At 33.3% G+C, this 144,179-nt stretch overlaps 14 protein-coding genes and 1 non-coding gene across 20 annotated transcripts in view; 5 read left to right on the top strand and 10 right to left on the bottom strand.

Moving 5' to 3' along the window:
- LOC130800191 (FCS-Like Zinc finger 8-like) overlaps positions 1-821 on the bottom strand; it is a 3,330-nt gene extending 2,509 nt beyond the window's left edge. The window contains exon 1 of the mRNA XM_057663586.1: positions 1-821. This exon is cut by the window's left edge and continues 5 nt beyond it. The gene's annotated coding sequence lies outside the window, so the exon portion shown is untranslated.
- A 12,662-nt stretch (positions 822-13,483) lies between these two features.
- Positions 13,484-18,730, bottom strand: LOC130800190 (uncharacterized). Its single transcript, XM_057663585.1, has 10 exons — positions 18,396-18,730; positions 16,944-17,108; positions 16,465-16,645; positions 16,311-16,367; positions 15,960-16,030; positions 15,496-15,574; positions 15,320-15,379; positions 14,628-14,713; positions 14,461-14,521; positions 13,484-14,173 (listed from the first exon to the last, which is right to left on the bottom strand). The coding sequence occupies exons 1-10, from the start codon at positions 18,584-18,586 to the stop codon at positions 13,790-13,792; spliced, it is 1,335 nt and encodes a 444-aa protein (XP_057519568.1). The 5' UTR covers positions 18,587-18,730; the 3' UTR covers positions 13,484-13,789.
- Positions 18,731-20,012: 1,282 nt separating this feature from the next.
- LOC130800109 (uncharacterized) lies at positions 20,013-21,822 on the top strand. Its single transcript, XM_057663460.1, has 3 exons — positions 20,013-20,884; positions 20,954-21,731; positions 21,781-21,822. The coding sequence occupies exons 1-3, from the start codon at positions 20,013-20,015 to the stop codon at positions 21,820-21,822; spliced, it is 1,692 nt and encodes a 563-aa protein (XP_057519443.1).
- A 10,703-nt stretch (positions 21,823-32,525) lies between these two features.
- LOC130800187 (putative acyl-activating enzyme 19) lies at positions 32,526-35,898 on the top strand. Its single transcript, XM_057663583.1, has one exon. It carries the CDS (start codon positions 32,560-32,562, stop codon positions 35,896-35,898), a length of 3,339 nt encoding a protein of 1,112 aa, XP_057519566.1. The 5' UTR covers positions 32,526-32,559.
- A 42-nt stretch (positions 35,899-35,940) lies between these two features.
- LOC130800188 (F-box/kelch-repeat protein SKIP30-like) lies at positions 35,941-39,753 on the bottom strand. Its single transcript, XM_057663584.1, has 2 exons — positions 39,302-39,753; positions 35,941-37,547 (listed from the first exon to the last, which is right to left on the bottom strand). The coding sequence occupies exon 2, from the start codon at positions 37,456-37,458 to the stop codon at positions 36,421-36,423; it is 1,038 nt and encodes a 345-aa protein (XP_057519567.1). The 5' UTR covers positions 37,459-37,547; positions 39,302-39,753; the 3' UTR covers positions 35,941-36,420.
- Positions 39,754-48,282: 8,529 nt separating this feature from the next.
- On the top strand, positions 48,283-50,635 carry LOC130800186 (40S ribosomal protein S29). Its single transcript, XM_057663582.1, has 3 exons — positions 48,283-48,551; positions 48,645-48,744; positions 50,368-50,635. Exons 1-3 carry the CDS (start codon positions 48,490-48,492, stop codon positions 50,374-50,376), a joined length of 171 nt encoding a protein of 56 aa, XP_057519565.1. The 5' UTR covers positions 48,283-48,489; the 3' UTR covers positions 50,377-50,635.
- Positions 50,636-59,461: 8,826 nt separating this feature from the next.
- Positions 59,462-60,563, top strand: LOC130800185 (uncharacterized). The gene has a single exon (XM_057663581.1). It carries the CDS (start codon positions 59,583-59,585, stop codon positions 60,063-60,065), a length of 483 nt encoding a protein of 160 aa, XP_057519564.1. The 5' UTR covers positions 59,462-59,582; the 3' UTR covers positions 60,066-60,563.
- Positions 60,564-63,075: 2,512 nt separating this feature from the next.
- On the top strand, positions 63,076-69,156 carry LOC130800184 (transcription factor-like protein DPB). 2 transcript variants are annotated; one of them, XM_057663579.1, is made up of 11 exons: positions 63,076-63,386; positions 64,499-64,726; positions 65,077-65,156; positions 65,301-65,344; positions 66,593-66,655; positions 66,741-66,887; positions 66,963-67,031; positions 67,226-67,324; positions 68,102-68,172; positions 68,342-68,735; positions 68,838-69,138. In XM_057663579.1, exons 2-10 carry the CDS (start codon positions 64,500-64,502, stop codon positions 68,703-68,705), a joined length of 1,164 nt encoding a protein of 387 aa, XP_057519562.1. In that variant the 5' UTR covers positions 63,076-63,386; position 64,499; the 3' UTR covers positions 68,706-68,735; positions 68,838-69,138. The 2 variants fall into 2 exon arrangements, with proteins under 2 accessions (XP_057519562.1, XP_057519563.1); XM_057663580.1 differs by having other exon boundaries at positions 63,180-63,364; positions 68,838-69,156.
- Positions 69,157-70,325: 1,169 nt separating this feature from the next.
- LOC130800183 (plant intracellular Ras-group-related LRR protein 9-like) lies at positions 70,326-73,804 on the bottom strand. Its single transcript, XM_057663577.1, has 3 exons — positions 72,906-73,804; positions 71,390-71,556; positions 70,326-71,307 (listed from the first exon to the last, which is right to left on the bottom strand). Exons 1-3 carry the CDS (start codon positions 73,629-73,631, stop codon positions 70,674-70,676), a joined length of 1,527 nt encoding a protein of 508 aa, XP_057519560.1. The 5' UTR covers positions 73,632-73,804; the 3' UTR covers positions 70,326-70,673.
- A 700-nt stretch (positions 73,805-74,504) lies between these two features.
- Positions 74,505-81,736, bottom strand: LOC130800182 (C2 and GRAM domain-containing protein At5g50170). Its single transcript, XM_057663576.1, has 9 exons — positions 81,079-81,736; positions 78,326-79,537; positions 77,701-77,883; positions 77,314-77,597; positions 76,692-76,808; positions 75,970-76,232; positions 75,701-75,875; positions 74,915-75,187; positions 74,505-74,827 (listed from the first exon to the last, which is right to left on the bottom strand). Exons 1-9 carry the CDS (start codon positions 81,437-81,439, stop codon positions 74,621-74,623), a joined length of 3,075 nt encoding a protein of 1,024 aa, XP_057519559.1. The 5' UTR covers positions 81,440-81,736; the 3' UTR covers positions 74,505-74,620.
- A 2,486-nt stretch (positions 81,737-84,222) lies between these two features.
- On the bottom strand, positions 84,223-98,014 carry LOC130800106 (uncharacterized). The gene is made up of 19 exons (XM_057663458.1): positions 96,630-98,014; positions 95,563-96,060; positions 95,034-95,153; positions 94,343-94,479; positions 93,570-93,780; positions 93,238-93,475; positions 92,943-93,093; positions 91,825-92,135; positions 91,391-91,455; positions 91,146-91,230; positions 90,532-90,542; positions 88,313-89,617; positions 86,924-87,406; positions 86,657-86,776; positions 86,076-86,212; positions 85,720-85,930; positions 85,374-85,611; positions 84,879-85,029; positions 84,223-84,647 (listed from the first exon to the last, which is right to left on the bottom strand). The coding sequence occupies exons 1-19, from the start codon at positions 97,879-97,881 to the stop codon at positions 84,342-84,344; spliced, it is 6,030 nt and encodes a 2,009-aa protein (XP_057519441.1). The 5' UTR covers positions 97,882-98,014; the 3' UTR covers positions 84,223-84,341.
- A 5,050-nt stretch (positions 98,015-103,064) lies between these two features.
- On the bottom strand, positions 103,065-110,533 carry LOC130800181 (uncharacterized). The gene is made up of 3 exons (XM_057663575.1): positions 110,340-110,533; positions 103,381-103,789; positions 103,065-103,283 (listed from the first exon to the last, which is right to left on the bottom strand). Exons 1-2 carry the CDS (start codon positions 110,386-110,388, stop codon positions 103,437-103,439), a joined length of 402 nt encoding a protein of 133 aa, XP_057519558.1. The 5' UTR covers positions 110,389-110,533; the 3' UTR covers positions 103,065-103,283; positions 103,381-103,436.
- Positions 110,534-111,217: 684 nt separating this feature from the next.
- Positions 111,218-118,693, bottom strand: LOC130800179 (uncharacterized). 5 transcript variants are annotated; one of them, XM_057663572.1, is made up of 3 exons: positions 117,278-118,693; positions 116,795-116,916; positions 111,218-112,179 (listed from the first exon to the last, which is right to left on the bottom strand). In XM_057663572.1, exon 3 carries the CDS (start codon positions 112,056-112,058, stop codon positions 111,492-111,494), a length of 567 nt encoding a protein of 188 aa, XP_057519555.1. In that variant the 5' UTR covers positions 112,059-112,179; positions 116,795-116,916; positions 117,278-118,693; the 3' UTR covers positions 111,218-111,491. The 5 variants fall into 5 exon arrangements, with proteins under 5 accessions (XP_057519555.1, XP_057519553.1, XP_057519554.1 ...); XM_057663570.1 differs by having other exon boundaries at positions 111,218-112,174; XM_057663571.1 differs by having other exon boundaries at positions 111,218-112,160.
- A 4,869-nt stretch (positions 118,694-123,562) lies between these two features.
- LOC130800578 (U11 spliceosomal RNA) lies at positions 123,563-123,691 on the bottom strand. The gene has a single exon (XR_009039454.1). It is a non-coding gene; the product is annotated as a U11 spliceosomal RNA (small nuclear RNA).
- Positions 123,692-128,021: 4,330 nt separating this feature from the next.
- Positions 128,022-132,793, bottom strand: LOC130800178 (leucine-rich repeat receptor-like serine/threonine-protein kinase RGI4). The gene is made up of 2 exons (XM_057663569.1): positions 129,162-132,793; positions 128,022-128,776 (listed from the first exon to the last, which is right to left on the bottom strand). The coding sequence occupies exons 1-2, from the start codon at positions 132,013-132,015 to the stop codon at positions 128,265-128,267; spliced, it is 3,366 nt and encodes a 1,121-aa protein (XP_057519552.1). The 5' UTR covers positions 132,016-132,793; the 3' UTR covers positions 128,022-128,264.
- Positions 132,794-144,179: the final 11,386 nt, after the last annotated feature.

Genomic DNA, 144,179 nt, shown 5'->3' with positions numbered 1-144,179 from the left:
TTTGAGATGCTAAATCTTCAATCTATCTAAAAAATGACCAAAAATTTGAGCTCAAGATCAAAACTTTGGATCCCTCAATCAAATAACTCAAAGAAACAACCAAATGAGAAAGACCAACTCAGCTAAATAAGACCAAAAATTGATTAGTTTGCTTGCTTCAAAGATCAAAACTTTTTGTTTACCATTTCTAAAAAAGTTTCTTGTTTCTTTCCAAATTCCTTAACTTTTTCTCACTGAATTGGTAAGCAAAATCAATGATCAAAGAATCAAATGGGCCCACAAAAACCCACATGCAACATCCTTGTGAGTTGTGACTACTAGTAGTAGTGATTCTGGGTTTCTGATGCAATTTCTGATGTAACAGTTGAGAATTCAGTTTTTCTGATCCCAATACAGAAATACATTACTGAAAAATGAAAACCATTACCTAAAATATATACAATTTTTTTTGGCTTTATTTTTTTGGGTTTTATTTTTATTGGGTTTTTTCGATAATTATTGATCTGATTAATCGAATTTGAGAAGATTATTGGTGGGTTTCCTCTCTTTTATATTGCTGTGGGTGGGTTTTTTTTTATGTAATCCCATAAATTTCGCAGGTGTGTGAGTTTTTATCAAGTTTTAGTTATATAAAGTTTTTTTTTTTTTTTTTTTTTTTTGTTTTTTTGATTGTGAAACTGCCCACGGATGATGAATTTTAGTAGAGGAAAAAGAGGGAAAGGACTAAAGGAAGGACTAAGGAGATAAAGGGTTGAATAGAATGAGGGTAGTGTGGGTGTGTGCCTTTATAAAAAGTGGTGAGGTTGTGAATTAAACATGAGACACATAAGGGGTTAAACATCTTCAACATGTTTGATTATAAAGGCTTTGAAAAATTAGGAATTTTAAATATTAAATTAAGTAGTACATGTAAAGTGCTTGAAAATATAAAATTGTTAAAAAATATAGTATAATTTTTAAAATTACATATGATTTTTAAAAATTTGTCAATTTTTATTCTTGGTCCTGCACCTCAATCACTAATACTAGTCGGTTTAGTTGGTAATAAAGGATTAGTGATAGTAAAAAAGATAACATTAGTGTTTTTTAGGGAAAAAGTAAAGGTTTGGTATTAATGAAAAGAAAGAATGAATTGTATTAATGAAACTAAAAGAGACTTAAAATATATGATGAGATTAGATCATTGTCCAAAAAGAAAAATGATATAAAATAAGATAGATAATGCAAAATGAAAAATAAAGGTAAATGAAAGGAACATAGAAAGTACTTCTTTACAAGATTTGCTAGTTTTTAATATTTATTGTCGATATAAAGATAATAATAGTGGTGGAGTGATTCATATATTTTTTGATTAATCGAGTAAAACTGTTATTTCTATTCTGAAGGTGAGACGATCTATATAATAGCACATATCTTCAATTGATACTTTAATGGCCCGTTTGGTAGGTAGTAATAAATTGAGATAATAGGAATGAAGAACTAGTGTAATTTTAGTTGAAAAATATCTTGACTACCTTGATGGCCATGCTTGTCCAACTCAAGTCATCTCATTTTCTTTATAAAATTCATTTTAATGCATTACCATGGGGATAAGTGGTATTAAGTGTTAATGGAAATTTGTAAATAAAAAAACTTTTTTAAATCAAATTTTCATTACCATGAGAATGATATGGAACTTTTGATGAAATTTTATACTAAGTATCATTCTCATTACCACTATTTAGTACCATTAACCAAACGGACAGTAAGATCATAAAGATTATACAACCTTTAATATAACCTTGAATATTGTTCTTGGACACATCTTAATTTTTATTATCCCCACACAGGCCCCCACCATGAAGAAAATAGGAAAAGAGGTGGGTCATTTTCTGTTTTTGTTTTTGTTTGTGAATTTTAATTTCATGGTCCTCATTTATTTCATATTTGCATGATCATACCCTTACACTAGTTCACAATTATCTTTTAAAAAAATATTATTAACATTTATAAAAGGGTAAAAATGCATAATATTATTTGAGATTTTATTTTTTTTAAGATTTAAAGCCTAAATGATAAATAATCATAGTAAAGCAATATTAATATAAACAAATATGATTGTAGGTAACTTTTTGTATCAATATTGTTGACAATTCCTATGATTAAAATTGTGTTGCTAATGTAGATTATTATTCTAATCATCTTGATCAATCATTTACCTTAATTTAATAAATCTTAATAAGCTTGATGCACTTCAATATTCTATGAATTGACCATATTTTTCATTTTCTCACCACTCCCTTGAGCTATACTAATTATTCTCATGAATTTGTTATTAATAAGACAAATATTATTATAAACAAATAAAAAAATTGTGTTGAATTAATCACTATATTTTACAAAACGTGTCAAAATTCTTAATTCAAATAATCAATTCCACTAACCTTGCTTTGTGTTTTAATTATGTCAGCAATTATAAATTTGTATATTTTACGTAAAAGAGAATTAAATTTTATTTTAATATTTAAGTATGTATCATTTTTCGGGGTTAGATTATAAACTTGATTCTGGCACCTCCCTTTACTGATTCCATATCACGCCCATCTCCCGACCTACCTAGTACTAAAAAGTTACTAAAGGTAAAAAATGTAAAAGAATAACATAGAGGTAAAAATTGAATGAAAGCATGAAGGATGATGGATGGATGAATTAAATGTTCCCTATTCGTGCGGGATTTCTAAATTAGCTGACACCTGAGTTGTCTTTTTATGAAGACTCTATCTTATTACTGTGATGTACTCACCACTGCTCGATCAGGGTGATTGTGTGGCGTACATATTAAATATTAATATTATGCGCATAATGAGGCGAGTATAATATAGGTATAAGACGGATACGACCTACAAGGATGTTTATGGGGTTGGAGAAAGTATAATACGGGTTAGGATATATATATAGTCGGGATAAGTATATTCAGTTAGACATAAAATAGTGATGGTGTTGAATACGGATCCTATTTAAACGGTAAAGAAGGAATGAATAAAAAGATAAACTAAATATGATTGAAACAATAATGTACTCCTAATATTATACTTACTATGGGAGTGTTTGGTAAACGACTGATAGCTTATAGCTGATTATAGTGGCTGATTTGACAGCTGATTTTAAACCCGCTGCTATGAGCAGCTTGTTCAAAAACAACTTATTCATATCAATAAGTTGTTTCAACCAGCTAGTTCACCAAACACTAGCATTAGCTGGTTTGACCAACCAGCCCTTGATTTACATTAAAATAAGCTAAAATTACTCAATAAGCTAATTTGTCAAAAACACCCTATACCTTTACTCAATGACACAATTTCATCACAACATTTCAACATTTATTCACAAATTTCTCTACTTTTTATCTATAATAATAATAATAATAATAATAATAATAAGGAAAATAGTACATTGTGGGAGTTGTGGGACCTTATATATAGAATAAATTAGCAGGTGATGTTAATATCAATTATTCATCATATAGTATGGGTTTGCCTAGGTTATAGTTTGAAAAGTTTAATTAAAATATTAAATTAGGTAATATTAAAAAAATAGTAATTGGATTAGTTTAATAAAAATATTAAATTATGTAATATTGAACACAAAAATATTGGATTTGCATCTTGTAATTAAAGGTCTTGGTTTTGAGACTCCACACCATATCAACAAAATTATTTACCTTATTGTATATTCCTTTGGTTCTTGAGACTTTAGACTTTGAATTTGTTTGGTAAAAAGATGTTAGCTACAGTTGGTGGTTGTTTTGACGAGTTGAATTAAGTATGACGGATTTTCTACTTGTTAAATCAATTAAGCAAATGTGTTATGAATTAAGTTCTTTTGTAAAAAATATTAGCAACTTATAGTAGCTTTTGAATTTCGTTAAAAAGTCAGTTTTATGCTTGCTTAAAAACTACAAAATACTTTTTAGTTGTTTGATGAAATAAAAATTAAAGACAAAAGTCAATTAAAAAGCACAATAAAAAAAACTAATTATTAAACACTTTTATATGGAGTTGAGTATTGTTACGTATGTTTAGAGTTCTTTTGCTAGAAGCTAAATTGTAGGGTATTTTGTGTCCCTCATTTATGCAGGGATTGGATCAAAATATACGCCATACATTCACAAGAGTACAATTCTACGAAATACGACACATTCATTCAACGCTAACATGTGCAATTATGCAAGGGTTGTGTATAAAAAATAATGATCCTTAAATTGTGTAAAATGAGAAGTACAAAACACTAAAAGAATATTTATGGGACCAAGTATTATTTAATAGTAAAACCATTTGTGTAATTATATATGCAAGGGTTGTGTATGAGTACAAACCTTACATTGTTATTAGACGAGCATTTTGACTTACAATTTAAGCCGACGGTCGAGACTAAAAAATATTATACACTTAATCAGATTCTCTAATTTAAGAATTCTTTGAATAGGGAGGTAATCTTTCTATATATTTATTTATCTACTACTAAATATTCAATGAATAATTAGAATCTCTTTCTCAAAAGATGCAAAATTATTGAAGGGCCCATAACAAAATGCATTTATGAATAAATAAATTTTTATTTGTCCTTTAAAGAATAAAATAGACAATAAAATAAATTCAACGTTGAAAAATACTATACGAAATGGAACACCAAGGAAGAGCCTACTAGCTAGCAAATACAACATATCTTTATACTCCATCGAAGTATATCTTCAACGTCTTTTTCACTTAATAAATTGTTACGCCTTAGAGTCATTCAAATTAATAGCCTTATAATTTTTAATTGAAATTTTAATAGTAAATTTTAGAAAGTTATCCTAAATTCGAGTTGATTATGGCTATTAACCCTTAATAGTCTTTTTTAATGGATCGAAATCAGTTATAAATCAGAAAAGAAGTGTAATTTTCGACATAATTAACTAAATATGTTAGATTTAAATCAAGGAGTTTTTAACTCATTTATATATGATCTGAACTCGAATCCACCCCAGTTAATATCAATTACAAAGTATTTGGAATTAACATCATCATTATCATCATCATCATATCCAGTATATACCGTTCATAGGAATTATAATCAGGGTCTGGGAAGGGAAGAAAGACGGCAACTCATACCCATAAAGTAGAGTGCGATCAAAAAGTCCCTCAGCTTAAGAAAAAACTTCAGAGATAATATAGCTATCCAAAAATCTGTAACTTACAACACACGTCCACTATTAATAATAATGTAGGAAAGGATAATAAATACGTATTTGGAGTTTACATGCCTTGCCTAAATGGCATAATGACATGGTGTTCCCTACATATGGAGATAGTTCTATTTTCCAATTTACATTTGCTATTTGTATGTTTGTGGCCTTCTTGTGGCATAACAATGTCCAATTTTGGTTGCCCAAATATTTAGTGACTTGACGACCATGCTACGTGACTGTCATGCTAGCTAACCATGATTGATATTTTTGGTTAATCACTATTTTGAGATATCTTTTGCATTCGATAATATGTTTGCACATATATTTTGTCCACAATGTTAACTTTGATTTTCCTCGGTAATTATTTTCTTTAACGTAGTCCGCTTCATATTATCAACATTAAAATTTATTCAAAATCATTTTTATTGTGTAATTGCCGCATAAGCTCAAAACCCCATATATACCTTATGACAGGATAGTAGAAAACTTTAAATCATTTCAACTGATGATGTACTTGACGTTGTTTATGTTTATAACATGAATTAACCCATATTATTAACTATCAGTATATAAGAATATATGATCTATTTTGAAACCTTATGCATACACTATTATATACGTGTTTTGCGTTTTATAATTGATCATGCACAAGAAAATTCAATTTGATTTTTTTGAATAATAAAAACTTTAATATTGGCAATATTATCATGATACTTAATATTAAATTAATACAATAATTTAAAGGAATTTTTCAAAATTTATCTGATGGAATTAACTATTACATGAAAGTAAAATGGATGAATTTCCATACCAAATTTATATAAAATAATTGAAGATTTATTTAAGTAATGATGTTAAATAAATGTGTTTGTAACCACTCCAAAACACCCTTCTCTTTCACTCAAAAAAGAAAAGAAGTCTTGAAAATGAATTGAATTCTTATAACTAAAATAGTATCAAAAATGGAAAGAGAGTAATTATCCAATAGCCTTATCTCTTTGGATGAAGTCATTCTCATAATTGTAGCCTTTGGTACATCTCTTTCAACTTGCACATAACATCAATTACAATACAAAACAAGATGTCATCATAAGTTTCATTTGTCTTCATTTTCATTTGGAAATATCAATTTCTTTGGGTCCCACTTCACATGCCCCCCTTCTTTTCCTTAATCTTTGATTGTTTAATAGACCCTTATTACCTTAATTAAGATAATCATATTTTTTAAGTGAAATGTTTTTGAAAATAATTAAAATGATAATTTTATTAATTATTTGCTAATTCCTAAATGGTTGATTTTGTTATCTTCAATGAACATTGTACAATCAACTATTCTTCATCCAGTAAGAATTGAATTTTATCTTAGTTGAATTAAACACTTCTATTATTTTCTTCAAGTAAAATTCTGAGTTCGATTCTCATTTAACTCTTTTTTTATCAGGAAATATTTCATATAATTTCAAGGGTACATGATGTGATCATCTTATTTTATTTAATTGATATTAAATCATCAAATCACATCCTTGTGGTTAGTTAAAGGTTCGTGATAATTTTTTATTATACTTTTTCTAATTTAATCGACATATTTCTTTTTTACCCTATCTATTATAATGTAATTAATGTATTTTTTTTACACGATTTATTACAAATCATAATATATTGTGTGTTGTACGATTTGAAAACATGCAATCTATATTATATTCAATACTTTAATTTTCTTAGAGCCTCACGCATTGAAAAATCAAAAATATACAATTCCTAAAACATCAACTAACTTAGGGAAGACAATAAGGTAACCTTTTCTCTTAAAAAATTAAAACTTTTAATTTTATCATGATTAATAATTTACATGTTGATCCTCGCTCCTACTTTTATTATTCTCTAAAAACAACTTAAACTCTTTAAATTACTTTTGTTTGTCCATTTTCTTTTTTCATTTTTAAAATAAATTTAAACTCTCAATATTTTTTAGATACACATCATAAAAAATTATACTAATAATTATATAATAAAAAATTACGTATTAAGACAAATTTAATTAGATTCTATCATGTGTATATTTTATCTTTAATATATCCCTTAAAATCCTAAAGTGTAATTTAACAATTGAATTTTCTTTTGTTCTCAGGTTTAATTTTATAAAAGAAGCTGTTAACCTCTTATACAAAACCAAAATCGCAAAAGTAGGAAAATTTGGATTGATACTAAAGTGGACGAACATTTATGGAGAGTGTTGGCCATTAATTTCATGAAAAAGCAATATAAGAATCTAATAATTTTCATGGTGTTGGCCTTCAATTTTTAAGAACAAAAATAATTTCATGGTTGCTCATAATTAATGTGAAGCAACCATTACATTAGAAGTAATTTTGCATCCGCAATTGGTTTGACTTAAAAGCCCTACTCTTGGGGGAACAATCCCTATCAATCACCATAAAACAGTAAATGAAAAATATTTTAAAACTTATCCCATAAGATATCTTTAAGGTGGATTTATCATTAGATATATCTTGCTCATGAAATTTAAGGTCTCAAGAAATAATAAAAACAACAATCCATCTTTTAAAGTGGACTAGATAGAAAAATATAAGATGATGGTATGGAAATTTATCCGCATCTTTTAGAAAAAAAAAACCCTATTCGAACCCTACCTTGTGCGGAATATTAGGAATGTCTTTTATCTTTACTTTCTGAAGTTATAAAAATTTATTTGAAGAATAAAATAATTCATTGAAAATATAAAAATCAAATTTCAAAAATATTAGTCAAATTTAAAATATATACAATATAAAATAATTAATTTTAACTTTATACAGCTATGTCCGGATAAAAAGTTAAAATGAAAATATAAAATATTAAGTATATGTGTTATTCCATACTTTTATAATAAAATTTTAACTTAATATTTAAATAATAATAATAATAATAATAATAATAATAATCTTATTTGCACCCGACTTTCAAAAGTTCTTGGTTCCATTATTAGTTTGAATCAAGGGGCTTTTGTCAAAGGGAGAACTATTTCCCACAACATTTTATTATGTCAGAACCTGGTCAGACACTATTCACGCGAGGGTTGTTATCCTAGTTGTTTGATTAACGTAGACATTAGAAAGGCGTATGACACACTGAATTGGTTGTTTATCAGGGACATAATTTGTGGCTTGTATTACCTCCACACAGTATGCCTTGTTGTTGATTAATGGCTCCTCGTCTAATGTTTCTAAGGCTAAGAGTGTAAGGGTGACCTTACTTCCATTAAGTTGCTATGTCATGCTCTTGAGAAGTTTGCTCAAACATCTGGTCTATGTCCTAACTTGGCCAAATCGGCCATCTATCTTGCTGGCGTTCCTTTAGAGGTTCCATCTCATTTTGCTCAAGAGGTGCAACTTCCTCTTGATTCCCTCCCTTTTAAATACCTTAGTATACCCCTCAAACAAAGAAGATCCCTGCAGCTGATTGTGAGGCTCTAGTGGACAAAATGACTATTCGTATTAGAGTCTGGTATGCTAGGAACTTGTCTTATACTGCTAGACTTCAGTTGATTATTTCTGTCCTTACGGGTACTTCCTTCTGGTGTTAATTATTCATTCTTCCCAAAGTGGTCATCAAACGGGTTAATGCCATTTGTCGTTCTTATCTGTGGTTTGGTGTTCACAACAATGACACTGTTGGCAAGGTTAACTGGAATCATGTTTGTAGGCCTAAGAATGTAGAAGGCCTTGGTATTAGGAACCTTGATGTTTAGAACATTGCTACTGTTGGGAAGCTTCCGTGGCATATTAGCTCCCTATAGGAGTCGTTATGGGTAAGGTGGGTCCACGGTCTATACTAAGGGTGCTAGCTGGGCTATCTTCAACCCTCCTCCTACAACTAGTTGGGCTCTTAGGAAGCTTTGTGGAATTAAAGATAAGCTCAGTCGTTTTATAAGTCTCACTACATATAGCATCCAGGAGGTTTATAAGGACTGTTTAGATCTAGGCCAACCTGTGCGATCACTGGGTATGGCATAGACTCAATACTCCTAGAGAGAGATTTGTTTCGTGATTGGTTATGCTTGGAAAACTTGTTACAAAAAACAATTTTGTTCGTTTTGGTTGGTTACAGATGACTTGTACCCCTTGTATTGGTCTTCGACTGAATCAGTTCATCATTTATTCTTCATCTGTTGGTATAGTAAGCTCTATCTACGGGGGCTTGAACTTTGGCTACAGCAACGATTGAGACTTACTTCCATTCATGATATTGATCCCAGAAAGTGGCGTGCTTCCAAGATCAAAAGGCAAGTTGTGTTGGTTAGTATCTGCAGCTTGATTTACCACTTGTGGTAGGCTCGTTATGAGGTTGTTTGGCAATACAAGCTCAAACACCCTGATTTTGTCTTGAGGAGTATTGCTGATGAGGTGCAGCTGAGAGTGCACTCCTTGTTGCCTAGTCTAGTTGTTGCTTCTTTATTGTAATGGTTTTGTTTCTTGTTATGCTATTTTGAGCTGTTTTGTCAAACTTTTGTTCTCCTTGGTTGCTTTCTTGCTTCTGCACATGAAGAGTAAGGGTGCACAATCCTTCATCGAAGGTGAGTGCGTCTTCCATACTAATGCAATAATGGAGGAAGGGTGCTTTCCTTGTGTTTGAGCTTGTCTTTTTTTTTCGGATTAATGAAATCTTTTATTTCTAAAAAATAAAAAATAATATTAGTGATGTTTCATGTTATAATTGGACACATGATAACATCAAATATTTATGATTGTAATAGTAGCTCGAAATAGCTTCTAACCATATTATTATTCATTAGTGCTTGTCATGTTTTCAAAGACTTAAAAAGAGTCAAAATTTCAACAACGGAAATAACAAATAAATTGATGTTATATACTTATATACAAATAAAATATAACTAGATAGATACTCGTGTCATGTACGAAGATTAGAAAAAAAATGTTTTTGAGTTAAATTTATACTTGTATAATATTTGTTTTTAAAGATTATAAAGAAGGTTATTAGTTAGTATATTAAAGATTATTTACATATATCAAGATATTATTCTCTTTTATTTTGGAAATAATATTGGAAAACAATATTAGTTTTCAAATTTAGTCATGTTTCATTTTGAAAATAATATTGAAATTCTTGAAAATTTCATTTTGAAAATAATATTGAAAATCTTGAAAAATAATATAGCTTACCAAATCTTGTTCTGCACGTTATTAGAAAATAATTTTCAATGCAATTTCAGCTGCCACGTCAACATAAAATGAGCTAGAAAATTCTCGTCGATAGTCTGACACATGTTAGTCTTGTTTCTTCATTAGTAGTTATTATTATTATTATTATTATTATTATAGATAGGAAATAATATTGGAAATCATATTGGAAAATAATATTGATTTACAAATTTAGTCGCATTTCATTTCAGATTTAATATAGGAAATCAATTAGGAAAATAATACAACTTACCAAATCTTCTTCTACACGTTAAATTATAGTATATTAGGAAATAATTTTCACTGCAAATTCAGCTGCCACATCAGCATAAAATGAGGGGGAAAATTTTTGTTCAGAGTCTGACACGTGTCGGTCCTGTTTCTTAATTAGTAGTTTTTATAAATAAATTATAAATAGGAGTATTTTTTTAAGATTGCTATAATTAACTCTAAAAATTATCACATAAAAAGTCAATTATATGATTAATATTTAACTATAAACTACCAAAGTGTATTTGTTAGCTTATTGCAAACAATTATAAAATGTAGTACGCAAAAAGTATCTGCATAAATCATAAAAACTTTTACATCAAGTAAATTTCAATAAAATCAATAAGAATAAAAGAAATATTACAATTTGATGGCCCAAATGTGTTCAATATGGAATCATATGATATCATATTAAAAAAAGTAAGATTTTAAATTATTGTCAAAATAGAGAAAAGTATAAAATCAATACGACCATAAAAATAAAAAATAGTGCTAAATAAGACGAAGAAAAAACATTAATATCTAAGATCCAATTATTTAAACCCAACTGTTTTAATTAATCTTAAGCATTGATTATGACTATTAATTATGTCAAGAGATAATTAAATTTGTTGAAATCAATGGGTGTCAGGTACCATGTCAGTGACGTATACTACAGTGTAGTGTATATGTATAATAGACACCATATTAAAGATCAATCTGTTTAAATTATTTAATACGAAATAATTTTAGGGATGTGATTATAATTAGAATGGACTTAGAATAAAAATTATTGGGGCTATGAGCCTATGACAACCTATGATATACTCAATAATAATTTTAAGAACAAATTAGTAGTATGATTTTTTTTTCAAAAATATTCCACTTGTTAGCATTGAATTTTTATAAAATGCTAATAGTAACACATTTGTAAGATTTTTCCAAATGATAGCATTTAGTTTATGTCTTATCAAACTGCCGTGACATTTTTTATTATGTTTTTGTCAAGTTTCGTTTAATTCACCATTTTGAGGTTTTTACCTTCATTAAATGTTGGTTGGTGTTTTTATAACTTGCCCAAAATAATATACACCGGTAGACCTTAAATAATAGCTAGTTTGAAATTTATCATTTAATTATATGTCAATGCCTCAATGGATATAATTAATGCATTACAATTTTACTTTTAGCTATATATAATAAAGGGCTATGAATTTTCTGTTGATCATAATTTTATATGTCGTGAAGCTATGTAGAAGGAGAAAAAAGAAAATTCAAATATTAACTATGTCCATTGTAGCATAATCTTGGAGCTATATTTATTTAAATAAATTTCCCTAAATCCCTCCCACATTTTCAAGATTATGAAATTTTTTGAAGAATTATAAAAATGATAATATTAATGGCTAAGGTTGAAGTTCAACAATCACTATTATTTTTGTCTAAAAAGATGTCTCAAAATAGATAAATTAACGCTAGAATAAACTTCGTGGAATTTCTATCTAAAATTTATATAAGGATTGAATATATTTTAAAGATATTATCATATTAAAAAATACTAAAATTACTCATCAATCATACTTCTATAATATATTATTAATATTTATTTATTAAAACTCAAAATTTAATATCATTTTCCCTAGAATAATTTGAGCAGCTACTCTTGTGAGAGACCGTCTCTCAAAGAAACGACCTTAAAACAAGAAGCTCACATTCTTATTTTATCTTTAATTTATATTAAAGAGACTATTTAACCCTTATATCTAATACGTCTCTCATAACAACTTGTGTAATTAGAGTATAGTAGTATAGATGGTGGAGTAGGAGGGTATGTAACCATAAATGTAATTTGATGTGAGAGTAGCCCCAATGAGGTCAAGGTAGGGTAGTTATGACTTATAAATAGGAAAAAGGGGAAGAGAGATTATCATTTGATTTGAAAAGGTAACCACTTTCATGGATTTGTCTTTGTCTTTTAGGCCCAACCAACTACACTAATGTCTTTTTACTTGTGAATTCTCAAGACATAGGCTAGTGGGTATTAATGAATTATTGGTTTTAGCACCATAAGCATCACTTTATCAAGAAAAAGAAAATGTATTCTACCCTGTTGTATTGATTTTGCACTATTTGTAAATATATTTTTGTAAGATAAGATAAAATTTTGGTAATACATGAACACAATAGGAAATGAAAATGTGTGAATAATAAAAAAAGGTGAAAATATGAGGATTAAAAAAAATGATGCAAAACGAACATTGCTTCCTAAAATGAAAAATGAAACAAATTAAGATGGACAAAGAGAGTAACATCCCAAAGACTAAATTAAAGGGCTTGATACATTATAAGTTTGTAACCAAAGAAATCATGGTCAAATTAATCAAGTTATGTATAGTCAAATTTGTTGAGTCGATTTCAAGTTAGATTGATCTATATTCGATGTCGATAAAATTTTTAGGTCTAATAATCTTTCCTTACAAGCCGAAAAAATAGCACAATGAGTATCTTGCAACCGAATGCACCTTAGTAGACATTCATTCATTTCGCAATCAAGCACAACATAAATTAAAAACACAATTAAATTACACCTGACTCAAGTATGAGTAGCTATTTTTGAATAGTGTTCAAAACCCAAGATTCTCAATAGCCGCAACCTCTTTATCTCTTTGAGAAGGGTATGGTCAGCTATCATCCAACCCTTCATAAGCCATGTTAATAGCTTCCATAAGCGAGATATATCGGGTATATTGAGTTTATAGATGATGATATTCGAAACCCTTGATTTTTTTGGCAGATTTCCGATATAAGATAAATTGATCATGGCATATGATCACCGAGAAATCATCAGTTTAAGAGTTAACTGTAGTTGATTTAATACACAACGATAATAGCAATCAAAAGATCTCATAAATCTCACCTTGATTATACATCGACTACAAAAGAATAATCGTCTAAAAGCTTTTATGTAATGAAATTAAATGAAACGGTTCATAACGGTCTATATGAATAAGGGACTAACAAACTAACCTTCTATTGCCGGGATCAAGGCTTTGACATTGTTGTTGACAACTATAATCCTCGAGCTCGTAACTATGAGCAAAACTTCATTAAAATTCGACTGCTGATAATCTCTTTAGTGTTTGTTTTTCTTATCATTTCTGGTCTTCTTTCTGAACTCACGTTTTTCATAAGAATACTGTTTTTTTCTCAACAGATTGCTCATTGCAGCATTTACGGCATCAGCAGCAGCCGAGAAAATTGCACTCTCTACAGAAATACTGCCTTGCAACTTCTCTAGTAATTGCTCTCCGCCAGGAATCTCTTGATCTTCTAATACTTTAGGCTCAAGATCCGATTCACTAACCGTTTTATTGAGACCCGACAAAACTCTGATACGTGCAAAGGATGAAGCTTTTGAACCGGATAGATTAGAGGCGCCTGTGATCATCCACAAGTCTCCGGACAATGCCATCCCAAGTCGGGTAGGGATAAATGTTTCTCCTGGTACTAAAACCACCTGCAAAAGGGCGAGTGATCAACATTATCATGACTAGCAATATTAGACGTAATAGCGTCCGGTAGTCTACTAGGCTATCGTCATGGTGAAAAATAACGCTAGCATCATCGTATCACGACCATATTGTAATACGTTAGCGTTGTCCACCCCATACCGAAATATAGCCCGATACAACCACAAAACCATTCGTGAAAGTTGAAACCGTTGTCGTGACCGAAACTGTATTGCAATAGGCTAGTGTTGTCCACCCCATACCCGACTAAAATTAACATGTGAAATGTACCTACCTTGAGGGTGGAAAGTCTTCCAGCTGCGAGGTCACAACTCAATAGTAATATCCCCTGCAAGCTGAAAAAAAGGAACTAGATTAGAAATGTTGAACCAAACAAGAACAAGTAAATTTGTTTTAGCATTACTAGACCGAATTCAAGAACAAACATATCTAGAAACTTACCTCTGAATCGCAACTGCGACTAATGACCCATTCGCAGCACCACATAGATCAGTGACAGCAGGATGGCTTTCCTCTGATAGGCTCGCCTGCATTTAACAAGGTGAAACGAACAAATGATGCAAGATTGACGGAAGTCGCAATAGACAATGCGAAACTGCAAACAGACCGTGTCTGGGGTGGGGAAGGCCAGGGCAGGGCATGACTAACTTGATTATTTATCGGAGTTATTGGGTAACTTTTGAACATTTTGATGGGGATCATTCAGATTTCAGACACAGCATGTAGCAACATAACTCAAAAGTAGACTCCATCGCGGTTTCTGTATCGGATACTTCTAAAAAGTCTGACATTTTTGGAAGTCCAACACTACGAGAAAAAAAGATCCCATATCCTCATTTAACACGGGTTAGGAGGGATGAAATAGATATACAGTATATTACTCGATACACTTCATTTCACCTCAAGTACAAGTGTTGGATCAGTGTACATAATTCGCTAACTAATTCGCTTTTTAAATTCACGATTTGCTCAAATTTACCCAATAATAGCCCAAAACCGATCATAATTCGCTATTCTCGATTTGCGATTCGCGAGGAGATTAGCGAATCATGTGACACTGTGTCAGATTCTCAACAGATTTAATAGTTGAATAAAGGTGCTAGCAAAGATATTGCTTGTGCATACTGACCTACCTCTTTTCCAACGTCAGTTGTACAAAGAAGCGACCCAGATGTAACATCCCATAAGCAAACCTGCAGACAATGATGAAACAGAATACCATATAACTCAAGGCTGAAACCTCGCCTCTTCAGCATCGAGGGAAATAAGCTTTTAATGGTTTCAAAATTTACATAAAATTGTCACTCACGTTTGAATCACCGCTTCCTGACACAAGAAAGCCCTTTGGGAGATTTGAGTTGTGAACAAAAGTGAGACAAGACACAAACCTGGAATCAGATAACAAGAGCAGTATGAAAACTTTAGATGAATGGTAATGAAGCTGCACAGACGTAAGAATTCCTACACCATACAGTGGCTTATCTCAATAATTTAGTTAGAGCAGGATCAATTCGATAATTTATTTCGTAGTCTTCTCACTTAATCCAAAATGAAAAGTTCACATACAAACAGCTGCAAGAGTCTAATAAATCTTATTATATTCATTGGAAAGATAAAAATGTCCGGATTCCAGGGTGAAGATAAGTCGGGCAGATATCTTCCATATACATATATCCATAAGCAAAATGTCAGACTTCGCTTGTAAGACATGTTTTGTTATAGGTATTGTAGAAAACACATGATATATAGGAACAAAAGCAGTAAAACACTCACTCTGAATGACCAAGACAAAAACTCTGAATCTCATGGGCTCCTTTCAAAGGGTTCTTGGGAAACACACTAACCTGTTACAAAAACAATTTAAGGTGTACAGAGGCGGAGCAAAAATTGACAAATTTCTTAAAGGCCCTGTGTAATTTCAAAAATTATGATACTTTTCAAACAACTTTGTTGCTTTAAACACTTAACATATACTACGTAATTTAATATTGAGGCCCTCTATTATTTGGGACCTTGTGCGATCGAACATGTTGAACGTGCTCAGAACCACCCCTGAAAGTGTAATAAGTGCAAGAAATTAAGGTCTAAAAATTCATGCAAAGGTATGGAAATTAGTATTATTACACGAATTTTGAAATCTCGGTCAGCGCTGACTATGAACCGTCCATCAGGCGAGAACTCCTGCAAAGCACAAGAAGTTTATCATATGCAAGTTAGTGCTAATATAACATATGAAAGTTGTGAACTTGTGGGCACTAGGCAGTAACGACGAACATACCAGACTTGTAATGATGCTACAATAATGACCAAATAATGCCACAGCCTTTTTATTCGAGACATGCTGATTTTCGGCAACCCCCACAAGATCCACAATCCATACAACTCCAAACTTGTCTGCAAAACAGACATATTGTTCATCTTTGCTAACAGCAACTGCGCTTACCCTCTTCTCTGAGTTTCTGCTCCATCAACATTCTAAATCAAATCACTGAAGTAAACACAGGAAATCAAAGAAAACGTAGTATAAAAAGCAAAATGATTTCAAATGATATAAAAGAGAATCGCAAACAAATCAACCATCAAGATTCAAATTCATTGAAATTCATTCAACCACAAATGTCAAATGTCGGGTGATCCTTTTAATAGCTATCTTCTCCATATTGTAACATGTTACTGCCAGTTAACAACAGAAGCAGCCTAATGATATATACATCACCTTAACTCGACTCAAAATTGTAAATGGTAAGGAGAGCTTACACGGTAGAGAGGCATTGCCAAGTTTCCGTACTCCATATCTTAACAAGCTTGTCATCACCGGCAGATACCAAAAGCTTCCCCTTTTCACTGAAACGTACAGCTCTAATAGAATCTCTATGAAGCATCTCTAGGGATTCATCTGCCAGAGAGACTGAACAATTTTTTCTGCAAATGTCAATAATCCAAAGATCTCAGCTCTCCAACTTCATTCTATTGAGCATTATACAAGTAAAATCAGATGCAAAAGTCAACACTTTGCTGGAAAATCTACTACTGAACCCCCTTAAAAGACTCAAATTTTTTGATTCTTTATGGTTAATGGAAATACCATTAAAGTATTGCCCCAATGCCTAAAATAGATCCCCTAGACAAGATAAGGGGGAATAGGATGTATACAGCCTTACCCTTGCAATGTTATAATACCAAATAGGCTGTTTCCCAAAAGCTTTTATCAAATCCCAATTCATTTGCCTAAAATACACTTTGACAAATAGATAAGTTTGACATCTAAATGACATTGTTACTCACCAAAAGTTTTATGTTTTTGATACAACTCTCTGTTCAATCATCATATCATGTAATGCACAATTGTACTTAAAGACTCGTTTTGGTGAATATTTTATAGTCAATCAAATTCCCTTATTAAAGTTATGATATTATTATTAACTAATCAAATTCCCTTATACTTCAACAAATGAACCAAACTTTGACAGCTTAGTGAAATTGTTACTGTGTAAAATATAGTGATATTTCTGTTTAGTTATCAACAACAGTGATAAGATTGTATACATTCGACCATTAAATCCCGCAGTAATGGAAACCATTATAAGGTTTGGGGAATGTGTCCCACATTGGATGTATGGGCAACTAATGTGGGGATTATAGAGTAAATAAGCTCTCTCACCTAGTAGGCTAGTCTTTTGGGTGAATCCCCTTGTTTATTCTATAACAACCGCCTAATTGGATGTCACTTAATTACAATGAGTAACAGAATTTTGTTTTAATCGTCTCTAATTAATCATCATATCAAGTCTTACACAATCATCATATGCTAAAAGGCCAATTAAAGACTCAATTTTTCTAAATTTTCTAGGGTCAATCAAATTCCCACTCATCAAACTCTCAATTTCACAAGCAATCCCTTGAACCCATTTCAACAAACATTAATTTCAACACCTTCCATCAACTCCAAGCTAACTAACCCAAAATCTTAGAACTAATATCAACAATTACTATTGCTCACTCAAGGGGATCTAGACTCAAGAATGATTAGGCCATGACCAAGGTCATTTGATCAAAAACTCCATTAATATTGAAATGTGTAACATATAACACATAAGAATGGATGACGTTCTAATCGCTTAAGCACACAAGCAGAGACAATATTCTGTATATTCTAAAATCTATTACTACCCACAACCCAATATTAATTACAAAGAAAAAATAACTTACATAAGATTAAAAACGCGGAGCTCAGACCCAACAGCTACTGCAACAGATTGATCAAAGGGGTGATGAGCAATTAAAGCAGGTGCAACCTCAGTTTGTGAGTTTGAATCTCTATCATCATTCAATTGGGTATCTTCGATTTCCTTTTCCTCCATCTGGGTTCCATTTGTTTCTTTCTTAATTTGTTCCTCCATTGTAATTCTGGAATAGAAGCTAGATATTTTGAGCTTTCGATTCTTCCAAATATTGTGAGCTTTTGATTCTTCCCAAAAAATACTTAATTTAGGGTTTTGCAGGGTTTATCAAATTCCCCAAAAGTTGAACGGTCATCATAAGTCTCAAGAGTAGTAGCCGAGAGAGTATAACTGTAGAAGGCACATAAACAAATGGGCCGTTGGGCGGGCCCATGGTTAGACACAAGACTCGGTAGTTCAAAATTCAATCTTGTTAGATATCAGGATCACAAATAAGAAGGGTATATTCTCATAATATATTTATTAAATGAATTATTTAACCAAAATATAAGACTAGTCTTTTAATAAGATAGTCTCATGCAATAATTTATGGCTAATTAATATCTAACCTTATCTTCACATAATTTAACCTATTCTTCTCAATTTGCTAAACTTTTCACTTTTAGTTCCCCATGGGTTTTATATACATTTCTATTTTACGATTATTGACTAATTTTTTAATCACATTTACAAACTTAAATTTACTCTTTATTCCATTTTATTCACACATTCTTTTCATATAACTTTGTCATGGTATTGTTTTTAATTAAATAATTAGCATCATATCCCTAAAATACCCTTTGACCTTTCGGGATTTGACTTTTACTTTTAGTCAATAGGCTTTTTGGCTGGACCTCTTTTCTTCTTTGGCAGGCCCATGGGTTTTTACCTCCAGAATACTTAAATCCTTTGCCATCCCTCTCCTGTGGCTATCCTCCTTTTAAGGAGAATAACCACCCACCACCTTCCACTCTTCATGCATGCTTGGCTCTCCTTGCTTCAGATGAATAACTGTCTATTCTTCCCCTGACCAGTCTACCTCCCATTACTCCCACTACTCCCATGTTAGTCCACTTCTTCTCAGAAATAACTCCCCTTCTTCACCATTATAAATAGAGGCTACCATCAAGGAGGGAGGATCATCTGAAATAGCTTTCCTAGTATCCTTGCTTACATTACTTCCTTAGCCTTCCTAAACTCTAGCACTAGCCCTAGCAATCCCAATCCCGACCTTCCTTCTTGCATTCATTCTACAATCTGTCATTCATTAATTTCCGATCTACGTTATAACTTGAGCGTCGGAGGGGTTTTCCGGGAGATCACCCCCCGGACAAGGCTAACGTGTTGTATTGCAGGAATTCAAGTCGCTTTCTCTTATAAACCGTTTCACTTGATCACTCTTCCATCAATCTCCAGGTATTTTAAGTGTCTTTTGCACTTCCTCGTTTCATTACCGAAACAGTTTGGCGCCGTCTGTGGGGAGTTGAAACAAAAAGTCATGGCTCCTAAAAAGAATCCTACACAAACTGCAACAGTGCATAGCACAGATACAGACACTTCCGCAGGTCACGCTAACAATCAAGCCGTGACCCGTCGTGATCTGGACATGCTTGCACGAAATCTCACGGCCGCGTTCTCTGAACAACTTCGTGCCGTCATAAACAATACCCCTACTCAGCAACGAGTACTGGAAGATATGGCTGCACAGATAAAAAACCTGGAGGAACGAATCGAGCCCCATCCTGAGATACCAAAATCCCATGAATCTCAAGAAGGGAACTCGAGGACTTCCCACTCAAGCAGACGCAACAAGAACAGGCGGGAAAGGTCCAAGACTTATCCACACCCTGGCACCACAGATACACGAGATGGCGACTCCAAAACCGCCACTCCAGATGCTCGAACTTTCCTAGAGAGCAAAAAACGAAAAACGTCCGAGAGCGTCCAGTCCCTGTCAGATAAAAGAAAGGAGGAAAGAAAGAAGGCGGAACTCGCTGGTTCTAGCCGCCCCCTCATTTCCGCCACCATGCCGCGGAATGAGGCCACCAAGAGTGTCCTCCCCGAAGAACCCATATCATTAGTCTCCCCCCTGGCCATGGAGATACTAAATACACCCAATCCCGGGAAAATAAAGGTACCAAACATGGCTGCTTTCGATGGCACGTCATGCCCACAGGAGCACATGACGGCGTATAAGAATCTTATGCTGTTATACACCACCAACTCATCGTTATGGTGTAAGTTCTTTCCAACTACTCTTACAAGAGTAGCTTTGACATGGTACACCTCCCTTCCCGGAGGAAGCATCCACAAGTTTGCCCAACTAGAGGACAAGTTCTTGGGTCATTTTGTAGCCTCAAAAAGGCAGGAGAAATCAAACTTCCACCTGCTTAGTGTCACTCAGTTGGAAGGAGAATCCATATCCTCTTATCTCAAGAAATTCCATGAGGCAGTGCTGGAAGTAACTGATTTGGAGGAGTCAGTTGCGCTAAACGCCCTAATCAACGGAATGAAGGCTCAACGGCTGAAGTTCCAGTTGGTTGAAAGTCAAGTAAAAACGTATGCAGAGGCCATGAAACAATGCCAAAGCTACGTCACGGCCTCGGAGATATGTCAGGCCCATGACCCGAAACGGCGTAAATCCGAAAAGAAGGAAGCCGGATCCTCTCTTCAATCCTCACGACGTAGAGAGGAACATTCTCCAAGGGGGAAGAATTACATGCCGCGTCGTCCTGGCCCACCATCTGATATGGGACCTCCACGAGCCAGACAGGTATATGTAGCAGGAGGGGAGACTAGGACGCGGAATCTGGGGGATGGAGGCAACGACCCAATGTTCAATCGAAACAGGAGGGACATTTTCTTCGCTGTTCGAGATCAATTGCCGGCTCCACCTCCTGTTACCACCCCCTCTGATAGGCGCAACTATAATCTGTGGTGTGACTACCACAAAGAACACGGCCATACTCTGGCACAATGCCGCGAACTAAAGCGCATCTTGCATCAGTTGGCCGACGAGGGAAAACTGTCCAGGTTCATCAACAGGAGAGATTATGATGCTGGAAGAGAAGGAGAAAGGAGGCCATGGCAACAAAAACGCCGATCCCCCAAGAGGAACGAAGCCAGACGCGAAAGTTCCGACACCCAAGGAACTATCAACATAATTTTTGGGGGATACACTGAGGAATATCCCACTATCCGCGCGGCAAAAAACAGCGTCCACACTTTGCTGAAAGGACCTCCCATGGCCGCATCTAAAGGACCGGTCATGAAGTTCGATGCCACGACTTCCCAGCCGCTGCAACAACCCCATACCGACCCCCTGGTAGTCACTCTTAAAATCGGGCAAATGAAAGTCAGACGGGTGCTGGTAGATACGGGAAGCACGGCTGATCTTATTACAATGGAATGCTTGAGAAAGATGAAGTTCGAGGAGAAGCACTTGCAACCCCTAGACAAACCACTGATTGGGTTTGGAGGGAGTCAGGTCATTCCGTTGGGAACGATCATTCTCCCCGTACGGGTAGGGGAGAAAAATGAAAGCCGTACCATGCCCATACGGTTCACAGTGGTAGATCTCAACTTTCCCTACAATGCCATCATGGGGCTCCCACTCATTAACAAGATCAAGGCAGCCATCTTTCCCCATCAACTCCTGCTGCAATTCGAAACAGATAACGGGCAAGTTGGCATTCTGAAAGGAGACCAGGTGACGGCTCGCCAATGCCTCGTTAACACCCTGAAGCGCAGGTCTTCCGAGACACCTGCAAAAAGAAAGAGGGAAGACAAGGTCCCCGCTGTCATGAGCGTATACAGGGACAATCCCAACACGCATGAAAGGCCCCGCCCCATAGAACGATACGAGGAAGTAGATATGTTCAAGGGGAAACAAATCAAGATAGGGAAAGATCTTCCTGACACGGTCAAGCAGGACATAGTGGCCACCATTGCTGAATTCCGCGACGTCTTTGCTTTTTGCACGGAAGAAATGCCTGGCATCCCTACCAGTGTCGCGTGTCATAAACTTGACATCAAACCAGGCCATAAACCCGTGAAACAAAAGCTACGACATCAAGGAAGAGAGCGGACTGAGGCCGCAAAGGAGGAAGTTGAGAAGTTATTAAGAGCCGGATTTATCAAAGAATGCCAATACTCAGAGTGGCTATCCAACGTTGTTCTGGTAAAAAAACCAAATGGTAAATGGAGGATGTGTGTCGACTTCACGGACCTGAATAAGGCATGCCCCAAAGACGATTATCCACTTCCAAAGATAGATCGTCTGGTCGACTCTACGGCAGGCCATGCATTATTAAGCTTCATGGATGCCAACGCCGGCTATCATCAGATCCCATTGGCCACCGAAGATCAACCTCACACGGCCTTCATTACTAGCACAGGGGTCTATTGCTACAAGGTCATGCCCTTCGGATTAAAAAACGCGGGAGCAACTTATCAGAGGATGGTCAACAAGGTCTTCCAATCTCAGATTGGACGGAATTTAGAAGTATATGTGGATGATATGATCACAAAGAGCAAACAAGCAAGTCAGCACGCCGCGGACTTACGAGAAACCTTCCTTACCCTTCAAAAACACCAAATGAAGCTTAATCCCGACAAGTGCGTGTTTGGAGTTACCGGAGGTAAGTGCCTCGGCTTTCTGGTAGACGAGCGGGGCATTGAAGCAAATCCCGATAAGATCCAGGCCTTACAAAACATGAGATCCCCCACCTCAGTGAAAGAAGTACAAAAACTCACGGGGTGCATAGCCGCTCTCGGAAGATTCCTTTCCAAGTCTGCGGATAAATGTTCCCCCTTCTTTAAAACAATAAAACAACAGAAGTTCGAGTGGACAGCAGAAGCAGAAGAGTCCTTTCGCCAACTCAAAGAACACCTGTCCACATTACCGAAACTAGTTTCTCCCATCAAAGGGGAGAAACTAGTCCTATATGTTTCTGTCTCCGAGTATTCGTTATCCGGAGTACTGATTGCGGAAAGGGAAAAGAAACAGTTTCCCGTATACTACGTGAGTCATGCATTCCGCGGCTCTGAGGGAAACTACGGCGAAGTCGAAAAAGTCATATTCGCAATCGTTATGGCAAGCAGAAAATTGAAGCCCTACTTTCAATCCCATCAGATCATCATCCGGACTGATCAACCTTTGAAAAAGATACTGGAAGGAAAAAACAAGTCAAGCCGCGTCACAGATTGGGCAAACCAGCTAGCGGATTTCGGTATCGAATACGAGCCTCGAACGGCAATCAAAGCTCAAGCTCTGGCTGATTTCATTGCTGAAAGTACCTTCCCCTGTCATCCTGAACCCAATCAGAAGTGGAAGTTGTATGTAGATGGGTCCTCAACACAATCAGCTAGTGGAGCTGGACTCCTCATCATGTCTTCCGCGGGGGTCCGTATGGAAAGAGCAGTCAGGTTCGAGTTCGCAGCATCTAACAACGAGGCAGAATATGAAGCATTATTGATGGGATTGAGAATTTGCTACGAAGCGGGAGCGAAAAACTTGTCCGCTTTCTCTGACTCCCAATTGATCGTGGGACAAGTCAACGGAGAATTCGAAGCAAAGGATGATAGCATGAAGATGTATTTGCAGCAGGTGAAAGAATTTGTTCAAAAATTCGACAAGTTCACATTGGAGCACATTCCAAGATCCCAGAACGCACAAGCTGATTCTCTAGCAAAACTGGCCAGCTCAGCAGAAACATCCGCGGCTCGAGACATTATCTGGGAAGTACTTCCTAATCCCAGCATCAACTTCATGGTCAACACCATCGACAGATCAGATACATGGATGGAACCGTACATCGAATATTTGCGAAATCAGACGCTTCCCCAAGATAAAAGCCAGGCCAATATGCTCCAGAAGAAAGCAAGATGGTTCGAACTCCACGAAGGAACGCTCTACAAGAAGTCGTATACACACCCCCTCCTGAAATGTGTATCCCCTGAAGAAGGAAACTATATCCTTCGCGAAATACATGAAGGAGGATGCGGTATACATCAGGGAGTGCGAACTGTCATCGGGAAAGTCCTGAGAAATGGATATTATTGGCCCTCACTCCGAGAAGACGCGGAATACTTGATCAAGAGATGTCCTGAATGCCAATACCATTCAAAGATAGGAAGGAAGCCGTCTAATTACTTGACTGCCATACAAGCCGTCTTGCCTTTCGACAAGTGGGGCATGGACCTCCTTGGTCCCTTCCCTCCGGCAAAAGGGCAACGCAAATTCATCATTGTGGCCATTGATTATTTCACAAAATATGTAGAAGCGGAAGCCCTTAGTTCAATCACGGACAAACAAGTCTGTCAGTTTATATGGAGAAATATCATCACAAGGTACGGCATCCCCCGGGTGATCATAACAGATAATGGAAGGCAGTTCGTCAGCAAGAACACTATCGAGTACTGCGACAAATTTAACATCCAAATCAGATTCAGTTCAGTATCCAGGCCGCAAACTAACGGTCAAGTGGAGTCCGCAAACAAAGAGATCCTGAATGGCATTAAGAAGAAGATAGAGGGAGTCAAAGGTAATTGGGATGAAGAACTACCAGGCATCTTATGGGCAAGCCGAACAACCATCAAAGACGCAACGGGGCATACACCTTTCTCTTTAGTATATGGATCTGAAGCCGTGCTCCCAGTTGAAATAGGCATACCCTCTACAAGGGTCACCTACTACTCACACGACGAAAATGAGGAAGGAAAAAGAGCAAACTTAGATCTGCTGCCGGAAACAAGAGGAAACGCGATGCTGAGATCAATAGCACAAAAACAGAAGATGATCCGTAGCTTCAATCGCCACGTAAAAACCAGACGCATTCAAATGGGTGATTTGGTCCTTCGAAAAATAGAAGCTACGGGAAAGATCGTGGAAAAAGGAAAGTTAGGAGCCAAATGGGACGGCCCTTTCAAAGTCACCCGCATCATCAAACCGGGAACTTTCGAACTAGAAGACATGAAAGGGAAAAAACTACCCCGTCCATGGAATGGAGACCACCTAAAGAAATTCTACATTTAATAAAATTTGCAAGGGGCAATCAGTTACTAGTATCAGTGTTAGCAGCATCAATCCGCGACTACACTCATCCCGCAACGTAGTTGCGTTGTCATTCGAATTCACTTTTGTATTCTTATCAATCCTTTATAACAGAAGTTTCAATTTCAATTTCAGATTATCTGGCACCTATGTTCGCAACTATTTGGTAAAAATCTATTGCAAATCTTATTAAATCAGTAATATCCAAAAGTCGGACCCCTTGAGAGAGGTCCCATTATCAAGTTATTCTAAGTCACTAACGAACCTATGACTTCGACAAGTCGGACCCTCAGTTTGGGGTCCCCCTAATTCAAAATATTCTAAGTTTTTACAATGATGTTTCCCAACCGGGACATCGATAAGTCGGACCCCCAGTTTGGGGTCCCCTAGTTCAAAATATTCTAAGTTTTTACAATGATGTTTCCCAACCGGGACATCGATAAGTCGGACCCCCAGTTTGGGGTCCCCTAGTTCAAAACATTCTAAGTTTTTACAATGATGTTTCCCAACCGGGACATCGATAAGTCGGACCCCCAGTTTGGGGTCCCCTAGTTCAAAACATTCTAAGTTTTTACAATGATGTTTCCCAACCGGGACATCGATAAGTCGGACCCCCAGTTTGGGGTCCCCTAGTTCAAAACATTCTAAGTTTTTACAATGATGTTTCCCAACCGGGACATCGATAAGTCGGACCCCCAGTTTGGGGTCCCCTAGTTCAAAATATTCTAAGTTTTTACAATGATGTTTCCCAACCGGGACATCGATAAGTCGGACCCCCAGTTTGGGGTCCCCTAGTTCAAAACATTCTAAGTCTTTACAATGATGTTTCCTAACCGGAACATCGATAAGTCGGACCCCCAGTTTGGGGTCCCCCTAGTTCGAAATATTCTAAAAGATGTTTCCCAACCGGGACGTCGATAAGTCGGACCCCCAGTTTGGGGTCCCTGAGTTCAAAAAAAAAATCCAAGTCTCCCAAAAAGGTTACCCGCGACCGGGACATCGACAAGTCGGACCCCCCTACTGGGGTCTGAAGGCTGAAAATATTCTAAGTCCAAATTTCCTTGATGTCGCCTATACGTGACATCGAAAAATCACGTCCTTTAAGTAGTATTCCGCGGCCTCAGAAGAAAGAAGCCATGGCTCAACAAATAGAAGCATGGATATCACGAAAAATCAGGAATATATACATCGAATATTCAAAATATAGTTGAATGTTTACAAAAAACAAGGTTACTAAAATACAAGATTATACATCGTCAAAAAAGGCCTCGACATCTTCACCCGGCGGCGGAGGAGATTCGATCCTTCCCTCTTCAAAACTCGGGGTGAAGCTGACATAATCTTCAACATTGAACGGCTCCACTCCGATCTCAGACAACTCCCGGGACAAGCTCTGGAGGTTCCGGCCTTCGTCAATAATGAGATTCGATAGATCAAGGCATAGAACCTCCAGGTTGGAGAGCGTCAAGTTCTCTGGGACATCTGACGCCGGAGGAGAAGAGAGAGCCAGCTGCTCCAAGTCGAGACTTAAAGCTTCCCTCTCAGCCTCGGCATTTATCTTTTCAGACCAGGCCCTCTTCTCGGCCGCGTCCCAGACCGTGTCGACCAGTACCGCCGACTCCCCGTCCAAGACAGGAGCAAGGTTGGACAAGGCTTCACTCCCCTTTTGTTCAGCAGTTTGCTGAAGGGAAGTAAAATCCATGCCCAACTCTGCGGCAGCCAGACGATACTTCTCGTCACTAATCATGGTTCCGGCCTTCACCATCTCGGCCGTCAGATCTCCAAGAAACTTCGACGCTTCCGGCTCATCCGAGAGAAGCCAATCTCGAGCTATCCGGGCCTTCCTGGTTAGGCACAATTTGTATACTTTAGCCGCGGATAGAATCATTTTGAAGTGGGAAGAATCGGCCGACACTTGCTGCATTAGTTGCTGGTTCTGATGAACAAGCTTGGCATGAGTATCCATCAGCAAGCCGACCTCATGGCTGATGCTCGCGGACCTGGTGGAAGCAGCATCCAAGTTCTCGACGATCTGATCCAGCTGCTTCCTCGCCCTTTCCCGCCATTGTTCGGTTCTGACCAAGCGTTCTTTCAGCTCAGAGCACTTGGCCAATTTTTCTTTAAGGCTCGGCAGGTCCTCCCGCAGTTTTGTTAATTCTTCGTTCAGCTCTTCGCAGCGGGAGGTAAGGGCGGCCATGGTTTCCTGGTCCGCGGCACTTTGACGGTTGGTGTCGAGTTCAAAGGCCAACCGTATGAACGCCTGCAAAGGAACGATTATTAAAGAAATCCGGAAGCAAAAATAATCATATTACTGAGTTTAAAAGTTATTACCTCCGCCGCCGAAGCTTGTGCTTGACGCACCCTATCACGGGGGGGCATAGATTCTAAAAGGTCGACGTCCACTTTGCTGATCAAGTTGGACGTCGCCCTGTTAAAGCGGACTACTAAGCCCTTATGCCCCAGCTCCGGAAAGGGTGTGTCGCGTCGAAAAGGGGAAACCTCCCGACGACGGTAAACCTCGGCATACTGAGAGGAGGGAGCCGCGGAAGATTCCCCCATTTTCTCCTTCCCTTTATCTGAAGATGGCCGTGGAGAGTCTTGAAGGGGCGAGGTCTCCTCTTCAACTGGCCTTATTTGGAGGGGCCGGGCAGTAGGGACCGCGCCCACGGAGGGCCTCTTTGCCGACTTCTCCTTGTGGGAAGAAGAATCCCGCTTCCTCTTCTTCTTCCCACTCTTTTTTGTCGCACCCCTCGTCTGAGGAGGAACCACCCTCTCAGATTCATCGGGGATATGAACCTGCTTTCTTTCTTCAAGAAGTCGGAGAGCCTCTTGCTCCGAAGGCACGTCCTCCAGACCCTTCTCCACGGTTGCCGAGTCCTGCAAAAGAAGAGGTTAGGAAGAATCAACAAATCTTTTTTCAACAGAACTTTGTATAGAGATATACCTTTGGAGGAAGGGGAAGAGGCTTATCCTCGGCCCGCTGGATGGCCCCTGAAGCAAGTCTCAGAACACTGAATTTCTTCATTAGTTCAGGACTCTTGGCTCGAAGATTTTGCTTGGCTATCCCTGTAGAAGCATGAGTTAGCAACAGTCAAACGTACTATAGAAAAGGAAAGGAAGAAACTCGGCAACTCTTACTCCGATCGATAGCCAAGCTAATGCCGAAGGCTGAGAGGAGGTTCTCATTCTCCAGCTCAGGACGACCAGGTATCCAATTAAGTTGGACGTTCATTGGTTTCCTTCCCAATTGAACGTCCATCTTTGCATATTCTATGATCACCGCATCGTTAAAGGAACATTGCGGGATCCCATTATTAAAACCCGAGAGATTGGGCTTTATATCAAAAGAGGTCTTGATATTCCATCCCTCTGAGTTGTATAAGTATGCGAATTTTGTCCTATACCCCTTCTGGTTATCGGGGAGGTCTTGGACTATCTTCAGTCCTCGACGATGGGTGAAAGTAATCCAGCCACAGCCGTATGATTGGGAATTACATAGGCGGGCTCTGAATATATATCTAAAAGCTGTGAGTGTTGGTGGCACGGCCAAAACTTTACACAAGATCAAAAAGGCCACCATACAACCCCAGGCGTTCGGGTATAACTCGGGCACTGAGACGTCCAAAAACTCTAACACCTCTCTAAAAAACGGGTGAAGAGGAAATCTAAGCCCTAATTCAAAAGAAGGGAAGTATACGGCTATACAATGTGGAGGGGGAAACCTAACGGTGTCATAATTCCCCGGGGTAATAATATTTATGTTATCTTTTAAACCCCATTTTTGAGAGATGGCCTCCCGACGGTTGTCTAGATCTCTCTTAGTCTGTACGTCAATAAAGTAATTTAGAGGCCCGCCGTCTGGAATGTAGAATGGAGGAGGAGCTGGCGCCGCACTCTCTCTTCCCGAAGACTCGGCTGATCCTTCAAGGTTTTCCATATCTACATACAATAACCCTTCTAGGTCAGGATTTATTCGCGGCGAGTAATTTGGAAAGAAAGCAATGCTCACTTCCCAAGGAGCAGTTTTCATAATCTCCGGAGGGTATATAGGAGATACGGACGACTCATCCCCAGCTTTTATTGGTTCATAATGGGGGGTAATTCTCACTGAACTACTTTCATCCGAGTCATCCATTGGTAAACCCTTTTTATTAAGACGCCTACGTACTATCAAAGGAGTTTCCGGCAAGTTAGTAGGGTTGGTGTCTGAGTTAGTAGTCGCGACATCCATGATAATAATAAAGTAAAAGCCGAAACTTGTAAAGAATGGAGACTAGATTCATAAACAAATTCAAAGTTCTAGGCTAGCATTCATGAACAGATTGAAGATATTCAAGAAATTCGAGAACAGTTTGAAGAATAACTTGAAGAAATTCGAAAAATCTGGGAAAAATTTGAATACCTTAGAGAAATGTGAAGATTCGTCAGAAATTTGATGAAGATCTGTCAGAAACCTTGAAGATCTTCGAAGGATTTGTCAGAAGTTTGAAGGAGGGATGAGGATTGTCCAAGCGTCTCTCTCTACTTTCTCTCTTGCAATTTGAAGATTTGAAAAGAGTTAATGAAGATTAGGTAAGATGGAACTATTCCAACTACCCTATTTATAACAGCAATAAATGCTTCACTTTGGGTTTGAACAGTTGAAAGAAAAGTTGAAATTCCAAATGAAAGCTGGGAAGTCGATAAGTCGGACTCCCAATGAGGGGAAGCCAACGGATTTCTTCTTAAGTGTTTAATAATGTCCGTGAGGTCTATTAGTCGGACCCTAGTTGAAGGGGTGATTTTGAAAATTTTTTCAAAGTGTTAAATCCTTGAATTTAGCTGGGAGGTCGAAAAGTCGGACCCTCAATTAAAGAGCAACATCATCAATTTGTTTAAGTATCAAACCATCCAGCCGGTGAGTCGATAAGTCGGACTCTCAGGGAAGGGTAGAATATGTATAATTATTCTAAGTCCTTCAGACAATGTCCGGAGGATCAATAAGTCTGACCCTAAATTGAATCTCCTAAAAGGGAAATCATTTGAAGAATGAAGGTCACGCGTTCAGCTGTCCGACTTATGGACACGACGAATGAAATGTGATGGAAGGAAGTATGAAAATTTCTTAAGAGGATTTCCGTATGGTCGATAAGTCGGACCCCCAAATGACCCTAATCCAAGTAAAAAAAATAATAATAATAATAAAAAAAAAAAAAAAAAAAAAAAAAAAAAAAAAAATCTGGGTATAGAACCTCTCATGTGTGTCCGTGGGATCGAAGATGCGAGTTCTGGGGCTCATTCCGTATCATGCTGGAATAAAGAGGGCTGCTTGGACCAAGTACTGAATATTTTTAAAGATATCCGTGTGGTCGATAAGTCGGACCCCCAGGTGGTCCTTCTCTTTCTCAAAATATTCTAAGTATTGAAGGAGGATTCCCGTGCTGAACTTACGAATGAAGACGCAAACTATTAGTTCGCGGCATAGTTCAACCATAGGGGTAAAAATGATGAGAGGAATGCAATGCCGCGTCATTACCAGGAATCTGATTCGTAAATACCCTTGACGTTACGCGGTATCAGTTCAAAACAGACAGTTGATTTAATCCGCACAGTCGATAAGTCGGACCCTCCTTGGCTGTTTTGTTGAAAACCTGATTTCTGCAATATCAGTGAAAGCAAGGGCCGAAATATGATGTCGCGGAATCTAGATCCCACATTCACTATTTCGCTGTTGTATTAACTCGTCTGGGGCTACTTCGCGGCATACTTCAAGCCGCGGCTTCATATGTCCGTTTGACCCGTATTCAATGTGTTCTTGCCTGACAAGCTTAAAAGAAAATTCGCCAGATTGGGCATGTGTTCATCCTCATGGGGCTTTCGCATGTTCTCTATGATCGTGTCCCTTCACTAAATCAATTACGATGTGTGCATATTTATCCGCATAAAGGAAGATATTTCAGGGCGTTGGGACTCTCCCCTCATATTGTCCTTCATGCGTGGGGCTAAATGTCATGGTATTGTTTTTAATTAAATAATTAGCATCATATCCCTAAAATACCCTTTGACCTTTCGGGATTTGACTTTTACTTTTAGTCAATAGGCTTTTTGGCTGGACCTCTTTTCTTCTTTGGCAGGCCCATGGGTTTTTACCTCCAGAATACTTAAATCCTTTGCCATCCCTCTCCTGTGGCTATCCTCCTTTTAAGGAGAATAACCACCCACCACCTTCCACTCTTCATGCATGCTTGGCTCTCCTTGCTTCAGATGAATAACTGTCTATTCTTCCCCTGACCAGTCTACCTCCCATTACTCCCACTACTCCCATGTTAGTCCACTTCTTCTCAGAAATAACTCCCCTTCTTCACCATTATAAATAGAGGCTACCATCAAGGAGGGAGGATCATCTGAAATAGCTTTCCTAGTATCCTTGCTTACATTACTTCCTTAGCCTTCCTAAACTCTAGCACTAGCCCTAGCAATCCCAATCCCGACCTTCCTTCTTGCATTCATTCTACAATCTGTCATTCATTAATTTCCGATCTACGTTCTAACTTGAGCGTCGGAGGGGTTTTCCGGGAGATCACCCCCCGGACAAGGCTAACGTGTTGTATTGCAGGAATTCAAGTCGCTTTCTCTTATAAACCGTTTCACTTGATCACTCTTCCATCAATCTCCAGGTATTTTAAGTGTCTTTTGCACTTCCTCGTTTCATTACCGAAACAAACTTATTTCTATCATATAACGCATTTTTTTATGTTTTTAGATTACAAATTAGGCAAAAGAAAGAGGAGAAAAGAGGATGAATAAATAAGAATCAAATTCTTATATGGAAAAGTAATACTCCCTCCTATTCACTCTTGTTGTCCCATTTAGTTTTTATCTATTTGTCAATATGCATATTCAATCGTAAATATATTTAATTGTGTTTAATTTAAATTTGTAAAATTTAATTTTAATAAAATCTTCATAAAAACTAATTATATAAGACTTAATTTAATTATATTTTAACTTATAAATTATGAATAAATAAAAATTAGAATTCATCTATCAAAACTATTTCTTCTCTTCCTTTTGTTGCAGATGTCCAAAATCACGTGAAAGTAAAAGAAAAATAAGGAAAATGGAAAAGGAGAAGCAGAAACACAACTCTATTTCTGCATCTTCGTCCTTCTGTTGCATATCTCATGTATTCCACAGAATTGCATCTACTTACCCCAACAAAATAGCCATTATTCACACAAGAAAAAACCCCAAAAATCTTACTAATGATGAATCCAAAACCAATAATAAAGGCCAGTTCTTCACATTTTCCCAACTACTTTCTGCCATTATTTTTCTCACATTCAAGCTTCATCACATCTTCAATGGTGGTAATGATCCTTTTTTATTCAAACCCAATTCAGGTAACCACAATTTTAATGTAACAACAAAGTTAGTAGGAGTTTACATGGAAAATTCAGTAGAATATGTAATTACTGTTCTTTCTATCTTAAGATATGGTGGTGCTTTTCTCCCAATTGATACTTCTTGGCCTAAAGAAAGGATCTTGACTATAATTTCATCTTCAAATGTTGATTTGGTTATTGGGTGTTTGAAATTTGATCAAAATAATAATACCCATTTTGTTGATAACTCACATTGGCTTGTAAAAGATTGCAATTTTCCTGTTTTATGCTTATCTATTGATGAAATTCTTGAACAAAATTGTGGGAAATTGGATAAGGTTTGGTCTTGTGAAAGTAAAGGTTTAAGTAAGTTTAGTTGTTTGATGTATACTTCTGGTTCTAGTGGTAAACCTAAAGGTGTTTGTATAAATGAAAATGGGGTTTTAAATAGGTTTTTATGGATGCAAGATTTGTATCCATTGAAAGAGGATGATGTTTTGTTGTTCAAGACATCTATAAGTTTTGTTGATCATCTTCAAGAATTTATAGCTCCTATGCTTGTAGGGTGTACTTTAGTGGTGCCCCCCTTAGATGAATTGAAAGGGAATTTGTTTAATCTTGTAGATTACTTGTATGATTACTCTATTACTAGATTAACCGCGGTTCCTTCGTTATTGAGGGCGCTTATTACTGTTCTAGAGGACCGAGTTTTGTCTTCCTTGAAAGTGTTGGTATTGAGTGGTGAAGTTTTCCCTACATCTTTGTGGGAGACGCTTTTGAGGGTATTGCCTAAAGCTTCTATATTGAATATTTATGGTAGCACTGAGGTTTGTGGTGATTGTACATACTTCGATTGTAAACACTTGCCTTTGATGCTCGAAAACGAGGGTTTAAGTAGTGTTCCGATTGGTAAGCCAATCTCTAATTGTGATGTTAGACTTATTGAGAAAGATGGGAAGCATGATGAAGGAGAGATATGTGTATCCGGTGTGTGTCTTTCGAGTGGTTATTATGCTAAAGATAGTATCACACCCTTGGATTGTGTGGAGTTGAATGGTAAACTTTACTATCGAATGGGTGATTTTGGTAGAAGGCTTCCAAATGGTGTCTTGGTTTTTTGTGGAAGAGAAGATCGCACCATAAAAGTAAATGGGCACCGGATTGCCTTGGAGGAGGTAGAGGATATGTTAAGAGGGCACCGAAACATAGCGGATGCTGCTGTAGTTTTCTGTAATGAGCAAGAAGGGCATGCCTTTCTTGGAGCAGTTTTGGTAGTGAAGGACTATAACAAGCCATCCGATATTTTAGGAATGGTAAAAAGTTGGATGATTGAAAGACTTCCTTCAGTGATGATTCCGAAAAGAATTCTTTGTACTCCAGCGCTTCCTCTGACTTCCTCCGGAAAGATTGATTATAGTTTACTTTCTAGTTATTTTGTTCCCGTTGTTGGTCTAGACGATTGTCGTCTTGAATATAACAAAACCTTAAAGCATATCAAAGAAGTCTTCGCTAATTCGTTGGATGTTGCAGAAGTTGGTGATGATGATGATTTCTTTGCGATGGGTGGTGATTCGATCCTCGCTGCTCATGTTGCTTATAAATTAGGAACCGATATGAGAATGTTGTATATGTTCCCGAGTCCTTCACAGCTTCAGAAGGCTCTTATGGAGAAAGAAGGCCGTCTTGGGCTTGATCACCACATAGAATGGGAAATGTTACCTAAATCTCAAATGGGTGTTCCTTCGTCTAGGTCGAGTTTAGTTAAGTCAAGAAAACATGGAGAAACTATGTGGACTGACTGTGATGAGCGAGCTAAAGCTAAGCTTCGCAAAGTAGATACCGAATCTTTACTTGCGGAATCTCACTTGATGCTAGACGGATGTGCAATGAGCCGTTGCAACAAGTTTGTGCAAAACGACAACGGTGGGTTCAATGTCAAGACCCTTGAATTCGAACTTCCAAGAAACAGCAAAGGTTTCCTAAGGCAAGTGTGGAAAGTTCCCTTGGATTCTTGTGTTGATGCATCAGCATTAGTTACTTTCAAAGATAATCAAATTTTGATCTTCATAGGTTCTCACTCGCACAAGTTTCTCTGTGTTAATGCTCGAAACGGATCCATACGATGGGAGATAAAATTGGAAGGTCGAGTTGAATGTTCAGCAATGATCGATGGGGATTTCTCGCAGGTTGTAGTTGGTTGCTACCATGGAAACGTATATTTTATAGATATAAAAAACGGAGACATACGCTGGACTTTTCAAACACGAGGCGAAGTGAAGTCACAACCGACCATAGACAAACGCAGGCATCTCGTATGGTGTGGATCATATGATCACAATCTATACGGTCTTGACTACCGAAATTATTGTTGTGTTTATCAGTTTCATTGTGCAGGAAGTATATTTGGGTCCTCGGCTATTGATATGACTCGTGATATGCTCTACATAGGCACTACCAATGGAACACTCTCGGCCATGAATTTGAAGGCTTCGGAATTTTGTACTGTGTGGCGGTTGGAGCTTCAAGCTCCGATATTTGGATCGCTTTCACTCTGTTCTAATGGGAATGTGTTATGTTGCTTAGTCAATGGGGATGTTTTGTGTATAAACCCGAAAGGATCTCCTGTTTGGAGGGCCAAAATCGACGGTCCAATATTCGCTGGTCCGTGCATATCTAAGGCACTTACTTCTCAGGTTCTAGTATGTTCTAGAAATGGGAATGTTTACTCATTTGAACTGGAAAGTGGAAGAATGATATGGAAGTATGATATTGGAGATCCGATTACATCTTCCGCTTATGTTGATGAGGTAATAACGTTGGGATCTAATCCTTCATCTCCCTCGGATAGGTTGGTTTGCGTTTGTTCGAGTACCGGAAAAATCGTTTTGCTTCGAGTAAGTCGTGTTATGGCCAAAGCTGATGGATCTGAAGATGTAATTGAGAAATTTGCAGAATTTGATCTTCAAGGAGACATATTCTCTTCACCTATCATGGTTGGTGGGAAGATTTTTGTAGGTTGTAGGGATGATTTTTTGCATTGTATTGCTGTTGAAGCCTATGTAGAGGAAAACTAATGAATTCACCAACAATGAAAAACACTTAACATACACTATTCATTGTTTCAATTTGTTGAATATATTCCCTTTATGAATGTTCAACGAGTTTGCTGCAATTCTATTTAGAGTCGTGAATCTACATTTTCTTTTCTATTACAAGCAAATAGAAATATAGTGAAATTTCTGAAACATATGAAAAAATGTAGCAAATTTCTTTTCTATTACATTTTCTTGTCCCGCAGCGTGCACCGAGAAACAAACTTCATTCCAACAAATTTCAGCATCCAAAGGGAATGAAAGAAATTGTAATTGTTTGATTGCTCAAAGAATTGGCTAATTCCTCTAAAAAGGGAAATTTACATTCCATGTTGATCGGTTGCTATAAACTTCCGCATATCACAATCAAGCAAAACGATGCGTGAAATCCAAAACACTATTCGAGAGGGATGGAGAAGAACCTCATCTGTAGCATTCTATTTATCATGAAAGTGCCAAGCTTCAAACACGGGCACCATTCTTATAACAAAAGCACAAAGATCTCTAAATATTCATTAGTGTACATCCCAGTATGGTTCCACGGCACCAAGGCATAGGAGTGACTCGACGCCAGATTGGTCTCTCTCTCCCTACTGTCAAAACGTCAACATCAGACATTGGCTTGATATCCCGGTTGCATCGATCAGGACCAATCACGCCTCCGACTACATATATCTCTTCCCCTAATCCAATCATTGCGGAACCTATTCTTTTCTTAACCTCTGATGCTGAAACGACGACCTTTCTTTTACCGCTTTCCTGCTTGTAAATAAGGCCATGGCTCATTATGTAAAGAAAACCTTTTACTACCGCCATCGGACCCTGAAGCCAACTATGGTCTTCTACCAACCAACCATCAGAAGGCTTCTCAAGGACTTGCACCATCGAAAACCCCTTGTGCACCACATGCATTTTGCCTCCAATCACTACTCCCGTGCATGCTGAGTTATGAGTGTAAGGAAGGTCGGGAACTGACACCCACACATCTTTATTGGGATCATACATTTCAGCCTGAGCAATTGATTTCCTGCAGCTTGTGAAACCACCAGCAACAATAATCTTTCCGTCTAAGACACAGCATGCAAACATAGCACGAGCAACTGGCATGGGCGCACACTGGGCCCACTTTCTCAATACAGGATCGTATGACCATACCTCATTGGTCGCGAAGCTTCCATCTTGATCACCAGTCAAGGGATCAACCGCTTCGCTCCCACCACCAAGAACAAATAGTTTCCCGGCTGTGGAGACAGTGCCAAAGTGAGCAAGATGCCTAATTTGTGAAGGAAGCACAGGAAGGGTGATCCAGATGTCATCAAGGGGATCGTACAGCTGCCATAAGTTATCTGGCTCAAAAGCACAAACACACAGGAATTCCTCCGATGAACCAACCTCTTCCCTCGCCTTATAAAGCTCATGGCCCCGAACGGCTGCTCTCCAAGTATGACTTACAAGCTCTAACTTGGGATGAAGATAAAATGGAACATGAGCGAGGCACCTTAAGGCAACAGCATCTGGAAGACCTTCAATCAATACAGACATAATAAAAGAGCTCACTAGCACTTTCTGTGAAACAAATTAATCTGATTCCAATACTGGGCAAGAAGCAAAGACTCAGACTTCAGCACAACCTGAAATCACAGTAATTGTACCAAAAATCACTGATGGGTCTCACAACATAAGCTAGCATATGTATTAAGTGAAGATTACAAAAACTAGTATCCTTTTCTATATTCTATTATGAGCATAAGAGTATGCAAGGATAACTTAATGAAGGAAAAGGCGAGGTAAGAAGGGAAGGGTAGGATAGGGTAGAGAAAGAAAAAAGGCAAGTTTTTTTCCAAATTTTTTCAAGGAACTCTGTTATACAAAATGTGAAAGATTTTTTCTCTTCAGATCTCTTCCTTTCATTTCCCTCCTTCTCCTTTTAATATCAAAATGAAAAAAAAATAATAATAAAAAACAATCCTTCCATTTCCCTTCCCTTCTCCCCCTCCATTTTTCCTCCCATTCCAACCCAAACGTAGCATAAGAAAATATAAAAATTTACAACATTAATCCATACAGCTTATCCTACCAAGTAACATAACAGATGGTTAGACAACTCAAATCTGGTCGGAACCAACATTGTAGCCCAATAAAAACTCAACAACATGTATGCATCAATATGAAGTATCTAATCGATCTATAGCTAAAAGAATGTATTTAGTGAGAGGACATGCATAATAACGGCAGGCATTGAAGAGGATTCAACACAGGTTATAAGGATTCTGGAATTCCAAAAGTTAAGCATCTGCCAACAACCGAAGATTTCTCTGTTGTTATCAACGATGGACAACTGAAATAATATTACAGATGTCTCTGCAAGTGAAAGGCACCACACGCATATTGCATACGCATACTCACAACATTTAAGCTCACATCAATCAGTGGCACTCACAAACATTGTTCAATACTTGTTGTAACTTGTAATCCTTTGTTACCATTTACTAATCATTTACATCCAATATGCAGCACTGGATTACAGCCCGAGAAACACTCAATTTACTAGGGGAAAGGCGGCCTAACAAGCCCTGCATTTTAGGCTTTGGATCACCAATTTCGTAAGTACTTTACTATCATTTTCTGCTCTTTATTACCTATAAGGCTATACTTACATTTTGCTCAAAAAACTAGTTATCAAACAGTAACAGATTATTTTTAGCATAAACACCAATCAAAATCAAAATTGTCAAACTTTCACAAATTCACTCATTCTCCTCACTTAAAGGTTTCTTCTAATGCATCAAATAAGCAATTCAAAAAACAACAACTTCACAACAAATGAAAAGTTAACAAAATTTAAAATGAACATGCACCAACAATTACATAATGCACAAAAACACTCACAAAACCCTATTTTCATCTGCTTATACAATCACAAAAAAATCCATCCAAAAATTGAAAGAATCAATGCAATTACTTACCAACATTGTCAAGGATAGCTAGATAGTCTTGTGTTTAAGTCAGCTGTATTTGGTCTATATTGGGTTCATTATTTATTATTAATATTTTCCTTTCTTTCTGTTTTAAGTGGGTCAGTGCCTATTCTTTCTTCATCACTTATATATACATATATATATTGTAGTCCTTGGTTTTAGTCAAGGTAATTCATTATGGAATAAGATACAGAAAAGTATTGTTCCTCTTTTTCTTTGATTATATTTTTATACAATCTTTCATCATATCTGTAATATCTCACAAACATAAACTACATATCAAATAATAATAATAATAATAATAATAATAATAATAATAATAATAATAATAATGATGATGATGATAATAATAATAATAATAATTCGAAATTCAAATTATAATGAAATTAAGATCAAAAGAAACGTACCAAGAATTTTGGTTCAAATAAACCTCGAATTCAAGCCAAATCTGAAAAAATACGAAAATTAAAATGTAGAGAATTTACGAGAGAGGATAAATGGATGGAATTCGTAGGTTTTTTTTATCAAACAATTAATTTAGGTGAGAAAAGAGAAGATGAAGAAAGGCCCGGGCTGGGCTTGGCTCGGGCTTGAAAACAAATTGGGGAGGACTAATTATGCCAGCGTGTACACCGGAGTTTATTCACCGTTGGATTATGGTGAATTGTATAGTTGAACCGTTGGATTATGTTGTATTTATTTCGGGGTTTCTATTCCTTGTGTGAGAGCAAGGTACCCAAATGAGTTGGGAAGGTTTCAACTTTGAAGGCTCCTTAAAGAATGGAATTTTTTTGGGATGCTTAAGGAATCATTTGTGTAGAGGAAAGTGGAAAACCTTTGGTTTGGACTTTGGACAACTGTTTTCAATGGTCTTCATAATTTAAAAAACGATTATTGTACATCAAACGAGTTGGATATAAACTTAATTTGACTCAAATAAAAATTTCAGATTTTGAAAACAGAATATGGGCTTCTAGAAACATATTAGAAGATATAAATACGAAAGTTATTTTCATAAAATACTGTTTCATAAATAGATTGTTCCTCAAGACTGATATAGTGGATTTACGAGTGGATTTGGATGTTTCGAAAATAATTGGAGGAATTTGGTATGTCCACCAAATGTAACGACAAGTAGGGGTAAAATATGTCTATGGACAAGTCTCCTTATATTGCTAATTTTTGAATTACTCGTAATATTTTTAATACTCCCTCCGTTTTTTTAAGTTCTTCTACCTTACTATAACGAGTAGTTTCATAAGTTCTTCTATTTTATAATACTTTCTATTTTTAGAAAGTTTTTATTCCACTTTTACCCCTTAAAACCCCTCATTTTGTTTTAATGTACCCCTTTTCTTTTATTTATAATTATTTTCTCTCTCATATTTTCAATACAATCATTACTTCACACTATTATTTAATTAAAATAATACCCACTACAACCAAAGATTCTCTTTTTCTTAATATGTGTAAAAACCTAAAGTGGAAGAACTTAAATAACGGTGGAAGTATTAAAAGAATTAACAAGGCATAGCATATTTGGACTTTTGGAATAACATTTTAATTTTAGGTTAACCATTTAAATATTTAATTTATTGTTTGTTTCAAGGTAATGAAATTTCACACGTGTGTTTTGTTATTTTAGAGTTAAATATATATATGATTTTGTTACATTTTTTTAAACGTTTTTTTTTTATGATGTTTTTTATATATACTTTTTTATAGTCACGAATTAAGATATGTATTCCTAATCAATTAAAAATGAAACTTCTCTTCTAAACTCATAGCAGTATTGGACCATTCCTACGTGATTAGTCAATTACTTGAGAAATACTCAACGTCTTAACTCTAATAATGATTCATCTTTTGCTTAGTTTTTCATTCTTTTGGAAAGTTATTAATTAAAATTTCATAATAATAATAATAATTGTAAGCCTTGACCAAAAAGTTCAAGAAGTAGTCCAAATTATGACAGTGACCCTTTAATCAACAAAATAAGTATTGATCGTGAATGATTAAATTATATTTCCTTTGTTGTTATGAATTTATTAACATTTTTATTTTAGTCAATTTTTTTACTTTACAATATTCTATTTTGAGGAATGACCCCAACACTTTCCACTCATTTTTTTTGAAACTTTTATCCTTTTAATGGTATTTAATTAATTTTAATATTTCGACCATCTTTTTAAATTTTTAGACTTTTCTCAATGTATAATCTCGTTGGAACACCCGAGTATCATTTACAATAAAATTGAATTCCAAAGAAAAACCAAATCTTACTCAACCCAAAAACTGGACTTCTACAATTACAAAATTAAAGAGAGGTCATGAAAACGATGGGCCAAGTAGCCCACAGTCAAGAATATGAAACGACCTCAAAACAAGAAGTCCATAAGCCAAAATTTTTTATTATTGAGTTATTTAATTTAAATATGAGACATGTCTCAGAGTGAGAACATCTCATATAAGAATTTGTGTAAAAACAATAATATAAAGAATATATTCCAATTTGATTAAAATTTTACAATAAATTCACGCTCGCGATAAAAACATGAAAATCATAGTAAATCTTTTATTTCAAATTTTAATCAAGAATCAATACACTCGATGACTCAAATGAGAAAAATGCTAAAACACAACATGGATGTCAATATATATTATATACACTAGGACGCCTTCTACAACTTTTTCAAAGTGAATAAATTGATTCATATAATTGTAGTACATAAATATATCCCTATAACAATAAATTATAACATGCTTGCCATATGATTTATGAACAACGATAACAATAATATGATCAGATCCTTAATCTTAAAAGATTTTGGTCAGTTATATATATGAACTCATATATCAATTCTAGTGTCATCCAAATGAATTCTTCTTCTGATTCATTTCGATATTTTACCATCTCAATCTGTAACAACAATCTATATAAAATGGCTCAAAATATAGGTAGAAGAGAACTACAAGACGCAATAGAGAAAATAAAAGCTAGTAATGCCAGGGAAGATCTGATGTTTTCGCTACCATTTCAATGTATAATATAAACTTGCATGAGATTATAAGAATTAAATTGGTGAATATTATCTAAAAATATAATGATGCAAAATAAAAATAACAGACTAAAATAAAAAATAATATTAAATGAGTGAGACGATGTAATATTTATTGATATGTATGTACCTGACGGAAAATTAGCAGTTGGGGCTTGAGGACTGAGGTTCTTCATCTGGCAGCCCTACAGGTGTATCTGCTGGTGCACCTGCTCTGATCATGTTTAAATAAGTGACATTTGAAGGATTTTAAGCTAGTGATCTTGTGAGAGTGACCGTCTCTCGGTGAAACATCCTCAAAATAAAGAGCTTGTATGCTAATAATTGTATTAATCATGGACAGTTCTTAAAGGGTGCGGGGTTCCCAATTGCACAGGGCCCCAAATTTAAAAAGTCTTCATATTATGATAACATGTTAATTAGTTGGAGTAGTTGTTGTGAGATTTACATAATATATCACTAGTCTTAGGATCAAATCTTACTAATTATATTTTTCTCTCTTATTTTTTATCTATTTCCAAAGCAATCATTTTAACCCTAAACATCTTCTCTTACATCATTTAATTTTCACCCATTCATAAAACATTAATAATCACTAAAAATAATGAACATTTTATTCCTTGATTTTTCAATATTTTAAACTTTTACACTTTTTGATTATTTTACATCATCAACCATTACTTTTTTTTTCTCTTCCTTCTTTACATTAGAGATTAAAATTTAATTTTTAACAAATTAATTTAAGTTATTTTATAAAATTAAAATTAATGTAGTTAGATCCCGAGTTGAGTTTAATTTAATTATAGCAGTTAAAAATATTATTATGTTAAGTTTTTATTTTTGTTTAAGAAAATCTGTCTTTTCAATTATAAAGGGCTCCAAATTTAGAAATTTATAAAAATTAAATCGGGCCTCGGAATACTTTGCTCCGCCCCTGATATTAATTGGACTATTCAACCCATGTATAAAAGAGCATCTAGCGGTGAGACCATCTCATACAAGAATTTATGAATCGACTTTCATTGATGGAAGTTAGTTTCTTTAATTCACATTAAGAAATCATCATCATCATCCTACCCAGTATATCCCGCTCATAGCGAACTAAGGCCAGGGTCTGGGGAGGAAAAGACGGCGGCAACTCATAACCATAAAGGAGAGCGCGACCAAAGGAGTCCTCCGGCTCGAGGAAGATAAAGAGACGTGATTACACGTGCAAGATAACTTAAAGGCCTATAAAAGGTGAGCCATAAGAAAAGAAAACATAGAACTAATAGAAAGGAAACGATAAGAGCAAGAGGGTATGGATACCAAAAGGAAAACTAAGCGGACATCAAAAGTCTAAGACATGAATATGGCGTCTCCAACTGCTCCTATCCCTTCTAAGATAAAAAATATATTATACTTCTATATTCCTTAATTCAGATTAAGAAATATAAATAAAAGTATTATATATTTTTTATTATTCATCCATTTCTATTTGTTAGGCTCATTAAATTAAGTTTTCTCCTAATTTATATGTTGTACATATGTTTATTATTTGATTAGCAACTCAAAAATCCCCCAACAAGATACCTAAAAACTAGGTCATCAGACTTAAATGTTTGAGCTGTTTTTTTCAATTTCGTCAATTTTTTCAATTTCACGTTATTAATTTTAAGCGGAACTTCAAGTGAATTTTTGTGTTTTGATTCAATGTATCAAATAAAGGTTTTGTTATTAAAAGAGTAAGGTATTGCCATTGCATTGGCTAGCAGAGCAGACGGAGTTTGCACGTTGCACACATTGCATTGTGCAACTGCTTGTGCTAGATTGTGCTTTTGCACTGTTCCATGTTAATGCCATGATTCCTAAGACTAGGAAAATTAACCATTTTTGAGAGTTTTTGGAAGCCATTATAAAAAGGAAATGATAAGGGAAAATGTGAAATTTTAAGAAGAGAAATTGGGAATTGTTTGAGGATGATTATTATTTGATGCACTGACAATGGGTGGGGAAAAAGGATGGTTTTATATAGGATAATTGCTTGAAATAAAAAATATATGCCCCGTTTGTTAGTGGTACTAAATGGTGGTAATAGAAATAATTTATAGTGTAAAATTTTATCAAAAATTTCATACTATTCTCATGGTAACGAAACTTTAATCAAAAAAAAATTTTTTTTTTACAAATTTCTATTACCACCTAATATCACCTCTTCCAATGATAATGCATTGGAATAATTTTATGAAGAAAATGAGATGATTAGAGTGGGATAAGCATTGACCATTAAGGTAGTCATTAGATTTTTCAACTAAAATTACTACCATTTAAAACGGAACGATAATATTGTTAGTTTGGGTGACCAAACCTATAGTAGTTCCAATGGGCGGTTCAACTTTAGGTTTTTGAAAATAACTACCAATGTAACATACTTTAGTTATTTGTCTTATCTTTTCGGCCTAGATAACACACTTTTGAGCCGGTGAATTTGCTATATTATAGCAAATTTTACCAGTTTACTATGATAATTATTTTGTTAGGAGAACAATATAAAAAATTTAAATTGTATGGATGATATTAAAATAAATAAAATAACATAAATTATTTCAAATTAAAAAAAATACAATAAATTTATTGGCTAAAACGAAAATAGAAAATGTAGCAAATTGATTGTATTATGGGTACTATATATATGCTACTACCTGCCGTTCTTTTTTTTTATCCACTTTAAGTTTGTTCACTTTAAGAAAGAGAAATTTAAATTAAATTTTTGAAGTATATATTGAAGATAAAATATATTTATGTGAGATCCTGTTAGATTTGTCTCAATGTAAAGTTTTTTAATATATAATTTTTATAATGCGTACTTAGAGATATTAAAACTTAAAATATGTTAAAAAATGCATACAAAAGGTAAAGTGGACAAATAAAAAGAAATAGAGAGAGTATATTGTTTAGTGGATTTATAAGTTAGGCTATAAATTTTAATATTGTTGTTGTGGTTGTCATTTTGCCTAAATAGCATGTATTCTTAAATTTTATACTCATTTATTTTGATTGGTGTAGTCGTTTTTATATAATGAGATTAAAGCTTTGGTGTATAGTTTTGCGGATTATAAATTCTATTATTTTAACCAGTTAATTTTAAATATATTGGTGGGAGTAATTGTTGTAAATTAGTTGATTCATACTGTTTTAATTAGCTAATTTACCAGAATTTAGCATTAGATGATTTAACCATGCAACCATCAATAAATAAGCTAAAATATTCAACAACCTAGTTTCCAAATACACTACTTCCTCTCTCTCATTCAGTTTCGGTTTGCATCAATTTTCATTTTTGGACTATCTCACTCCTTTTGCATGATTTTCTTATTTAGAAATGAACTCCATCCACCCTCTTTTAATTTTAACCACACATTTAAATTCTCTTTTAATATCATTCACACAATTTAATTTCTCATTCTATAATATTATATTCTTACAAATTACAACTTTATTTAAAAATCACTCGCCATGTCTTTGATTTAATCTCATTAGAACTCAAAGAATATATAAATCAAAAAAAAAAATCCATAAATATCTTCCTCTATACAAATATAGTGAAATCACCCCCCACATGGATAGAAAATGCTACCGACACTGCAAATCTAATTTATCCGACAAAAAAACAACTACGTGGCTTCATTTTTATGGATTCTTATATACTTTTCAAGTTGTTATTTTATTTTATGTTTCCTCCTCTTATTATTTATGTAGTCTTCTCCGTCATATAGAGAAGTAAATTAAAATTTTAATTTGTGAAAAATATATATTTCACAAGTTTATTAATATCGTCAAAATCAAATTCATGATATAAGGATTATATCCTTATATTTCAAATATCTTATCCTTCATAATCCAGTTACAAAAATCTTCCCAAAATATTATTAATATAAATATAAATATTATTATTCTATATAATATATAACTATAGTAGGAGTATTATTTATAAATTAATATATATTATGGAGTTTTACTGGTTGGAGAAAACTTTGATTTTGCCTGTTAGACGTATTTGCCGTGGTCTTGCTGCTCGTTTTTATTATCGCAAGCGTGGTGAGTAATTATATGTATATTTGATTGGTATATTTATGTATATCTAATTTATTTATTTGTTGAATTTGAATTGAAATAGGAGTAGTATTTTCAAGTTGAGTTTTATAAGATTAATTGTTCAATGGTTTAATTGGTTTTATTTTTTATAATTTGTTTTTCAGTATTAGGTAGGTCGAGGAAATGAGAGGATTAGAAAAAAAGACCGCGAAAATCGAATCTAAAATCTTACTTGAAAAAGGTTGTATTACAAAGAAAATCTTTAACGTAGGTCAAATCACAATTTTTTAGTTTGGCGATTCCAAATTGTATTATTAGAAATCTTTACTTTTTTCTATTTTGAAATCTATATTACTTTTTTCGTTCCTTTGAAATTACATTAAATATATGATTCAAATTTGTAAGGATTTTTTAAATTATATGATGGAAATTCAAAAGATAGAGAAGAGAAGAGAAAGTAATAATGAAATGAGAAAATGCTTTATGTTATTTTAGATCTAGTTTAATTATCATGATTACAATTGCAATGTACTTTGTAACTATTATACTAAAATGCTTTGTAAATAATTTTTTATGACCTTTGACTTGTATTTTATTAGTTAAACAGTTAAATAATTAAATTGTTTGGTAAATAGTTTTTGAGTCAGTTAAAATTTTGGTTTAAGACAAAACTAAACACTAGTACAGTATTTTTATTTTCTTATTAGTTTTAATTTTATTATCCAATTAGTTAAAAAACCAAAAAAAACCAAGACTTTTAGCTACTGAATAAAAAGACTAAAAAAAGATCAACATCCAACAGCGATATCAATAGTTAAATTTGCAATGTATTGTTGAATATGAGCTTATGAATCCTTTAATTTGATGAACAAGCAGGAATATTGATACTTAGCCAAGAAGTGCAAGCTTGTGAATATGAAGATGTTCATATCATGTGGGAAATATTGAAGAAAACCGAGTCTATTCAAACTCGTTCACCCTCTCCTAAATGGCTCAAGAAGAAACGTATTCGAAACGTGTTCGCTTGGACTCGATGGGGAACATCCTTTAGCAATACGTTCTAGTGGACAATCGATCCAACGGTTTTGAACCCTTGACAAGAATAATTTTTTAAGTTTAAAAAATTTCGGAGAGTATGGCCTTGGCCGACCTCAACAAAAGTCCGCTATTAGGAGCCACCTATTCATGAAAGAATGATCAATTTAATGTCTTCTAGGCTAACTTTTTGAAAATTGATCAATGTTAAAAATAATTGGGAATTTTTCAGCCATAATTTTAAGTATATGGTTGAAATTTGAATGGTATGAATCATTAAATTGTTAGAGATTTGAGACTCAATCATGTACCTTTAATGCAAAGGTGCATTTTGGCTATGTCCTATTATGTTGTCTAGAATATTTGCCCTATCAAATTGTAATTGAATTAAATTTAAAAAGTTAGTGAAAATATAATTGAGACAAGAACAACACAATATTAGCTCAATATTTTCAAATTTTCTTCTCCATTAATAGTGTAAATGAATTACACTAAGATTCATTTATGTTATGAATTCCTATAGGAGGAAGAAATAATTTGTGCTATAAATTAAGAATTGAGTCTTGTCTTAATTAGAGTAAATATCGTCTTTTTCTATTAATATTCTGAAATCAAATCTCACATAACTCTTTTTTTTCCAATCTATTCTATAATCAAAAAATAAAATTCATGCTTCAAGGAGTATTTCATTGAATCCAATATACAATGGAGAAAATAAAACCACATCACATATAAAAACAATGAAATAAAATAGTTGATTAAAATCTTTTTAAAACCCAATATACCAAATCCAATTAATCTATGATCGAGTTAAGAAAATTTCGACTTATAAATTTGAGAAGAGTTTAAGTCTATTTAAACCTGATATTCATGATTATCAATTTATAATAAAACAATTATAATCATCAATATATTCCTATGAGTCGAAGGGTTCTAAACAGACTCGATTTTGCATTAAGCGTGGGACCACTCGAGCACGTTTACTAACCTTATACTCCCTCCGAATCATTTTAATTGTTCCATTTGTTTGGGCACGGTTATTAAGAGTGGTGTGGGGTCCATTAAAAAGGTGGTAGTTGGGTAAGTAGTGAAGGGTTATTTAATTAATTAGTTTGTGTAAGTAGGGTATATTCGGGTATATTCGTAATTACGTGCGTGAAGTGTGAACTAATGATATTTAGGTAAAAAAAATTAACAAAATAGAAATGTGACAATTGATATGGTTTTACCAAATAAATTGATATGGTTTTACCAAATAAGGAGATGTGGCAAGTAAATTGGTTCGGTGGGGTATGAAAGTATAAAACCTCACTTTACACTATTTCATTTCCCCAAATTCATCGTCAAGACTGTGCTAGGGTTTTTCCGAAGCCGACCGGCACTACATCTTCTACGAATTATTCTAAAATCTCGATTCCATAGCAAAAATGGGGCATTCTAACATCTGGAATTCTCACCCTAAGAGCTATGGCCCTGGATCTCGCGCTTGGTACTCTCTTTTTTTGATTTTTTTCTTGATGATTTTGATGTTAGTTTTTGTGTTTGATTATGATATATTTAACTTGATTGTTGTTTAATGTAGCCGTGTTTGTGGAAATCCTCACGCAATCATTCGCAAGTATGGATTGATGTGTTGCAGGCAATGCTTCCGTAGCAATGCTAAGGAGATTGGTTTCATCAAGGTCTAATTTTTTTACTCTGTTCTTATTTCTTGCCTTTTTTTTCCCTTGAGAATTTAATGTTTAGTTTGCTTTGGCATGTCATTCTTAATTTACTGAATTTGATCGTATAGCTTTGGATAAGAAACTCATGCTTATTACTTAGTCCTAAAAGTTGAGTTGAGTTGAGTTTAGGGACGAAGCAATGAATTTAAACTGAAGGGGCCAAAATTATTACATTCAATCGTGAAATGACAATATGTTAGCTAAATAAATATATGAAAACAACATATATCTTTGTTTATAGACGACAAAATTGGACTTGAAAATGAAGATTGGTTTCACCATAGTTTTCTCTTCCGCAAGTTCGAGTATTGAGCCTCTAATATGCTTAAGAATTTTATTCTTAATTTATTGATTTTGATCGTATAGAAACTCATTCTAAAAATTTAATCCCTAAAGTTGAGTTGGGTTCTAGGTCAAGGGCTTGGATTTAATCAACTAATACCCTTGTTAGTGATAACAAAAAGTTGTTTATAGTGTACAATCAACATAATTATAGTTGATAAGACGACATCGTAGAAAAATAATTATGTTAAAAAATATGATTTCTATTATTTTTGCTTTTGGATGATAAAATTGAGCTTGAAAAGGAAGATACAAATTGATTTGTTGCATGACTGTCTTGAATTATTTTTTAAGTAGGATCATAGAAGAAGATTAATATTTATTAGCTCTTATTGAATTCCATCCAGCAATGGTAAAATACTTTTATAATGACATTGTTTCTTGAGAAGATGGGAGGAGAATTATAGTATTGATTCGACCATTTGAGATTTACTTGTATGAGTTTGAATGTTTTGAGGTTTGGATTAGCTAACATTGTTTTTGGACTGTGTTACATTGATTGTTCTTGACATATTTGTCGCTTATGTAGATATAGTTACTTGATTAGAGTTATTTTGGGTTCTAAGAGTTTTGGATGAACCGACTTGGTTTCTAACACCTTGTTTGGATCGAGAGATTAGGAGGGAAGATATTGGCTAATGAGAGGAATTTGGAGGGGTATGTTTACTTGGGATACCAATTTGAGATGGCACTTGGACATGTGGGATTTGATGGAATTAAGTATTTTCTCAAACCAGTCATTCTTTTGATATACTTCCTCTCGTTTTTAGATATACTACTATAAAATCAATCTATATTTTAGGGCTCTGTGTATTGAATCCATTATTATTTTTTAGGGTGCAAATTTTGCAAACAATAATTTTGTTGAAGAGAAGTTTTATTCTACAATGTACACCTTAAAACTAAAAGCTAAGACTAGATATGTATCTTGTGGTTATTTTCCTCTGAAATATACCTCACAAATTCTGTGAATGGGCTAATTTTCTGTGTTATGAAACTTTGATTCCATTAGTGGTGAATTTTTTCCTGGCATCAATTTTATATGAAAAAGCTTAATTTATATTACTAAGATCTTAGTTTGTTATACAGAGTATACGTCTTTGCATTGATTAGTATTGGTTGCAGGAAACCTGTCTTTGGTTTCACCTCTGCTTTTAGTTTCTAGCTTGTATGTCGCCTTCTCGTAGAGGGTGTTGCTTCATATCTTTATAACTAAATTATCTCCTTTTTGGATTTCAGTACCGCTGAACCATAGCATGGGTGGATCTACAGCAGGATCTGATTTTGAAGTTTTTACAGACTAGATTATGTTTATGCATTATATCTTCTGTGTTGCGACCTCTAAATGTTCGGCAATCGGCACAACTTAAGCTTTGGTGGTTTTGACATTTTTATAAACTATTGAATGTAAAAGATTCGAATTATGCAGAGAATTAGCCTAGTCTTTGTTTTTGATTGTAAGAAAGATTCTTGATGTTTGAGCAGTATTGTTCGAGTACAACGCACAGATCAACCTCAGTTACTCCCACTATCTGAGAGGTGTTTTGCGACTGTTATGGCATCGTAGACTGAAATCATATTTCGTATGCTGAAGTCCTATGCACTCTCTCAATTCTCCCTGGCTGTCCCATTGAGTACAGGGTTCTTTTCTTGTGGTCTTGCAATAATTTGGTATAGGATTGATAATTGATGGAGTTCAGGTTGTAGAATTGATGAGTGATAGATAGTCTGGTGGAGCTCGATTAGTATTGGCTTGACAGTACCTTGTTTAGACTTCCTAGATTTCTAGAGAGATGCCAATGCCATTATAGCAAGTTTGCAACTATCTTGATTAGTTGTCAATTTTTTAATTTGGACTTGAAATTGATAGATAATACTTGATTTTAACTGGAAATATAGACTTTTCACTTGAATATTAGGACAAAAAACGAGTCTAATTCGGTCATAAGCTTATCAACAAACTATTTATAAACAAACTATGTTAAGTGTACATATTTTTTAGCTTTTATAATTTTGTGAATTTATCAATTAAAGTAGAATATAACCAATTTAGGTTTAACATGAGATGATGTTTGAATTTTGCTTATGTTTTACTAAAAAATATATATTTTATAGGGTGAAGCAAATAATTATAAATTAAAAATGAAATAAATAATTTCATAGAGTATATTAATAGCTGAATCAACCATTTGAAATAAACAGTCAACAACTAATATAATTTTTTTTACCAAACATTTCAATAATAACTACTAACTTAAATAAATAGTTTATCAACTAATACTTCTAGTTGGTTAAATCAGCCAACAACTCTAACTAACAGTCATTTGTCAAATAAATTCATGGTGATATATTAATTATACACTCGATGAACACAAAACACAATATTATCTTCCATGCATTTTCAAGTCTATGAACTTTTTTAAAAGAAAATACGCTTACAAGTTCTTGTTAGAGACAGTCTCCAAAAAGCTTTAATGGATTGAACCTGAAAGACATCTTTCAAAGAAACGGTCTCATAAAAAACTGACTGAAATACGTTTTGTTGATATAGACCGACTGAAAGACAACTAAAATCGTTACTTTAATTTCAACAATATTAAATATTAATACATCAAAAATTTCTTTCATTTTCTTTCTAATCTCATTCTCAACCCGAGCTATTAGATCGGAAATGACCCACTATGTTTCTATGAAACTCAAGCATGCAAATGTCATAATTTCATTGCAGCACAAAATCCCCAGGTCAACTAATTAGCATAAAACTTAAAGTGCACCCTAAAATCTTGGTCACATTGCACATTACATCTAGCTTTTTAGGCATTAGTCAAAGAAATAAGTATTATCTCTAAAGTAACCCACTTGAAAAGAAAAAAGTGCAAATAAAGTTGGATTCTTACAGCTAATTATGTTTTGTTTGTAATATTGAATATTAATACCCACCTAACATCTTTAACATCAACATTCAAGATTAATGTGTCTATTTCTCAGCAGACATCACTTCCAAATCTCTACGTGGGTCAACTAATTAGCATTAGATCACATGATCAAAGTACGTCTGTATCTAACAATTGCAACAATTTTTCTATTTTTTTTATTTCTTTAAATTAGCTATATTTTCTGAGTTACACAAATTATTGTAAGAGATGGTCTCCCAAAGAAACGCATTAGATATATGGGCTAAATAACCCAATTAATACAAATTAAAGAAAAAATAAACTTATGAGTTTTTTATTTTGAGATCGTCTCTTTGAGATAAGGTCTTTCACAAGAGTAGATGTTTGAGTTATAGTCTCTTCGCTTTCTTTAATTCTTATCTACACTTTTTTTCTCATTTTTAATCATCATCATCTTTATCATACCTAGTGTATCTCGTCATTAGGAAACTATGATCAGGGTCTGATAGGTAAAAAAGGTGGTAATCTATACCCAGAAAGAGGATACGGTCAAAGAGCAATTCAATTCAAGAAAAATTTTAATATTTTAAATAATATGCGTGGAATGTCATGTCGTTGTAATTGCTAAAGTACAAAGAAGTGTATTAAAGTGGAATTTAATAAAAAGAGTAATCAATTATATGTTTAATCTTTATTTTAAAATATATAACACTGATAAAAAAAATTGGGTCATTGTGGATGTAAAGGTAGTTGCTAATTGGGGTCAATCATGATTCATGACGTTGATTCAAAATTACTCTTATTCTAAAAGATGCTTATGATACAATTCTGTATAGTAAAAACTTTTGAGTTTATCGCAACGATATAGGTTAAAGTCGTAAAATTATCTCTTTTGACCGTAAAAATTGTTTCATGAGCAATAATCGTTACCGCGATCTGAAAAATTATAAATTTGTTGTATTCGTTTTGCCGTCTATTTTCATAATATTATTAATTTCGCAGTCTATTTTCATAATATTATTAATTTCTAGTTATGTATAACTCTATATATAAACAATTTACCAAACGCATTGAACAACGCAAAAAAATATTTAAATGCAAGCACAAAACGAAGTAAATATATGCTATAACTATCACATATTCACATCATAACGTAATAATATATACTTAATATTAACACAAAAATATAGAATATCTCCATCTTTAATAATCCTTGTATTAATTCAAATAAATTCCAGATAGAAAATCATAAAGAATTATAGAAACTCGATAGCCAAATAACAAATGAAATCACTATATGATCCGTAATTGTTGATCATCATCATCATATTTAATGTATTCCACCCATTGAAAAACCATGAGCAGAGTCTGGGGAGGAAAATACGGCGGCAACTCATGCCCAGAGAAAAGAGTGTGATCCGTGATTGTTGATCTTGTCCACATGTAGTGCTTACAATCAATTGTTCAACTATCAAAACCACTGCCTAACATCTTTAAGCCTTTACATATCGATGTATTGTTAAATACTCTTTCTGTCCCTCTCGACTAGCACTATTTATTTACAAAAAAATTAGTTAAAATAAAAATTGAGTTGAAAAAATATAAAAAACTATTAAATAATATAAATAACTAGTTAAAATGGATAGCTAATAAGCTTATGGATGTTATTAGAAGGAGAGTGAGATTGATCGAGTGAAAAATCAATGGAACAAACTAAAATGAAAATAAATGTTAAATGAGAGGGACCTTAGAAAGTAGTATCAAAAATCAACGTAATAGTATCTTTATAAGTTCAATTATTAATTTCACTTCATTTGAGTTGATTTTTTGACGATAAAAAATGTAAACTAAGAATAGATATCATATACATATTTAGGACTTAAACAAATTAAATCAAGATTATGATAAAAAATTAAGAAATGCAAAATTTATACTACATTTCCATACTTATATAGTAGAAAATAACCTAGATAAAACTAGATTAAATGCTCAATTCAATCCCATTATTTACATAACTAATCCATACATTATAGTTCATAAAACCAACCATAAAAAGAGGGTTGAAATATCTAAAACTATATATAGCTAACACAATACAAACTCACAAATCAAATTAAGAAATAAATATCCAAATAAAACAAAATTGAAAAAAAAAAAAAACAAAGATGAGTAATTAATACATAACTAGTACTAGATTAGATTCGGATCGAATTCGGACCAAGAGTGCTTAATTCCCCTTGCATATATTTCATCATCCATGAATCTTCATCAACTCATGATTAATTCATTATAAAAGAATCATGATCACCAATCCAAAAATATAGGAAAAGGTTAATATATTTTGTTTGAGATTTTGTAGCATGAAAAACATGAGTATTTTTGTTTTAATTATGTGGTAATAATTAGGATAACAAAAATCAACCATTTTGTGAGAAAAAAAGAGAGATGGGTGAAAAAATGTGCAAGTTTAAATGAGTTGAATTTAAATGAGCAATAGAAATGACAGATATGGTGGTGTATATATATAGTAATGAGGGAAAGAAAAGTAAGGTTTGTCTTGAGCATGTAGTAGAAACATTCTAAAGCACGCATACTAAGATTTAAGATTTTCTTTTATTTTATTTTATGAGGACTCATCCACTATTATTTATTATAAATTTTAATTTTTAGCATTTTAATGAAACTACACATTACTTTAGAAACATTAATATTGTTCGCTAATTAATATTTAATGGTGCATGTAACTATTATCAAAAAAATATTACAACTTGTAATATTTCAAAATCTAAACGTAAGATTTGAAAGATTTTCTTTAAAATTTTCTGAAGAAAATTATATCCTAAAAACTACTATAATATCCAGTACTATTATTGAATACTAAATATAATTAAATATCTAACAGCTATAATTGTACAATTATAGCCACTCACATCAAAGAGCTACTCGCTACTCCCAAGCACTCGATAATTTGCAATCCAAGCAACAATGTACGTCAAGTGAGTTTTTTTAAAAAAAATTATTTAGGGTCGGGGGTCGGAATAGGACCCTTATATGTGGTTAAGATCATAACAACGGAGAAGAAATTGTGTAGAAAAGAACCCGAAATTAAATTAAGGGTAAATATTTAGTATTGTAGAGAGACCTTCTATCATTTATATTTATGATTAAACATGCAACCAATAACTTTAACACATTCTATTTCCAAAATAGTACACATATATTTTTTTTTGATTTGTATAGAATTTTCTTAAATGTTATTCTATCTCTAACCCTAACTCCAAAAAAACTAAATAAGAATTAATTAAGGTTAATAGAGACCTTCCAACAGCCTTCCCATAACCAACCTTTATATTCTTCCGCATGCAAAGAAAATTCACTTTTTTCCCACTGGAAAAAGGGATTTACAAATTTCATCTGAAAGAGATAGATGTATACAGTGGAGAGGCCTATTTTTATTCCCTTCTGTTTAAAGGATGGTGCCCTAAAGCTGGAACTCTCCTTAAAAATAAAGCGACTTTTTTCAATTGGGTTTTTTAATCTTTCATTCTTGCATCCCTTTGCTTTTGGTCGGTTCATGGTTTTAAAAATTGTTATACTTTTTTCATTTTAATGTTTGTTACTGTGTGTGTTTTTTTTAACTAATTTTAGTATGTGTATGTCTAGAGTTTAGTCATGATTTTTTTAAATTAAGAAAAATAAATAGAAATTTATTTGAGTATTATTATATTATGTGAGTCAAAAAATATAAGAGTAGTCTAGCACTTAATTTACTTTGTACCAAATTGTATACAATCTTCAGATAGGGAATTTAAAATGTTCCGAAAATACATTATTAACTTAAGCTTTCATTTATAAACTGTAGCTCTAAGATATGCTAGGTACTCACTCCTATTCTAAGATATGTTGTAAGTATACTTCCTCCTATTCTAATCAACGTTAAAGAGATTGATTGTACGAAAAGTGAGTAAGTGTATCACATATCAACTTAAGTTAATTCATCATTATCACCATCATCATCATCGTACCCAGTGTAATCCGCTTATGGAGTCATTCCTCGGCTCGAGACAGATGTTTAAATAGCGAAATTCTTAAGAGACTGCGTAAAATTAAATCCGCAAGCCTACATTTTACAACATAAATTGAACTAATAGCATTAAAAAATAATAAATAAATAAATAAATAAATGAGTGATCATCTAAATGACAAAGAATAAAAAGAGAAACAAGCAAGTGAGAAAAGTTTCTCACGTAAGTCAATTGTTGGTACTAAAGTTGTATAGTACTTTTACAATCCCACTTCTTTAGGCTAAATTATAATAAAGCTATTCACATGAGAAAATTTTTTCGTTAAGACGACTTTAAAATAAAATGACTATTAGTTTATGTATAAGACTATATTCTTTTTAAGTTGGGGGACTTTTTTAGTTACGCTCTTCTTTATGGGTATGAGTTGCCGCCGTTTTTTCCTCCCTAAACTCTGTCCTTAGTTATTCTATGAGCAAGATACACTGAGTAGGATTATGATGAGGAGTTTATGTATAAAGATGCGTTTTACCTCATACAAGATTTGTGATTGTAAAATAAAGCAACTTTTTTCCTTTAATTTCGTGATTAAATTGTCCTCTATTCTTCAACAACCAAGGTATATATATCTATATATATCAAAGCCTTTTTGTTAGCTGAAAAGAAATAATTAGCATATCATGCATGGCTTCACTCTCAAATCTCAATTGACGACAATTAAGAAAAGTTTGAAACTCATAATTCTTTAGTACCCACCATTTGTTATTTCATACGTCTTAATCATTATGTTATTTTTATTTTTATAATAACACACCATTTTCTTTTAATTAAATTTATACATTTTAACTTTTAATCAAAAATTCATACATTTATCACTTAATATTCACCTTTTTCTTTAAAAATACTCTAAATCTCTTTTATGTTAATATATAAAGACAATACTCTTTCTGTTCCAGTGAGTTTAAATCAAAGAGAAAAAGAGTAATTTTAAAGGAAAACATAGGTAGTTAGTATAATAAATGTGATTAATTATTAAATGAAAAGAGAAAATGAATTATGCATATGATATTAAAAGAGAGTTAAATATATAGTTGAAATTATAAATTAAAATATATAAATGATTCAAATAAAAAATAATACAAAATAAATAAACAATTTAAAATAAAAATTAATACAAATTGAGTAAAATCGAACCATTATTAATTTTCTGCTACCATAAAAAATTGTAAAGTATAATAACCATCTTACATAATACTTAGCTAGTCATCCACCTTGTTCCACTCAAAATCACACATACTTCGCTAATAAACAAATTCAACTATTATACAATTCAATTGAGTAGTCTACTTTTATCTATCGAATACTCAAAATAATTTAAATGACTTATAAGTCGTGCAAAAGCTGATATTTTCTCGTAAATACTATTTTTTATTCTTGTCTTAATATCAAAAGAGGGCTAATACACATTATAATAATTGCAAATTGCTAACTATACTTTTTCACAAACATGGAGAAAGAATAAAATTTTATTGGAGAAGTAATAAAGCATACCGGTATGTGGGTGTTGGAAGAATAATAGTACTAACAACGCAAATGAACAAGCTATGTATATGATACTCCGGGATGATATAATAAATTATAAATATAATTCTCTTGTATTGGCAGTTTTGGGAGATACTATACAATATAATAAGTTAGAGAAATCAATTTCACAAATGCATTATTATTTAGTTGTCTCCCTACACGATTTTGTCTATGTTATTGGCGAAGTCATAATTAAGCTATCATGATGTAAACATAGTATCCACAAAAAAGTGCATCAGCATCACCATTAATCTTATTGACACATAGTAAAACCTTTTTGTTCTTTGTTTTATACAGAATATATATTATATTATTATATAAAAAACAAACTAAAAAAAAATTTTAATAATTATTATGTTCATTTACAAAAAGAATCAAATATCTTGTAAGTTATAGGAAAACTATGCCAAAGAAGTTTATGAATATATATCTGCTGCAAGATCTGAGAGCTTTTACTTCATCATGAGGTTTGCCAAGGTTAAATTGTTTCAAGGAATGATTTAAAATCTAGCAATTAATTGTTTATTGGATAGCACGTTATTTGAATATATATATATATATATATATATATATATATATATATATATATATATATATATATATATATATATATATATATATATATATATATATATATATATATATATATATATATATATATATATATATATTAGCACCTACGAATGAAATTGTCTCACGAGTTAATGATTATGTGCTATCCCTTATGTCTGGAGAAGAAAAGATTTACCTCAATTCAGATTGCATCAGTAAATCCGATGCCAACGCTGCCAGAAACATTGAATTGTATTCGATTGATTTTCTGAACACCATAAAATGTTCAGGTCTACCGAATCACGAAATTAGATTGAAGATTGGATCGCTTATAATATTGCTTTGCAATATTGATCAATCAGCTGGCCTATGCAGTGGAACGCGATTGGTTGTTAATCAATTGAGATTATATAGAGGCAATCGTTCTTTCCGGCTCTAATAAAGGAGCTAAGGTCTTTATTCCGTGTAAAACACTTACGCCATCAGATTCATCACATCTTCCTATTCGCCTCCAAAGAAGACAATTTTTTTTTACTTTGTGTAATAACCATCAATAAAAGTCAAGGTCAATCTTTGAAGAATGTAGGTTTATTTTTACCAAAACCAATATTTAGTCATGAGCAATTATATGTAGCTATATCACTGCGTGACAACTAGGCAAGGACTTAAGATTCTAATATGTGATAAGGATGATAATATTAACACTTCTACCGACAATGTTGTCTAGAAAGAAGTATTCCAGAATTTATAGTTTTTAATTAGCATAATTTATTACACATATTAACGAATTTTGTTGCTTATGTTTAACTTCATGTTTCTTTGTCATATACATGTTATAAATGATGATATAATAATGGTGTGTACTATTTTTTTCGTTATCTATTTTAAAAATAATTCAAATATTTTTCTCTTGTGTGAATGATATTTATTTTTTTTGTAAATATTAAATTCCATGTACATAAAATTGTTAACTATCTCGTGCTTTAGCACGGGTAATTTTCTAGTTATCAACTATTAATTTTATCACATTTTCATAACAGTTGAATCAAACAGCTAACAAATAACTACATGATCAAATAAGCCAACAACCAATATCCAAGAACACATCACCAAACACACCCCAAAATATTTAATTACTTGGGACATAGAAGTAAATATATAAGACTCCTCCAATTTAATTCCAAACCTCAATTAATATGGTGGTTACCAAGCTTCCAACTAAAATAGAATGGGAATAATTCATAAATTCTAGTTCATCAACCAATATAAATTTGCATACACAAGTCCATTAGTCAAGATAATATAGCTAAATGAAAGGCTATAATTGGCTCAAACATGATAACATGGTCCCCTTAGACCCATTGCATAGTATCAAAACAACAAACAAAAAACTAACTATAACATGAAGCAAAACAAGCAACAAGAGCATCATGTACATGAACATGGCATCAACAACACTAATCAAAACCTTCTTGAAATCTACAAAACGGTAGCTCAAGCTTGGCATAGTCATTTCAATCATGCTAGAGAAGCTACGAGCGAATTTGATGTTCGAAGGAGGAATTTTCGAGGGACACCTTCCAGGTTTAAACTCGAACTCGAAAATATGATTAAGATGAAAAATGAAAATGAAGCGCAAGATGCATTGTGGAATTTTAATCAGTCTCTATGGGACCCATATGAGATCGTGGCTGTATCGAAAAGGTTGGAATCGGGGTTAGTTTTGAATTGTGATTTTGTTGATTTGAAGAATATAGATGAGCATATGATGGTTTATAAGAGAAAAAAAGAGAGTAAGAATAGTTTAAGAAGTTTGTTTAATATGATGTCTAATTCTAAGAGATTAAATGATAATGTTGGAATTTCTAATCAAACTAATAAATAGTTTGATCTTGGAGGTTTATTTTTGTTGTATACTCCAAATTTAAGTAATTGGTAGTTAACTTTGTTAATCAAGCATATCAAATTATTAAGTGATTAGCAATTTGTAGATTGCAATTGTGTACTTATAAGATCTCTATTAATTTTGAATGCTAGTTTTAATATTTCTATAAGGTAGGCATGGGAGAATCTAGACCCGATAGATAGTTTAATATTCAAACTTTGTCGCCTTTAATTAAGAATTTAACACAAATTATTGGATGAGACGGTCATATTATGAAATATGCTCCATTTAACAAAAATTTACCTAATATCTACGTAACAACTGGCTTCATAACTAGCAAATTACTCAATACTTTCAACTATTTAAACTAACTAACAACTATTTACCAAACAGACTCTATATATTGAAATTGTTAGCCAATGTAATATCTTTTTATTAATTTGCCACTATGGCATAAGTGTTTTTATAATCAACCATAAAATTTACTACCTAAAAATTAAAATCATGGCAAAGACTCAAGAAAGATACCCCCGATAGGCAATATGTCTTATGGGAGTACAAATGACGCTCCAACAATAATTAACAATACTTTCTCTATCTCTTTGAATTTACTCTACATGATGTTTCAAATGCACGAGAAAATTATATAGTGCAAAGTTAATGAGATGGAGAAAGTACGAGTCAACAAGTATGAGACCATCTCACCATGGTATAAACTCTTACAATTAGGACATTTCTTTAATTGATTATTTTAAGATTGTAATTGACCACTTTAAGGTTATAAGTAATTACTTTAAGACTAAAAATCATCACTTTGAAATTGTAAGCGATCACTTTAAGGTTATAATTAGACTTTTTAAGAATGTAAGTGATCATTTTAAAATTATATTTGATCTTATAAATAATCACTTAACACTAAATGACCACTTCAAAATTATAAGTGATCACATTAAGGTTATAGGTGATTACCTTTAAGACTGTAAATGTATATTAATTCAGTCCAATAGAAACGATCTCATCGTAAATCGTCTCATTAAATTATACAATAAATCTAATGTTCGACGATCGTACAAGTGTGACTTCTGGCTCAATCCACAATAAAAAATAAAACATAAAAGATTACAAATATTTTTTTAAAAAATTTTATTTAAAAATGTTTTTTAGAGTTGTCATTTTAAAGCTTATAATGGATATTTTATACTTTAAAATAGATATTTGGAATCTTGAAATTGACTACTTTAAACCCTTGTAGTAGGCATTTTAAGTATTGAATTATGCAATTTGAGCCCTCAATGAAAGAAGGAAAGGCTTGGAGTAGGAATTTTGGCATTGGAGTTGAGATTTTAAGTATTAAAATGAATATTTTAACATTTGGAGTAATTAGTTAAACAATAAACTTAAGCCTGGTTGTAGGGTTTAAACCCGAAAATAAATAAAAGTATTTTAAGGCATAAAATTGGTAGGTAATTTTTTTGGGTGGACTAAGTCGGAGATCGGACGAGTGTAACATTCAGATTGAAAAATTTGTGCAAGTTATAAGTTATACGGTGCTTGCTTCTACTAAGCCAGACACAGCCCAAATGTGTTTGTGCCAAACCCAAAATGCAGCCCAAATGTGTTCACGTGGATCTTCATCCACTTTGATTCATGGGAAAATAAAGCAGACATAACCGATGACATTGTAAGCGATACTCTTGTTAGTGGTTTTTAGTGCGTTTTTATAATTCAGTGGATCGATGATCCCATGACTTGAAGTACTTGACTTCAAATAAGAATATATATTTCTAGAATTCTTGTCTGCTTTTTATTTTCTCCATCTTAAATTGTTAGTATGATTAGCGGTATATTAATAATAGATTGTTCATTTATTTGGCACAAATTTTATTTACTCTTTCAAGATCATCCTAATTTTTTTTTTATGTTTTATTATATTTGCTACATTTGATTTTTATGTAATTTAATATGTTATTTTAATCATTCATTCATTTGTATATTAAATTATACACATATAAAAGTTATTAAAAGTTAATATTATAATATATGCGATTAGAAGATTTAAACAAGATCCAACTTGACTACAAAAATTATAAAAATTATAAAGACAATAACCAACACTTAATAAAGGTAGAAAAGTTAAAATGGTGAATTAAAGGGAAAATCACAAGAATTTAACGGAAAATGTTACGGCAGTTAGATAAGGTGTAAACTGGATGCTACCATGTGCAAAAATCTTACAAAAATGTTACCACTGACATTTCACGAAAGTTCGATGCCACCATGTGAAATTTCCCTTTTAATAATAAGCTTAAACAATAAATAATACCACAACCATAATATAGCAACTATTTCGAGGAACTAGATAGTAAACCCATTATCCACGACAAAGTACAAAGGGGGTAATATTTACCCTATTCAAAGAGGAGCAGATTCAATGGAATAAGGAGCAGAGGTGTACATTCAGGGCATCAAGTTGAAATTCAAATCAAATGTTTTGAGTCGGTTGAAAATTGGGTCTTTTATCTACATTGATTTTTATATAATTTTAAGATTCATTATAAAGTCGGATTCAGTTATAAGATCAGATGAATATCGGATCATTAGGTCTATTTTGAATACCTCTAACAGGTAGACCGGGAGAGTGATTTTCATTTTTTTTTCTTTAGAAAATACAAATTTTTGTGAGAGACTGTCTTTTTGAGAGATCATTTTTAATTGGGCCTACCCATTATATATTTTTAAAATATTATAAATAGGTATTAAGAATGATGTAAGTAGACATTTAAGATATTGAAAGTAGACATTTAATTGGGCATCAAGGATTATGTAAGTAGGCATTAAAAATATAATAACTAGTTTTTAATCTTTAATGGGCTGGACTTAAAATACGTCTCTCAAAGAGCCAATCTCTAAAGAGACTAGCAGGAAAACACATGTATGCATGACACTTGTTGAATATGCTTTTTGTGCCCCTTAAATATAAATACCGTTATAGAAATGTACCATTATCTAATCTCTCGTTCTTCAACGATTTTCTCCCAAAAATTTGAACCCTAATTTTTTTTTTCCGTCCATTTCATAATCTCATATCTTTTTCCTCCTCGATTGTTTAATTGATCTACGATTTCCGATCAATTTCATATCACAATTCGAAAAAATCACATTTGTGTTGAAGATAAGGTACTGATACTCATTTTTCACGCTTTGCAAGCGTCGTTTTCGTATATAGTTGTCGGAACTTTCACTTTCATATCCTCCAGAATTTTCGACGACATTAACAATTGGCGCCTTTTCTCATTGAGGTATCTCCAAGCAAGTGTCAAGGTGGTGTTTTTATGAACTACACTTATAGAGATACAATATATGACGCATAACACAATTGCATGATAGATTTGTGTTTTTTTGAACTCGTTCGAAATTGATAATCTCTGAGTGTCATCTTATATTTGAGAATACTATACATATTTTTCTCTTCATTTAAGGATTCCTTGTAAGTGCTATGTGTATGATTCTGATTGAATTAAGTTCCATGATTGCGTACATATAATGCAGCTTAAAATGGTACCGTTTTAGAAGTTTGGAGTACAGTACTGAAATATTATGTAATGAGTCTAATATGATTAAACTTTTCATCGAACATTTTGTGTTCTAAGTTCTAACTAATGTTTTAAAATTCTAACAATCTTCCTCTGTTTAGAATATTTTGGGAACTTTTATCAAACACCTTTGAACATTTTCCTTCTCATGCATCATTGTTAATGTCCATGCAGATTAAATTGACACTTAGCACATCATACTCCTATTCGGCCTTATGATCCTATTTGCCTTTTTACACATGACATTACATTATTTGGATCTTAAATATTTTGATTGTGCATAAGAAAAATTGATATTCGTATTTCTTCATCCTTGTGACGCACCCTTGAGACACTTTAAACACATCTTGAAACTTGTAGGCCTGTGTTTGTATTTCTTCATAGGTTTTCCGAAACTGATTTCCTTGGAGCGACTATACCCTGTAACTAATATATATAGATTCTCCTATACGTAAGCTTTTGTGTTCCCATGAAAACATACTGAATTTTTATGGTCAATCATCTCATTCTATCACGGGTCTAAGATACACTCTTGGCTCAAATTTTAATGTTTAAAACATTGAGCGTAGGATTATATGACATTGAATTTGAGCAGTGGTGACATCATCTTCAGCTGCTTTATTATGTTGATGTTTTCTTAAATTAAGTCTGAATGGCTTATGCATTGCTATTATTAAAGAGAAATTTTGGCCGAATAAAGTGCTGGGTTTCATTGCATAGCAGTGTATCATGTTGTATGATATCCATGACTCCATAAACCATTATGCACATCATTTTAATACATGAAAGTACAAATTTTTTTGGAATAACTTATCTGATTCTTGGTTGTATTATAATCAGGATGGTACCTGGAAATTTTCAGGAAGATGGAGAGAGGGACCCCAGAGGAGTTACGCTGTCAGGGGCCCCTACTGTGTCAGGAAAGTTAGTATTAACTAATGGCAGTGTGGGATCACCCTCCAGCCAGAGTGGAGCTGGAATGGCAACACCAGCTCGTGACAATACTGCTCTTAAACTAAGCCATCTTGAGATTCACGGTGACGACTCCACATCTCAGGGCGCTGCTGTGTAAATCTCTTATTCTTTGATTCTTGAAGTTGCTGCATTGGTTTTGTAATGCTTAAAGGGTTCCTTTTTCTTCTTAGATTTCCTACAATTTGAAATTGTCTTGTGTATCTTTATCCTTTTTTTGAGCTTTTTTTTTTTTTTTTTTTTTTTTTTTTTTTTTTTTTTGCTACGTGTTACTCTTGCTTGTGAAATCTCTGGGTTCCTTTTTATATGGATTGGTTTTGTAATGCTTATAGGGTTCCTTTTTGTTCTTAGATTGCCTGCAATTTGAAATTGTCTTGTGTATATGCAATTTGAAATCTCTATTTCTTCCACCTCTAAATATATGACATTATATCAACATTATTCAGGAGTAAGAAGAAAAAAAGAGGTCAACGTGCTTCTGGAACTGATAAAAGTGGTCGTGGACTTCGGCAGTTCAGTATGAAAGGTAAACAGCTACATCTGCACTAACTATAGTTGATATGAATACCATTCTTTACACCCTTGTATGTTTCCTACAAGTTTTGCATCCCTGTATTTAATTGTTGTTTTTGGCCGCGTACACGACTAATATGCTGTTAAAAATTGATAGTTTGCGGAAAAGTGGAGAGCAAGGGAAGAACAACATACAATGAGGTCAGTTATTTCTTGAATGTTAGCAGCAATATCTTTTTTTGGATAGTTGAACCTTAGAACTTCTTGAACTGCTTGCATTTTTGTAAATTGTGAAGCTTCTCACAAAATGGCATTGCATCGTGTATTTTTTGTGACATAAACACAATTTAAAGTAGCTTAAACATGTTCATGTGCATTTACCAATTCCTGCTGCAGCATTGTGACTTTGTGAACAGTAAACGGGAGTTAGAAAATTGTGTGGTTTAGATTTACTATTTTGTATTGTTACTTCAAATTTTTTAGTCTTTGTATGTAGAACATTAGAAAAGACGATTCTAGAATTTTTGTGTTCAATGTTTATGTCATGAATGGCTAGGAAGGGGTATTATATGAATTAAGTAATAAATAATACTTAGTAATTAGTTAAGTGGGAGAATAAAATGTGGAGATAATTAGTATAAGTAGAGGGGAAGGGGAAGGATTTTAGGCATTCATTCAATTAATAGTTTTAAGAGGAGTTTTATACTCATTGGGAGAGAACAAGCCTCTCGAATGCTTGTATACTATCTTTTGTAATTGTTCTTTGTTTACATTCGTTCTTCGTTATACAATTACTTTTTTACATACAAATCAATACATTCAAATACATTTTCTGTTCAATCTTAGTAATTTCATCTTATGGCCAAGTCAATCCATGATAGTTTACTAGTTTGGTATACCTCAATTTTTCTCTATGAACATTCACTTACTTCTTAGCTAGTTAGCTTGAATATTATATTTTAGAGTCTAATTCTTTAGGGTGGAGCAGGCTGATAATTTGGCTTTAAATTGTTTAAGCCAGGGTTTTTCTGACATACTGATTGATTTACACTTAACAGCTCTTTTGTATGAGCAATTGTATATAGAAATGCATGTTTGTTCGTCCTGTTACACTGATTATGCTGCTGCTAAGGATTTTTAGTAGCCTTGACAAGCTGAAAAGGAAATGCATAAGATTGCATCCATGTTTAAGGAAAAGATTATATTTTCTGGATTACTTAATGTTTCTGTTTTACTATTTTTTTGGGGCCAGACCTAGAAGTGAGCACAGTCTATGTATGGCTCTTTTAGACTGATAGCCCAATGTTTCTCTTTCGCGTTTACCATTCTGATAAAGTTCTTACTAGCAGCTGCTAAGATTTGTGTAGCAATGTTTTGTGCCTAATATCTTTTATTACTGATTTGTTGAGTGGTCGTGCTTTGTGATCTGATTATCGTAACAACGTCCAGGTAGCCGATGAACTAGTTGCTGAATATGCAAATGCAAATAATGCGCTTGGGCCTAATGAACAGGTTTGCTTGTTCCATTTAAAACTATGGAGTTTTGTATGATTAGTGGTTAAGGAGAAACTGAAGTGTAGTTGTTCGATTGTTTCAGCCAGGATATGATGAGAAAAATATTCGTCGGAGAGTGTACGATGCACTGAATGTTCTAATGGCTATGGATATAATTTCTAAGGATAAAAAGGAAATACAATGGAAAGGTTTACCTCGAACATGCTTAAATGATATTGAGGAGTTAAAGGTGTGGAATTCATCTGTTTTTTAGTCTTGCAATATGTTGTCTAAAGTTTCTAAGTAGACTCTTGAACAATTGCAGACTCAGCGGACTGGACTGAAAAACAAGATAGAAAAGAAAGCTGCATACTTGCAGGAATTGGAAGAACAAGTAATGATTTTTTTAATAAAATGCCGATTGATTAGCTTTTTAAATAATACTATTCCGTCCTACTCATTTTGCTATAATTCTTTTTGCAATGTGAGAGCTTTATGGTGCAAATGTAGCATAATGAGTGGGACGGAAGGAGCATTACCGACCTCCAGCTTGCAGTTTAGCATACTAATCCTTATTCATCCCTGAAGTTTGTAGGATATCAAAATCTTATACAGCGTAATCAACAGTTGTATGGCAATGGGAATGCCCCTACTGGTGGTGTGGCTTTACCTTTTATCTTGGTTCAGGTATTGCCATATGCAGAATGTCATCATTTTTCCAGTTCTGTAATCATTGTACATTAATATTTCGAAACTTCCAACTGTATTCCCACAATGGTTGGAATTCCCAACCTTTTTGAGTATGTCAACACTCCAATTATCTTGATGTGCATTTTTCTAGGAACTAAAAATCAATGAAAGCTTAAGAGATATTTATGTCATAAATCTGTATAAATGGGCTACAATATGTTTCATGAATGTCATGACTCAGATTCCCTATTTATTTCTCGGCCAGGGTCTACTTAAGTACTCCTTTCATCCTAATTAGTTGCTAACTTCCTTCTGGGTTGCCACAAATAAGTGGCAACAATTCCTGTATGGTAAATTTTACCTATCAAAACCTGTTGCAGATAATGATAATAATAATAATGTTCATACGATACTACTATCAGTTACAGTTGCGGCAAACACTTGCAGTTTATTCGGACCAGGTTGATTCAAGTTCGGATTTATCAGATTGTTATGATAAATTAATCAAATACTAGTAAAATTGCGTAAGTTTCAGATTTTGATCACATCTAATTTCTGAAAAAGCAATTTTAGATGAAATCCATTCATGCTATAATAAATGATAATAAAACTAGAAGTTTGTTAAGATAAACTAATTGGACAATAGTCATATCACGGTTTGTGTTGTCTATTTCGTGTTCTAGTAGCAGTACTTTATAAAGAATAAGAATGTCTTCTCACTTCTGTAGTATCCTGAATCAAAGCAGTAACTGTGATTGATTTTGTAAATTACAGACTAGACCGAATGCTACTGTTGAAGTGGAAATATCAGAAGATATGCAGCTTGTACATTTTGATTTCAATAGGTGAGTCGAAATCTTTCCGTTTTTTCTGTTTTATGTTTGTTCTACTGGTCATACAAAAATAAGATTTGAATCTTTGGCAGATTTGCTTAAAACTGTTATAAAATTCTTGCAATCTTTTTGGCTGTTACATAAATGTTTTAATTTTGTTTCTTTATGCCTATCAATGCAGTACCCCTTTTGAACTTCACGACGACAATTACGTTTTGAAGCAAATGCGACTTTGTGACAAACCTCTAATTGATGGCGAGGCTTGCACTACTCTAGCTAATACAGGCGAAGGTCCTAGCATCATGGCCGATGCATACAATCTTCAAACTTCTGAACCTTGTTCACCTAAACCGTATCGGAACCAAATTTCTCAGCCACTATCGCCGTTTAAATCATATTATCCTCAGACTTGTACTCCGCCATCACCATCAATTACATACCAACATCAAATGCCATTGCCTTCACGGTCAAATACAACTATGAAAACCGCCACATCTCCTCCTCTTCCCGGGATACTTAAATCCCGAGTGCAACATGAACGATAGAACAGAGCTGTTGAACTACTAAACTTGTCGGTATGCCATCGCTTTCTCTATCTTAATAATTTATGCTGGAGAAGCGTGTATTTAGAAATGACAACAGATCCCTGACTTGGTTTTCTTTCCCCTTTAATGCAGATTTATGGGATTTTTATGTATCATAACTTTTGTAGAGTAATTCTTGTGAATTATTCTCGTAAACGCTTCAATCTGTAGTGAAGGTTGGCCCTTAACTGTGCCTTATACAACAAAGGATGGATATAGAGGATTCTTTGATTTTAACTCGGTGCTGAATATGATAGTTCTGTATAATATTTTCTGAAATTAATCTTGTTTATCCTAATTTTAATATATTATATATTTTTGGTCTTTATATATTTTTCACTAATTATATATGCTTATGGTCTTTATATGTTTCTCACTATTTTTTTAAATGTTTTTTAATAATTGTTTTTTCTACTAATTTTATTTTAATATTTTTTTAATGATTTAAGTCCTTATTTTTTTTCCCATTAACTTTAATATTCAATAAAATAATAGAGTACTTACCATTTAAAAAGTTCAATTTTTTCTAATTTTCGTGAATATATCTCATGGGAACATCAATATGAGACAGAGAGAGTATGTTTTATTATTTTGCTTAAATTATGTATAATATTAATTGATAAACAATACATACTATGTAAGTGTAACAACTATTTAAATGTAAGAGTTTGTATTAAAATACGGTTAATCATGTACAAGGAGCTTGCTCTATTGTTTCTTCGAGATAGTTATATTTATTTTGGTCATCCTTTAAGTTTGTTATATTGCATTAACTTGTTTTTTTTAACTTACTTTTGGATCACTCAATTATCTAATATCAAACATTGAACAAGTACTCAAACCAAATTGTACCCAACTCAAAGACATAGAAGAGGAGTTGATAACTAGTGAGATGATGAAGGGTAGATAAGCATGAGATTGCAATGATACATTTTTAACAATGTGAAAACTATAATTTTAATAATGTTCATTAATGTTACAAATATATCAAAAAAAAACATTTATATTACAATTTACTCATATGCTAAATATTTAAAGATCATTCTTCAACCAGCAAGGGTGTGTTGATGTGGAAAAATATTTTTTGTAATTTTTTTTCATGAGTGTTAGTCGTTGATTTTTTACCCTAAACCTGAACAGATAAGAGTGAATAATATAGTTATGTTGTTTCATTTTTCGTTATTACATTTGACAAGGGTTCGCAATCTTTTAGCAAACATTTTCTTTCAAAATTTAGAGAAGATCAATTTTCCTTTATTTGTCCATGCCCAACACCTCTATTCATTCCTACAAAGTTTTTCAACAAAAGAAAAATAATTTTCATTTGAATTTTCCTTAAAAAATAATTTTTTTATGAAAGTTGTTATTTCTATAAAAGTTTCCATTAAACCAAACACCCCTTAAAGTGAGTGATTGTGCTAACCTCTTCTGAACACATCTCTACAAGATAGGTCAACTCATCAGCAACAGTACACATGTTTATTTGATAAATTTTTACTTGCAACATAGATTTACCATTTTCTTTCACAAAATGACAAAAATGTTACAAGCAAACAGGCCCCTAGAAACCATAATCTAACATTGTTAACAACTTGAAATACTTTATTAAGCTGAAGCATATGTAATAAGAAATCATGAACCCAAAAATAATCAACTAGCAATTGTCAGCGCTTTGCACAAAAGCAAATAAGCACGCCTTAAGTTAAGAACTTATTACAGAGCAAAATTGTTCAGCTATACAGACGGGCAACCTCTCGGCGAGGACTGGATGGCCACACATAGGAAGCTTTTTAAATGTAACCGGAAAAAACGAAAGAGACTTTGCAGCATGATTGCAGAATCATATAAATGAGCAATGTCCTTAAAGCTCAAACAAACAATCGGAAATAAAAAAGTAAAGGGAAAGGAGTGAGTTAGTTGCATACTTAATCATAGCTGCTGGTCAAGGATAGGATCTTGGGGACTTCGAGGAGATCCCAGATATTCCGAAGCTTTAGTAACAACGTCATTTATCTTAGAAACACTTCTTTTTAACCATCCAGTTTCTTGTCCTGCTTGCATTTGTTGCTTGCGTCTTTCTTCTTCTTCCAATAGGAGATCACTATATCTCTTAGTCATGAACAACCTCACGGCTTCAATCCCAGCATTCACAATCATAACGGGAGGAATGACGATCGGGTTTTGATCTAAATTGAGCTTTTTCAACTTCTCCAGCTTGCCAAATGTATCAGGGAGTGCATGAATCTGATTGTTGCTCAAGTCCAGTTCTTCAAGATTGATTAATTCACTGAATGTCTCAGGCAGCTCCTTCAAGTCACTGAAATTGCCACTCAGATTTAGGGTTATAAGATTCTTTAGTTTGGCAACCGTAAGAGGAAGCCCATGAAGCTCATTGAAGTGCACATCTAAGTGTTGCAGAGATTTCATTTCTCCTACGGAAGTGGGAAGTGAGCGGATCTTGTTGTATTGAACCGAAAGTTTTGTCAAGTTTACTAACTCCAAACCTATGTTAGTTGGCAAGTATGCGAGGTTATTGAAACTAGCATCCAGTTCCACCAGTGACCTGAAAAGAACAAAACTTAAGATACTTACCAAGATCTGTCATAAAATTGTAATGTTTGAATATATGTTTAAGAAAAATTTACTTGCAGTAACAGATGCTGTCAGGGAGAGCAGTCAGCTTGTTACCAGAAACATTGATAATCTTCAAGTTGAGCAGTAGGCCAATGGAATCAGGTAGTGATTGTAGAGAATTGGAGGACAGATTTAACTCTTCGAGACTTTCCAGTCCAGCTACAGAGTCAGGAATACACTGCAAATCAAAGGCATTGAGTATGAGGCAGCAAAAAAAATGGAAAACATGGTTTAGCTCAGAGACAATACAACAGCAAAAGAAGGCTAAACATTTTCTATGTGAAGTTGGAGATGATAATCATGGGCACCTTTTTATTTAGGTGAAGTTGCCGATGATATTTACTACCAAGTATGCCCTTTTGTTATCACCAACAAAGCTAAATTGTATACATCCGACGCCCCCCCCCCCCCCCCCCCCCCCCCCAAAACCTCACTTATAAGGAAGCTACATCATGCCATTGGGGTAATGGAATGTTGTCGTAGAAGACGGCTAAACACTATGAATATATTTCGAAGAATTAACATTAATGCGTGATCACACATGGAAGAAAACAAATCTCATGCTCCCAATCCCTAATTATAGAAAAATACGTTTATGTTGGGGACAAAACAAAGGAAACGATTTGTACGAGCTTATTCAGGGAAGTGCACCATGGTAAAAGGTAAAGGCTGCAATGGGAAGAACAAAGACTATTAACCACAAAATATGAATAGAAGCAGAGCATGACAGGGAATACGAGCAAAGCAAGTTATGGCAAGAGCAAAGACTATTAACAACATCCCTTATTTAGTTGATTTGAAATAAACATACCTAAATTTGTATTGTTTATGGTCACTCTCTCCCTCACACCCTCACATACCCAATTGCTCAAAGCTAGTATACCTTCCTAGTTCTAAGCTTTCAGCTTCTCACAATTTTGGACTTGTTTGAGTACAAAATTGATCATCACTACATACTTCTTCCCTATCTTTTTAATTGCAGCGTTTGACCATTATGAATGAGAGCTTTATTAATCAAACAATGCAACTAAAAATTTACCAAGAAAGTATTTTGACCTCATCATCATTAGCATGAAAATCCTTAAACTCAAAGCTAGTAGGAATGAGATTTCTTGAGGTCAAACTGATACACAATGCACTATGTGCTATCAAACGGTAGCATGATTGCATCCATAAAAATAATCACAAAAGCATACGTTTAATCTATCATTCAATTGAAAAACAAAACAATTTATGATCGATCTATTATTTCATTTAGACCTTTCTCAATATTCAAATGTGAATTTTTCATTAATTAAGGATGTTAACGGTCAAATTTAGGCATCAGATAAACCAAAGAATAACTTCTATCAACCATCAACAGTCCAACACAATACAAGTATACAACAATACTTCAACAAAATTAAATTAATTATCCAATAACCTAATAATCAGAAAACATAAAAATTAAGCATCTGAATCAACATCAATCAAACACAGTCCAACAAAACGAATGGAAATCGAAGACAAAAGAGTAAATTCTAAAACCTGGAGTTGATTGCTGGACAAATTAAGAACAAGAAGATGACGAAGTTTTCCAAAAGCTTCAGGAATAATCCTCAATTTCCTTCCTGACAAATCAATCTTCTCAACATTCTCATCCTTCAAAATCGCAACAACTTCTTCATTCACTTCCTCAACAATCGTATCTTCCTCCCCTCCTTCTTTCTTCTCTCTAACAGCAGAATCATAAACCTTCATTAGTTTTTCTTCAGCACTCCTCAACAACTTCTCATACGCATCATGCATTTCATCAAGTTGAACAACAGCTTTATACATCGTCTTCTCCCTCTCCAATTTCTCCTTTTCTTTATCAACATCAGGCGATCGTGAAGAAAGCGCAATCTCCTCAAGCTGAGAAGCGAGAACCGATTCAATTTCAGAAACTTTCGATTTCGCAATATCAATGGATTCGTGATCAGGACGTTCACCTAAAGCTTGCAATATCGATCGAGTTTGAGCAATCTCGGAAACAGCTTCAGTCATGGCAGAAACAATCTTCGGATCTTTGAGATGCGGCATACTTTCAACAAGAGGATCATTGAATTGTGCTGAAGAAGAAGATGATGATGGTAAAATTGGAGGTTGTTCGATGTCGTGCGAAGAAGATGAATATGCTGAAGAACGAAGAGATGAAATTGATGCAGGAAGTCGTGCCATGACGTATGAAAGGATTGGAAAGTTCGTAGGGTTTGGATCCATGGTGGAATTCATAATTGATTGAGAAATTCACAGAGAATTTGGGGATGAAGATGAAGATTGAAATTTGTTTTTTACGTGTTATGGAGTCATCATTTTGGTGGGTTTTTCAGGAATGGATTAGGAATTCTACTTTTGGTTAATGATTTTTTTTCCCGGGAAATCAACGAATATCAGCGATTGGGGAATGAAAAGGGAATTTATATTTTTGTCAAATCTTTTAATAGCAAACTAAAAAAATAAATGCCTAAAATAAATAGGACTCAAATCAAATCCAACAAATTTAAAATAACTAATTTTATAAATGTTAAAAAAAATTATTTTTCGAGTTTAATTTTAGAAAAATTTTATTTTTTTCAAATTTGATCATTTTTAATTTTTATATGAAATTATTAATTATCATATTCTTAATATTTCATGAATAAAATGTTCATATTACTATTTTTTTTTCCAATATATGTTAGGTGAACATGCTATTTATAAATTTGATCCTCTTAAAATATAATATAATGAATGATAATGTATTGTATATTATCTTTTGTTAAATAATTTTGCCTAGATATGAATAACAGTCCAATATAATGTTGATTTAAAATTAAATTAATTTCTTTTTAATTCTTAAAATTTTTAAGATTTCAATTTAGTCTAATTATATTTAGAAAAATTTTAAGTAGAAATATGAATAAATTATTTCTATACTAAGAACATGTTACTTAGTGGAAAACCATCATTTGTGGGCAAGTTTGACTAGCATAGGCTTTAGCAATCTCTAACAAAACATATGTTCCTCAAACAAAGACACAACTAGATAATAATAACATGATATAAACCCAACAAAAAATTAAGCTATTTCAGTTTTTATTTTATATAATAACATCTTAACATGACTTTGATTTTAATTTTGATAAAATTAAACTTGAAAATCTTAACCTACAACAACGATCGATGCAGTAAATTGAGTATAATCCGTATTGAAATTGTTATAATTTACATTCTGAAGCCTACTATAACGAATGATCATTTGACAACAAAATCTCTTTCTTTACAAGCTCAAACATAGTCTTCAATCTACTCGCAAATTTCTCATTTATGTTCTTCGTGATTCTCTGTTGAAATTTGCAATCTTTTAACCACAAAATTCCCAAGAAAACATCACATTTACATTCTTCTTCGATTGATTTGAGACTTAGGAGGTGATAGCTCAAATGTACCTACAATTTTTATCAAGATGTTAGAAAGGAGTCGAACAACCAGCTAAGAGCATTGAGAGCATTGTAACTTGTAAGCAATCAACTCACACGAAAGTGATCGCCAAAGGGAGTATCATGGAGAGCCATGGCTTCGTTGACTATCCATCCGTCTGGATCACCTAGGCGGGATTTCCTCTGGGTGCATCGCACTTCTCCTCCAAAAACCGAAACCTCATGGTTAAATTTATAGGAAAGCTGCCTCTCGTAAACATCGGGCTTCACCGTCCGCCACTCGGTTGTGATATAATTCAAACAACCGGATTTTGCCATCACTTTACGCTCCAAACTTCCTCCTCCAAACATCTCCATTAAGGATTTGATCTGCAAGATAGCCAACAAAGTTTCGTTCATGTTTAGGAGAGGAGATAAACGGTGCAGAAGTTAATGGGTTTAGGAAAAACTTTCCTGCTTAGGATCTAATAAGAATGCATCAAGAGTTATACTATATTGATCGAGTTAAAAAGGCCGACTAATTAAACTTTGGTTTAAAATGCTCTCGTGGAAAGATATTGGGAACCCTAGTACAACCTTTTATTGAACGTGATTATTGATAACAGCGATAACATTTCATTTAATCTTCAATTCCTCAATGAAAGATAGAAAAACCATTTTAAAGTAAGAAAGATATGACGCATAAGATTAACAAACGGTTTAAGAAAAGGACATTATTGTGGTCCACCACACGACATTCTCATGGTCCATGCAACTGACCTCATCTTTTGGGATCAAGCCTTTAATATTATTATAATAGCATATATACGGACTAACATCCAATAAATAGTAAGTCTAAAACGTATAAAGTCGAAACCATAAGAAGTCATAGCAGCCACTTACATCAAACGGAAGAGTAGTAGAGTAAATCTTCAAGTTATTCGCATCATCGGCAGGGAAAAGAGAGCTATCGTTTTCACCTGGACCAAACACACTTTCTTGATTCCCTTGTTCTTCTGTAATGAATGCCTTCTTCTCAGGGGACGCCGTCTTTGCTCTCCATAAGGCCGTTATTGTCCTGTCAAATAAAGGAGAATGAGTGTTTACGCACAACACGTCCTTTTGAAAAGCCGTTATGATCAAAGAAAGCTACAAATAGATGACATATTTACTTGCTGGCAACATCAAATGGGATAAATGATTGGAAATAGAATTTAAGCCTGCCCTCTTCATCCTGAGTCTTGGCTCCATGCCTTGCATCCAAACCTCTCCCTTTCCGCAAAATTATGACGAGAGTAGGACTACCAAATGATGCCATGCAGGGATCCTGCACTTCGATATCTTCTATGTCTTCCCATAAAAAGAAAAATTTGGTTTTATGTCCGAAGAAATTAGCATAGAATCCAACTATTCTAGCGGATACAAAAAGACGGCCCTGCAAGGAATTCAGAAGTTTTAGGGAGCATAAAATTAAATAGTCACGTAAAGTCAATACTAATACTTCAAATTTTAAACGAGGTTTAAGAATTAAGACCAAATATCGTTTTGGTCTATGTAGTTTTTGGTTATACTTTGGATTGTGGTTTAGCTATTTGGACTTGAGATCAGTTATTTTAGTTGGGTTTAGACTTTATGACATCCTATAGAGGTTATGGTTTGAGACATGATTTCTTTGGGTCGTTAAGTAAACCCCGTAATGACCTAAATTACTTAGTTGATAAGTAAGTCGGGTTGTTACAATTTTGTACGACTCCTGGATTATACACCAGCAAGCTAAGGAGTATGAAAAACACATCCAATGAATGAATGCCGAGAATGACATGCATCACGTCTTTAAGAAGGCTAAAATCATGCTTTAATTCAATTGCATAGTGAAATAATTTAGCAAGTGTACCTGCAATGGCATCTTTCTTCTTAAAGAACACGAGTAATCTTTGATCAAGAATTCTTCGGGTGGCAAACCAAACAGCTTCTGAAATGCAGAGTTTTTGTGGGGAGACCGAATATTTAACTGCCAAATATACAACTTACTCTTAATGCTATCATCATCGGACAAAGATTAATAACAAGCCCAACATATTTTTGCGACGAAAAAGTATTGATGATGTATTTCTTCACTAAGCGATGATAGAGGATGTATAACATATATTACCGGTGGCGGATCCAGGAAAAAGTGAAATGATTGTCAAAAATTCTTTATGTAAAACACACTTAATGGGTTTTGAAACCTGGTTACTCATGTGGAAGACAATATACTAACCAACTCATCTAGGATACATATTTACATATACTATTTGACTTTATTTTGTATTTGAGTGATGTCAACTAACCTCAACCACTATACAGTATACACTAGATCGGCCCATGTATATTACACTTCAACCATAAGCTTAAGATTATTTTATGCTTATGGTTGAAGCCCTAGAATATGTTATATACTCTATCAAACGACTTTTAAACAAGAATATTTTGACGGACAACCTAACGAGGTAAACATAGTACTCCGTGTTTCTTACCTTCTTTCCAACTTCTCTTTCCATTTTGTTAAGGTACTCTTTGATAGTTTCAACACCCTTTTTGTTCTCTACAAAGATTCTTAAATGCAATTTCGCCTGACAGGAAACAGCCTTTTTCCCTTGAAGAGGAACCCACATATCAGCCAACTCTGTTGCGGAGTGCTTTAGAAAATTGATCTCGGTGTGCCCAAGTGAGGCTGCCTGGTCAAATGGACCATCAAAATCAAATAATTCCACATCAAGGACTGATGGAAGATCCTCCGAAGCATCAAATTCAAGTACCTCTGCACAAAATTTCAGACGGGTCATCAACGACTGTGATAAAATCATAAAACTAAGGGTAGAAAAAAAACCCGCAATAGAAATATCAGTTGAAGGCCAAATTACCATTCCATTGTGGATTACAAGTTTGTAGCTGTACAGAGCTTGTTCTTGTTTTTCCGTTACAGGTTAAGACCACAAAAGGATCAGATACTCCGGTTAAGTCTAATGACGGTAAGTTAATCGCTTCAACCAAAGCAACTGTTACTACCCATCCATCACCTTGAGATTTGATTCCATGATCACTTCCTGCAAATAGAGTATGTATGACAACAAAGATGTGTATATAGTAGTATAGTACTAGTATAAAGAAACCCAAAACCATAGTGCAAAAACAAGGTCGCATAGCATCGCATTTGCATCGGCCGCATTGTTACATTTTATTAATAAAGAACCGATATTTTGCCGTTGTAAAGGTGTAAAAAAAATTGTGTTTTAGGCCGTTTAAGAAAATTTTCATGCTTTCATCCAACAGTCGGTGTTACCATTACTATGTCACTGTGTCGTTACCTCTTCTACTTGGGGGTCTTATTTGACTGCGCGCATTTCTCCTGCCCTTTCCTCAAGTGGCCACGGGTATGATTTGCCCACTATCTTCCCCCCGGACCCCGGGGATGCTGGGTTGATGACCATGACTATACTTAAAACACCTTGTACATTAGTAAGTAGTAAACATGGAGTAGATGATTACCTACACGAAGTCGGGCTTGAACAAAGAGTGAAACCATGTTATATACACGCTCTAATAGAAGAACTAGAATGCCGCAAGTGACGAGTTGCCCAAAACTGTCGGGCAGATCAAGGCCATAAATCTCGAGTCCCTGACGCTTGTGAGGCTCAGAAAGTAAAATATGTACAAGCACATATGATGTAAGAAAGGTGGCTGCAACTACAGTCAGATTCCCGAAATACTCCTTAGCCAAATCCCAATCTGATTGATGTTCTCTTTGAAGAGCTTCCAAGACAGCATCCTTCTCGGACGAATATTCAGTATCCAACACTTTAAACTTCTGACCCAGCAATGCACTAAATTGGTCAAAGCTCTCTTTCAGACCTTGTTTTGCTCCGTTCTCGATCATACTCTTCATTAACGTAGACTGCGAAAAGTTTATTCCCCAAGAAATAACCAAACGTGAAGATTCCTCGCCTGACGATAATTCTGGACCCGGCATTATCTTGTAGAGTAACTCAACCTCGAAGGTATTCCCGTATGGGACATCCGGTGTAGCCACACGTACAAAAACAGCAAACTCAACGCCATCAGCTTTGACGTAAGTCTGCTCCTCCGTGGCTTTAATCGCTTTAACTAACTTGCTTGCGGGTTGTATATAGTTTACCGACCGTGTCAAACAAGGTGACTCCCCTGGTTTGCAAGTCCACGGACCCTCTTGCATATCGGTTACGCCCTGTAACTCGGCAAGTTCTTTCCGAAACTGCGACTCAGGAGCGAAAAGAAACGCATTAAGATCTTTCGAAGTGACTACATATGTTTGATCGAGAAGAATTCCGCCTTGCAGATTCTCGGGCAGTTCCAAGTCGTCTCTACATTGCATTGTACCCAAAGCTTCTTCAAAGCTACTAGTTGATGATACTAATTCCTCCTGCATACATTCTTCGTACTCGGAAGGAGTAACACTTAAATCTGATGATTCGTCACTTTTGGAGGGTTCCCCAGTTTTATGTAAAAGCTTTTCCAATCGTTTAGTCACGCCTTTTATCAACTTCTTCCCGTGTGGAACCTTCAAATGAGAAGCAGTCGGAGAAACGTTATTTATGAGTGCGTCATCTACGCTTTCCTCTTGTTTATATTCGGAAGATCTGGCACATGGTTCTTCAGACAGGAACAGATCAGAATTAGCATCATCCCCTCTTCCATGCAGAGTGAGAGTCAACAGAATTTTTCCTACACATATTCAAATGTGAATCGTAAACTGAATCGTTGGAAACTCGTAAGAAGTTGAAAAACAAGTTGATGCAATCACATACCACCAAACAAATAATTCAACCAATGTACCCCTAATACCGAAAAAGAGTCTCCAATAAGATATTATTTCGGGCAACCATATACTAAGTACCACAATTCCTAGCCGAGGTTAGAGTCAGCAACTTAGTATTACACACAAGTCAGGGCCCGAGAGGGGAGAAGGGTAGCGGGCAAATAATACCCGTGCCCCCTCCAAGGAGTGGGCAAGGGGAAATGCACCCATTCAGAATATCCCGCGAAAGATAGGTTCCTAGCCAAGTTAATTTATATAAATCTATTTCCTACAACCTCTTCACATGAAGTGAAACAATAAGGTTGTGTAAATCTGATCCCAAACCCCACCTAGGGTGGGAACCACTTAGTGGTTTGGCTAATGGAAGTCGTTGTATTTACTATAACCTCGACTAGTATGCCTCGACACCCACATCCCACAAGCAACACGACGCGCGGCCAGATGTGGTATTGTATTAATATGTGATAGATATAAATACACCATACATAAACAGTTATATGCTATATGAAAACACTCAAATTGGCCATCATGTTCCAACAAAACAAGCAATCTAAAGTACTTATCACAGCCACAAGCAATCTTAAGTACTTATCACAGCCACAAGCAATCTAAAGTACTTATTACTTCTCTCCCAAGTCCCATTTAGACTTGCTTCTTTCACCTAAAAAGGTCAACTTCATTAACTTAACTAACTTCAGCTGAAAATCATGGTTTCAGTTCGTGATTGAAGGTTTTCCCTTATACCCTTACCCTTGCTATGGGTTTGATTCTCACCACCTAGACAAAGGATCAATTTCCCTCCGCCGCGCATCCATGTATTGTATTTGTGTCCATATTCAAAGATTTTAGCTTACCAAGACCAAACAACATTAACCTTGACAATAAAATGTTCAATCGGACTTCGAGTAAACAAGAAGTGCACGTTCAAAGGGGAGTATAAATGGACAAATTCTGTAAGGCCCACAACCTTGTATCTTTGAATATTTAAGATATACTACGTAATTTAATTCAACACCGAGACACTCAATTTTTAGAGGGCCTGTGCTCGAACATGCTCATAACATTGGCGGATTCAAAATAAAATCAAATGATGTAAAACTATTAAGTCTTATTTGTAGAAAATGTTGATAGTAAGGCTTCACCTCCTATTACACACCAATATTTTAATTCACTTAAATCAGTAAACTTGTAAACATATTTAGAGATATAATTGTTATACGCTATCAGTTGACAACATTCAACAAAACTGCATCCGCCGCTGGCTCATAACCTCCCATTACTATTTTAATTTATTCTATTATAATTTGAATAATGAGAATTACAAATCTTTGACATCATTGGAATGAGGACAGGCAAAACATATTTATCCAAACAAAAAGTTCAAGCAAACATTCCTAAAAAATATGTACATGAACATTAAATAAAAGAGGGGGAAAAATGTACAAACCACATTTTCTTTTCACATGTTGTTTTCCATTCTTGGGCTTTGTAAGGGAAAACCAAGTAGGAGGCAAACATTCATTCTCTTCACCCGAAACAGTCCAAACGGGTACCCGAATCCGACCCAGCAAAAACCCAGAAACATTAAAGAACCTAGAATAAGAATCATCATCATCACGATTATAAACTGACAACACAAGCTCATCTTCCAAATCATGTACCCGGAATACAAATTCTTCATTCCAAACAGGGTCTGACCCGGTTTTAGTTCTTGTTTTGGATTTGAATTTACCAACTTGAAGCTTTACATAACTACTACTCTTTACCGGCAAATCATTTGCTTCTAGTACATACACATATAATCTCATAGTAATAATGTTGATTAATGTTGCTAATTGGGATGAGTTTGTGTAATACAAAATTGTATTGGTTATGTCGAAGAAAGATTCGGGTTTAACCCGTTTTGTGAAGAAATGAAAATGGGTTGTTTGAGGTTTAGAGAAAGGGAAATGGGTTATGGTCTTATGGAAGGAAAGGGGAATGGAACTTATTTGTAAGCAAAGCCATGAGAAGACGTGGAAGAAGAAGGAAAGTGACACGAGGGAGAATAAGAAGAGGGAAATGCTTTGTCAGACTTTTTTTTTGTATTAGAATGATTTCTTTGAAACAAATCCAAAAGAACAGGAGAATTTGTGTTTGTCTAATATATATATATATATATATATATATATATATATATATATATATATATATTATTTTTCATTTTAGTTCGTTTTATTTAATTTGTATTATTTTTATATTTGTATAATGATTTATTATTTTTTTAATCTCATCCATATATTATAACTTTCTTTTGATTTTATCCATACAATTTATTCTTTCTTTATTTATTATTATTTTTTAAAAGGAAAAATTACATAAAATAATCCAACATTTTAACAATTTTCCTATAATAATTTGATTTTTTAATTAATCATAAATAATCCAAACTTTTATTCCAATAGCATTGTTTGATTTAATTGAGAAAAAAAATTACCCACCTTCCCTGTGCTGTCTTTCTTTATCTCTAGTTGCAATTTCTTTTTCACAAATTCTTCTGACAAATCATCTCTAATTAGATCGACCTATTTTATATTTTTTAAAATATTATAAGTAGGCATTATTAAGAATATTTAAGTAGATATTTAAGATATTGAAAGTAGACATTAAGGATACGATAAGTAAACATTAAAGATAATATAAGTAGACATTAAAAATACGATAAGTAGACATTAATTTTTAATGGTCTGGATCTATAATACGTCTCTCAACAGAATAGTTTTTTTTTTTCTCGTACCAATCTACCTAACCTTTTCTTATTAGATTTGCAAATATTACATTTGGTATCTTCTAAAACTTTGAAACCCACTTGAGTTCATTTATTATGCTCATTTGCTATAAACATTTTTTTTATGTAATTTCTGCTAAAAAGTACTCTCATTATTTCTTTTTCTTCTTCTCGTTTATTTTTTTACAGTTTTTAATGCAAATTTTAAACTTTAATATCTCTAAATACATATAATAAAAATTATAAAAAATACATAGTAAAAAAGTATACATTAAGACAAATCTAACGAGATCTCGAATGATTTGTCTAATTGAGGTTGAAAAATAAAAAAACTTCAACTTTGGTGTTCTTTAAAACTTGATTCTCAAAATGGTGTTCATACTATAAGCTACATTTTTTTGGTTTGGTAATTCCAAACCTGCAAGAGGATAAAGCTATTTTGTCAAGCAAATATATGCGTTAAACCAATTAGAGAAATCCCACAAGTCTTACAGAAAGAGTAGAATATTAAAAAAAAAAATTTTAAATACAACAAAAAATCTCAATCAAATCCAAAAATCAAAATCAATAAAGATATTTGTCAAAAATAGTGTATCCTTGTGATCTGTTGTTAGTATCATTCTTGTGATCTATCATGGAAAATCAAGTGAGTTTTCAATGTAAAAAATAATACATTAAAAATGCAAATCCCTAATTTTACAATGACAACCATTATATTAAAATAAAGAACAATAAAAAAAAGAGTTGGAAATATGTAAATTACACTCCAATGCACAATGAAAAAAAAAATCTCAATTAAAACAGTGGATTTAGACTGCGGTGATTGATATAGATGACGGCTGTGGTGGGAAGTCGGCCGTTAGCGTGGATGGTGGTTGTCATCAGTCTCTTCAAGTCACTCGTCGTCAGTTTTACAAATGTTTAGTTTAAGGGTTTGAGAAAATAATTAGGCTTGCTGTTGGAATTGAAGTTAATTTAATTTTGATTTAGTTTTATTTGGAAGAGAATTAAGAGGTGTGGAACTTCCCAAAACTCAAATAGATTTAATTAATTTTTTGCTTAACGTATGCTAGTTTGAGAAATAAATTTCGGTGAATCTCAAATTGGGAATTTTTTTATTTTTCAAAACTACTTGTGCAAATCATTCTGAGATGATAAATTTTATCTTCTAAATATGTGTCAAAAACATTAATTAAATTTCTCTCTATTTGAAGTGGAATATTTCAAATGAAAAGAATATTAAATAAGGGAGGAAGTATAATTTTTGTGGTTCAAAGAGAAAAGCCAAAAACTTAATCGACTTTTAAGGTGTTAAATCGACTCGAATTTGGTTAGTTATCACAACTGGGTGAATGAGATGGAGTATTATTATGCTTGATTTTGAAGAGCTACTCAAATTAGAGAAATGATGCTCAGTTAATTTTAGATCACGGGTTCTTGTGTGAGGAGGGTATGTGCCGCATCCACACTTTTAGCCCAAAAAGGCTCTCGTATGAAAGGCGTATTAGAGTATATATAACATATACTGCTTTTAGTTTAGTTGGTCCATTAACGATATAGTGCCAAATAACCAATAAATTAAATCCTTATTGATATGATTTTCTTTTACTTGCCCTTTTCATTTCATTTCTTTTTAATCTTCATTTTCATTTGGAATGCTATCATCTTGCCAAGTTAAATTGTTTAATCCATGGATTCAGATGAAGTTAAGCTTAAATGTTTTGGTGTGGCCTTACAAATTACCATTCAAGTGAAGTACATCTGGTTATCTTCTGTATTAGTGTACTGTTATCAAATGTGTCTCATATTTGAGTGTAGATTGAGTTGATGTTAGTTGCACATTTTAATAGTTAAAAAACATTTATCGATAATACATTATAGTTACAACATGAGAAAACAGAGGGAGTAATTGTTAACATTCAACACGAGAAAAATGTGATTTATTAACGGCCTAATGTAGATACTGTCAGAATTTCCTGCACACAAGAATCCAGTCCACTGGAAGAAGAAGCAATCTCAGGTAATGGCTTCCTATTCATGAATGCTGGTTGCTTAGCAAGCGGAAGACTCACATTTTCACCGCTCAGCATATGAACTATGGTCGACATCGAGGGGCGATCACTTGGGTCCTCTTGTACGCACAACAACCCAATATGAAGGCACTTCACAACTTCTGATGTTATGCAAGATTCCTTCAGTTTTGTGTCCATCAATTCCAATCCTTTTTTCTCGTTCCACAATTTCCAGGCCTAAAAAGTATTAAATCAGTATGTAATGTTAGAAATACGTCACTGGAATAATGGGTTGTATCATCCTAATACTCGTGGGCTTGTGGGCCCCTTCCCTTGAGTGCCCCGTGGGTATGTCCACATAAATGGGCCCACAGAGTGAATATGTGACGAATATCAGGGACTAACATGTAACGATGTCTAACAATGTATACATATGGATTATGGAACTTTATTTATAGAGATACTTACATGTCCTAGCAGACTAAGACCATGCTCAAGCATAAAGATCCTAGAATTTCTTCTACCACTTATAGTCTCCAATATGACCACACCATAGCTAAAAACATCAGACTTAACTGAAAATATTCCGTCAGATGCATACTCAGGAGACATGTAACCGCTGAATCAAAGGAGCGACAAAGGATTAGTACAAAAACTATTCACGTGTAACATGACTAGAACTGATCTATTATCTTTTGGGATTATTAAGGCTTTGACACTGTGGTTGTAGTTGTTGGAAAATAACCCACATGTGATGCCACATCTAAGAATTAGAGAGACGTTGACTAATGTATATACTTGATGGGCTACTGCTTCTAATACCAATTGGTTTTAGGATGGAACCTCATCAGGTTTATGTGTTGTTAACTCTTCTCTTATGTGGGTCTTGTTGTGTCAAGCCCATTAACAAATTTATCAATACTGACCATAAAAAGTGAAGAGTGACATGCTCATCGTACTTACTATGTTCCGACTATTCTACAAGTGCTTGCTTCAGTTTCTTTTCCTCCTACAATCTTTGCTATGCCAAAGTCTGAAATTTTCGGAATGAGATCAATATCAAGTAAAATGTTGCTTGGCTTTAGATCTCGATGAATAATTCTGAGCCTTGAGTCTTGGTGAAGATAAAGAAGGCCTCGAGCGATTCCCACAATGATGTCAAAACGCTTCTTCCAATCCAATATGACCAATTGTTGTTCATCTTCTTGCAAGATATAGATAAATTAAAGTACTACTCCTAATTTCAGTTCATTTAGTCCAACAAAATGGTTACCTATGCACAAGGTAAAAGTTTTGATGTGTGACTGACCAAATAAACAAGAGTCTAGGCTTCCATTAACCATGTGTTCATAGATCAAAATCTTCTCGTCTGCTTTCATGCAATACCCGATAAGTTTTACAAGGTTGCGATGCTGAAGCTTGGCAATTAACTTGACCTCGGTCCTAAATTCTTCGACACCTTGTGCTGATACATTTGATAGCCTTTTCACAGCTATTTCCTGCCCATCTGCAAGCTTTCCCTGAATGTGTTCCTCGAAATGTTAGATCATCAAGCATAAAAGTTTTACAAAGTTGAGGCCCCCACACCCTCTGACACGAGAGCCCAGACCCCAGTATATGTTATACACTTTATCAGAGTATCTTAACTAGATTAAGAATCATTACCTTGTATACAGAACCAAATCCTCCAGTTCCGAGCTTATTTGCATCTGCAAAGTTGTTTGTAGCATATATTACATTTTCCCAGTCCAAAAAAGGCACATCTATGCCTTCAGTATCATCTCTGTTGAATTCCAGTAAACCTGTTATAATGTTTAAATTACTATGTAATCAGTCAAAAGTCATAATTCCTTGCTTAAGATGGAGGAATGATGTGCAGAAAGCCATTAGATCGTCAAAAATTTGCTATTGAACAAAATGGATGATTTCGGGTGTGTTTGGTTAATGGTTTTTAGTTTGGCCTTTTGAATTTTGGCTTTTTGGTGGGTGAAATAGTCAAGACGAAGTGTGTAAATGGCAAGCCAAAATCAAAAAACTATCATGAGTAAGTTTTTCATTGGGGCGTTTTGATCCACTTTTCTCTAACAAACAACCAACAACGAAATTTAACAAATATTTCTATAACAATTAGCTTAAACAATCGGCACAGCTGGTCAAACCAACCAATAGCTCCAGCCAACAGTCATTTGCCAAATAGACCTGACCTATTTCTCACTAAGCAACACGTAGAAACAAATGATACTTACCATCTCCTGTACCCATTCTTCTTTTCCTTTTACGATACACAAAGAATGCGCTACACACAAGAATTATTGCTAATGCAACAGCAACACAAGGAAGCACAACCTTGAGAGGAAAAAGCACTTCTATGGAACAAATGACAAACATTGTTAGAAATTGATAAAAATAGCGGATATACAATTACCAGCATAACTTCTTTTCAGAGCTATCGCTCCAATAAACAAAATATTCTCGAGACTCTAGAAGAACGTATAAAGAATTTAGTCTCTTACCTCTAGTACATTCGAGCTTCGACCCATTCCAACGAAACATTGATCTACAAATGCACCTATGCTGACCATCATCACTAGCTTTGCAAGTGGTGTGGGGCCAGCGGTTACAATCGGAGGATGAACTACAAGTAGGTCCTTGCGGCGTTTGCCAGGCTATGTCAATCTCGATAAAAGGCTCGACAGCCTGAATAAGAGGTTGGTCCTTAACAACTTTGCAAGTCTTCAAAATAAATGGTGAGGAGTTTTTCAAGTATATGTATGCCATGTCACAACTATTGTGCATGATTTGAATGGTAAACTCTTGTGTGTTTGTATCTATTAAGGTGACATTAAAGTAATTACTTTTAGCTGAGAAGTAAACTTGGCCTGTTTCTGCGTTGCAGTGAAACTTAAAGTAAGATGGATCTCCACAATTTTTCCCTGTGCTTAGGGGATAAGGAATGATGAAAGCTCCACAAGGATCGCATCCTCTCGAAGTTGGATCTGTCATAGAAGAATAAAGTTCAATAGTTAGTTTCTCCACGCATGGGGGATTACTTCAACCTCACATATAAGCGTGGGTATGAGCAATTGTAAGTTTATATTTTTTCTCTCAAAATGTAAATGTTAGAGCAAGCGCCAAATCACCCACATGTGGAGGGTCTTCGGGATGCCATGATGAGGGTTCAACGAAGAACAAAAGCAAGGCAGCTGGCTTCTGACTTGGGCACTCGACTGGTCGAGCCATGGTGGCTCGGACGAGCTACAAAGCTGCTACAATCCAGTAGCTACTGCTCGGTCGAGCGGCTCTTCAGAGGGCAAACTGATGCGTATTCTGTTTTGTTGCGGGATTTGTTTAGGCTTTAAGCTATTGGTCTTAGGGCTTCTAATATGTGCTAGGCTATATAAGAGAGCCTTAGAACATCACTAGAAGCAAGGGGAGAGTGATGCTAATACACTAGAGAGAGTTAGGGTTTGAGAACCAAGAGAGCTTTCTTCTTCATTGTATTAGTTTATGGGTGATTACCATTGTTGAATGAAAATCACTATCTTGAGAGCTTGTTCTCAAGTGTGTTTGGTTAGTCATTAATGTATTGTTGAATAGATTAATGAAAATAATCATCTTTTGAGGGGAGGTATCATTAGATACCTCATAAACACATTGTTGTTGTTCTCTTGTTTATGCTCTGTTTTTCTACTCATCTTCTACTCATAATTCTACCATTGTCGAGTCCGAGCCATTCTCTTTTAGTAAACAACAACCGTGCATACTAGCTTATAGTTACATATTATTTGGTCCCATGAAAAGTAGTTGCTTTGTGAAATTTTGGTCACTAAGGCCTTGTTCTTTAAGTCCTATTGCAGAATATAAGTGTAAAACAAAAAAGTACAGCAGCACAAGGGAAATACCTATATCATAACGCGTTGTGCGAACAAAAACTGTAATTCCATCTGGAGAATCCATCTGCAAGTTAGTAAGTTCGTTACTCCATACTAAACATCTCTTTTCGCTTGCATTTCTTGATCCCGAACAATCAAAACCATAGGCGTAAGCTACACAATTCGGATCATTAATACAACTAGCAGTACAGTTTTCTTCGGTAGATACAGAACAGGTCGAGTTTCCCACAACAATCATAGGCAATTTCAAGAAAATGTCGTTCAAGCTATCATTCCTAGTATTTGGAAGTCCAGATATCGGAGAACACCCTTTGTACTGTTCCTTAAAACCAGGCAAACACTGGCACAAATCAGTTTTACTATTGCAACTGCCAAAATTTGGACATATATTATGCAAACTACACCTATCCTTTGGTACTGACCATTTCAAAGACCAGCCTAAATCACTTTCCTGTATCCAAAACTGAATCTGCCCTGTGGAGTTCATCACTAGCCGTGCATGATTTTGAAGCGAGGAATTGGAAGTTTTATCGAACAACAACCCAGATAATGCTAATGTATTCTTGTCAAATTGGGTTGTTATGCTTTGCCAATACGAATGTCCACTTTTGACAACTTCCCATCCATTTATCAACCCAACTTGTTGCCTAAATGTAAAATATCCTTTTGCAGGATTGTTATGGTTCAACCAAGATGTTAAATTTAAGTTGAATGAAAGATCTAACAATCCATATGTACTCATCCCCGAGAGAAATGTGTCAGTTAGGTGCTCGAAGCTTTGCCACAAGATTGGATTTCCTCCTCTCGAGTCTGGTCTATCATACAAAACTAAGTTTCCACTATCACGCAGACACAGTCTTGATCCAACAGTTCCATTAGATATCGGATGAGCTCTATTATGAAAGGGCTCATTGGGAGTGGTCTTGTTCGAGTTCTTAGACCCCATGGTTGACCAATAAGTAGAACCTTTTCCATCCAAAATCATGGCATGACCATCTTTAACTACAAGGGAGCCATTAGAGTCCCTTAGAGGTTTCTCTCTATTAGCAACCCACACAACTATCTTGGGTTCGGACTGATTACAATACCATATGCCCCAGTATATACTGTTTTTGATCTTCTCATCTGGGGTGAAATACCCAAACTGAAACACTCCACCAGGAGATTTTAGTGAATTGTCATTAGAAGCTTCTTCCAAGCAGTCAGTAACAGCAGAAACTTCTACCAAACATTGAAGTATAGTTACGAATAGCACCAAGAAGAAAATGGTATAACATAGGCACATCATGGAGCTACTAAGAATGAAAAAGTATCATCAGATTGGAAAACTGTCAGAGTACAGTTTTTAGCTTTACAATAAACCAAAGAAAAAGGCAGGCATTATCTGACACCACTAAAAGACACATTGCAAATTGTGGAAATATTACACTAAGTCTTATGTTAGTCAGATTTTTCATTTTACCTCAAGTACCGCTATCAGTTCCTCGACACTTCAACATGAATACGACCTTTTGACACTTGAAAATGTACCCATGTCCGATATTAGACTATTTTACCAATTACCATACATTTTGATATTATTTTGCTAAAAAATCCAAAATAGATGAATTAAAACTTAGAAAAGTCGAATGGTTATGGTCCCAACTTGTGTAGTGTAGTACAGAACTCTCAGTGTAATAATGAGAAAACATCTATTACTAGTCATATCAGTTGACTCAAGCGTTTACTACCAATTAGCAAAACACAAAATATCTATAGTGGAATCCAAATGCACATACAACAAACATACATTTATATAATGCAAAATTTATAACTTTTATTATATGAACAAAAGAAAAGCACCCATAAATTTAGTAAAACAAGAAAAAAAAGAGATATAGTAAGTAGTAAAATGTAATTTGCTAGTTAGTTCACCTTTTGAATTTGCAATTCGCTCAAAATGGTTTAAAAATAGCCTAAAACAGAACATAACTCGCTTTTTTGATTCGCAATTCATGAGGCGATTAGTGAATTATGTGATATTGAGTGTAAGTAAGCATATTGTGCAGCTACTGATAATTGCCATGACAAATACAAGTGTGAACTTAAACCATCACACCCCTCAACTTAAGTCTCAGAATGCTTCTCTAAGCCTTTAAGGAAGCTGCACATATGAATCATTTACACAAAAAGAAATGTTTCTTTGGTCATTAAACCATCAAGGTCTCAGCATCCTTGCTAAATCTTACCACCAGAAAACCTATATCAGTAATCAGACAATTGGAAATATAACAAAAAATTATCGAGAATCAGGTCTTGTCTCAATTGGAGCAAGTATCGCTTTTTCCAACAAAGGTCCTAGAATCGAATCTCACCTAGCCAGATCATGAATTTGAATTATTGAATACTCCTATGTCCCTTTAAGTTTGCTACCAAGAGGTGGCTGATATTAAATTGTGTGAATGATATTGAAAAAGAGAAGAAATGTGCGAATGAGAATAAAAAAAGCGGTGGGGGACCATTTCCATAAAAGTAAAAATAGCAAACTACGTGGTAGAGACAAAAAGTAGGGAATGTAGCAAATTCAGAAGGACGAAAAGTATTGATGAACAGCCAAGTAGAGAAAACACAATGCAGTTACACTTTGATTTAGTTGTCCCATCTAAATGCAAGGAATAAAAGCTAGTACATGATGAACTTCTAGATAACGTTTGCAATCAAGAGTTTAACCGAAACAATCTCTTCGTTAATACAAGGATAGTAATACATACATCCGACTTTAGTGTCGTTGATGGTCATTTCTAATAGTATCAATTTCACATTCAGCTGCTAAGCAATTTTCTCCATTCTATCCTGCAGCAACCTTTGATACTTTGGCTTCAGCCTGCAGCTACAACAATTGCAAGAAATCCTGCTATTTGGTACAGAAACCTCAACTTTATTCTTTTCTAGATACATTGTTTCATTAACTATTTGATACTACCTCAAATTTTTAAGACTTCGGCATTATTGTTGTTGCAGCGTTTTACCAAAATAGGAACTTACTTGGACTGAATAGGAACTTTAGTTTTTCTTCTGAGCCTTGTCAACATTTTACATCCTTCAAACCTCTGAATTCGGACTGCTGTGCCATGTGGTTCTTGTCAATAAACCAACTTAACGAAAAGTTCAAGCTGATAGTTGTTGCACCATGATATGATACATACTCTATCACGCCCCCTCAAACGGGAGCCTTTGGGCTAGAAACGAAAGCTGAATAGAGGCTTTATTGTCTCTAGTCAAGAAGATTCTGATCTTTCTACTTGCTCATTCCTTGAGATAAGTTGACAGGTACTGTGTGCCTGTCCTCATCTTTATAAAAAAATGTATATACTCCCCATGTAATTTGCTTTAAAGACAAAAATACACATAGTTCTATGAAACATTCGTCATTGTCGCACAAAAATACAGGTTCCCTGTGCAATGAAGAATTATATAATTGCAGTTCTTTTAGAACCTACATCAGCAAAATATCTACAACTTCAAATTATTGTAATGTCATTTATCGGCCTACAGTCGATACAGTGATCAAATTACTAAAGAAGCTGGAACCTCCTAGACTGGAAGTTGAGGCAGCAGTCTCAGACGAACTCCTCGAAAAGAAAACTGGTTTTTTCGGAAGTAAATGATATGCAGTACTTTCGCTGCTCAGCATGAGGATTACAGTTGACATAGATGGACGATCAGCAGGTTCATCTTGCACACAAAGCAATCCAACATGGATACACTTCAAGACTTCAGTGTGGTTACATGATTCTTTAAGTGATGGGTCTATGAGTTCTAATGCTCTGTCTTCATTCCATAATCTCCATGCCTATATCATCACATCATATCAGATTCTAGCAAGTTAAATTGATCCAGAACTAAGATTGAGCAGAGAATTTGTCTATCAGCCATCTATTTTGATGGGGCCAAAGAGTCTTTTATCGAGGGTAAAGATAGAGAATCCAATACAGGCAAGTGGAAAAGGCAACCACTAGGCCCAACTCGTGATTCTTAGGGCCAAACTCGAAAGATATATAATTATTTGGTTTCAGATCATAGTGGAAAATGTTAAATTGGCTTGTTAAATCATTTGCACTTTTTATTTATGAGAAGATGTAGATGATATTTGGTACTTCAATCGGAAACAACCTCTTTGTTATCATTAACAAGAATAAAGTTGTGTATATCCGAAGGCCAAATCCTACTCTATGTGAAAGTCACTTAATGACATTGGAGTAATGGAATGTTGTTGTAGCCAACCCTTTTTAATGCCCATTTCAATACTGTAAGGGGTGGGAAAATGAGGCACAGCCTACAGCCAGCTCCAATCAAGGATTACCCACCTGACCCGAGCATGAAAATAAAGCTAAATCAACATGTTCATCAAGGCAAACACAATATCGATTATGACCTGACCAAGAAACCAACCCGATGACCCAAACTTTCCACCTCTAGAGTCTAGACAAACGGTCTGACCACTTATCTTTTTATATTATGTTATTTGTTACGAAAGTATTATGTTATATACTGCTCATTTTAAACACCAGTTTATCAACTTTATATTTTCTAGAAACCTATGAGACAATTATAGCCACTACACTCTGAAGAAGAGAGTTAAAAGAAGATGAATACATACATGACCAATTAGACCCAAACCCAGCTCAAGCATTGTTGATCTTGAATTCCTTCTACCACTTATAGTCTCCAATACAACCACACCAAAGCTGAAAACATCCGACTTGAAAGAAAAGAATCCTTCACATGCATACTCAGGAGACATATAACCACTGCAAAAAGAGCGAATCAGTAGATACTACAGTTGGTTTATCATGAGTGTTAGAGTATATAATATAACGTAGGGCCTCAACTATCAGCTTAAGCTTTTGGTTGAGTTGGTTCCTTGACAATGAGATAGCACATTTCTTACTTACTAAGTTCCAACAACTTTGCTTGTAGTTGCCTCTGCTTCTTTCCCTCCAACAATCCTTGCTATACCAAAGTCCGAAATTTTTGGATTGAGATCCTCATCAAGTAAAATGTTGCTTGGTTTCAGGTCACGATGAACAACTCTAAGCCTCGAGTCTTGGTGAAGATAAACAAGGCCTCTAGCTATTCCGAAGATGATGTCAAAACGCTTCCCCCAGTCCAAGTAGACAGAAAAAGTTTGATCTTGCAAGATATTACACAACAATTTGTAACATGTCAAAATAAAATAACTGTATTGCTAATAGCCAAGCAACAGTGTCAAGAATTGGAGACTTACCAAATAAACATGAGTCCAGGCTTCCATTAGGCATGTATTCGTAGACTAAAATGTTCTCATCGGATTTCACACAATATCCTAGAAGTCTTACAAGGTTACGATGCTGGAGTTTGGCAATCAATACAACCTCAGTCCTAAATTCTGCAACACCTTGATTTGACACAGTTGATAACCTTTTCACAGCAATGTCCCTTCCATCTGGGAGCTTTCCCTAAAATGTAACAACAGTTCTTTAAAAAGCTTGCTAAGAAGGTACGACTATTCAATTGTTTTCCATAAGGTTAGTTAACTAAGTTATTTGTTAATTAATATCACAAAATATTACTCATGCTAAAGTAAGTTCCTCCAGTCAAAAAAGTATAAATTTAGTCTTCGTAATGTACTATTTGTTTTCTGTTCCATTCTCGGTGGGGTCAAATTTTTATAGTTTTCTCATTTCATATCATAATGGATCAGAGTAAACATGGCTCATTAAATTTTTATCTGAAGTGAAAAAGAGGCTTTTCTATCAAGGGTTAATCGGAAACAACCTTTTGTTATTACAACGGTAAGGTTGTGTCATTGTATACATCTAAGCCCTCAAATCCCGCTTAAGTGGGAGTTTAGACGGAAGCCCATGACGACATTAGTATGATGAAGATGTATATACTCTCATTTGCCAAGATATGCTCCAATAGTCCAATTGGTGTATAGGGTTGAGGTTAACATAATGAAATGTAAAACAACTACTAAAGGAAACACCAGAAGATAAGTGTATCATAAACATTATTTACCCTGTACACGGAACCAAATCCTCCTGTTCCAAGCTTATTTTCATCTGCAAAAATGTTCGTAGCAGCAAGTATGCTTCCCCAGCTGAAAAATGGGATATCTAAACCTTCAGTTTCATCTTCCCTGAAGTTAATAGAGCCTGTAACATTGTTGACATTACTCAGCATTCTTAGCAGTTTATTGATATACAGGAATGCAGCTCAGAAAACATGACCCAATTTTCAGATGCTTTCACTAATTGCATTAGCATGCCTTGCAACAGTGGTGCAAAATCAAGGCCACATCATAATCTCATATCATATTGGATCATATTGGCAGCGTCTCATAAGTTTTCAAATCTACTGAATTGATAATACCCACTGTAACATCATTCGCTGGCTAATTTGCTTTTTGAATTCGTGATTCACTATTATGCCCAAGAATAACCCAAAACTGACCACAATTCTCTTTTTTTATTTGCGATTAGCGAGCAGATTAGAGAATCATGTGACATTGAATTACTATCTATGTCTTCAAGTGTGAAAAATCACATTTTAGGGTCAGTTCAAGGGATATTTCATAGTCTCGGTCAATATTTAGTGGTACGACAATCGTATAATCCTTTACCGCAGTTACGACCAAAACCATAATTTTGCACTATGCTTGCAATACAGCAAATATGACTAACAAGTAATAAGTGTAGAACCTATTTACCTTTCTTCTCAGCAATCCTCCTCTTACGCTTTTGACAAATAAGGAATGCGCCAAATAGAAGAAGAATAACTGCTAGCACAGCAGCTATGCATGCAAATACAACCTTGAGATGGGAAGGCACTTCATTGGGAAAAAAAAATGAAACAATGCTCAAGTATTAATACTATGACAGTCTCAAAAAACAGGTGCTTAAAATTATGTACTTCTTTGTTAAAGAACCAACTCAACCAAAAGCACAAGCTTATGTGATAGGGCATGATAGAATATATACCATAACTTAGCTCTTGGGAAACAAGTATGGGAGCAATGCATGTTATATTTATACATGGTGCCAAATATTCCACTTGAAATGAGGGGTGGATGATATTCAAATCTGTGACTATTTTGTCACGTTGGCTTTTGATATGATGTTAAAGAAATAAGGAACCAATTCAACCAAAAACTTAAGCCGATGGTTTTAGCCCCTGGATATGTTATATGCGCTATCAGTTTTTCAAGGATTGAAATATCTATGAACTAAGCATCTAACCTCTGACACAATTCAAATTTGAGCCATCCCAATGAAAATTTGATCTACACATGCACCTCCTTTCACCTCCTTTAGTAGCTTTGCAAGAAGTTTCAGGCCAAGAAAAACAGTCTGAAATTGTACTGCAACTGGGTTCTGGTGGTGGTTGCCAACCTATGTCAACTTCTATAAAAGGCTGTCCTAGTTGAATAAAAGGATTATCCTTAAAAATGGTGCAATTTTTGATATAGAATGGCAAGTGACTGTTGGGTGACAAAACAAATGAGTTTAAATATTCACTGTGACAACTATTGGCCTGCATGACTTGGATGGTAAAGTTATTTGGATTGATTAATGTAACTCTGAAAGTCCTTGTGCCACTTGAGAAGTTAACCTGCCCTGTCTCTGAATTGCAGTGAAGATTTCTGTATGAGGAATCTCCACAATTTGTTCCATTTGTACTAAGGGGGTAAGTAATTGCATAAGCTCCACAAGGCTTGCAGTGTCTTGATGATGATTCTGGTACAACAGAACAACAAACTTATAAGCACCAAACTATTGTCTATCCGCTTTGGCAGGATTCTAGGGATCGGATGTATGCAACCCTACCCTTGTAAAAACAAACCCATTATGAAACTTTTCCCGATTGACTAATAAACATGTGAAATTCCAAATGATGTTTTTACAAGGAATCAGAATTGTTTTTACAAGGGATCAGATTTATGCAACCTTACCCTTGTAAAAAGAAGCACCAAGCTTCTTGCCGATTGACTAGTAAACATCATCTGAACTTCACAAATATAATAAAAGTAGTCATGATCTAACGAGTCATCTTACTATAGTCCATTGTAATCCAAATCGAGAGAAGTAAAAACTTCGGCTTCATAAAGAATGAACACCTAACCTTAACTTTCAACTTTCAACTTTCAAGTGATTTTTGAAATCTAAATCACAATTAAAATCGAGCTTATAACCACAAAAAACAATTGATTCATGTCAAACATCAAGTAACATATAACCCAAAAAGTATTCCCAATGACCCTTGGGGTGAAATATGAAGTTAATTAAGGTGCAAGGACTAAGCATACCTATGTTTGAAGATGGAGTGCGGACGAAGATGGTAATCCCTTGAGAATACTCCTCTTGTAAGCCCCCTAGACCAGACCATGTTAAGCACCTCTTCTCTGTAGGACTGTGAGTTCCATTGCAATTAGCAGTACCATAAGAGTAAGCCACACAAGTAATCTCGAAAAGGCATTGATGCTTACAATCCTCTTCTGTGAGTGCATCTTCTTCTATAGATGTACTACAGTCTAATCCTCCCACTTTCATCATAGGCAATCTCATGAATGTATCCGTATTACTATCATGTCTCTCAGCAGGAGCTCCTGATTCTGACACACACCCACCAGAAAAACATCCCAAATTCCAGTCCATTAATGAACTAGGCTTAAATCCTGGCAGACACTTACAAGGCAACCCACTATTATTATTGCAGCTTCCAAAGTTTCCACACACAGCATCAAAACTACACCTATCCTTTGGCTCAACCCAATCAAGCAACCAACTTTCATCAAAACCACGCTTCCAAAACTGAATCTGTCCAGATTGGACAGTGAAGTTCATCACTAATCTTGTGTTGTTTGGAAGAGAGCTTTTTCCATTCACAGCATTCAATAATTTAGATAAAGCAGGTGGAATTTGTGCAGATGGATCAGCTCGGCTGTCCCAATATTTTCTATAACGGTCTTCGTTTATGAACATTCTACCATTGTTTCCTGGTTGTAGCAGAAAGCGAGCAGGCCCTGATGCAGGATTGCTGGGATTTGACCATGAAGTAAGATTTAAGCTCCCATTAATCGTCATCCCTGGAAGAAATGTGTCAGTTGGGTGATCAAAACTTTGCCAAATTATTCGAGTTCCTAGATTTCTATATAAAATCAAGTTTCCAGGATCACTCAAACAAAGTTTTGTTGAATTCACAGATACAACAGGATCAGTTTTCCAATAAGACGAACCATTAGTACCCAACACCTCAGCTATACCGTCTTTTACGACAAGTTTTCCAATGGATTCCAGAGGCTTATCTCTATTAGCAACCCATACAACTATCTTTGGATTAGACTTGTAATACCATATGCCCAGATACCTGTTTTTACTGAAGCTTTTATCAAGATTGAAGAACCCAAGTTCAAAAACTTCACCTGGTGATATCAGAATACTGTTATTAGTATCAAAAATCACAGAACCATCTTCTAAGCAAGCAAGCATGCTATAAATAGTCATAGGAGAACAGATAAAAAGTATGTATAAGAAGGTGGGATAACTTAGAGACAACATGGACAAGATTTAGATTATGATCAGCTTCTAAAATTAAAGTTAAGCTAATATAAAATATGTTTGCTGTATCTTTTGGCTTGATGATAAATATATGGGAGGATTTCAATTTTCAGATATTTAATGTTTGAAAGCTAAGGTAGGTTAGTGAGTTACTGTACTTAAAATTTTGTGTAACACCACTTATTATGAGATGACATAATTGTTAGCTAACTTTGTTAGCCTACTTTCCTCTAATAAACAACCAACGACTAATATTTAATTTTATCAAACATCTTCTTAGACGTGACTTGTTCAGCTAGCTTAAAAGCCAATAAAAAGAGCTAACACTTTCGGTTCGTCAAACAAGTCAACTACAAAAGCCAAAAGCCAACAATCATTTTCTAAACAAAGCCCATTATTAGACTCTTCCTACAAGAGTCAAGCTTTTGCATTTTGTTGGTTGTATTAATGAGAAATCAGCAAAATGAAGACAATTCCACTGTATTCTACACTATATTTGAATTGTCCAACTCAAAAATCAAAGTTAAAGGGGAGGGAAAGTCATCCTTAAACATAACACTTATAGTTATAGGTTTCTTCTCAAAGTAGTACTCCCGAGTCCGTTATAAATTGCTAAAACAATGCAAAAGCTTTAATCCAAAAAATTGAGACCGGCTACATGAACTAATATATTAGTTCAAGTGGTCGTTCACATGCAGTCTCTTTCTAAATTTGTTTTGGTCTTCTACCATCTCAACCTCGAAATCTTAAATTTTCATATCATTTTTACTTTTGCAGTGATCTTCAATCTTGTCCTCGTTTGAAACCTTAAATTTTCATATCATTTTCACTTTTGCCAATCATAAATTTACAAATTTAGATAACTCACATTGCTAAAATCTTATTTAAAATTAAATTGAGAAAAAGAGAGGACTAGGTGAGATTTAATCTCAAGACATTGTCTGAGAAGAGAAGCTACTTACACCAATTGAGTTAAGACTCGACTCTTATTCAAAGTGCCTTGATTATTCAAAGACATGTTCCTAGCTCAAAGCAAATTAATGTAGAATTTTGAATTTTTCAAAGGCTCATAGAAAAGGCAAACATAGACAAATCATTTTGTCTTGATTGGAAAAAGAGAAGACAATGTGTCCCTTTTTCTTATCGGTAGCGTTGTTTGGGATACTGGCACATCGCCACCACTTTTCATTTTATCGCCACCCCCTCATGAAATTACGAATTTGTCCCTGAATATTAAAAAATTACGAATTTGCTGCTAGACATTAAAAAATTACGAATTTGCCGCTGCACTTAAAACTTGCTTAACAAATGTAAATCACACTTAATAACACTATTATCACTTTAATCTCGAACATTTAACCCTATATATATTGAATTTTCAGACGCGTTCTTGTATGATGTACGAATTCAAACACGGTACTATCTCTCTAAAAACTCTTTAAAAACGTTCTTCGATTTTAAACAAGTTGTTAGTTGTAATCGATTAACTATGGCTAATGAAAGCGACTATGAATCGGATTCGGTACGTAATTTTTTCGATTTGAATCGGTGTATTATTTTTTTAAAAAAATGAAATCGCAAAAACTGGGCGATTGAACCACAGTCCAGTCGCATGTTTTGTGCGACTGAACCGTGATTCAGTCGCCCGGTTTTTGCGATTTTATTTTATTTTATTTTTAAATTTTTTTTATTTACATTATTATTTATTTATTATTATTATTATTATTATTATTATTATTATTATTATTATTATTATTATTATTATTATTTGTTTTTATTATTATTATTATTATTATTTATTATTATTATTATTATTATTATTATTATTATTATTATTATTATTATTATTATTATTATTATTATTATTATTATTATTATTATTATTAATTTTTGTTATTATTATTATTTTTATTTTTATTATTAATGTAAGTAATTTATATTATTAACATTACTATTATTTTGTTACTATTTATTTAAATTATTTAAATAATTTAAAATATATGTTATTATTATTATTATTTTCTTATTATTTAATATTAATTTTTTTATTATTATTACAATTACTTTATTATATTTTTGCTATTGTTATTATTTTAATGTTAATTATTTAAGTAAATTATTAAAGTAATTTATACTTTTTTTTATTATTGAATGTTTTTATTATTAATATTTGTATGTATAATTTGTTAATGACCTAGTGTATGGTTTGTTTCATATTTCAAATTTGCTGGAGTTTGAAAACTTAGGAGACAACGTAGATTACTCCGGTAGCTTTGTTACGGATATGGAATTTGTTTCCTTATGTGAATTACATAGTTGGGCCGATGCGATAACAATAACAATTGGTTTTCAATTTACACGTGCTTTTTATAAACAAAAAGAAGGACATTCGAGAGTTAGTGTGTATTTAAGATGTCACCGCTATGGTAATATTAGGGGTGATTTACATAATCTAGATAATATTGCTCAACCTGGTTCTAAAAGTATAAGTTGCGGGTGTAAATTTTTAATTGTAGCAAGTAGTCGTAAACCAGAAGAAAGACCTTGAACGGTAATGGTGTGTCCTGGTGAAAAAGAAAGACATAACCACCCGTTCTTAGTGTACAAAAATGGTCATGTAAGGGCAAATAGGATCAATGTAGATATTCGGAAGCACATACGACAGCTTAGTGCAACCGGAATGCAACCGGCCTTTATCATGACTTCTATTAGAGAAACTTTTCCTGGTTTTTTTTACTAGTATGAATCAGATATATAATATTAAGCAATCAATAAGGAGAGAAGAGATGGAGGGTAGGACTCCCCTTCAACACTGTCTTTATATGGCCACAGAACTTAATTACGTGGTTTGGACAGACTTGGGTAGCGAAGGGGAATTGAGCAGATTATTAGTTGCAAATCCTACCTCTATCCAAATGATAGTACGTGGCCGTATGTTGTGTTGATAGATACAACGTACAAAACAAACAAACAAAAGTGGCCACTGTGTGAAGTGATCGGAATGACGCCAACAAATCACAACTTCTTGGTTGCGTTCTGTTTGATGTGAGATGAGGCGGTTGTGTGGTATTCATGGGTGTTGCAGGGATTAAGAGATATTTTCGGTACAGCTCATACTCCTAGCGTCATTGTAACCGATCGAGACAAAGGTTTATCTGCAGCTATTCATGACGTCTTCCCAGGTAAAAAAGTTTTGTTGATTAATTATTGTCGTTCTATCTATTGAATATGTCTTAATTACGTTCAATGTTGTGTTTAATGTAGATATGCGGCATTTGTTATGCATTTGGCATATTGCAAACGATGTTGAGAACATGGTGGACAAGTTGTGTGGCGGGAAAAGAAATCAACAAGGGCAGGTATTCAGGAAAAGTAGATGGAACCCCTTGGTTGAAAGTTCTACAATCCACGAATTTGAAGAGAGATGGAACGCGATCGTGAATACCTAGTCGGTTAGGAACAAAAAGGTCGTTCGGTATTTGGCTGGAACATGGATTCCACTTAGAGAAAAATTTGTGCGTGCGTGGACGAATGATTGTTTACACATGGGTGACCAGACTACCAGCAGAGTTGAAAGCCAACACTCGTCTTTCAAGTATTACCTTGGTAGCGGTAATAGCTCATTTGATACCCTGTTCAAAAGGGCACACGCACAGATTACAAATCAGCAAGCCAAGATCCGACAAGCGCTACTACAGGAATCCATGAATTCTGTAGCAAGGTCGTTGCGACAAAATTTCTTTAGACCTTTATATCGCCACGTATCTATCTATGCCTTGGAGCAGTTGCGGCTTGAACATAACCGTATGTTAGATTTGGGTGATTTTGTATTTAACAAATGCGGTTGTGTACTTCAACACACCCATGGATTGTCGTGTGCTTGTTATTTATATATGTCCATCGGTTCACATGGTGCTTTATATATGGATGACATTCATACATTTTGGAGTACTTTGAGGTACACAGAGGTAGGAGATGACACCAACGAAGGAGTACGATATGCGAACGCCGATGACAAAAAGTACTTTCAATCTCCGGTCGATGAAGTTCTAAAATCTAATCTCGCAGTTGTACGACGATTATCTCAGGTACTTGAGTATGAACTGCACCCTGATGGAGCCGATATACTTGAAACTTACGCAAGTCCACCTAGAAAAGGAAGACCAAGAACAAGCAAAACCCTGAGAAGAAATAAAAGTGCATTTGAATATAGCAGATCATCTTCTCGTGGTCGAGGGTTTAGATCTTCATCCCGCGGGAGATCTAGTGATAGATCTAGTGGTAGATCTAGTGGTCGAGAAACGCAATCTTCAGTTGGAATTACGTTTAGTTTCAACTTATCCGGTACATGACTTTCCTTTTCGTTATTTAAATTTGTTTTTTACAGCTTAATCTTACTAACCTTATTTTCAATAATTGCAGATGATCCAGGAGGTCGTGATTTTTCACAGTTTCCATGGCCTAATCACATCCCGTTTATTCTTCCTCCTTACTTGTTTGACTGGATTGATGTGTTAGGTGATGGTAACTGTGGATTTAGAGCTATTGCCGCCATAGAGTTGGGAGGTGAGGAGGCATGGCCTCTTTTAAGACGTGCTATGTGTATGGAAATGCAAATGAACAGAGACCAATACTTAAGTTTGTATCTATCCCAGGATTTGTTAGACGATGCTATATTCAGAATAGGTTCACACGGCAATGGACCTGCTCCTTATATTCACCGGATGGATGCACCGATGGCATTGTACTCTGCAGCAACGTTTCTTAACATTGGCATTGCTTATTATGGTTCTGCTGACAGTAATCCGCTGTACAACTGTTTGGTTCTTCCGTTAAGGAAAGCACCGGGCGTGCATAGTGTAAATAAAGTTATACATATATGTTGGGTGAATGGAAATCATTTGGTTCAACTATTAATGAACGACGATTCATTCCCACTGCCGCCAGTCCATCAACGTTGGAGATAAGCAGTTGACAATTTTTCCAGACATATAGAAACACATTTTACTAGTAGGATTATGCTCTGGAATAAATTACGCGGGCCACGACCACCACAACGTAATAACACCGCTGAAGATGCCGTAAATTTAGATAGTCCATAGTGTAACGTGATGTGTAAATCATTATTCAGTTTTACTATAGAAATTGTACACCGCTGAAGATGCTGTAAATTTAGATAGTTCATAGTTATACTATTGTGTACGTCATTACTATAGAACTTGTAGATGAAATTCTTTGTGTATGGTAACGATGTAAACATGAATTAATAAAAGTATTGATGTAAACATGTCTTTACAATCATTAAGGTATACATCTAAAGCATGTCTTTGCCGGGGGTTCATTTCCGCAACAGGAGGCAGTCTCGCCAATGGAGCGAATCGACTCGGCCATTCATTCAGAAACTGAAAAAAAAAAGGAAAAAAGGTGTGAAAAAGATATTAAACAACATCTTACTAACATAACGACATAATAGAAAACAAATAAATTCAAAAAACTTACGTATTCCAATCAGCTTTCAGCTGGACCAAAACCGACACTCGGTCCTTCGCCAGGGACTACGTATGGGTGGGAGCACACTCTGAACCAGTCAACGTAACTAGGATCAACCTCTGATGGAACAGATGCCTGACGAAGTGCCTAATCACAAAGGCGGGCACTATAGGGGAACCTACTCCATGCCTCCAAGTACACAGCCGGAGAAGCAAAGGTAGGTACCGTGTGCCGGTCGTATAGCCTTGGCTGGTCTCATAGAAGGAGGGAATAGCCTGCACAAAGCCCATCTGTCGCACTGTCCACTCTGGCAAATACACCTCGACGATATCAAAGCAAGTGATACCCCGATGAAGGTGGTGTGTGGGTGCTAATTCAGCAATGCCCTTGGAGCAGTCATGTACGGAGTCCATTCCACCTGCATACAAGCCAAGTTAACATTAAAAAATAATCTAGAATTAAAATAACATGCATAAGAAAGTGTGATGTGATATACAATACTTGAGTTTTCGCCATGGAGTCAAGTATACTACGGCCACTACTACATTAATGAGCTATTACTACCCCAAAAACCCCTAGCAATAGGCTCAAAAACCGTTGCAATAGGTCTATAGCGACGGTTCAATACCCGTCGCATTTGTGGCCGTAGGTATAGGTCTACTGCAACGATTGTGATATCTATTGCGACGGTCTCACTATAACTGTAGCAATAGGTTCTTATCACCGTCGCTATAGACCTATTGTGACGGTTACTTTGAAACCGTTGCAATAAGTCTATTACGACGGTCATTGCAACATATTGCGACCCCATGTTTTAATCGTTCCAATAGGTCTATTGCGACGGTCATGGCACTCTATTGCAACGCCTTGTTAAAGCTATAAATTACATATGTATAATTAAGTGTGATCATTTTCGTACGATTTCCACCTTGAGGCCCCACAAACATGACAACTTGTTGCAGTTGCATGCTCCTCCCAATATAGCATGCAGTAATTAGGGCATGCATCGAATTTTTTATAATCTAAACCTAAAACTTTCAACACTTTTTTTGCCTCATTCAACGATGTTGGCAATACAGAATCATCGGGTAGAACTTCCTTAAACAATGCTAGCAAAGCAGAAAATGCAACATTACTCAACTTATGATCACACTTGTATACATAAAGGCGAATTGTAAACGCAAGTCTAGAGAATTTTTTGCAACCAAGATATAATTCTTGTTGGCCTTCTTCTATTAGACTAAGAAACTTCGTTGCCTCATCATTTGGCCCTTCTCTCAGAGTAACGTTGAACATTTCTTGTATACCATCATTCATGTTCAATGGTTCATCATGTGCCTCTAATTCTGTTTCATCACCCATCTTCCCAAACCCAGAAAATTCATCACTTCTTGGTACAAAACCATTGCAAATGATATGATCTTTCACGTCATTTTGACCATACCAATATCGATGATGACACATACAACATGGGCAACTAATTGGATTTCCTTAGGACCTTGTAGCAAAAGCTTTTTCAATGTATTCATCCGTTCCTTTTTGATAATCATAACTGCATCTAGGAATTCCCACCACTTATCCATTTCCTAAAAGTAAGTATTATAAGATTTTATACTAAAGGCAAAAACACTAGATCAATTAACAATTAATCAACTTGTATCAAAAAATCAGAGATTTGAATTATGATTATATTACTAATAATAAGTCAAATAAAAAATAATTAACAATTTAATTAACAAATAGCAAATAGCAAATAATAGCAGCAACTCAACCAATTATGATTAACCAGAGATTAGAATTATGATTATGATTAACCAGAGATTTGAATTATGAAATTACCTCAACCAATTAATAAACAAATAGCAAAAAATAGCAGCAACTCAACAGCAGTAGTGAACAACAGCCAGGACGGCAAACAACAGAGCAGCAACCACCAATGACAGCGGCAGCACCGTCCCACGACCAACCAGCAGCTACCCACGACGCAACAGCATCGTCCCACGACCCAACAGAACCGTCCAACGGCAGCAGCAACAACGACCACTTACGGCAGCCCGCAGCAACCAACGAACACTAGAAGCGTCGAACAACCACAGTAGATGAGTGGAGCCAACGCGTAGCAGCCCCCGCCGCGCAACACCTCCGAACAGCCGCGCAAAACAGCTAAGTCAAAGCAGCAACAGTAGATCGAAATTCGCAAAGAAGAATTAGAGGAAATCAAATTCAGTTTTAGAGGAAATTACAATTTAGTTTGTGAAATAGGGTTTTTTGAGAAGTAAGAGTGAATGAATCAGAAAGTAAGTGAAGGTGGGAAAGTTGAAAGTAAGTGAAATTTTTATTTTTCATTTCCTAGCAAACACTGCCCTAATATAATTTCATCAATTGAAGGTCTATTGTGACGGTTTATACACAACCGTAGTAATAGGTATCCGTCCCATAGCAATAAGTAGTCTATCGCGACGGTTTTAAACTAACCGTAGCAATAGGGTCCTAACTATCGCAATAAAGTATCTATTGCTACGGTTCAAAACTAACCGTCGCAATAGAGCGTCGCCATTGCTCGTTAATGTAGTAGTGGGCAGTCCCTCAGCCTGTTGACCTCACGATGGCTTTGGCGTGGACCACATCTCCGCCCTAGTCTTATTAGGCACCTCATAGATCCATGTCTGGAGCAATGTCAGGCAACCCGCGATGGTCTTGCAACCAGCCCTAGATGCCATTCCCAACTGCCGATACATGTAGGCCAAGTTCACCGCACCCCAGGCGATCTCATCCTGATCGACGTTCACGGCAAGTATCAGGTGAGGTCGCATGCCGGTTCTGGTCTAATCTGCCAGCAGGGTAGAGCCGACAATAGCCATGTAGTAGGCTGTTGACTGGGTATCCATGGCCTGGGACCTATGACAGAGTTGCATCAATTCAGCAACGTTGACGCAGCCGCTGGTGAATACACCTTTCCGCCGTAGCTCGGATATGGGCTCCCCGAACAGATTGGTGATACCGACCTGCCAATCCACCTCAGAAGGTTCAGCCGGTAAAGAACCTTCAATAACAATGCCCAATATGCGTTGCACGTCGTGCAACATAATCGTCATCTCCCCCCATGGCATGTGGAAGGTGTTCGTATCCGGCTGTCACCTCTCCACGAAGGCCGATATCAAAGCACAGTCGATGTGCTGGTGCATAATGTACGGTAGACGGCCGAGGGGAGTAGTAGGTAGAACATCATACAGCGCATCGGTCATATCCCTCAGTCCGATGATGGCCTCCAACAGCCTCTTCCTACTACGGCATTCCAGAACTGGAGGCGTACGCTCGGAGCCGTCAAAAATAAGTTTAGTTATGTGCCTGCAATAGCTAGGTATCAGGCACGTATCTGTCGACCCCCCGGGCTGGGGCGATGTGACTAACCAGTCCGTACCAGCGGACTGTGAGCGTCTGCTCTCCCGTGGCAGCTCATTATCGACGAGACTACGTCCGGCGCGCTCAAATGCGCCTAAAGAACTAGGGCCGGCACGTGCGAATCTCCCTTCCGACCCCCGGACAACAGTCCACTCCACTGGGCGAACAACGTCGCCTAGGTACTCAACATCATCATCATCACTAGAAACCCCCAACTACTATTTAGGCTGCTAACCTGGTCATCAAAAGGAGTACGCACTAGGTTCAGCACACTCAACCTTTGGGCCACACTGTGTCTGGCAGCCTCTTCCTGCCTAATCCTCCTAACAGAACTCGTTACCCCCCCTCTCATGAGGGTCCCCTCTGCAGAGTAGGCCTAGAACTATTACCGCTCAATAAGTGTCTAAAGAAACCCTTTCCTTTTCCTTGATTACCAGCCATTTACTACAATTTTTGATAATTTAATTAAATATTAATAATAAATGAACATAATCAAACGTTACGTTAAATTAACCACATGAACAAAAAAAATAATTAATTAGCCACAACAATATTTAAATAATCATATCAACAAATATAATGTTACAACATATTTATTATTATTATTATTATTATTATTATTATTATTATTATTATTATTATTATTATTATTATTATTATTATTATTATTACTATTATTATTATTATTGTAATTAATTTTCTAAATTAACAATAATCATAATAATAATAACAATATTAACAAACATAATAACATTAATAATAATCATAAAAATAATAATACAAACAATAATAATAATCAAAACACTAATAACAAAAACAATATTTAAAAATAAAATTAAAGGAAAATTTACTAACATTAACAATAACAACAACAACAACAACAACAACATCACCAACAATAATAATAAAAATAATATTCAAAAGAATATAAAAAAGTTAATAATAATAATAATAATAATAATAATAATAATAAACATATTTAAAATAATAAATTAATAATTAAAAAAATAAATATTTAATAATAATAATAATAACAATCACAATAATAATAATAATAATGATAAAAATAGTAATAATAACAGTAATAATAATAATAATAATAATAATAATAATAATAATAATAATAATAATAAAATTAATAATAATTATTCATAAAAAACGAAAAAAAAATTAAATCAGTCGCAGGAAAAACCTCGGTCCAGCCGCGGTTTTCCTGCGACTGAACCGCTACTGGCTCGCGGTTTTTTCCTGCGACTGATTTATTTTTTATTTTTATTTTTTTTAAATTTAAAATAATACGATTCGACAAGAAATTACTTCGATTAATTGTTTGCGTCTTAGTTTTTGCTCCAAAAATTTTATGTTGTAAGTTTGTTTTTTGAGTGTGATAAGAGAAGTTTCTAGTAAGATTGGGGTATATATAGGAAATTTTAAGTCCAGTGGCAAAATCATAATTTTTTAAAATTTAGGGGCAAATTCGTAATTTCAATAGGAACAGTGACGATAAAATAAAAAGAATGGCCATGTATAAGGATTGGGTTAATTAGAGAATTTGTAACATCATCAAGTAATAACTACAAACAAGAGATTGCCTAAGCGTAGTGTGATTCGCCCATAATTTAATCCAATAATAATCACATGTGATGTACACAATAACCGACAACAACGTCAAAGTCTTACGTCTCAATTGTGATTTGATCCTTAGTCATAAAAACAAACTTACGTACATTATCACTTTAATGTAAAAAGTGATCGCTCTAAAACTATAAAAAGTGATCACTATAAAATTGTAAATGATTATTTTAATCTATAAGTGATCACTTTAGGACCGCAAGTGTTGGAAATACTCCACATGCGAGCAAGATCCCACATCACTAAAGTAGTGGGTTGCAGACTTGCATATAATGATTGGTGGGTAATCCTCCTGATACAATATGGTTTTAGAAAAGAATGAACCTTATCAAGTTTGTGCAAGTTAACTCATTACCCGTGGATTTGTGGACATGAGCCTAAGGATGCCCTGTTGGTGTCCACATGAGTGGACTCACGGGGTGATTATGTGATGAATTGTTACACAGCCTAACAGTAAATAATATTAAGTCAATCCAATAAAGATGATCTCGCCTCGTACAAAAATATGTAGTTCTCATCTAGAGAGAACACTATCTAAAATGCTTATCCCCAACTTATCTCCTAAATTGTAAATGAATGGTACATAACCTTAAACAGTAGTATTACATTGTATTATTATCACACTAATAATGGAAAGCTTTTCAAGGTTGATTGTGACACTTGAAAAAAATGATGAACAAGTCAACAAAATAAAGCTAATGCCAGTAAATGCAGAAAAAAATGTCTAGTAATTTGTGGCGTTCTAAGCTTCTACTTTTAACCCGTTGATCAAGGTCTGCCTTCATTGTCAAGTACAATTATAACACCAAAGGGGTCTACTTTTCAAGCTTGGTTTGTTTAACTAGTTGGTAGTGGTAGTTTTTTTGTTAGAGGTTAAGTTAGTTGTTTAAATAGATTATTATGGAGATATTTATTAAAAATTACTCGTTAGTTGTTAAATGTTTATTAGAGATTAAAGTGGATCAAATTGTCAGAAGTCAAAGTAGTTTTTAAGCTACTTAAAACTTAAAAGTCATTCACCAAAAATTTTTTGATTGTTTGATTAACCTAAAAACCAAAAAACAACATAAAAAACCCAACCAAAAATTCATTTGTATGGACACCCAAATGAAACTTCCTTTGGCAAAGGAGCAATATAGACAGAATTATGCAATATCCATCCCATACATTGGTTAGAAAAAGGAATATACAACTATACAAGTGGAATACACTAGGTATGATGATAACGAGGATAAGTGGGATGTATCAGGTTTTTAGCACATATTCTTGTTTCCAAAAGACTAAAACTTGGAATAGAGATGGCAATGGATTGGATATAGATCGGTTCCAAGTGGACCCGGATTCAAATCCCTTTTGTTTTAAGGAAGATCTGGATCGGATCCGCAAGTCCAATTTATCAGGATGGACCCAGATCAGGATCCACGGATCCAATAAATCCAATATCAAATCCTTGTCCAACTTATTTTTACATATTTGATTGAATTTTGTTTCATATTGCGATAGCAATAGAGCTTTAGACTTTAATTAATGATAATAATATACAAAACTATTAATTAAAATCTAAAATGCATTCAATAATATATTATACAAACTATAAATATCCTTAAAATATCAACCTAGTTCCAAAAGTTTATTACATAAACAAAAAATTTTTCATAACATAATCTAACATTCAAAATAACATTACTTAATTAACAAAGTAAATTGGTAGACTATTAATACTTTTTTTAACTTTTATAATATTTTATCCTCACAAGTTATTCTTTCTCTTTTAATTGTTTGGATGAAATTAAAAGAGATTTAAAATATGCAAATGAAATTAAAGAAATTAATGTCTCATTGTCCAAAAATAAAAAATAAACAATATAAAGAGATAAATTAAAATAACAATTTAAATAATATTAAATAAGTGCAAAAGAGTACTAGGAAATTACCATTCAGGCATTTCATCAAACAGCTGGTACTCATTGAGTCAATGTCCATTTTGCTTTTAGTTTCTCCACCAAATGACAAATTGGAGCTAAATTGATGATTATCACATGAAAAAATTTCCAAACATCGATTATTTTAAATAATTGCCATGATCTTGACTTTTATTTGGGAGGAAATAGAAGGTAAAAGTGGCGAAAAATAATCAAAGTTTTCTTAATTTTTGTTCAAGTCATAATAAGATTTTTCTACAAAATAGCCTAGAGACTCTTATCTATTTGCAATGTTCATAAGTTTTACCTATATTTTTTATTTTCTACTGGATTTAAAAATTAGATCGACTACACTTTAAATTAAGAATTGATTAATTTCTGTGGATAGACAAAACTCATCCAAAAGATTAAAACTCAGTTAAAAAAACCAAAAGTTTAATATTGATGGTTAAGATCTCAAAATTTTGTCATATATTAGCTAAATATTTCACTAAAAATAAAAGGTGGTTGAAATTTAAACTATAACTTACAACGAATTGAAGACATTGTTACGCTATTACACGGAAATAAATTTGCCAATTGTTGGTTTGTTATTAAAAGCAAACTAATATGTTGTGTTTTTTTATCCTTTTATTTATTGTCACTAACAACAAATAAAGTCGTCGTGATTTTTTTTTGTCATTTATTTAACGTACTTTTCACTTGTTCGTTGTTATTGCTCTTGCTTGAAACATGTCTTTTTTGGCTTAAATATAACTTCTCATCCGTTTAGGCAATTAGCTGAGAACTACTCAAGCACTTATAATTGATAAATTCACTTCTTGGTGGTGAAAAACATTCAACAACATGGAGATTACTACAAAATTCTCAACTCTGAACACATTTCACAATGCAAAAGAAAATATGAAGTCATCATAATCATCATCAACCTTATATCCGAATCGAAAACAAAATTACAACATGGAGATTACTACAAAATTCTCAACTCTAAACACATTTTAGAATACAAAACGGGATAGAAAGTCGTCGTCATCATCAACCCAACATAAAGTGCCAATGATAAATACGAAATGATTATAATTCCTACATTTTTCTGTCGTAGAGTTACTAATGGAAGTTTCATCACTCTAAGAGCACATACTAATGGAGTTTCATTACTTTGTTTTACTCCATCGCTGCAGTTCCTCCGGCGGCCTTTATCTTCTCAATAATAACAGCAGCCTCCTCTTTTGTGACTCCTTGTTTAAGTATCGCGGGGGCTTTTTCAACTAGATCTTTGGCTTCCTTCAGTCCCAGATTCGTCAAAGCCCTGACTTCTTTGATCACCTTGATCTTGGCAGCAGCATCAAACTTTTCCAACTTCACATCGAAGGCTGTTTTTTCTTCTTTCTTCTCCTCGGCTTGGGCAGCATCTCCAGCAGCTGGACCGCTCAAGTCTAAGCCTTCGGTAGAAATTTTCTCCAACTTGGGGTGTTTGAGCACTTCTCTAAGAGCTGAACCAATTTGAGCTCTTTCTTCTGCAGTTAAGGCCATGATTTGATCAGCTAGCTGAGTGACTTTTTCTGAGGGGGGTGGTCTTGGGCCATATGGGTCATAAACAGGGGGATACTTGTACTTAACTTTTGTTGTCTCGAAAACATCAGTTTGGAGATGACGAGCTTGAATTAGAGAAATTTTTTTAACGAAATTGGGCCTTATTTGTAAGCTCCTTAAATACTTAATGATATGCATACTTAACCAGATAAGTATGAACGAAAGCTAGACTCTTGTCAATAACAAAGGTTGCCTCCTGGTAATTACAAACTGAGCTGATTTTGATCAATGTTTTCTCACCTGAGAAAAAAGAACTGAACTTCAATGAGTAGAATATCATAAAACCATAGAAGAATGTTAGAAGGCCTCAACCAAAAGCTTAAGTTGATGGTTGAGGCCCCAGAATATCTTATATACTCTAACATGTGAATGCAACACGAGCTTTCCTCATACCCAGAATATCTTATATACAAACTGACCTAATGCCACGCTGGCTTCTGATACCATGTCAAGGAACTAACTCATCTAAAAGCTTAAGCTGATGGTTGAGGCCCCAGAATATGTGATATACTCTAACAAAGAATGCTATGGATTAGATCATAGTTAAAGGTTATCGACTGTGTGTCTTTGCATTTAATATGAATTCTCAAAACACATTCCTAGCAACAAAGTAAACATCCCAGAACTCCAATCACGTCAATATTAAAGGTATTAAAACCAATACTATGCTTTCATCCACAATCATAAAGTCATAAGGCCCAAGTGGCAGGTCTAGTTCAGACAAAAGCTCAAGACAGCTTATTCCTGAATGGCGGCAAGCTCAATCTCAATTAGTGTTTCTATTCTTGAGCAAAGCGTACTAAGCAAATCTTGGCAAATACCAGCCCCCTCTCGCAAAAATAGAATCATGGATTTCAATTCGTAGATGTTAAGATTATTGGTGACTTATGTTCACCAAGTAATCAAGAACAAGATTAAAAAAAAATCTAATCAAATGCATTAGTGAAGTTAGAAGAAGACACATCACATATTTGTGATTGGTTGTGTGGGAATCAATAGTACATTGTACTATTGGTTGAATGGTTAAAAAGGAAAGACATGAAACAGAAGCAACCAGCAAGCTGCAGCAGCAGCCTCTGCTGTCCTTTGTGCGCATCTACTGTAGGGTGTCTTATATACACAGCTGCTGCCCCTTTTCTACCTTATGTTCCTCTATAAATACTCTTGTATACTAGGCTATTATATGCACCAAAGTCTCACATCTAAGAGAAACCTTACTTGCTAAAGTATACTCCCATTTTAGCTCCTCTCTTCCCTTACACTAACCTCCATTGTAATTTCTTCAAGTTTGTATTTTCTCATTTAAACACATAAATATAAATCCTAAGCTAGATGGTGTATGTAGCCCAAGATTGGTGAACCACCTTAAATCTTGATCGTGATCACTACTTTATTATTGCCATTCATCATACGCTTGCATATTTGGTTCTTATACTTGACGCAACACAAAACTACACTTAAACCTTAATTTAGTGATCCTTGAGTGAGGTTGGTTATCTCCCCTTTCAATAGACAACAAAATTAAAGATATCCTGGTTCTTGCCTCATAATAATAATTCTAACACTATATTTAGATAATAACTTTGTAGATAAAAGAAAGGAAAAGAAGGGGAAGTGAGGGGATGGAAAGGAAGGGAGAGAAATGGGAAGAAAGTAATTCTTGTTTATTTAGATGGGAAAGGAAGGAAAGGGAAACGAAGGGAGATAAGAGTTTTCCCTTCAAACTTTTCCAATTCTGGAAGGATTCATCTTAACAAAAATCATCTATTCAAGCCCTCCAAATTCCTCCCCTCTAAATCCCTTCCTTCTCATTTTGTTATCCAAACAAAAGATTTATCATCCCTCCAAATTCTTTTCCTTCCTTTCTGAATATTTCCTTCCATCAAAACATAATGTAAGCCTCTAGATAACCATAAACATAGGAAGGCCTTCCTCTCTAGACAATGTAACATGCTTCAATTGGATATAGGTCCTCCCAAGTATATAATAATGCTAAGTTACTTAGAGATGAGAAGATGATCTATACTCACTACTCAATAGTCAAAAGCACTAAAGCCACTAATACAATGAAAGTGAAGTATGGAAATAGTCTATGTGCCAACAGCAAATGTGGCTATTTGCCGATTTGGCTGAAACTTAAACAAAACTCTACTTTTTTGTCCCACTCAATTTGCCATATTTTCTATTTTGGTTGGTGCCAATGAAATTGTCCCATTGTGAATTTTGGATATGATCGCACCACTTTTCGTATATATATTCTCTCTTTCATTTTTAAAAATCACACCACTTTAATCAATTATATCCAATTTCTTAGTCTTCATGCCAAAACCAACCGAGGTTAAATAACTGAGCTTAACCAAAAAGTGACCCAAGTGCAAACCAAGATGGGGAGGTCAATAGTGAAGAATTTAAGATGCTAACACTTCGTCCATACAGAAAGTCGAAAATAATCAAATACAACAAATACATCGTAAAAGCTTTCACAAGTGTGAGAGTAAAACGAACAGTATTCAATAGTGAAGCCTTTGACGTTTTCTAAAATGTAATAGATAAGCATACGGAAATTTAAATTTCTCTGTCTTTGTATACGAGTTTAAGTTTAAGGTTTTTTATTACTAACAGCAAACAAAAGGAAAAAAAATAATTTGATCGCTATTATTAACAGCAAACAAAAGAAGACATTGTCATAACGTTTAAAGGAACAAAAAAATAATTACACGTTGTTCACTAACATTTGTTGATTTTTCGGTCCCTTTAAACATTATGACATTATCTTCTTTTGTTTGTTTGTTAGTAACAACGAACAAACTAATTTTTTTCTTTCATTTGCTCTTATTAACAACAAACAAATCTTAACCTTAGGCTCGAACGCATAAACGCTTATTTTGAGAACTCAAATTTTTCGAACTGTATTTTAAAAATTTGTAAAAAAATTATTTTTTTCAATTTTTTCACTTTTGGCCAAATGTATGGGAGCCTATTTGGTCCAAAAGTCTAAATATACCAACTACTTCCTATGGTTAGGAAAGTCCATTTGGGTTTCATCTAATTTTGAGTATCATTGACAATAATCTCACAACATTCATTCTAAATGATTAGGTCGATCACATGAAATACTTTGTATCTAATAGTCATTTATATGGATTTTTTTCTTCATTTATTTCGATTTTCTATCAACTTAATTTGTAAGTATAGATCCTTCATATTATTTTCCACTCATTTCCTCCAAGTCATCTACAGCCTTCCTTACTCTTTTTAACTCTTCCGAGCTACAATTTTATATCTTTCTTACTAGCCGTTTCCTAACACTCTGTCTTTGCACATCGTATCTAATCACAAGTATAATATTAAACTTTTGAATAAATTATTTAATGTATTTCTCTATGAATAAATGATTTTAGTTTTATTCTTATTTTATTTAATTTGGCTAAAAATTACCGTTGGAAAGAAGAGAGGAAATTACTATATTTTTATGAGTGGTAAGAATTAAACTTCTATTACAAAAATGGAGGATAGAATCCTTTGGTATCAAAAAACCTCATGATTCCCTATGAATAAATGTTATTGTAACTTTCCTCATGAAGAATTAGGTTTCTATCCTCGAAGCCATATTTTCCTTATTTCTTTTTTTGTGGCCTATTTTTTAAGACTGTACCCAAAAAAAACTTTACAATCAATTATTTTTCGTGATAGCTAGTTTATTCTTCTTCACTAAATGTCAATTATCTACATAAAATTTTGGATCAATTACCAACTATAGCTTTGAAATTTAGTCATTTTAGATTAAACAGCCTTAAAGTTTTTTTTTTGTTTTTATAAACAACAGCCTTCAAATTATCAAACACGACATCGATACAGCCACTTTATCGAATGACCTGCTAAATGACCATTGACCAAGGTAAATGAGCTTTGACTTTCAAATTAAATTCATTAATCTAACCTAATTACTCAATTACCTCTAATTAAACCCTTCTTTCCCAAATTCTCTCTACCCCTCTCCAATCACCACCCTTCCCAGTGGCAGATCCAGGGTTCAGAGTAACCTGGGGCACCAACAAATGGACGGGATTTCGACAAAGGTTCATTTGTAAAATTAACAACTAAAATATTTTTTATTTCGACAAAAAGACTTGTAGAAGCGCAATGATCCCAAGAGAAAGCCAAAGTAATATAAAAGGTAACGAAGGAACTATAATGATTCAAATTTACAATGAAAATATAGTCCAACACAATGAAATATAAAGTAACAAACAAACTACAATTGCTTTCGCCTAGTTTTCATATTTTGGAATCTATGTACAGTAGTATCAATACTAACATTAAGAAACAAATTCTTCCCTAAAAAGGTAACTAAACTATCATTCAACAATTACCATTGACAGAACATCATCTTAACAGTACTAGATAAACACAGTGTTGTATGTTCATTGTTTTACTACAATTCAGCATTCTTAGAACTTCAACCAAATCTAAACCCATCATTTTTTTTGAAAGAAAAATCTAAACCCATCATTAGTCCTTAATCTTTCATACCTAACATAATAATTAAATTTATTTAACATAGCAAACAGTGATTTTTCCTACTTCAATGACCATACAACAATTAACATTGAAAAATAAAAAGTTCAAACTTTCCTCAACCACGAACATTGCATTGGGAAATAATTTACCCTTTATCATCTCATAAAACCAGTAAGAACATTCAAACACATTCACACATTACAAATATTCAATTATTCAAATAACAAAAAAAAAAAAAGAAAAAACACTAACAAAATTCAAGAATCAAGATTAAGATTAAAAAGTACAACATCAAGCCTCAAGATTAAGATTAAAGATTAAAACATTAAGATTAAGATTGAGAGTAAAAATACCTTACAAAATCAAATTTTTGATTTTTAGGGTTTTTGTTAATGAATGTGAAATAGAAACCACCGAACCAGCCACTAGGCAGCCGCAGGCGGCAGGAGGGAACGGAAGAGTAGACGGTAGGCGGCTGGCCGGAGGTTGCAGGCGGGCAGGCGGCAGGTGCAGAACATAGAAAACATTAACAAATCAACAAATAACAATTAACAAATATTCAAATAGGATATACCAAAAAATCAAGAACATTTCAAATTTTCAAAATTCAAATTACAAACACATTAACAATTTAACATTAACAAATTTTCAATCACTCAAACAACATAAACAAAAAAAAAAAAAAAATCAAGAAACAACATTCAACAAAATTCAAAAATCAAGATTTAAAAATAAATGTTAAAACAAGTCAACAAGATTAAGAATTTAAGATTAACACTAAGATTAAAGATTAGAACAAGATTAATATTAGGATTTAGGATAAAGAGTGAAAATACCTTAAACAAAATCAAAAATTTCGATTTTTAGGGATTAGGGTTTGTCAACCTTCGAGTTCGAGTCTTCGACTGTGTTCGATTCGAACAACCCACAGCAGCAGTGCAGCACCGACAACGTCAAAGGCTCAAAGCACCAGGCAGCAGCGGCGGAAGGCGTCTGTGATGGAGCAGCAGCCGGCGGTGGCGTGGTGCGGGAGTGCGGCAGCGACAGTGAAGGTGGAGGAAGAGCTGTGTAGAGTTTTTAGGGTTAGAGCGAAAGAGAGCTTTTAGCAAGAGAGGGAATTGAGTAAATGAGTAATACTAACAAGCCCCTGTTTTCGATTTTTTTATTTTTTTTATTTTTTTTAATTCAGGCGGGGCACGTGCCCGGGGGTGCCTGTACGTAGATGCGGTAGATCCGCCACTGCCCTTCCCCTACCCCCCCACCACCAAAATCCCTCCTCTAATAACAACCCATCAAAAGATTCATGGTCATGTTCAAGCTCAATTATTTAATTAATGAACAAAATCAAGCTTTTGTTGAGTTAGATTTGTTCTTTGAGTCTCATCTCATTTACACCACTAAATGTAATAGTTTTATATGTTGAATTTCTTGATAGTTGACTTGAGGATTCAGAAGTAAAAACCTTCATTTCTATTGTCATTTTATATCCCTTAATATTAATATAAAAACGGTCTAAAGTGGGAAGCTGGGGAGATTAGGTTGTGCGATAAGCAGCCCCAATTTCCAGAGATTTGATTTCCGGTCTAGGCGGGTTCTCAGACGGTGGACGGCGGTTCTCAGGCGACATGAGAGGACGAGGAGGAAGGAGGGGGAGTCGTGGTGGTAGAGGTACCCCCAATTCCGAGCAAGTAGCATAAGTAGAAGGAGTGGGTCTAGGGCTTCAATGGAGGGCCAAACAACTGCAGATCTGAACGTCCATGGTGAAGAAGGTCAACAAACTGAAGGAGTACAGCAGAATGAGGATGGGGACGGAGGGTCAAGCGATTTCAACAGAGAAAATCTCGAGGAATTCCGAAGCCTTTACAATTGTATAAAGAAGATGGTGGATGAATTATGGAAAAAAAGGTGGTGAGCAAAATAAAGTGAGTAATGAGGCAAGTTCATCGATTCAATTGGACCACTCAATTTCATCCCCTGCTGCTAACCTTCAGAATTAGAATACTTATTGATTTTACAAAATATTGATATCATTTATTCTGCTACTGATATTATCAACTACCAATACTAACTTCAATCTAAAAAGCACAGTTAAGATTGAAGTATTAGAAAACTAATTGTATGCTCTTTCAATGGCCAGTATTCAGCTTGTTCATAAACTCACCTTTGATGGGTTGTTATTAATTAAGAAGGGGTCCTAATGGCGATGTTGGGGTGGGGGAAGGGTGGTGAACTCGTGATTGGGGAGGGGTAGGGAGAAGACGGGGAAAAATGGTTTAATCGGGTAATTAGGTTAGATTAATGAATTTAATTTGAAAGTCAAAACTCATTTACCTTAGTTAACGGTCATTTAGCAGGTCATTCGATAGAGCGGCTGTATCGATGTCGCGTTTGATAATTTGAAGGTTGTTGTTTGTAAAAAAAAAACTTTGAGATTGTTTATTCTAAAATGACTAAACTTTAAGACTTTAGTTGGTAATTGATCCTAAAATGTTTTGTTTTTCTAACTTCTAACGTCAATTTAATACAAATTGAAAATTAAGGATCATTTTTTAAATAAACACAATAATTAGGCCGGCTCATTATATATTTTAAAAAATATTATAAGTATGTATTAAGAATGATATAAGTAGACATTTAAGATATTAAAAGTAGGGATTAAGAATACGGTAAGTAAGCATTCAGGATAATATAAGTAAATAATAAAAATACAGTAAATAAGCATTTAATTTTTAATGGGTTCGACTCCAGAGATACGTCTCTCAAAAAGACGATAGCCGTTAAATAAAAACTCCACTCCTAAGTGTGAAATCAACCAAGTTAATAAAGTCTCCAAGATTAAAGAACATTCATTCATAAATAAAAAGCTTATAAAATTCGTATTCTTTAAAAAGACTATATATTACTTCATATATTACTACAACTATTTTATAAAGAACATACACACACTATTCCACAAAATTTGCCATTATACATTTGGTGGAGAAATAAAAATAGTGCATGAATCGATATTTACAGAAAAGTAGGAGAAAAATATAAATGAAAAAAAGTTAAATATAGTAATAAAAATTAAAAAATGGTGTTATTTATGACAAAAATAGAAATATGACAAATTTAGTTGGGTACATTAAAAAGAAAAATGAGGCAAATTTAATGTAAGGAAGAAAACTTATTAATTTATTTATTCTTTATCACGTGACATGACTTCATTGCATGTGCGCTCCCCTAACAAGATGAGCGAGTCCCTGAGTGTCTGTCCTTGTGATCCAAGCTGGGAATCTCTAATTATTTATCTTTTGTGTTTAGGTGAATTTTAGTAATTTATATACTCCTCTTTAAATTGCATTGCTCAATTATTAAATTTTTTACTCATATTTAATACATCATTATCAGGTCTAAATAAATAGGAACGGAGTGAGTAAAAGCTTCAAATTAATAATTCTTGTCATAATGACGCAGATGAACTATACCACATATACTTATCATTTAGTTTGTTTTAAAAAAATACTACTCCCTTGTTTATTTTAGTTTTTCTCTCCAAATGAGAAGAACATTAAATAACGGAGGAAATATATTTTAGGAGTAGTATTTAGATATGTGCACATCTCTTTTTCTTTTTTCTCACATTTGTTCCATCTATCTGTTTTTGTTTCTTATTTTTATATTTAATATTTAAATTATTATGATATATATTTTCTCTATCCTTCTAATTTTGCATGAATAAAGTAAATTTACTTATTATTTGTAGTTAGAAATGAGACCAAAAGTAGATGAGCATACAATGTAAATGAACTAAAGTTAGAGGATTTATTTTAAAAAAAGTTAGTGAATAAGTTGTAAATGAAATTAAAAAATAATACTCCCTCCATTTTTAATTTTTTTTTTTGTTTTTTCACTTTAAGTTTGTTCATTTTTAGAGAGAGAAATTTAAATTAGATTTTTTAAGTATGTATTAAAGATAAAATATATTCATGTGAGACATTATTAGATTTGTCTTGATGTAAAATTTTTAATATATAATTTTTATAATTGTTTATCATGCGTACTTAGAGATATTAAGACTTAAAATTTGCTAAAGAATACGTGTAAAAGATAAAGTGGACAAATAAAAATAAATAGAGGAATTATAAAACTGAAGTCAAAATAAAATTATCACAAAAAATTTTAATAATGACGTAAATAATCTAATACTTACTTATTTTGATCTAATATTTATGATTAACTGGACTTTAACTTTAACTTTAACTTAAAAATAAATTTACAATAAATTAAAAATTAACATAAATTTCAACCGCCGAAACCAATCCTAATAATTAAAAAAATTAAAACTTTTTTTTTGAGATAAATTAAAACCTCTTAGATCTATTGGTTTCCATGTAGGGTGTGGGTCCCAGAGTGTACTTTTGGGTTCTAATACATGTGGTGGCACGTGAGGACTGAATGAGGAGCTAAACAAGTGATAGTGGAAAATAGAGGTAGATATTGCTCCTTTCTTCTTTCAAATTCAGTATAAAAAGTATTCTTTTTAAAATCCAACTTGACATTTAATTAACTATGTAAAATTCATATCTAAAAATGGCTTATGAAAATATTCTTTCCTTTAAGCTTTGTCAATATACTTAAGTTTGTTGACCTTTGGTAATTAAATCCAAACACCAAGCTAAGGGTGATTAAGAGTCTATTTATCTCCACTTATATTAATTTACTTAAGTACAACTCAGTTTATTTTTTTCATTAATTTTCTCTCATATTTGCAATTTTACAAAGTTTTCAATCAAAGGTTAGAGCTTTTTTTAACATAAAATACATATTAGAATTTTGAACTATTATATTCCTGTATCGAGATATGAGATACAATCCAAATAGGCGGGCAAGTGTCTCAAAACGCAATTAGTAATTGTTTTCGTTTAATCATTTTGACATGGCTTTAATGTTTTGGAAAAACCTATCTCAATTTTAAGTCATTTTTAACTTAATTTTCTTCATGTCTCTATAATTCAATATAAGTTGGTAAATTTAACTAACATATATCGTTTTGTCTCAATTATTTAACATTATTTTCTATTTTGATTCGTTTCACTTATTTTGCGTTATTTCTACTTTTGTATAGTAGTCTATCACTTTTTTAAAATTATATATAGATATTTTAATTCTCTTTTAATTTTATCAACATAATTTACCCTCTTTTCATTTATTATCAAATAAAATATTTATCTTTTCCTTAAAAAAAATACCCAAAATTTTTTTGGTACTAATTCAATGCGAAAGAATAGTGTACATGATAGAATTAGGAAACAAAAGAGAGATGCAAATGAAAAACATTTGAAAAGCAGGTCATCCATGGAACAAAATATTAGGTGTATAAGTGTATTGATAAGGGGTTGATAGAGTTGGACATTGATTTTGATAACTCATTAAATGGGGAGGTGTTATGTTTTCCCTTCTCTCATTTTCAGAGTACTACTAATACTATTCATTATAATACTCTCTTAACAATCAAGTTCTTCCAAGTAAAGGAGGGCCTTTCAAGGAGAAAAACCTTTATAAAAGCATTTTTGTTTGCCAAGGTATAATTGTCCAATCTCCACTGCTTTTTGTAGAGGGCTAGAGTAGAGTTGTTCAAAACAAACCCGACCCAAAAATCCGTCTCGGAACCGAAAATTATCCGACCCGAAAAAATGTAAGTTTTTTAGGTTTACCGAACCGCAATTACCCGAACCGATACTTCACTCGAACCGTTTAATAACCGAAAAGGCCAAAATCGAACTCGAACTGCAATCGAATTTTATAACCGACATATAAACCTTAACCGATGTTACCCGAACTGAACAATGATCGACCCGATTCAAATCCGACCCGAATTATGCACGTAACCGAATGCAACCTGACTAAAACTGATTAAGATCGAACTGTTTTTAACCCGAACTGATACAAATCCGAATCGATTATTAATCAAAATGTTTTTAACCCGAACTGATACCAACCCGAACCGATTCTTAATCGAACTGTTATACATCCGAATCCAATTTCAGTTTTCTAATTATGATTTTTTGAATATTTGAAAACTAATTTCTAATATTGAAAGATTGTAAACAAGTTTATATATAAATATTTTAGCAAATCAACTATAAACCAATAAGATTCCACCAATTCTTCAAGCTTTAAGCCCCAAAAATTTACATTCATCACTTATACATCCACCAAATTTAAATATATAAATATTAAGTTTTTAACCCCAAAAATTTACATCACTTATACATCTATGTAGCTTTATTGGGTCATTGAGTTCTGATGCATGCTCGTTCCTTTTATGTATGGCCAACTAATTCAAGATGAATTCTGTTTTTCTCATTGTCCCACATCGCCTAGGTGAAAGAACGCAATCCCACTAGTGTGTTATTTATATGGGCCAATTAGAAGTGTTGTATAGATTGATTTGAAGGTATAGTGAGTAAAATCTTATTATCTAGTATCCTTCTATATTTGGAAAAGGTTTAAAAAAAAAACTTCTTTTAGTTATTTAATTAAATGTATAAGTATTTGAAATTATAAAAGCATTCCACAATAATCTGTAGGATAATGGACTTATATTATACATGCCCATTATAATAGGAACTAGAAAGTGCTGATAGATAATTTAGTAATTTTTGTATGAAATATGAGATAGACGATATAAAAAGTCCAAATACAAAATTTGAATATTTTAATTTAAACATCTTAAATGATGTATAAGATATTAAATAACAAAAGTGGATATTATAAGTAAAAAAATAAATGTTTTAAAATATTGGAAATATTTAGTCTAACTTAGGATATTTGGAAAACTACTTTTGTAGCGGAGGATGATGATGGATGTCATATGGATGATATGTGATGATCAAACTTATATTTACCTATTTATTTGGTTTTCTTTGATTTGGTTTGTATGACTATTTTTAAATACTCATGTTGTTTATTTGGTACTTATTTGAATGTTATGTGAGTTTTATATTTTTAAAGTGTTTATTTACAAATATCAAATGAAAGATTGTAAAATTATCTTTAATTTGAAATATTTATTATATTACCACCATTTACGTGTCCCCGTGTCCGCCATTTTAGTGCAACCTAGTGTTTAACTGAGATTGAGGGTCGGCCAAGCGAGCCAACCCTTCTAGTTTGCACAAATTATGTCGGCCATATGTCTTGATTTCCATACAGCACTCACCAAATCAAAGGGTAAGCATGGCATAATTAGCCAACCGACCCTTTTAAATATGCCCCAAGGCTGTTTGGTCTTGTTTATAGCTAGTCATTACTAATTACCTCTTCTTCTAAGTCGATGTGGGACAAGCATAAATTACCACTTGTTTGGTCTTGTTTATAGCTAGTCATTACTAATTACCTCTTCTTCTAAGTCGATGTGGGACAAGCATAAATTACCTCTTGTTTGGTCTTGTTTATAGCTAGTCATTACTAATTACCTCTTCTTCTAAGTCACTAACAATAGGTCTAGTTCCGAACATTATTAAGTTTTAAATTAAATACGATGAATTATTAGCGTAATAGATTTATTATTTTAAAGTATTCAAGGTCACTAACAAGTATAAATACATAATATCATATAAAATGGTTATGATTACTTGATTAATCTAATTCACTTTATTATATATAATAAGTTTCAATTATCAAACTTAGAAATACAATCGATTATTAGTGTAATAGAGTAATGTATATTCTAATAGCCTATGAGATAGTTTAGATTATTCTTATTATTCATTCAAACAAATCGAGTTTCGATTATCGAGTTTTAATATTTAATCAATTATCAAAAGTAGCAACATGATGCATTACGAATAATCAAAAAAGGTGGAGTACTACACTAGTTTCATTTACTATAATCTATAATAGATCGAATTATGATAAGTGAACTTTGAATTACGAATCTACGATCGATTATTAATAATAGCCTATAAATTACTTTAGAGTTTAGAGTATTCAAGATCAATAATAACTAATAACTAATTGTAATAAGTAATAACATTGAGTTAACAGTCAAATGTCAATGATAGTCTATAAGTCTATAACTATAACTCTATAAGTATAACTCTATAAGATAATTTGTATTAGTTTTATTCACTCCAATAGATATAGTTCCAAACATTATTAAGCTTTAAATTACATAGGAATATACGATCAATTATTAGTGTAATAGATTTATTATTTTAAAGTATTCATGGTCACTAATAAGTATAAATACATAATATCATATAAAATGGTTATGATTACTATTAATCTAATTCACTTTATTATATATAATAAGTTTCAATTATCAAACTTAGAAATACAATCGATTATTAGTGTAATAGAGTAATGTATATTCTAATAGCTTATACTCCCTTTAATTAAAAAACAAATGTCTCATTTGGAATTTGCATAAATTCTCCTCTAGTAATATATTCTAAATTTCTAATAGGTTAATTACAAGCCTAAAAAGAAATCGAGATAATTACTCTGAATTGGAGAGACTATTAGTTTATACTTTAGAGTACTCAATAAGACAATAACGCTAATAAGTCTAAGTACGTAACTAATAGCCTACGAGATAGTTTAGATTATTCTTATTCATTCAAACAAATCGAGTTTCGATTATTGAGTTTTAATATTCAACCAATTATCAAAAGTAGCAACATGATGCATTATTAAATAAAAGTCTCATATATATATATATATATATATATATATATATATATATATAAAAACTAATTGAAATAAATTGATCTGCCATAAAATGAGTATACATCAATTAAAAACCCGACTATTAACTTATTTCGATATTGACCCGATGATAGTTGTCCGTAACCGATAACTACTCGAAAAATAAAGCTCGAACCCGATCTGTACCCGAAAAAACCGAACCAATTAGTAATCGATGACAACCCGAGACCGATTGACACTCGACACGAACTTCAACCGACACCGAACTGATGCTAACCCGATAGCTTGAATAACCGATCTCCAACCGAACCGTGACTAACCGACTCGACCCGCGTGTGACCCGTTGTAACACACAGCCGAAAAATAACCGATTCGAAATGCAACCGAACCGAATAACACCTGTCCGAAACCGACCCGATCAACCGAATGAACACCTCTAGGCTAGAGGCATGCAAAAAGTTCTAGATGCATTATACTCTCTTCGTCTCCCTCATTTTAGATTAAAAAAAATATTATTATTTAAGAAAAAAAAGCAAATAATTATTAATAAATAAAGAAAGAAAAAAAATTATATTGATGAAATTAAAAAATACTTAATATATATAGATGATACTTAAAAAAAATTGTGGGTCATTATCTAAAAATAAAATGATGCAAGGAGACAAACCAAAATGACAATTAATATAAAATAAGTGATACGAATAGAATACACCATTGAGTTTAAATAGTGCAACAAATGTCTTCTATTGATTCAAAGTACTTATAAAAGAACTACTCATAACTATTTTTTCACTCTAGTTTCACGATCACGAACTTTTCTGTTAGTTTAAAAGTAATATCAAATTATTTTTTTATTTATTTGACCACAAGCAACAAACAAAAAGTCAAAAGTCAATCAGTAATTTTATCAACGAGTTTAATACAATGTTATGTGTATACAAGAGTGTTCAACTCCACTAAATTATTAAAAAAAGTTATAAAAAAATTGCACTAATATTTGCCTCTAAGGAGTGCGGATTGAAAGCAAATATTTATAGGGAAAATAAAAGTCAAACTAGAAAAACAAAGTTAATTAGATAAATAATTAAAGAGATTTGATTGTTAAAGAGGTGAAAAAATTGATTAGAAGGTAATAAAAAATAGAGAATATAACAATTAGTTCCCTTATTTGGGGTACAAATTTATTCTATGAGGATCGGAAAATTCTTTACCTCCTAATGAAGGATATCAACTACTTTTTTATTCATCTTTTTTTATTTTCTCTCATTTTACCTCTATCACAATTATTTCAATAACTTTATTTGCATCTTTAATGAGCTTTGTTACATTAATTTGACTTTTTTAACTCATTAAATATTCATTTTTAATCCAAGCGACTCCTAATAGTAGCTTTTCATGTTGATGATACCAAATCCATAAAGCAAAAAAAAAAAAAAAGACCAATTTTGGTATCTTAATTATGCTTATTTTTGCACAAGGAAAAAGATTTAATTAGTTAGATACGAATAGTTTCATGAATCATAAAACAACTTACTGCCTGCTAAAAAGCAAGCTATAATTTGATTCACATGGGAACCAAAAGGAAAGTTGCATGGTGTAGTACGACTCCATATTCCACGTAATTTGTCTTATTTTAATATTTTGTCATATTAAATTTCTCAAATATTTTAATTTTTGATTATGAAAACACTATTTTTTAAATTTTTATCAATTCACATATTTCTTTCACTCGAGAATTTTTTATAAAGTGCTAATTTACCATGTTGTACTTCGTAGAGCTGTTTAAATTATATTAGGATTTTTTTCATTATTGGAAAAATTAAGAAAATTTTTTTATATTTTGCAAAATAAGTGTAAATTATATTATTTGAATTGGAAAGTTGAATTGTTTGCCCTTAATTACAACTGGAAGTTATTCCTTATAAACGAATTCTTTTCAAGCCATAACAACACAACGAACGTCATAGAGAAAAAATATTCATGAGTGTATTATAAATTGAAGGCTTTTTATCTATTTTGTAAAACGAACGACATAGAGAAAAAAGATTCATAAGTGTATTATAAATTGAAGGCTTTTCATCTATTTTGTAATACAACTTTAACCTTCACGTTTAATTTTCTCTTTTCATTTTATCTGTAAAAATTATGACTAACCCAAAAACATAAAATAGTGAAGTACAAAGAGGTGAAAATAGTCCAAAACAAAATCATTAATGCAAAGTCTTAAATCCACACATATTCACCCTTTGGAAGATACTTTAGGGGACAAGATTAACATGGCCAAAAGGCTTAAACAATACACGCACAAACACACACATTCGACACATCCTTCCGGCCCCAAAACCTTCTTTGCTAGAAAAAGACATCTATGACTTGACAATTAAACAACAGTATAGTGTACATCATCTATTATTTATGCTAGGCATAAATTTAGCATAAATCTTAGAGTATTAGTTTAGAAGTGTATATTCAGATTATCGAATTAAAAATTTAAGTAATTTGTTATTACATTTTAAACTTAATGTTATTTTAGGAAATACATTAATATTTAGTACTTCTCATATATATTGTCTTAGTGCTATTAATCACTCATTTTGCAAGGCTCTTACTACTTGGGGGTTTAATTTGATTATGTGTATTTCTCATGCTTTATTCCTTAAGGGGGTAGTACAGGTATAATCTATTCGCTACCTCTCCTTCGGATCCTAACTTTGTGCAAGATACCAAGCTGAGACCAAAATCCTTTTAATGTTACATATTAAATAATCATGTAAATTAAAATTCGATGCACCTACAACAAGATCAGTTCTCCTTTCCGCATGTAAAGAATTTTTCTTACCTTAAATGAGTGATTAAATTGTAAACCCAATTAAGAAACTTTGAGTAGTCAAAATTGACACCATTTGATCAATAAATATATCCGGTAGAATCACCAAAAACAAATGACATCAATGTACTATACACTAGTATTGTTCATCTCCACATCACTATCTTAAGATAATGACTAATGTCACTTATCTAGCTAACTTTTTACATTTCTTTATCAAGGCAATGTAACCCTACTATAATGTCTATCTATCATTAGAAAAACATATTTATAAATCAAATATAAATAACCACATAATGGTATTATTGACTAATATGTGATGGGTAAGTTGGGGAGGAAGATGTGTAAGCTAACGACGATAAACTATTCGACGACCCTTGCATAAGCAACAATTGTGAGGGGGTGACCGATGTCGATGATGAGTTTGATGTATTTTCTTGCTTTTTCGAAGTGTTGCTTGTCGGTTTATAGCCCTCATTGCCTTGTGATGGTTCATGTCTAATCTCTTTCAATAAAACAGCGACATCTTTCATTGTAGGCCTATCGTCTGCTCGGTTGCTAGTGCATAGCAAAGCGATTCCTAGTGCTTGAAGCATCTCTTGGACTTGTGTGTCCGGGTTACCTTGGAGCTTGGAGTCAATCACCTCGACAGGGTCGTGTTTACTCTTCAAGTGTTCTCGAACCCATTGAATTACATGTTGCCCGTCTAAAAAGGATGGATCCGCAGGCTTTTTACCTGTAATGATCTCTAATAATACTACTCCAAAACTGTATACATCGCTCTTTTCTGTGATCCTTACGGCACATGCACACTCTACACGCCATAAAACACATATAGAGCAACAATTAATCTCAATCATAGCATATAAATGGGGTTTAACAATACTTAATCTCAATTGCATTCTACCAAGACCTATCAAAATAGTTGGTTAGATAGATTTCGAGTCAGGTCATTTTCAGTCAGGTCATTTTCAGTTAGGTCAATTGAGTTATATTATACTATATATATATATATATATGATTAATTGAAACTTAAATAGACAAAATGCAATGAGTGGGTTATAAATCGAAAATTAGAATGACATTTCGGTCGTGTCAATCGAGTTAAATCATATCAATTCTATTTAAGTTAGTAAACATATCACAATAAGCAATTCTATATGATTAATCAATGAAGCTAGAAGAAATTTGGAACATACCTGGAGCAAAATAGCCATATGATCCAGCAAATTGAGGGTTTTCGGGAAATGATCCGCTTTCATCTTCGACAAGCCTAGCAAGACCGAAATCTGCTAAGCAAGCCTCGTATCGATCACCCAATAATATGTTATGTGCTTTAACATCTCGATGTACAATAGCCGGTACACAATCATGATGCAAATATGCGAGCCCTTCAGCTACCCCCAAAGCTATCTTGAATCGGGTTTCCCACTCGACCACAACGGTTGTGCCCGTATTACTACTTGTGTCGCTCTCATGTAACAATTCACCAAGAGTGCCATTGATCATATAATCATAAAACAAAAGCTTAGTCTTCCTATTAGCTGTCCAACCCAATAACTTAACAATGTTCCGATGTCGGATCCTAGCTAAGGTGGCTATCTCCGACGAGAAAAATGCTGCCGAGGTCTTATCTGATGAACGGAACTTTTTGACTGCGATAGTGAGGCCCGAAGGGAGGGATACTCGATAGACCACACCAGACCTTCCTCGACCTATGATATTGTTAGGTGTCATACACCTAACAACATCGTATATCGAGAGGTCAAGTTTTTGATACAATGTGACCTCCCAAGGAGGGCACATTTCCACGTCATCATCTGGGCACTCCAAGTCGCTTTGGTGTGCCCTGCGTAAAAATTGCCCCCCACTAAAGATAGTGTAAAGGGCGGCCACCAGAAGTATTGCCCCCACCGAAAGAAGCACCACCATCACTACCCTCGCCCTTTTCCCGACACCACCCCTCCCGGTGGCACACCTTTGACCATTACTAAGACAAAGTCCCACATTCCCGGCAAACATCGAAGGTGGGATTTTTGAGAAAAACGGCGTATCAGGCACACTACCCGAGAAATCATTATAGGAAATGTTGAGCACCACAAGGTTTTGAAGCGCCTCAAGGGAATGTAGGTCCCCGGACAACTTATTGTGGGAAAGGTCAAGCACCCCAAGTTTAGTCAACGATGAAAACTCCGCCGGAATCTTGCCGGAAAACTGATTCCAACTCAGATTCAAAGCAATCTCAAGCCCTGGAATACTACCAATGCTTGCCGGAATCTCGCCGGAAAATTGATTACCCCCAAGATCAATCATTTGAAGCTTTGAACAAGACCCGATTTCATTAGGAATTGACCCATTTAACCTATTTCTCCCCAAAACAAGTTTAGTCAACGAATTCAAAGACCCAATATTTTTACTTATTTCCCCTTCAATCATATTATCGGAAACATCAATAAATTGAAGAGAAGACAAAGAACTCAAATTCACAGGCAAAACCCCAGAAATTGAATTGGAATGTAAATCGATAAAACTAAGATTTCCACACCCAGAAATTTCTTCGGGTATAACCCCAGAAATCCTATTTTCCCCAAGATCTAAAAAGTTTAAATTTTTAAGCCCACCAACTGTTCGAGGAATATCCCCAGTGAGTCTATTGTTACTTGCCCTGAATCTTACCAATGAACTACACTGCCCAATCTCATCTGGTAAAGAACCCGACAAATCATTGGATAATAACAACAATTTATTGAGTTTTTTCAGCTGAAAAATCCCTTTTGGAATAACCCCATTTAAACTATTTGATGAAAAATCAATAGCTTCCAAATTCTTGCAATTTCCTAAACTTTCTGGGATATTCCCTTCTAACTTGTTTTGCCACAAAAAAAGCAGAGAAAGATTGGTCAACAATCCCAACTCAGATGGAATCATACCAGAAATTTGATTGTTATCAATCTCAATATGTGTAAGACTCTTGCATGATCCCAAAGAAGAAGGGAGTGACCCAGAAATCTGGTTCACACTCAACTGAAGTTCTTGCAAATTTGTCAAGTTCCCAAATGATGATGGAATACTACCTGTTATTGAATTCAATGACAAATCAACAATAACAAGATTTGTGCATAATCCCAACTCAAAAGGGATTGTACCCACCAATGAATTTTGCCATAAAAGCAAATTCTGAAGCTTCTTCAACTTTCCCAAATTAGAAGGGATTGAACCAGTGATTGAGTTCTCATAAAGATAGATACTTTCCAAATTGGTACAATCACCAATATCTGGTGGGATCTTGCCTGAAAGTAAGGCTGTATACATCGCAATCGTCTCGAGTTTTTTAAGGTTGCCAATGGTTGAAGGTAAAGAGCCAGAAAGGCTTGTTTCAGCTAACCCAAGCATAACCAAATTAGTACAATTCCCAATCTCTAAGGGTAATGACCCTTCAAGATTCTTATTCCCACCTGCCCTTATTACTTGAAGGTTTTTAAGGTACCCTATTGTAGTTGGGATTGTACCACTTAGTTGATTATCATAAAGAATCAACCAAGTTAAGCTAGTTAGATTGCCAATATCAATAGGTATAGAACCTTCTAGATGGTTTGTGTTTAGGTAAAGTTGTTCTAGTTTTGGTAAATGACAAATTTCATTTGGGATTTCACCATTTAAGGCATTGTCACTTAAGTCTAAGGACATAAGTTCCTGGAGCATACCCAACTCTTTTGGGATTGTACCACTAAGATTAGTACTCACAAGGGAAATCTTTGTTAAACTCAATAACGAAGAGACATTTGAAGGAACATTCCCAAATAAATCAATATACCTTAAGTTTAACTCAATCACTTCATTTTTTGAGTTGCATTTGATCCCAAACCATTTACATGGGATTTGATCATTTGGGTTCCAATTATTCAAAACCTCAATTGACCCATTTAAGGTTTGTTTCCATGAAAGAAGGGCTTCCCCTTGGTGGTTTAAAGCAAGGGAAGACATGGGAAAGAGAAGGATAAAGATGAAAATGGTATGAAGAAGGTAATACTTCCATGGGTGATGATTACGCATTAGAATTAACTAGAAAAAGGAGAAAATTTTAAGGGATGAATGAATTTTTTTGGGTGTTAATGCAAGGGTAAGAGTAATAGTATTAGGAAGGAGGGATGAACAAGTTTAGTTGGGAAAACTCCATAACTAAAGGATGTTTGAGACTAGAAATGAATATAAATTAAGTAGTATAGGATAAAAAAAAATATGGAGGGAGACCCAGAATCTGCGGATCCGAGAACAGCTAAGTCCATATTATGTTTTTTTTTTATTATTATTACAAGTAGGCTAGAGAAGTAGAAGACCGATTAAGAATGAAACTTATAATTTAATTTGAAAAAATGATATTTTGTTCAAGATTGATTAAGAATCAAACTCATAATTTAATTTGAAAAAAATGATATTTGTTTTTCAACCGACAAAAGTAGAAGACCAACTAAGAATCGAACTCATAATTTAATTTGAAAAAGTGATATTTATTCTTCAATCATTAGAAATACATAGAAGACTGATTAAAAATCGAACTCATAATATAATTTGAAAAAGTGATATTTACTCCTCAATCGATAGAAGTAGAAGACCGACTAAAAATCAAACTCATAATTTAATTTGAAAACTGATATTTGATCAATTTAATTTGAAAAAAATAATATTTGTTCTTCAACTGATAGAAGTAAAAGATTGACTAAGCATCGAACTCATAATTTAAATAAAAAAAATAATATTTTCTCTTCAATTAGTAATAATATGTTTTTATTTTTATGGAAAATGAATAAAAAAATATGTATCTATATGAAATTTGAGATGGCTTCTTCTTTTGTTTATGGTGTGTTTGATGAGAGTGTGGGTGGAAAAGCTAAGAGATGGCAGTTTTTTTTTTAATGAAAGTGAGAGTAAGGTGAGCTGTCTTTGGTTCATCTTTTTTTTTTCCCTTTATGGAGTGTTTATGAGATGTTTCATTGTTTTAGTGGTAGTATTAATAATTCTAAAAACCAACCAATTTCCTCTCCTTTTTTCTCTTTCTGCGGAAAAAACCTTAATTCCCATGGTTGATATGGAGCTATTATCAATGTTTTGATTGATGGTAAATCTTAAATTTGTGTGTTTTAAGCTTTTAAATATGATTAGAATAAATATTTATTCTCTCTTTACAGGAGATTTATTCTACCCATTCATTGGGTTAATTCTACATATATTGGATTTTCATCTCTCTTTTCGTGAGAGTTTGGAGTTATGAAGTTTGATTTGTTAGTAGAGATTAATGCGATAATGCAGCAGACACCAAAATTACAATAACCATCAACTACATCAAATTCAATTCTATCTCAAGACTACAACAGATTGAAAGACCCCTCGTAGAAGGCTGTGTCAAACAGCAATGTGGAATAGGATATTCAGAATTGTCAGATCTCATACACGACGATCGTAGTTTTGTTAATTTTGAATTATCTTTAATTACAATTATTATATACTTACTAATTTTTGTCTCTGATGTAGATAGTCGTATGACTCTTTGTTAATGAATTAGGTATTATTTAAAAAAAGTTGTAGTATTAATAAATTAAGTACATAATTATTTAATTAGTTGTAAATTCAGAATACTAATATAAAATGAATTAAATATATATCTCTACACATATAACGAACCAACTAACTAGTCATTTTTATGTATTAATTAATTTCTATAGTCGCTAGAGTAAAATAATCCAGATGTAAAATTAAGATTAAATTATGAATTTTTATTCTGTCAATGAACCAACTCAACTAAAAACTTAAATTGATAGTTGAGGCCTTAGTATATCCTTTATACTCTAACACGCCCCCTCACACGAGAGCCCTTTGGGTTAAAAGTGTAAATACAATACATGTTCTCCTCATATATGACGCTAAATATTCCACTTTAAATGAGGGGTTGTCACACTAATTTCTGATATCATGTCAAAAAACCAACTCAACAAAAAATTTAAGTTTATGGTTAAGACTTCAGAATATCTTATATACTCTAAAACATTCTAATTTATGTGACTATAAATTTTATTGCTTTCTAAATTTATTTTTTAGCTTTAAATCCATTTTTTTATAAATCCAATTTGCTTGCAAGTTGCAATATTGAATTTTGAGCTACAACTTTTTTCAATTTTCATCGTTTTTCTTAACTCTCAATTATTTCAACTTTTATTAATTATATCAAACAAATAAATTGGGATACATTGCACCAAATTCCTCAATTCAATAATATGGAGAACGGAGATCATACCAGATATCCCACCTCAATCTTTATACGTATTCCTTTAAATTGTATAGATGATATTAATAACGAATTAAAACATATAGATGAAAATAAAATAAAGTAAAATTATTTATATAAAAAGAAATTATAATGGACTAAAGAGACAAACTAAAAAAAAGTGTGAGAATTTTATTTAAAAAAGAGAGTATTTAATTTGCTAAAAATGTAAAACTTTTTGTAAATGATTTGTAGACATTTAATTGTACAAAACAGCTTTACATTTCAGCCTTCATAATTGATGTTTTTTGCTTGGTACTTTTAATTTCGTATTATTTATTTGTATTTTAGATTGTACTATTTGGTCATATTAAGTAGAGCAATACTATAATTTCATTTGAATAGATTGGGGTGATGGAGGTTTTTTGTCAGTTTAATGGCATATGATCTGTTTTGGCAATGAGGGATCTGACTCACCCTTTGTCCTATGTATTGCGTACTACTTGTGCCTAAAATCAAATATAGATGTGTCTCACTTTTAAATACGTATCATTTTCTGTACATACGATTTTGGTTTTAATTAGGGCATTATTAAAGTTTGCCATCCTTTTCATTTTATCGCCACCCCTCTTAATGAAATTACGAATTTATCCTTGGACTTAAGAAAATTACGAATTTGCCATTAGACTTTAAAACATTTTTTTATTAATTTTATTTATATTATTATTGCTATTATTATTATTATTATTATTATTATTATTATTATTTATATAACAATAACTTAAAAAATAAATTAATTAAACAAAAGAAATTTTATAATTCGAAATTCAAAAAAAAAAAAATTAATACCAGTCGCACAAAAAGTGCGACTGGTATTAATTTTTTTTATTAATTTTATTTATATTATTATTATTATTATTATTATTGTTGTTGTTGTTGTTGTTGTTATTATTATTATTGTTGTTGTTGTAGTTATTGTTATTATTATTATTATTATTATTATTATTATTATTATTATTATTATTATTATTTTTGTTATTATTATTATTATTTTTTTTTTTTGTTATTATTATTATTAATATTATTATTATTATTATTATTATTATTATTATTATTATTATTATTATTATTATTATTATTATTATTATTATTATTATTATTATTATTATTATTGTGATTGTTATTATTATTATTAAATTTTTATTTTTGTTTTAACTATTATATTTAATTTCTTTTTTTAAATATTTTTATTATCAATTATTATTATTATTATTATTATTATTATTATTATTAGTAGTAGTAGTAGTAGTAGTAGTAGTAGTAGTATGAATAAGAAAATTTAAGTCTAGTAGCAAAGTTGTAATTTTTTAAAATTTCAGGGGCAAATTCGTAATTTCATTAGGAGGTGGCGATAAAATGAAAAGGGTGGCGAACTTTAAGAATCGGGTTTAATTATTAGTGTCCCGACTCTCTACCCTAATTTTTTCCTTTTGTAAACATACTCTATACTAAAAAAATCTTAATTTCAATTCAGTGGCAGATTTTGACCAAATTTGATGGGAGATAGGGGATTTTTGGCAAACAGTTGATAGCTAATTACATTAGATGGTTTGACCAGCTGATTATATTGACTGGTTTAATTAGCTGGTTTTAAACCCACTGTTGTGAGTAGCTTGTTTAAAAACAACTTATTTATAACAATAAGTTGTTTAAACCAGCTAATTTACCAAACGGTATCATTTGATGGTTTGATTACACAACCCTCTATATGTATTAAATAAACTAACATTGTACAATAAACTATTTTGCCAAATACTCCCACAATCTTAATGTAAAATGGAATAATTAAATCATATTTAGGGACTAATAATTGAATATTCAATTTAAAAAATATTAGTTATTACTCTCTTTATTTTTCTGAATTTACTATATAAAGAAAGATATTACTATTAATACCAATTTAAAAGAAAAAGGAATATTTGTATACTTGTTTTATACAAGAAAATGATTTCTTATCACAAAGAGATATGAAATGTAAGTCCTTACTTTTGGATGTAAACAAGTAATCAGTACGTGATGGGACACCCAATTCCCTTTGTTGGTTGTCTTATTTGATTGTAATTTGGCAACTACAAGTACAATTGTTACTTGATTAAGCCTTTTGGTATGATTTAATCCTTTTAAGGATCATATTAATGTATTACCCTTTTCATCAAATCATTACATATGGATCAATACGTAAATCCTGAGGGCCTTTCTACTCTCTATCTGCTCGCTTTTGGATGTCATGCTACAAATTCGGATTCTTATAATTTGATGAAACTAACTCCTAATCTATATGATTTTACATTATTATTACTTTTTTGTGTAGATGATGTAGACAATTAAAAATTAACTTTTTAACATGGTATTAGAAGTCAGTATGATAAGAGGTCACCTGTTTAAATCTTAATTATTGTTCATTTAAAATGAAATATTCAGAACTAAGTATGAGAAGAGCATGTGCTACGTATACAATTATAACCAAATGGCTCTTGTGTGAAGGGGTGTGTAAAAGTATATAATATATCATGGGGTCTAAACCATCGACTTAAGTTTTTGATTGAATTGATTTTTTTGACATATCCCAAACACTTCTTAATGATCTTTTTTTCTGATTAACTTGTATTAGCTAAAAAAATGATGTTTAAGGTAATGAAAATGACTTTCTATTATTCCTTTATCGAAATATATTTAACCAATAATAAGTTATATTCCTATAAAACTTTAAAAATCATTTTCAAAGTTGTAATTCATCTAAATTGGATTCAAGTCCAATTATTTTAAATTCTAATATTTTTTAATTGATTTAAAAAATCAATCTCTTTTTACACAAAAATAGTTTTTCATATCGAATTAGTTCAGATTAAGTCATCTCATATATGATCAAATAGATTTTTAATATGGGCCTAGTTTTGATTATTTTAGAAAAATTCATAACTATTGTAATTAACTCAGTTGAAAAGCAAATACGACTTTTTTAGGCAAAGTTCTGAATTTGATTTTTATCTAGTCCTCCCATTTCCTCAATAATCAATATACCATATAATAAAAAATTATTATTCTCATAATTAAATTAAAAATAATAATCTAATTATGGTATAATGGTGTATTATTCATTTTGCTCCTTCATATTCATGGACATGATGATAATTAATTAATTTATGGAAGATCAGTAATTTTTTATTTTTATTTTTATTTTAAAATTACCAATAGTGGTAGAAAATGCAGAGTTTAATATTTTCAAGCACTAAGCTACCACTAAAAGGTAGGTCAGAAGACTTTCAGCTTGCTACAGTATCAGATCCATCTCCTATTCAAATATATTAATTTAATGACACCATCTAAATAAATAACCCTTACAATTTTTGATTAATTTTCTTAATCCAATTTATTTTAATTATACCATAAGATTTTTGTAATTATGTAGCAGATTGTACAACCACATCACAATTAAAACAGGTTTAACAGATCTTGAACTTTATTTAATAAAGTTAAACAAATTCAAGATGCGGTTCAAATTTAGATCTGATTATTATATTAAGTATAAATTAATGTCTAATGAAATTATTTTAAATTCCATTTTAAAAAAAATTAAATTTATTCTTAAGTTTATCATCTAACATTATTTGCAGTGGCGGACTTAGTTGAGGCCGAATGAGGCTCGATTATATGAAAGCAAAATGTTGTATTAGCATTATAATAAAACACAAAGTTTAATTTAAAATGAAATAATTTCACGGTAAGATCCTTCCTATTGCACTGACTCAGTATATATTTATAGTCTTGAAATAATTAATTATAACATTAAAATCATATTACTTATAATTTTAAAGTGACTAATTATAACCTTAAAGTGATCACTTATAATTTTAAAGTAGTTATTTTTTATAGTTTTAAACATTAAAGTGATAACTAATAACTATAAAATAACCATTTATAATCTTAAAATGATCAATTAATAAAATGAGTTAATTGTATGAAACGGTGTCATAGTGAAATAGTTTCATTTAAGAATTATTTATGATAAAAATATGTGACTTAGTGGTTAAGATCATAATTTTTATACTAAATGTTAGGTTCCAGTCTTAGCCAGCTCTACTAATTTTTATGTTTGAATAATAACTTTAACCCCTCTGACTTATAAATTTCTGCTAATTGAAAATTAATGAATTTGTTTTCTAGACTTGCTTCTGTTTCCCTTTATTTATGTCATCATGTGACTGAGTATTGTGTCCCATTAATATTGGTATATGGAGTATAATTATAAATAAAGTTATCTAAATATTTCATAATTGATCTCTTTTCTTCTTAGTGTGCGTGCCTAATGAAAATTGATTAATTACATGATCCAAAAAGGGTAATAATGATTATTCTAAATAATATTTCATTTGACGGTTTTTATATGTTAATCTTTAAGAACAAATAAAAATATTAGAGCAAAATTACGTAATTAAAAATTATATTGATATTGCATATTATCATCTAATTACATTGGTAAATGATAACAAAGAACATAAGAGGACGACAATCAAATTTGTTCAGCACATTAAAGATACTCATTTTAACTCAGTTTTCGATCCTCGACCAGATTCATCATATCAAACTGTGTTTTCAAGGGTTCCTTCAATTAATGCATGATATTTTTATTTTTAGCCATATGCATGCAACATTTCGAACATATTCTTTTAAATTTATTTTCAATTAGTTTTTATTTATTCTTAATAATGTGTTTTTTAAAGAAGCAGATTTGAGAATCGGGAATTTTCTCAATAGAAAAGCAAATATCAGTTTTTAAAAAAGGTTCCGACTTTAATTCTCGCTTGGCTAGCTTTCAATTCAATCGGTCTACCAAATAATAAAAATAAAAAAAAAATTTAAAGATATAATTATAATTTATAATGTTGTTGATAAGCTGGCAGTAGACAATTACTGAAATAAGAGATCTTCATGCGAGACACGAAATGAGGCTTCATAATTGAATCAATATCAGGCTTCACAAACTGATTTGGGATTTTGGAACAATTATTATTAATATATCAAACAATGAAGATAATTAAAATGTAATAATTAATAAAATATAACCTCGACCATTCCTATTTGACCTAGTGCACGAGGCGTCACGTGACCTTGGGTGATAATAATCCAACTATTTTCTATATTTTTTATTATAGGCGTAATAATCCAAATATTGCGTAATTACCTAAATAATTGAAATGCTAACAATGAATGAATACTATTTAGTAATACTCAAATATACGTATAAAATGTGGGTTTATTTAAAATATTATTTGAGAGAATGTGGCATATTCGCTACAACTTCATTAATTTAAGGTTAATGTCGAATTTTTATTAAGTCATAAAATCTCGCATACTATAATTGTGAGTTGACATTTTATGTTAAAAAGTCTTTGCAAGGTAATTACTATTTATTAATTACTAATGAAAATCTAGACATGGAACACCCTATTAAAAAATAATAATAATAATAACAATAAAAATCAAAAAAACTATTTGATTATTAACATTATAACTTAAAAAATAATTTGAATACGAGATTGTAGTAGTTGCTACCTTACTAATATCAATTAAAATCACGCATATTTTACTTACTTTTCATATTTATTTTTGTAATTTTAAATAGTTTCTCAAATGTTTATATTTACAAAAATTGTTAATATTTATTGACTCGAGAAAAAGACATGTGAATAAAAAGTTAATATCATATGAGAACAAAATAATTTTAACATTAAACATTAACTATATCAATTCATATGTGATTTGATGATAAATATTCAAATATTATTAAGTAATAGTGCAATACAATTAAGGAAATATTTATACCTAATTTTTAAGTTGCATATGTAAATAAAATGTTAATATTTAAGAAATGATGGATGATTTCTAAATACTTATCGGTATGATTTAATTTTTTATTCAAATTTAGTACTACAAAGATAAAATATAAATAAACAAAAATTAAAGAACTAGCTAGTAAATTCTTTTTTAATTGTGGAGGTACACTTCAAAAGTAGAGTTAAAAAACTTTATAAATCGAATCCATGTGAAGTAAAAGAAAGAAAGTACAGGTAGTTGAACAAATGAGAGTAAAGCTTTAAAGTTTGTAGTAGCTTTCATATCAAACTAGTTCGTCTATTTTCGTAGTTAGTTTTTGGCCCCCTCTCTAAACTCTTAGCTTGTTTGCTTTGCTATTCATGATGTGTCTTCTGTTATTCTATGCCTCTCTTAATGGGATGTGGAGTGTGGACCCCCTTTCATTGAATAAAATAATATTTTTCTATTTTTGTGAATTTCATATTGACAGTATATTGTAAAGAGGTAACAGTTTCACCGGCAATAATATCTTTATTTCTTTTGATGAGGGCATTTTTGTTGTCATCTTATCATTTTTGAACCCTATAACCATGTAGCTTCTATGCAGATTGGACATGATGATGATGCTGAATGATATACTATAAGGAGAAATGTCATTGTGGATGATTAAGATGGAGAAAGTAATAAAGTTTGTTCAATTAGTTCAAAGTTCGGCAACTTCAAATAATAATTTTGACAGCTAATCACTAATAACTACTCACACAACTAACAACTACTTCTACAACTAGCTTTGCCTAATAAACCCTTAATTATCACTTATATCGTAAGAAATTTCACGTGATATGTGATTTTAGTTTTATTATTGTCGTCATAAACTCGCTTATTTGTATGATATACCATACTCAACTACTTATTTACATCGTATATTTGGCTTAATCATCTTTATTTAAATATATTTACATCTTTCAATTAAAAATCTCATATTATTATTATTGTATCTCTATTTTTAGTGCGTTAAAACTGTTCATCTTAATTTTATTCTACAATCATAAAATCTAAAGTATGGAACTCCTAGATTGAGCAAACACAAATAATTATTTACACCATGTATATATATATTAGATCTCACTTAAAAGATATTCCTAACTTTGATTAGCAACTTAATGAACAAATTAAATTATTGTATTATTACTCAAATATATTAGGTTTTGTTAAAAGGAATCTTAGCAGTTGGCACATGACATTAAGATTTGTATGATGAGTAATTAAGTTAATTAATTAAGGGTTTTTAATTTTCTTTCCTTAATGATGATTGACAGCAAAGAAGGTATAAGACAAAGCAGTGAAGCACTCACTGCATTAAAAGTCGAGTATAGTATAATTTATTGATTAAGTTTCCTACTATTTTAATTAATAATTAATTCTATTAATATTTAAAATTAGAAGCTTGACGTAGACAATAAGTTTTGCACAATAATCACTAAGAACATACACATATACCCTTCTCATTACTTGTAGCATGCAAATCCCCCTCTTTTCTAGTTAAGGAAAAATATATTATATTTTTCAGTTCTTTATAATCTATGAAAGCTTTTAAGAGAAAATGTTATAAAGTCTATATTATATAGTATGAGATATAAAGTCTGTTCTATTATACTACCCCTATATTATATAGTATGAGATATAAAGTCTACCTCTAAAGAGCTCTACATATTCGAAATATTGTTTACTTTATTTTCTATTTACATTTTTGAGTCATTTTATAAATTTTTTTATTTGTGTTTTTAAACGGATCGATACTCGATCTTTTTCAACACACTTAGTTTTATAACTAATTAACTATTTTAAAAAAATAATACTCATATGATTAATATTTTAATTATATTGAGTTTTGGATAAGCATTGAAATCAAATTAATCAATCAATTAGAGTATACAACTTGAAACCCGAAAATAATTTTATCTCCTTTTTTTAGACAAAATCTAACTTAGAATCTTAGCTAGCTACTTATATCAATTCATTGAAATTATATGTCAAACTTATATATAATTAATTAAATGAAACAAATTATTCAATGATTTTGATAATTTAAGGTTTGATTAAAATGAATTAATCAAGCTTTATATTACCATTATATTATCTTGATGGCAATCTCCCAATGGACAAAAAGATTTGATTAGTTGTAAATTTTAACCTTTAGTATATAAGAACAAACAAAGAAAAGACTGCTGATTATGAATGGTACATATCATTAGGTAGTCATCACAATGTATAGCAAATATATTGTACTAAACACCACACAAGATCTTGCTTGAAAATTACTAAGGGTCCCACTAAAAATTAGGGTCCATCGGACAAATCAAGTGTATTTTGCAAATAAAACATGCTCAAGCCTCAATACAATAATATAATATATATATATATGTATATGTATAATTCAATATTATATCTGTCCTTATAAATTTACAGCTTTTATATATTAGTCACTCTTATTCTGATCAAATACTATTTTCTTATTAGTATCTTTTACTAATAATTCTTATTTCGTATTTTATTCTTAATTGTAAGATAAATTTACTAATTATATAGAGTTTTATGCTAAATATTTAGTATTAAAATAATAAAATGTGCGAAATTAATTAAACAAGGCATTTAATTTGAAAGGGAGTGTTTATTAGTTCCTTTTATTTTTTTGTTAATATTTTCGCTCTATAGCATAAAAAACAAGTAGATGAAAGAGATATAATTTAAATGCAGTGAATATAAAGATATTTTAATTATAAAGTCAGTTAAGAGAGAAGACGAGTCGTGATCAAATAATAATAAAGTTTATAGCAATTTTATTGAGACATACATTATATTTATTACAAGGTTTCTTTGATTCAAAGTAGCAGTGGAATAGTTGTTAATCGAAGGTAATTAACATTAGATGTATAGTTGTAGCTATTAGATATTTAATTATCTACTTAATTGTGTAAATTATAATTAATATTAAAAAAAACAATTGTAATGATAGGTGTAAAAATATAATTTATTGATAAATTAGTAGAAAAAAATCTTTAAACACTACATTTATTTATTTAATTTTAAAACGCTTTAAATAGTAAAATTTTTAACAACTATATACACTACTAAACAATATCTAAACTGTTACTAATCCACCAAAATCTTCCCTCAAAGTATGGTTGGTCCTAATATTTTAATATCATCTTCAAGCATGTCATGTGTATTATGGCCCCCATATGTTGTGTTCTCTAAACAAAGATAACGATCATAATGTTTTTAGGCTTTAAAATCCCATCATTGTATGCAACAAAACTTACAATTTGATGGCAATAAGTGTATTAAAGTTGATCATTGAGATTTAACTTAATTGGCTCCATGTAGCTAATGACATAATTATAATTGATTTTAAACAAAAACACACACCTATAATACACTATTAATTTACTATTTTTTTTATAGCCGGTAAGAATTAAATCATTGTTATATGGATGGAAAGAAAAGCCGTCAACTATTAAGAAATGGATTTTGTTCATGATATTTATTTAAATTTGACAATTTTCTACTAAGTTAATTTGAGCCTTCTTTTTTCTCCTTTACTTTAGAATAACAAGGGCATAAAATCTGTTTAATGTTTTAGTCTAAAAAGAGAATAAGGAATGTTTCAAAAAGAACAAGAAAAAGAGAGAATAATGGAATTTGGTGGTTTTTATCATACAAGATCTCATTTAGAAAGACTAACTCATAAAGGCATTACCAATGCATTGCCAACGGCCAGCACAACTCTGACTCGTACTCCCTCCATTTCATATTGATGGTTACATTTAATTATAAAAATTCTCATAATTTTATTCAAAATGTAACAACACACGATGAAAAATGGATGGAGTAGTTTAACTTTGACTGTGAGATCAATGCTAAGAATAGGGGCCAAACCTAAATAAAATCGAGTCTAGGCTTGTAAAGATAATAACTAAATAAATAAATAAGTTCAGTGTAAATATTGTTTAGAGTTGATTAAAACGTTTAAATTTAGCTTAATTTAACTTTTTTTCTACATACATTAAGAAATATTTATATA

Source organism: Amaranthus tricolor, chromosome 14 (assembly GCF_026212465.1).
Source record: "Amaranthus tricolor cultivar Red isolate AtriRed21 chromosome 14, ASM2621246v1, whole genome shotgun sequence".
In the NCBI taxonomy this organism is placed as follows: Eukaryota; Viridiplantae; Streptophyta; class Magnoliopsida; order Caryophyllales; family Amaranthaceae; genus Amaranthus; species Amaranthus tricolor.
Note: the sequence above shows the minus strand (reverse complement) of the source record. Positions and strands in the feature narration are given on the sequence as shown.

What these genes read in the sequence shown, in the direction of transcription:
- LOC130800190 (XM_057663585.1), bottom strand. Translation starts at nt 18,586, where the DNA reads ATGGAGGAACAAATTAAGAAAGAAACAAATGGAACCCAGATGGAGGAA. An exon ending in TTTTGTCTTGGTCATTCAGA is followed by an intron (nt 15,575 to 15,959) that starts GTGAGTGTTTTA and finishes ATCTGATTCCAG; the next exon opens with GTTTGTGTCTTGTCTCACTT. An exon ending in CAACTGACGTTGGAAAAGAG is followed by an intron (nt 14,714 to 15,319) that starts GTAGGTCAGTAT and finishes TGTTAAATGCAG; the next exon opens with GCGAGCCTATCAGAGGAAAG.
- LOC130800109 (XM_057663460.1), top strand. Translation starts at nt 20,013, where the DNA reads ATGCTTGCACGAAATCTCACGGCCGCGTTCTCTGAACAACTTCGTGCC. An exon ending in GAAGTAACTGATTTGGAGGA is followed by an intron (nt 20,885 to 20,953) that starts GTCAGTTGCGCT and finishes GTTGGTTGAAAG; the next exon opens with TCAAGTAAAAACGTATGCAG. An exon ending in AACCCCATACCGACCCCCTG is followed by an intron (nt 21,732 to 21,780) that starts GTAGTCACTCTT and finishes GGGTGCTGGTAG; the next exon opens with ATACGGGAAGCACGGCTGAT.
- LOC130800187 (XM_057663583.1), top strand. Translation starts at nt 32,560, where the DNA reads ATGGAAAAGGAGAAGCAGAAACACAACTCTATTTCTGCATCTTCGTCC.
- LOC130800188 (XM_057663584.1), bottom strand. Translation starts at nt 37,458, where the DNA reads ATGTCTGTATTGATTGAAGGTCTTCCAGATGCTGTTGCCTTAAGGTGC.
- LOC130800186 (XM_057663582.1), top strand. Translation starts at nt 48,490, where the DNA reads ATGGGGCATTCTAACATCTGGAATTCTCACCCTAAGAGCTATGGCCCT. An exon ending in GGCCCTGGATCTCGCGCTTG is followed by an intron (nt 48,552 to 48,644) that starts GTACTCTCTTTT and finishes TGTTTAATGTAG; the next exon opens with CCGTGTTTGTGGAAATCCTC.
- LOC130800185 (XM_057663581.1), top strand. Translation starts at nt 59,583, where the DNA reads ATGAAGCAAAACAAGCAACAAGAGCATCATGTACATGAACATGGCATC.
- LOC130800184 (XM_057663580.1), top strand. Translation starts at nt 64,500, where the DNA reads ATGGTACCTGGAAATTTTCAGGAAGATGGAGAGAGGGACCCCAGAGGA. An exon ending in TACCTTTTATCTTGGTTCAG is followed by an intron (nt 67,325 to 68,101) that starts GTATTGCCATAT and finishes TGTAAATTACAG; the next exon opens with ACTAGACCGAATGCTACTGT. An exon ending in GTACATTTTGATTTCAATAG is followed by an intron (nt 68,173 to 68,341) that starts GTGAGTCGAAAT and finishes CTATCAATGCAG; the next exon opens with TACCCCTTTTGAACTTCACG.
- LOC130800183 (XM_057663577.1), bottom strand. Translation starts at nt 73,631, where the DNA reads ATGAATTCCACCATGGATCCAAACCCTACGAACTTTCCAATCCTTTCA. An exon ending in TGTCCAGCAATCAACTCCAG is followed by an intron (nt 71,557 to 72,905) that starts GTTTTAGAATTT and finishes TTTGATTTGCAG; the next exon opens with TGTATTCCTGACTCTGTAGC. An exon ending in GACAGCATCTGTTACTGCAA is followed by an intron (nt 71,308 to 71,389) that starts GTAAATTTTTCT and finishes TGTTCTTTTCAG; the next exon opens with GTCACTGGTGGAACTGGATG.
- LOC130800182 (XM_057663576.1), bottom strand. Translation starts at nt 81,439, where the DNA reads ATGAGATTATATGTGTATGTACTAGAAGCAAATGATTTGCCGGTAAAG. An exon ending in TTGTAATCCACAATGGAATG is followed by an intron (nt 77,598 to 77,700) that starts GTAATTTGGCCT and finishes AATTTTGTGCAG; the next exon opens with AGGTACTTGAATTTGATGCT. An exon ending in CTACTACTCTTCCGTTTGAT is followed by an intron (nt 75,188 to 75,700) that starts GTAAGTGGCTGC and finishes GCTATCTTGCAG; the next exon opens with ATCAAATCCTTAATGGAGAT.
- LOC130800106 (XM_057663458.1), bottom strand. Translation starts at nt 97,881, where the DNA reads ATGTTGTCTCTAAGTTATCCCACCTTCTTATACATACTTTTTATCTGT. An exon ending in GTATCGACTGTAGGCCGATA is followed by an intron (nt 91,456 to 91,824) that starts AATGACATTACA and finishes AACAACTATCAG; the next exon opens with CTTGAACTTTTCGTTAAGTT. An exon ending in CACAACGCGTTATGATATAG is followed by an intron (nt 87,407 to 88,312) that starts GTATTTCCCTTG and finishes CTTCTATGACAG; the next exon opens with ATCCAACTTCGAGAGGATGC.
- LOC130800181 (XM_057663575.1), bottom strand. Translation starts at nt 110,388, where the DNA reads ATGGACATTGACTCAATGAGTACCAGCTGTTTGATGAAATGCCTGAAT. An exon ending in TTTGATGAAATGCCTGAATG is followed by an intron (nt 103,790 to 110,339) that starts GTAATTTCCTAG and finishes GCTTGTATGCAG; the next exon opens with GTGGAATGGACTCCGTACAT.
- LOC130800179 (XM_057663572.1), bottom strand. Translation starts at nt 112,058, where the DNA reads ATGCATATCATTAAGTATTTAAGGAGCTTACAAATAAGGCCCAATTTC.
- LOC130800178 (XM_057663569.1), bottom strand. Translation starts at nt 132,015, where the DNA reads ATGCGTAATCATCACCCATGGAAGTATTACCTTCTTCATACCATTTTC. An exon ending in ATATGGCTATTTTGCTCCAG is followed by an intron (nt 128,777 to 129,161) that starts GTATGTTCCAAA and finishes TATGGCGTGTAG; the next exon opens with AGTGTGCATGTGCCGTAAGG.